The 143,723-nt window shown below is 49.5% G+C and overlaps 1 protein-coding gene and 1 pseudogene across 1 annotated transcript; one reads left to right on the top strand and one right to left on the bottom strand.

Moving 5' to 3' along the window:
* Window positions 1–36,978: 36,978 nt before the first annotated feature.
* Window positions 36,979–37,686, top strand: LOC128060402 (transformer-2 protein homolog beta-like; annotated as a pseudogene).
* A 22,283-nt stretch (window positions 37,687–59,969) lies between these two features.
* On the bottom strand, window positions 59,970–99,546 carry HS6ST1 (heparan sulfate 6-O-sulfotransferase 1). The gene is made up of 2 exons (XM_052658547.1): window positions 99,020–99,546; window positions 59,970–63,239 (listed from the first exon to the last, which is right to left on the bottom strand). Exons 1-2 carry the CDS (start codon window positions 99,544–99,546, stop codon window positions 62,531–62,533), a joined length of 1,236 nt encoding a protein of 411 aa, XP_052514507.1. The 3' UTR covers window positions 59,970–62,530.
* Between the last annotated feature and the right edge of the window lie 44,177 nt (window positions 99,547–143,723).

Genomic DNA, 143,723 nt, shown 5'->3' with positions numbered 1-143,723 from the left:
AGGTAAAGTCTGACACTATTTCCACTGTTTCCCCATCTATTTCCCATGAAGTGATGGGACTGGATGCCATGATCTTCGTTTTCTGAATGTTGAGCTTTAAGCCAACTTTTTCACTCTCCTCTTTCCCTTTCATCAAGAGGCTTTTTAGTTCCTCTTCACTTTCTGCCATAAGGGTGGTGTCATCTGCATATCTGAGGTGATTGATATTCCTCCCGGCGACCTTGATTCCAGCTTGTGCTTCTTCCAGCCTAGCATTTCTCATGATGTACTCTGCATAGAAGTTAAATAAGCAGGGTGACAATATACAGCCTTGGCGTACTCCTTTTCCTCTTTGGAACCAGTCTGTTGTTCCATGTCCAGTTCTAACTGTTGCTTCCTGACCTGCATACAGATTTCTCAAGAGGCAGGTCAGGTGGTCTGGAATTCCCATCTTTTTCAGAATTTTCCACAGTTTATTGTGATTCACACAGTCAAAGGCTTTGGCATAGTCAATAAAGCAGAAATAGATGTTTTTCTGGAACTCTCTTGCTTTTTCCATGATCCAGTGGATGTTGGCAATTTGATCTCTGGTTCCTCTGCCTTAACCCTAGGGAGTATCAAATAGTGAGAACTCACACAAAGGAAACCACTTGAATATAAGACCAGGCATCACCCAACCACCAGTAGCACCCTGTGCAGGATGTGTCATCTAAACAACCAACAAAACAGAAATACAGACCCAATCAACAGCAGACCGGATTACCACCTCACTCACCCTTGCCCATCAGAGGAAAAACAAACAAACAAACAAACAAACAAAAACTGAACACAAATCTCACCCTATACTAAAGCTTACAGAAACCAATGGACCAACCTTAGGAGGGCAGAAACCAAAACGAAGAAAGAATTCAACCTTCTTCAAGGAAAGAATCCAACTTTCCTTGAAGCCTGGGAAAAGGAGACCTCAAACACAGTAAGTTTAAAAAAATTATGAAAAGACAGAGAAATACTACACAAATGAAGGCATAAACTAGAAACACAGAAGTACAAATAAATGAAGAGAAAATAGGCGGAATAATGATAGAATTCAGAATAATGATAGTAAAGATGATCAAAAACCTTGAAAACAAAATGGAGAAAATGCAAGAATCAATTAACAAAGACCTAGAAGAATTAAAGAATAAACATATAGAGACAAACAACACAATTACTGAAGTTAAAAATACTCTATAAGGAATCAATAGCAGAATATCTGAAGCAGAAGAACAAATCATTGAGCTGGAAGATAAAATGGTGGAAATAACTTCTGAAGAGCAGAATAAGGTAAAAAGAATGAAAAGAACTGAACAGAATCTCAGAGACCTCTGAGACAATATCAAATGCACCAACATTTAAATTATAGGGGTCCCAGATGAAGAGAAAAAGAGAGGGTATGAGAAAAATTTTGAAGAGATTCTAGTTGAAAATTTCCCCAACATGGAAAAGGAAATAGCCAATCAAGTCCTAGAGGCACAAAGAGTCCCATACAGGATAAACCCAAGGAGAAACACTCCAAGACACATACTAATCAAACTAACAAAGACTAAACACAAAGAAAGAATATTAAAAGCAGCAGGGGAGAAGCAACAAGTAATGTACAAGGGAAATCCCATGTGCTTAACAGCCGACGTTGCAGCAGAAACTCTGCACGCCAGAAGGGAATGGCAAGATATATTTAAAGTACTGAAAGGGAAAAATCTACAACCAAGATTACTGTGCCTAGCAAGGATTCCATTCAAAATTGATGGAGAAATAAATAGCTTTTCAGACAAGCAAAAGTTAAGAGAATTCAGTACCACCAAACCCGCTTTACAACAAATGTTAAAAGGACTTATATAGTCAAGAAACACAAGAGAAGAAAAAGATCTACAAAGTCAACCCCAAACAATAAAGAAAATGGCAATAGGAACATACATGTCAATAATTACTTTAAATGTAAATGGATCAAATGGTCCAATCAAAAGACACAGACTGGCTGAATGGATACAAAAAGAAGACCCACATATATGCTGCCTACAAGAAACCCACCTCAGACCTAAAGACACATATAGACTGAAAGTGAGAAGCTGGAAAAATATATTCTATGCAAATTGGAAGCAAAAGAAAGCTGGAGTACCAATCCTCATTTCAGACAAAATTGACCTTAAAATAAAGAATATTACAAGAGATAAGGAAGGACACTACATAATGATCAAGGGATCAATCCAAGAGGAAGACGTAACAATTGTAAATATATATGCACCAAACATAGGAGCACCTCAATACATAAGACAAACACTAACAGACATAAAAGGGGAAATTAACAGTAACACAATAATAGTAGGAAACACCACTCACACCAATGGACACGTCATCAAAACAGAAATTAATAAGGAACTACAAGTCTTAAATAATACGTTAGATGAGAAGGATCCAAATGCAGAAGAATACATCTTCTCAAGCACATGTGGAGCATTTTCTAGGATAGACCACATCTTGGGTCACAAGTCAAACCTCAGTAAATTTAAGAAAATGGAAATCATATCAAGCATCCTCTCTGACTACAATGCTATGAGACTAGATATCAATTACAAGAAAAAAATCATAAGAAACACAAACATATGATGATTAAATAACACATTTCTAAATAACCAACAGGTTACTGAAGAAATAAAAATGGAAATTAAAAAATTTCTAGAAACAAATGGCAATGAAAGCATGACAACTCAAAACCTATGCAATGCAGCAAAAGCAGTTCTAAGAGGGAATTTATAGCAATACAATCCTACCTCAGGAAACAAGAAAAGGATCGAACAGACAGCCCAACTTCACACCTAAAACAACTGTAAAAACAGGAACAAAAAAATCTCAAAGTTTGTATAAGGGAAGAAATCATAAAGATCCCAGCAGAAATAACTGAAAAAGAAATGAAGGAAACAATACTAAAGATTAATAAAACTAAAAGCGGGTTCTTTGAGAAGATATACAACATTGACAAACCTTTGGCCAGACTCATCAAGAAAAAAAGAGAGAAGAATCAAATCAACAAAATTAGAAATGAAAAAGGAGAGGTTACAACAGACAATGTAGAAATACAAAGGATTATAACAGACTATTATGAACAGCTATATAGAAATAAAATAGATAACCTGGAACAAATGGAGAGATTCTTAGAAAAGTTCAATCTTCCAAGACTGAACCAGAAAGAAATAGAAATTAACAACCCAATTACAAACACTGAAATTGAAGCTGTGATCAAAAATCTCCCAAAAAACAAAAGCCTGGGACCAGATGGCTTCACAGGAGAATTCTATTAAACATTTAGAGAAGAGCTAATGCGTATCCTTCTAAAACTCTTTCAAGAAATTACAGAGGAAGGAACACTTCCAAGCTCATTCTACAAGGCTACCATCACCATGATACCAAAACCAGACAAAGACAACACACAAAAAGAAAACTGCAGGCCAATATCACTGATGAACATAGATGCAAAAATCCTCAACAAAATTTTAGCAAACAATTCAGCAACACATTGAAAATCTCATACACCATGATCATGTTGGGTTTATTCCAGGGATGCAAAGATTCTTCAATATATGCAAATCAATCAATGTGATACACCATATTAACTAATTGAAAGATAAAAATCATATGATAATCTCAGTAGATGCAGAAAAAGCCTTGTCAAAATTGAGCACCCATTTATGATTAAAACTCTTCCCAAAATTGGCATAAAAGGAACCTACCTCAACACAGTAAAGGCCATATATGATAAGCCTACAGCAAACATTATTCCCAGTGGTGAAAAACTGAAAGCATTCTCCCGAAGATCAGGAACAAGACAAGGGTGTCCACTTTCACCATTATTATGCAACATAGTTCTGGAAGTCCTAGCTACACCAATCAGAGAATAAAAAGAAATAAAAGGAATCCAGATTGGAAAAGAAGTAAAGCTCTCACTGTTTGCAGATGATGTGATACTGTACATAGAAAACCCTAAAGATAGTATCAGAAAATTACTAGAGCTAATCAGTGAATTTAGCAAAGTTGCAGGATCCAAAATCAATATACAGAAATCACTTGCATTTCTATATACTAACAATGAAAAATCAGAGAAATTAAGGAATCAATCCCATTCATCACTGTAACAAAAAGAATCAATATCTAGGAATAACCTTACCTAAGTAGACAGAACTGTACACAGAAAATTATAAGACACTAATGAAAGAAATCAAAGATGACATAAACAGATGGAGAGATATTCCATGTTCCTGGTTAGGAAGAATCAATAGTGTGAAAATGACTATACTACCAAATGCAATCTACAGATTCAATGTGATCCCTATCAAATTACCAATGGCATTTTTCACAGAACTAGAACAAAAAATTTCACAATTCATATGGAAACACAAAAGACCCTGACTAGCCAAAGCAATCTTGAGGAAGAAGAATGGGGATGGAGGAATCAACCTTCCTGACTTCAGATTATACTATAAAGCTACAGTCATCAAGATAGTATGGTACTGGCACAAAAACAGAAATATAGACCAATGGAACAAGATAGAAAGCCCAGAAATAAACCCATGCACCTATGGGTACCTTATTTTTGACAAAGGAGGCAAGACTATATAATGGGGCAAAGACAGCCTCTTCAATAAGTGGTGCTGGGAAAACTGGACAGCTACATGTAAATGAGTTAAATTAGAACACTTCCTAACACCATACACAAAGATAAACTCAAAATGGATTAAAGACCTAAATATAAGACCAGAAACTATAAAACTCTTAGAGGAAAACATAGGCAGAACATTCTATGACATAAATCAAAGCAAGATCTTCTATGACCCACCTCCTAGATTAATGGAAATAAAAACAAAAGTAAACAAATGTGACCTGATTAAACTTAAAAGCTTTTACACAGCAAAGGAAACTATAAGCAAGGTGAAAAGACAGCCTTCAGAATGGGAGAAAATAATAGCAAATGAAACAACTGACAAAGGATTAATTTCCAAAATATATAAGCAGCTCATACAACTCATTACCAGAAAAACACACAACCCAATCAAAGAGTGGGAAAAAGACCTAAACAGACTTTTCTCCAAAGAAGACATACAGATGGCTAACAAACACATGAAAAGTTGCTCAATATTGCTCACTATTAGAGAAATGCAAATCAAAATTACAATGAGATAGCTCTTCATACCAGTCAGAATGGCCCTCATCAAAAAGTCTACAAACAATAAATGCTGGAGAGAGAGTGAAGAAAAGGGAACTCTCTTGCACTCTTGGTGGGAATATAAATTGATACAGCCACTATGCAAGATGGTATGGAGATTCCTTAAAAAACTAGAAATATGACCTGGCAATGCCACTCCTAGTCATATACCCTGAGGAAACCAAAATTGAAAGAGACACATGTATCCCATTTTTCACTGAAAGACTACTTACAATAGCTAGAACATGGAAGTAACCTAGATGTCCATTGACAGATGAATGGATAAAGAAGTTGTGGTACATATACACAATGGAATATTACTCAGCCATAAAAAGGAACACATTTGAGTGAGTTCTAATGAGGTGGATGAACCTAGAACCTATTATACAGAGTGAAATAAGTCAGAAAGAAAGATAAATATCGTATTTTAACGCTTATATACAGAATCTAGAAAAATGGAACCAAAGAATTTATTTATAGGGCAACCAACAATGGAGAAACAGACATAGAGAACAGACTTACGGACATGGGGAGAGGGGAGGAGAGGGTGAGATGTATGGAAAGGGTAACACGGAAACTTACATTACCATATGTAAAATAGATAGCCAATGGGAATGTGCTGTATGGCTCAGAAAACTCGAACAGGGGCTCAGTGTCAACCTAGAGGGGTGGAATGGGGTGGGAGATGGGAGGGAGGTTCAAAAGGGAGGGGATGTATGTATACCTATGGTTGATTCATGTTGAGGTTTGACAGAAAACAACAAAATTCTGTACAGCAATTATCCTTCAATAAAAAATAAATAAATAAAGTAGTCAGGAAAAGAAACAAGATATACCATACACAGAAACAATAGTAAGAATGATAGCTGACTTTTTACCAGGAAAAAAGAACATAACAGTGGGACATTTTTTAGAAAATGTATGATTTATTTATTTACCTGCATCCAGTCTTACTTGTGGCATGTGGGATCTTAGTTCCATGACCAAGGATGGAACCAGAGCCCCCTATATTGGGAGTGTGGAGTCTAAGCCTCTTTACTACCAGGTAAGTCCTGGGACAGCATTTTTGAAGCATTGAAGGAAACGTTATCTTAACATTATGTGGGGTGAATATTTTTAAAAAATGAAAATGAAATAAAATCATTTCAGAATAGCTAAATATTGGGAGAATACACTGCTTGTAGAACTGGACTACAAGACCTGGACTAACATGGTGAAAACTCTTCCATCTAAAAGGAGAATGATGCCAGAGAGAAATTCTACAGGAAGGAATGAAGAGCACTGGAAATAGTAAATATGTGGGTAAATAAATTATTTTTTTTGAGATGATTGACTGCTTAAAGCAAAAATGTTACCTATATTTTGGTATATAACACACACAACTAAAATGACAATTGCATAAAGGATGGGTGTTATAATGTTCTTACATTATTATTGTCAGCTGGTGGATTTTTCCCTGGTGACTTAGAGGTTAAAGCATCCGACTGGAATGCGGGAGACCCAGGTTCGATCCCTGGGTCGGGAAGATCCCCTGGAGAAGGAAAATGGCAACCCACTCCAGTACTCTTGCCTGGAGAATCCCATAGAGGAGGAGCCTGGTAGGCTACAGTCCATGGGGTCGCACAGAGTCGGACACGACTGAGCGCCTTCACTTTCACTTTCTTTCACAAGTTGGCCTTTGCCAAGAGCATTGCCAATGACTGCCAATGACAAGGGTGTTTGGCATCTGCCTCCGTGGAGACTGTGCTGCGGCAGCTGCTCACCTTTAATCCCCCCGAGGGCGTTCAGGGGGGAGCGAGGCTCTCTGTGCTCCAGGGAACCTGGTGGGACAGGTCTTCAGATGGTTTGGATATTTCCAGGAACAGATTTTATGATCCCAATCCTTGCATCTCCTCATACCTAGAATAGCATTAAATCCATTCATGATGACATCAGCTCCTTGTGACTGGCAGATAAACCTCTTGTAATGTAAGCACTTGATTGTATTGAACTTCTGCTTCAACAAAATCTTATGTATTAACCTTCCCTGATTGCCTCTTTGGAGAAGTCCCTCAGAGCTGTTTGAGGTGCTGCCTCCCGGGCCGCAGTCTTCATTTTGTCCCAGATAAAGCTGTGCGTCTTTTTTAGTCAACATTATGAATTGGTATGATATCAGTAATAACACAAGATAAACTGATGAGCCAAGAAAGCATATTGTTTTCCCTAAAGCAGCCATATGAAAAAATAGCTATACCAAAAATCAAAACATGCAAACAGAAAAGAGGAGATAGGAAAATTTTAATTTTCACTTTAAAAAAAGCAAACATGTTAAATTCAGTCAATCCAAAAGAGGCAGGAAAGGAGGAAAAAAGGAAAAAGTAGAGGAGCTAAACAGTAAATGAATGGCTAAACAGTAGGCTCAAAGCTGAAAAAAATCGATATTGCACTTACAGTTAATGGTCTTAAACACTCTAAATAGAAGGCTGAGATTTTATTTTTAAAAGCAATTTATAGAGGTGCACATTAAATAGAAATAGGTAAAGAACTATCTCACACAAACACTAATAATAAGAAAACTAGTGTGGCTATATTCATATCAGACAGAATGAACTTCAAGTCAATGAAATTACAGAGGGGGAAAATAAAAGGACATTCTATGATGACAAAAGTCAATTAATTGGGACGTCCCTGCTGGGCTTCCCTTGTGACTCAGCTGGTAAAGAATCCATCTGCAATGTGGGAGACCTGGGTTCGATCCCTGAGTTGGGAAGGTCCCCTGGAGAAGGGAAAGGCTACCCACTCCAGTGTTCTGGCCTGGAGAATTCCATGGACTGTATAGTCCACGGGGTCACAAGAGCTCGACACGGCTGAGCGACTTTCACTTTCACTTTACTTTTCCCTGCTAGTCCAGTGGCTGGGATGCCACGCTCCCAAGGCAGGGGGCCCGGGTTTGATCCCTGGTCAGGGAACTAGATCCCACATGCTACAACTAAGAGTTCTCATGCAGCAACTGAAAAGGTCCTGTGTGCTACAACTAAGACTCAGAATAGCCTCCCCTTCAAAAAGTTAATTAATTCTCAGTTGTGTCCGACTCTTTGCGACCCCATGGACACCAGGCTCCTCCATCCATGGGATTTTCTAGGCAAGAGTACTGGAGTGGGGTGCCATTTCCTTCTCCAGAGAATCTTCCCAACCCAGGGATCGAACCCAGGTCTCCTGCATTGTAGACAGACGCTTTACCATCTGAACCACCAGGGAAGTCCAAGGAGACATTAACAATCCTAAATATGTGTGCACCTGATGACATTACTTAAAAATACGGAGTGGGAGTGACAACAGAAAGTGACAGCCTAACAGAACCTGGGGCAGCGTATTGAGTCAACCGTTAAGCTGGAAAGATCAATTGGGACAGACTATTTTGGAATTCTGGAATATGTCTGGACACTTATAACAACCAGGGGAGCACTTCATAAAGGGTGAGACTTCTGATCTTTTGCAAATAGGTGGCAGGCACAAGCCAACTGCCACTCCCAATTCCTCAGCATCATCTTGGCAGTGGCCAGTGCTGTTGGAGCAGCTGGCTAGTGCCAGGGTGGGCACTAGTGACTTTGTCCTCAAAATATTTGGATTTATGCATTTGGGCTGGGCTAGTACTCTTGCCTGGAAAATCCCATGGACGGAGGAGCCTGGTGGGCTGCAGTCCATGGGGTTGCATAGAATCAGACACGACTGAGAGACTTCTCTTTCACTTTTCACTTTCATGCATTGGAGAAGGAAATGGCAACCCAGTGCAGTGTTCTTGCCTGGAGAATCCCAGGGACGGGGGCGCCTGGTGGGCTGCCGTCTATGGGGTCGCACAGAGTTGGACACGACTGAAGTGACTTAGCAGCTGCAGCAGCAGTGATGTCTGAGGAACCAGCACAGGTTCCTGAGACTTTTGGAAAAGTCACAGACAGATGGTGCCACTCTCAACAAACAAAACTTATCTTCCCTGAGCAGTGGGAGAATCAGATTTCCAAAGCTAACGTAACACCTTCTGGGTATTACATGTCCATTTCTTAAAAAGAAGTTATAAAACTTATAAGAACACAGGAAAGTGTGGCCCAGTTTCAAGAAAAAGAGAACTTGACCGAAATATCCCTGAGAAATCCCAGACATTATAATTATTAGACAAAGACACTGAATGGACTGATTTAACATGCTCAGAGAGCTAAAGGAAGTCATGGGTAAGGACTAATAGGAATCAGAAAATGATATAAACAAAATGAAAATATTTTTAAAGCAATTTACAAAAAGGAACCAAACAAATTCTGGAATTGAAAAGTAAACTGACATGAAATATTCACTAGCTTAACAAAAATATTAACAAAATTGATGAACTGTTAGGTTGATGAGGGGGAGTAGGAGGGAGAGAGACGCAATCAAAATCAGAAATGAAAGTAGGGCCATTATTTCTGATTGTACAGAAATAAAGTGGATTATAAGAGAATACTATGAACAACTGTATGCCAACAAATTAGATAACCTAGACTGAAAGGGAAAATTCCTAAACCACACAAATTATCAAAGCTGACTTACTCAAGAAGGAATAGAAAATCAGACTAGACCAGTAATCAAAAACCTCCCCCCACCACCACCCTGCCCCAGTGAAGGAAAGTCCAAGACCAGATGGTTTCACTGGAGAACTCTACCAAACATGGAAGATGAGTTAAAACCAATCCTTTTCAAATTCTTCTATAAAATGAAGAGGAGGGAACACTTCCTAACACATTCCATATGCTAGCTACCTGACATCAAAGCCAGATAAAGATCCTACAAGAAAGCTAGGGGCCAATATCCTTAATGAATGTAGATGCAAAATCCTCAACAAAATACTACCAAACGGAATTCCAGTATTTTAAAAGGCGCATACACCACAAGCAACAGAGCAATCTGGGTCAATATATGAAAATTATTCTTTGTAATATATTGCATTAATAGAATGAAGGGAAAATACCACATGATCATCTCAACCAATGCAAAAATTTTTAAATAAAATCCAGCACACTTCATGATAAAAAAAAACAAACACTCAGTACGATAGGAATAGAAACGAATGTTCTCTACATGATAAAGGCCATATATGAAAAACCCAACTGAGCTAATATCATGCTTGGTAGTGGAAAGTTGAAAGCATTCTCCCTAAGATCAGAAGCAAGATAAGGTTGCCTATTTTTGCCTCTGTTCAATGTGGTACTGCAGTTCTAGCCAGAGAAATTAGGCCAAGAAAAAGAATAACAGTTTTCCAAATTGAAATAGAAGAGATAGTTATCTCTGTTCATAGAAGACATGATATGTAGAAAACCCTAATGAACCTACAAAAATGTTGAATTTAGCAATGTTATAGGATACAAAATTAACACACAAAAAACTCAATTGTACCACCTGACCTGCCTCTTGAGAAACCTATATGCAGGTCAGGAAGCAACAGTTAGAACTGGACATGGAACAACAGACTGGTTCCAAAGAGGAAAAGGAGTACGCCAAGGCTGTATATTGTCACCCTGCTTATTTAACTTCTATGCAGAGTACATCATGAGAAACGCTGGACTGGAAGAAGCACAAGCTGGAATCAAGGTTGCCAGGAGGAATATCAATCACCTCAGATATGCAGATGACACCACCCTTATGGCAGAAAGTGAAGAGGAACTAAAAAGCCTCTTGATGAAAGGGAAAGAGGAGAGTGAAAAAGTTGGCTTAAAGCTCAACATTCAGAAAATGAAGATAATGGCATCCAGTCCCATCACTTCATGGGAAATAGATGGGGAAACAGTGGAAACAGTGTCAGACTTTATTTTTGGGGGCTCCCAAATCACTGCAGATGGTGACTGCAGCCATGAAATTAAAAGACGCTTACTCCTTGGAGAAAAGTTATGACCAACCTAGATAGCATATTCAAAAGCAGAGACATTACTTTGCCAACAAAGGTCCGTCTAGTCAAGGCTATGGTTTTTCCTGTGGTCATGTATGGATGTGAGAGTTGGACTGTGAAGAAAGCTGAGCGCCAAAGAATTGATGCTTTTGAACTGTGGTGTTGGAGAAGACTCTTGAGGGTCCCTTGGATTGCAAGGAGATCCAACCAATCCATCCTAAAGGAGATCAGTCCTGGGTGTTCATTGGAAGGACTGAGCTGAGGCTGAAATTCCAGTACTTTGGCCACTTCATACGAGGAGTTGACTCATTGGAAAAGAGCCTGATGCTGGGAGGGATTGGGGGCAGGAGGAAAAGGGGATGACAGAGGATGAGATGGCTGGATGGCATCACCGACTCGATGGACATGAATTTGGGTGAACTCCGGGAGTTGGTGATGGGCAGGGAGGCCTGGCATGCTGCGATTCATGGGGTTGCAAAGACTTGGACATGACTGAGTGACTGAACTGAAGTGAACTGAACACTAGAAATAAGCAATCCAAAAAGGAAATTAAGAAACAATTTCATTTACACAACTTCAGAAATAGTAAGTTTCTTAGGAATAAACAAAGGAGGAGAAAGAGTGTACACTGAAAACTATTAATTATAAAACACTGCTGAAAGAAATTAAAGAATACCTAAATAAATGGAAAGACCTACTGCATTCATGGGTTGGAAGACTTATTATGGTTAAAATTATAGTACTTCTTAAATGTATCTATAAATTTAACACAATTCTTATCAAAATCCCACTGGCACTTTCTGCAGAATTAGAAAAACACATCATAAAATTCGAATTTCAAAAGAATTTGAAGACCCTAAGCAATCCTGATGTAGAAGAATATAGTTAGATTCTTCCCAATTTTAAATTTTACCTCAGAGATTCAGTAATCGAGAATGTGGCACTAGCATAAAGATAGACTGATAGCATAGACTAGAAATAAACCCTCATGTATATGGTTAATTGGTTTTCAATAAGAGTCACAAGACACTTTGTAGGAGGTAAAGGCATTGCTTTGAAAAAATGCTGCTGAGACAACTATATAGCCACATGCAAAATAAGGAGGTCTCATCCTACCAACTAAGCAATGGTTGCTTAATTGTGCACTCTAAAAGCACAGATAGCAAAAGAGAAAGTAAATTGGACTTCAAAAAATTTTAATTTCTGTATCAAAGGATACTATCAAGAGAGTAAAAAGACAAGACACAGATAAGAATAATATATCTGATGAGATTAATATCCAGAATATATAGACTCCAACAAAAACATCAAAAACAAAAACCACACTTGATTAAAAGTTAACAAATGACTTGAATAGACATTTCTCCAAAGAAGATATACAAATAACCAGGAGGCACGTGAAAATAGCCTAATATCCTAATAAATCTTGAGAAAATGCAAATCAAAGCCTCAATTAAAAAATCTCCAACAGAAATGATACAGGTCCACTTATGTACAAAACAGAACTAGAGCCACAGACATAGGAAACAAATTTATGGTTACCAAAGGGGAAAGGGGGTCGGGAGGGATAAATTAGGATCTTGGATTAACATATACATACATATAAAACAGATAATCAAAAAGGATCTACTATATAGCTCAGGGAACTCAATATTCTGTAATAACCTATATGAGAAAAGAATCTGAAAAAAGATTAAATTTTTGTATACATCTGAGAGTCACTTTGCTATACACCTGAAGCTAATACAACATTGTAAATCAAGTATAATACATTCACAGTATTGTGCAGATAGCACCACTATCCATCTCCAGAACTTCTTTTATCAGCTCATACTGAAACTACAGTCATTAAACAACCTCCCCCCGACCCCAACCCTCAGCACCTGGTAACCTCTGTTCTACTTTTTATCTCCATGAACTTCACTCTTTTAGGTACCTCATATAAGCAGAATCACACAGCACGCATCCTTTTTTGTGCCACTTATTTCACTTAACATACTGGCCTCAGTGTTCTTCCCTGACTTAGTCATCTCAAGGTGCTGTAACCAAATTCCACAGACTGGTGGCTTAAGCAACAGAAGTTTATTTTTCACAAATCTTGGGGCTGAAAGTCTGAGATTAGAGTGCTTGAATGGTCAGGTTCGCTTCCTGACTGGGCAGATAGCCGCCTTCTTGTTGTGTCCCTGTATGACAGAGAGAGAGCTCCTGTGTCTTTCTCTTCTTATAAGGGCTGTCTTTGGGGTTGCACAGAGTCAGACACGACTGAAGCGACTTAGCAGCAGCAGCAGCAGCAGCAATCTCATCATGAGGTTCTCACCCTTATGACCTCATCTAACTTAATTATCTCTCAAAAGCCCTATCTCCAACTACCTCCAACTATGTTTAAGGTTAGGCCTTAAACATATAAGTTTGGGGATGGGGACATACTTAGTCCACAACAGAATACATATCAGAATTTAATTACTTTTCAAAGCTGATAATATTTCATTTCATATATACATACAACCTTTTATTTATCCATTCATCAGTGGACTTTTGCATTTTTTCTGTCTTTTGGGTGTTATGAATAATGCTGCTATGAACATTGGAGTACAAGTATCTGGTTGAAACCCTGCCTTCTGTTCTTTTCAGTGAATATCTAGAAGTGGAACTGCTGGATTATATTGTCATTCTGTAGTTAATTTTTAAGGAACTTCCACACTCTTTTTCACAGCAGTTGCATCATTTTACATTCCCACTAGCAATGTACAAGTTTTGCACATCTCCACCAAAACTTGTCCTCCTTTTAAAAAAGAGCCACCCTATTAGATGTGAAGTGGTGATTTTGTTGTATTTCCCTCAACATTTAGAAAACTAAGATCATGGCATCTGGTCCCCTCACTTCATGGGAAATAGATGGGGAAACAGTGGAAACAGTGTCAGACTTTATTTTTTGGGGCTCCAAAATCACTGCAGATGGTGACTGCAGCCATGAAATTAAAGGATGCTTACTCCTTGGAAGAAAAGTTATTACCAACCTAGATAGCATATTCAAAAGCAGAGACATTACATTGCTAACAAAGGTCCATCTAGTCAAGGCTATGGTTTTTCCAGTAGTCATGTATGGATGTGAGAGTTGGACTGTGAAGAAAGCTGAGCACTGAAGAATTGATGTTTTTGAACTATGGTGTTGGAGAAGACTTTTGAGAGTCCCTTGGACTGCAAGGAGATACAACCAGGCCATCCTAAAGATCAGTCCTGGGTGTTCCTTGGAAGGAACGATGCTAAAGCTGAAACTCCAGTATTCCAACACCACAGTTAGTTTGAGCATTCGTTGGCATTGGCTTTCTTTGGGATTGGAATGAAACTGACCTTTTCCAGTCCTGTGGCCACTGCTGAGTTTTCCAAATTTGCTGGCATATTGAGTGCAGCACTTTCACAGCTTTGAGGAGATTTGAAACAGCTCCAATGGAATTCCATCACCTCCACTAGCTTTGTTCGTAGTGATGCTTTCTAAGGCCCACTTGACTTCACATTCGAAGATGTCTGGCTCCAGATGAGTGATCACATCATCATGATTATCTGGGTCATGAAGATCTTTTTTGTACAGTTCTTCCATGTATTCTTGCCACCTCTTCTTAATATCTTCTGCTTCTGTTAGGTCCATACCATTTCTGTCCTTTATCAAGCCCATCCTTGCATGAAAATTTCCCTTGGTATCTCTAATTTTCTTGAAGAGATCTCTAGTCTTTCCCATTCTGTTGTTTTCCTCTATTTCTTTGCATTGATCGCTGAAGAAGGCTTTCTTATCTCTCCTTGCTATTCTTTGGAACTCTACATTCAGATGCTTATATCTTTCCTTTTCTCCTTTGCTTTTCGCCTCTCTTCTTTTCACAGCTATTTGTAAGGCCTCCCCAGACAGCCATTTTGCTTTTTTGCATTTCTTTTCCATGGGAATGGTCTTGGTCCCTGTCTCCTGCACAATGTCACGAACCTCATTCCATAGTTCATCAGGCACTCTATCTGCCAGATCTAGACCCTTAAATCTATTTCTCACTTCCACTGTATAATCATAAGGGATTTGATTTAGGTCATACCTGAATGGTCTAGCGGTTTTCCCTATTTTCTTCAATTTGAGTCTGAATTTGGTAATAAGGAGTTCATGATCTGAGCCACAGTCAGCTGCTGGTCTTGTTTTTGTTGACTGTATAGAGCTTCCCCATCTTTGGCTGATAGAATGTGGTCCACTGGAGAAGGGAATGGCAAGCCACTTCAGTATTCTTGCCTTGAGAACCCCATAAACAGTATGAAAAGGCAAAATGATAGGATACCAAAAGAGGAACTCCCCAGGTCATTAGGTGCCCACTATGCTACTGGAGAGCAGTGGAGAAATAACTCCAGAAAGAATGAAGGGATGGAGCCAAAGCAAAGACAATACCCAGCTGTGGATGTGACTGGTGATAGAAGCAAGATCTGATCCTGTAAAGAGCAATATTGCATAGGAACCTGGAATGTCAGGCCCATGAATCAAGGAAAATTGGCAATGGTCAAACAAGAGATGGCAAGGGTGAACGTTGACATTCTAGGAATCAGTGAACTAAAATGGACTGGAATGGGTGAATTTAATTCAGATGACCATTATACCTACTACTGCGGGCAGGAATCCCTCAGAAGAAATGGAGTCGCCATCATGGTCAACAAAAGAGTCTGAAATGCAGTACTTGGATGCAATCTCAAAAACGACAGAATGATCTCTGTTCGTCTCCAAGGCAAACCATTCAATATCACAGTTATCCAAGTCTATGCCCCAACCAGTAACGCTGAAGAAACTGAAGTTGAACGGTTTTATGAAGACCTACAAGACCTTGTAGAACTAATACCCAAAAAAGATGTCCTTTTCATTATAGGGGACTGGAATGCAAAAGTAGGAAGTCAAGAAACACCTGAAGTAAGAGGCAAATTTGGTCTTGGAATGCGTAATGAAGCAGGGCAAAGACTAAAAGAGTTTTGCCAAGTAAATGCACTGGTCATAGCAAACACCCTCTTCCAACAACACAAGAGAAGACTCTACACATGGACATCACCAGATGGTCAACACCGATATCAGATTGATTATATTCTTTGCAGCCAAAGATGGAGCTCTATACAGTCAACAAAAACAAGGCCAGGAGCTGACTGCGGCTCAGATCATGAACACCTTATTACCAAATTCAGACTCAAATTGAAGAAAGTAGGGAAAACCGCTAGACCATTCTTTGATTACTATAGCTTCATGAATTTTGAAAATAAGAATGTGAGTCTTTCTATTTTGTTCTACTTTTTCAAATTGTTTTGACTATTCTGAGTCCTATGAAATTCTATACAAATTTTAGGATAAGCTTCTTAATTTTTACAAATAACCTGTTAGAATTCTGATAGGGATAGTTTTGAGTCTTTAGACCAATTTGTGGGATATTGCTATCTTAATAACATTAGTCATTCCAATCCATGAACAATGGGTGTCTTTCCATTTGTTTTGATCTTTAGTTACTTTTGACTATGTTTTATAGTTTAAAGAGTGTAATTTTTCACTTCTTTTGTTAAATTTACTTCTGAGAGTATTCTATCCTATTGGATACTTTTATAAATGAAATGATTTTCTTTCATTTTTGTATTGTTCATTACAAATGTCTAGAAATACAATTGATTTTATATACTGAGCTTGTATCCTGCAAATTTGCTGAAATTGTTTATTAGTTTAATTGTTTTTAGTGGATTTTCTATATAAAAGAGCATGTCATCTGTGAATAGGTATAGTTTTACTTCTTCCAATTTGGATGTCTTTATTCATTTTTCTTGCCTAATTTCGCAGATTAGAACTTCCAGTACAACTCTGAATAGAATTGGTGGCAGTGGGTGAATAGAATTGGTGGCAGTGGTTGAATAGAATTGGTGGCAGTGGGTAACCTTGTCTTGTTCCTGGTGTTAGTAGGGAAAACATTCTTTATGATATTACCTACTGGTCTTTCAGAGATACACTTTATCAAGTTGAGGAAGTTCCCTTCCCAATCGTTAAAAGTTTTTATCGTGAAGTTTGTTGAATTTTGTCAGATTTTTTCTATGTTTATTGAGATGATCACATGATTTTTGTTTTTTATTCTATTGATATGAGGTATTACATTCAATTCAGTTCAGTCACTCAGTTGTGCCTGACTCTTTGCAACCCCATGGACTGCAGCACACCAGGCTTCCCTGTCTATCACCAACTCCTGGAGCTTGCTCAAACTCATGTCCATTGAGTCAGTGATGCCATCCAACCATCTCATCCTCTGTTGTTCCTTTCTCCTCCTGCATTCAATCTTTTCCAGCATCAGGGCCTTTTCCAAGGAGTCACTTCTTTGCATTAGGTGGCCAAAGTATTGGAGTTTCAGCTTCAGCCTCAGTCTTCCAATGAATGTTCAGGATTGATTCCCTTTAGGATTGACTGGTTGGATCTCCTTGCAGTCCAAGGGACTCTCAAGAGTTTTCTCCAACATCATAGTTCAAAAGCACCAATTCTTCAGCACTCAGCTTTCTTCACATCCATACATGACTACTGGAAAAACCATAGCCTTGACTAGACGGACCTTTGTTGGCAAGTAATGGCATCTGGTACCATCACTTTATGGGAAATAGATGGGGAAATAGTGGAAAACAGTGGCAGACTTTATTTTGGGGGCCTCCAAACTCACTGCAGATGGTGACTGCAGCCATGAAATTAAAAGACGCTTACTCCTCGGAGGGAAAGTTATGACCAACCTGGATAGTATATTGAAAAGGAGAGATATTACTTTGCCAACAAAGGTCCATCTAGCCAAAGCTATGGTTTTTCCATTGGTCATGTATGGATGTGAGAGTTGGACTGTGAAGAAAGCTGAGCACCGAAGAACTGATGCTTTTGAACTATGTTGTTGGAGAAGACACTTGAGAGTCTGGTTGGACTGCAAGGAGATCCAACCAGTCCATCCTAAAGGAGATCAGTCCTGGGTGTTCATTGGAAGGACTTATGCTGAGGCTGAAACTCCAGTACTTTGGCCACCTCATGCAAAGAGTTGACTCATTGGAAAAGAGCCTGATGCTGGGAGGGATTGGGGGCAGGGGGAGAAGGGGACGACAGAGGATGAGATGGCTGGATGGCATCACTGACTCGATGGACATTAATTTGAGTGAACTCCGGGAGTTGGTGATGGACAGGGAGGCCTGGTGTGCTGCAATTCATGGGGTCACAAAGAGTCGGACAGTCTGGTATTCCACTCTCTTGAAGAATTTTCCGCAGTTTGTTGTGATCCACACTATCAAAGTCTTTGGCATAGTCAATAAAGCAGAAGTAGATGTTTTTCTGGAACTCTTTTGCATTTCTATGATTCAACGGATGGTGGCAATTTGATCTCTGATTCCTCTTCCTTTTCTAAATCAGGCTTGAACATCTAGAAGTTCACGGTTCACATACTGTTGAAGCCTGGTTTAGAGAATTTTGATCATTACTTTACTAGCATGTGAGATGAGTGCAATTGTGTGGTAGTTTCAACATTCTTTGGCATTGCCCTTCTTTGGGATTGAAATGAAAACTGATCTTGTCCAGTCTTGTGGCCACTGCTGAGCTTTCCAAATTTGCTGGCATATTGAGTGCAGCACTTTAATAGCATCATATTTCAGGATTTGAAATAGCTCAACTGGAATTCCATCACCTCCATGAGCTTTGTTCATAGTGATGTTTCCCAAGGACTACTTGCCTTCACATTCCAAGATGTCTGGCTCTAGGTGAGTGATCATACCATTGTGGTTATCTGGTCATGAGGGTTTTTTTTTGTGCAGTTCTTCTGTGTATTCTTGCCACCTCTTCTTAATATCTTCTGCTTCTGTTAGGTCCATACCATTTCTGTGCTTTATTGTGCCCATCTTTGCATGAAAATTTCCCTTGGTATCTCTAATTTTCTTGAAGAGATCTCTAGTCTTTCCCATTCTGTTGTTTTCCTCTATTTGTTTGCATTGATCATTGAGGAAGGCTTTCTTATCTCTCGTTGCTATTCTTTGGAACTCTGCATTCGGATGGGTATATCTTTCCTTTTCTCCTTTGCCTTTAGCTTCTCTCCTTTTCTCAGTTATTTGTAAGGCCTCCTCAGACAACCATTTTGCCTTTTGCATTTCTTTTTCTTGGAGATGGTCTTGATCCCTGCCTCCTGTACAATGTCATGAACCTCTGTCCTTAGTTCTTCAAGTACTGTATCAGATCTAATCCCTTGAATCTATTTGTCACTTCAGTGTATAATCGCAAGGGACTTGATTTAGGTCCTACCTGAATGGTCTAGTGGTTTTCTCTATTTTCTTCAATTTAAGTTTGCATTTTGCGATAAGGAGTTCATAATCTGAGCCACAGTCAGCTCCCGGTCTTGTTTTTGCTGAGTGTATCGAGCTTCTTCATCTCTCATTGCAAATAATATAATCAATCTGATTTTGGTGTTGGCCATCTGGTGACGTCCATGTGTAGAGTCTTCTCTTGTGTTGTTGGAAAAGGGTGTTTGCTATAACCAGTGTGTTCTCTTGGCAAAACTCTGTTAACCTTTGCCCTGCTTCATTTTGTACTCCAAGGTCAAATTTGCCTGTTATTCCAGGTATCTCTTGACTTCCTACTTTTGCATTCCAGTCCTCTATAATGAGAAGGACATCTTTTTTGGGTGTTCATTCTAGAAGGTTTTGTAGCTCTTCATAGAACCATTCAACTTCAGCTTCTTCAGCATTACTGGTGAGGATACAGACTTGGATAACTGTGATATTGAATGGTTTGCCTTAGAAACAAGCAGAGATCATTCTGTCCTTTTTTAGATTGTATCGAAGTACTGCATTTCAGACTCTTCTGGTGACTATGATGGCTAGGCCATTTACTAAGGGATTCTTGCCCACAGTAGTAGATATAATGGTCTGAATTAAATTCTCTCATTCCAGTCCATTTTAGTTCACTGATTCCTAAAATGTTGAAATTCACTCTTGCCATCTCTCGTTTGACCACTTCCAATTTGCCTTAATTCATGGGCCTAACATTCCAGGTTCCTATACAGTATTGTTCTTTACAGCATTGGACTTTACTTCCATCTCTAGACACATCCACCACTGGGTGTTGTTTTTGCTTTGACTCCAGCTCTTCATTCTTTCTGGAGCTATTTCTCCACTCTTCTCCAGTAGCATATTTTGTACCTACTGACCTAGAGAGTTCATCTTTCAGTATCATTTCTTTTTGCCTTTTCATACTGTTCATGGGGTTCTCAAGGCAAGAATACTGAAGTGGTTTGCCATTCCCTTCTTCAGTAGACCACGTTTTGTCAGAAATCTCCACCCTGACCTGTCCATCTTGGGTGGCCCTACAGGGCATGGCTCATATTTTCATTGAGTTAGACAAGGCTGTGGTCCATGTGATCAGTTTGGTTGTTTTTTTGTGATTGTGGTTTTCATTCTGTCTGCCCTCTAAGGGATAAAGATAAGAGGCTTATGGAAGCTTCCTGATGGGAGAGACTGACTGAGAGGGAAACTGGATCTTGTTCTGATGGGCAGGGCCATGCTCAGTAATCTTTAATCCAATTTTCTGTTGATGGACAGGGCTGTGTTCCCTCTCTGTTGTTTGACCTCAGACCAAAGTATGGTGGGGGTAATGAAGATGATGGCGACCTCCTTCAGAAGGCCTTGTGCACGCACTCTTGTGTTCAGTGCCCCTGACCCTGCAGCAGGCCACTGTTGACCCACGCCTCTGCTGGAGACTCCTGCACACTCATGGACAAGTCTGGGTCAGTCTCTTGTGGGGTACTGATCCTTTCTCCTGGGTCCTGGAGCACCAAGGTTTTGTTTGTGCCCTCCAAGAGTCTGTTTCCCCATCCTGTGTAAGTTCTGTAATCAAATCCCACTGGCCTCCAAAGTCAGACTCCCTGGGGGTTCTCAATCCCTTTCCTGGATCCCCAGGTTGAGAAATCTGTTGTGGGTCCTAGAAATTTCTTAACAGTGCAAGAATTTATTTGGTATAATTGTTCTGCTGTTTGTGGATCATCTGCTTGGTGGCTCTATGGTGGGGTGAATGTATTACATTAATTGATTTTTGAAACCATCCTTGCATTCCTGAGATAAATCCCATATAATCATGGAATATAAATCTTTTTATATTTTTCTGAATTCAGTTTGCAGGTATTTTGTTGGGGATTTTTCCATGTATATTCATAAGAGATATTGACTTGTAGTTTTTTCTCTTGCAGTGTCTTTGCTTCGTTTGGCTATAAGGGTAATATTGGCTTCATACTGAATGACAGCAGTATTTATTATGAGTAAATAAAGCCACATTTACAATGTCCTTATCGAATAATATGAAATATGTTTTTTGTTGGTTAAGGAAACAGTTATTTAATGCATTAATTAGGATTGCAAGTCATAGATTCAATAGTCATGAAACACATTTTTAATAAAACTTAAAGGAATCAACAAAGCAAGGGAAGAATGTAAAATTATCCAATTGCAGAAATAATACTTGTTACTGAATAAAACCTGATGGATACAGAAAGAAGAGAATTCTATTACCAGAGATCACTACTATTAACATTTTCACATATTTGCATATATATTCACATATATGTACCTAGAAAATACGAACATATTCTATGTACTACGGTTTAAAATACAGTTTTACTTTCAGCAGTTTTATACGTGAATGGAGTTGCATCTGTTAGGATACTTTAGGGAACATGAAAGAGGAAGTCTTCCTTGGGTTGGCATACTTAGAAAACATATTAGTTCACATGTTGAAAGTCAGAGTGAGGATAGTCTTCCAGCTGAGTGATTCAGGTGTTCAAAGATCCTAGATTCTTCCTGTTTCTCTGCTTTGGCAGCCACAGTGTCCGCTTTGGATTAAGATGGCGCTGGGTGCTGTTTCTTTGCCCACATGGTGGGAGAAACTGAGGTCACTCAGTGGTAACTCATCTTTGATGTCAAGAAGGACCTTCCCAGCAGAATGGGAAAGCTTTTCCTGTTCTGGAGCCAGTCACTGGGTATTAGTCAAGCCTACTCCTAGAGCTTTGGTTAACTTTCCCAGCTTCCCTCAACTGCTTTTTCAGGGGGCTCAATGAGTTGGGGAGTAGCTTTTGGCAAGTCTATTACAGTATGTACCACAAACGTTGAAAAAAATCAAATGGTGCTTACAAGTGTACATGGAAAAACCAGCAAGTTGCTTATTCATTCTGACCCATCCAGAGAAGCAAATATTGGTATTTTTAAATTCTTTAAGCTATTTCTTCCAGTATTCCCCTCCAAATTTCTCAAGAATACCCTTCTATATTGCATTTCTTGATAGTTGTGCTTGAGTATTTGGCTCCCCTACAGAATTACCCTGTGTCCGCTCACATCCTCTCTCACATCACTGAGTATAGTAGCTGTAGTGGACTGAATTGTGTCCACCCCCCACCCCCACCCCCATGCAATTCACATGTTGAAACTCTAATCCTCAATGTTATTGTATTTATTTATTGTTTTTTCTGATTTTTGGCCGTGTCCCATGGTATGTGGCATTTTAGTTCCCCAACCAGGGGTTGCATGGGAAGAGCAGAATCTTAACCACTGGATAGCCAGGGAAATCCCAATGTGACTGTATTTAGAAATAGAGCCTTAAAGAGGTAATTCAGATTATATGAGTCATGAGAGTGGGCTCTAATCCTGTGTTACCAGTGTCCTAAGAAGAGGGAGAGACACAAGGTATATGCATCCACAGAGAAGATGCTGAGTGGGGGACACTTCAGGAAGTCAGCTTTGGGGCTCAGGAAGACGGTCTCACCAGAACCCGACCACGTCAGCACTTTGATCTTGAACTTCCAGGCTTCAGAACTGTGAGAAAATACATTTCTATTGTTTAAGCCACACTATTTGTGATGTTTATTATGATATCCCTAGCAGATGAATATAGTAGCTTAACTATCAATATTTGGATAAAACAAGAGTTTACTTCAGAAACAAGCTATGTATTTCAACTGTTTTCCTTGTTGCAGTAAGCTATTTTAAATAGCAATAACTTTCTCACTCTTATTTGTTTAGTTTTCTGTGCATTAATTTTGCCCCAAGTGGTCCAGGAGCTCTGTTGAGTGCCTTTCTATCATTGTCTGGACATGTGAGTTTTGCCCCACATCCCTGCATCCTGGAGGCTGGCCTCCAGCCTGGTTGAGGAGGCTCCAGAGCAGAGCTGCCTGCCATTCTGTCACATGACACCCCTCTTTGCCTCTCTGCTGTTGGAGCCCCACGTCCTGGATACCAGGCTTCCTCTCTCTTGGATTCCTCCCCTGTTCTGCCAAGACATCCTTCCTAAGAAAATTCTTTTTCATGGGAGGTATTTTTGAGTGACTATGTGCCTGAAGATGTTTTAATTTTGCCCTGACACTTGATAATATTTGGCTCAATATGGAATTTGAGGCTGGGAGTAATTTTTCTGCATTTTGTTGAACATGTTAAAATTATTTCTACTTTTGTCATATTATAAATACTCCACTGAGTGCTAACTTTTTTTAAACAGCTAAATTTGTTTCTCTAGGATAAATCCCTAAAATGGTCAAAAATTTTGAACATTTTTAAAGGTTTAAAAACAATATATGTTGCAAAATGCCCGTGAGACCAGCAATATATTCCAGTGAGCGCATATGTGTTATTTATGTACGTATTTCTGTGCGTGGTTTTCTAGGCATCGTCAGCAGTCCTGGATATCAGCACTTTAAAAAATTGCTTGCTACTTTGATAAAGGAAATAAGGACATAATCTTTTAGAGGGCTGGCTCTGGTGACCCTGGGAAGATGGGGCTAGTGATGGGAAGTGCATAAATATATAAGGCAGGATGCTGGGTCACCTTCCACTTCCTTGCCTACAGTGGAAACCACTGAGAGAGCTGCTTATGAGTTGGACAGAGTTGGCAGTTTCTCTAGGATTAGTGGGTGGACTGACATCTTTGTTGGCCCAAGGCTTGCCTGAATGTGGGAATGATTAAACACCCCGAGGCATCCTCCCCCAGATCCATCCCCAGCCCCCTCAGCTTCCTGCCCACAGTCCTTTAGTGCAAATGTAAATACCCTTGAGAGTATGGAAATTAAACTGAGCTCCAAACATGGAGGAATTCCATGTGTAAATTTACCCCCCGCCCCTCACTGGCTATGGTGTCCTGGCCCAGGCATCGTGGCAACAGCTATGGAAAAGAAATCTGCTCTGAACATTCACAGATGAGCCTTTGTATGAAACAGGCATTCATTCCTCTTGGGTACATATTTAGGACTAGAAAGCCTGGATCACATGGAAGGTGTATGTTTAACTTTTTAAGATACTGTCAAATTGGTTCCAAAACGATTTTCCCACGTTTTATTTCCACCAGCAGGGTATAAACTTCCAGTTTCACCGTATCATTGCAAATACCTGGTATGAAGTCAGTCTTTTATAATTTTAGCTATTCTGGTGGGTGTGTAGTGGTTTCATTGAGGTTTTAATCTTCATTTCCCTAATACTAGTGATGCTGAATGTTTTTTCATGTGCTTGCTTGCTATCTGTTTATCTTCTTTGGTGAAGTATCTATTCAAATATTTTGTCCATTTTTTTTAAATTGAGCTGTTTGTATTCATATTAAGTTCTAAGAATTATTTACGGATTCCAGACACAAATCCTTTGTCAAATATGTTTTGCAAATATTTTATTCCCACTTGTGGCTTACTTTTCATTTTTGTAATTGCTTTTAGCTTAAAAAAAAAACAAAAAAAAAAAAACAAAAAAAAACCTTTTAGGGACTTCCCTGATGTTCCAGTGGCTAAAATTCCTTGCTCTCAGTGCAGGGAGCCCAGGTTCAACCCCAGGTCAGCGAACTAGATCCCACATGCCACAATGAAGACCTAATGCAGCCAGATAAATAAATAAATATTTTTTAAAACTGATAATTAAAAAATAACTGTAGACTTTACAGGAAGTTGCAAAAATGGAACCAAGAGTCCCATTTACCCTTCCTCCACCTTCTGCATTATATATGTGGTGTATGTGTGTGTTTGTATGTAATTCTCTGGAGTTTAATCTAGGTCATTTACAGGATTGTATAACCACAACCACACCAAGATTATGAAAAAATGTCCTTGTCTTATCTTTAAGTCTTGTTCTTATTTCCAGCTCTCATTTTCAACCTGCCCAATCCTTCAGCAACCATTAATCTGTTCTTCATTTCTGTAGTTATTTTCAAAATGTTATACAATGTCCTATAGAAAGTGGAATCACATGTACATAAACTTTTGATATCAACTCTTTTCTACTAAGCATAATTCCCTTGAGATCCATGTAAGTTTTTGTGTACTTTTTGTTTTTTGTTGTTAAATCACTAAGTCGTGTCCAACTGTTTTGAGACCGCATGGACTGTAACCTGCCAGAGTCCTCTGTCCATGGGATTTCTCAGGCAAGAAAACTGGAGTGGGTTGCCATTTTCTTCTCCAGAGGATCTTCCTGACCCAGGGATCTTATCCGTGTCTCCTGCCCTGTAGGTGGATTCTTTACCGCTGAGCCATAGGAAAAGCCTAGTATTAATAGTTTGCTATATTTTTTAATAGCTGAATAGTATCCCATTGTATGGATGCACCAGAAATTTTTTTTTTAACCACTCACCAATGGAAGGGAATTTTGGCTGTTTTCAGGTTTGGGCTTTTATGAATAAAGCTGGGTGATCATTTACATATAGGTTTCTGTGTGAACACATTGTCATTTATTTGGGATAAATGTCCAAGATACAATTGCTAGATAGTTTTGTAAATACTGTTTAGGCCTATTAAAAATATCATACTATTTTCAAGACTGGCTGTACCATTTCATGTTCCCATCAGAAATGTATAACAGATCCAGAGTCTTTGCTTCCTCAGTAGTTTTTGGTGTAGTCACTATTTTTACATTTAGTCATTCTAACAAACGTATAGTGATATTTCACTGTGGTCTTAATTTGCATTTCCACAGTGGTTAATATGTCAAACATCTTTCTGCATGATTTTCAATTTGTATCTCCCCTGTTCACATTATCTGTCCATTTCCTAACTGTTGTTGTTGTTCTCTGTTTTTTTTACTGTTGAATTTTTAATTAGTTATATATTCTAAACACAAGTCCTTTGTAGGATAATTGGTTTGCAAATGTTTTTCTCAGATTGTAGTTTGTCTTTTCATCCCCTTAACAGCTTCTTTTATGGAACAAAGTTTTAATTTTGATGAAGTTCAATTTATCCAGGTCTTCTTTGTCTAGGAGCTCTTTGCTTAGCTCAAGGTCCTAAAGATTTTCCTATGTTTCTTCCTAAATTTTTGAAATAGTTTAACATTTAATGTTTAAACACATATCCATTTAGAATTAAATCATTTGTAAGATGTGAGACAATTATTTAAAAGATGCTTGCTCCTTGGAAAAAAAGCTATGACAAACCTAGACAGCATATTAAAAAGCAGAGACATTACTTTGGCGACAAAAGTCCATCTAGTCAAAGTTATGGTGTTTCCAGTAGTCATGTGTGGATGTGAGAGTTAGACCATTAAGAAGGCTGAGCACCAAAGAATTGATGCTTTTGAACTGTGGTGTTGGAGAAAACTCTTGAGAGTCCCTTGGACTGCAAGGAGATCCAACCAGTCAATCCTAAAGGAAATCAATCCTGAATATTCATTGGAAGGACTGTTGCTGAAGCTGAAGCTCCAATACTTTGGCTACCTGATGTGAAGGACTGATCATTAGAAAAGACCCTGATGTTGGGAAAGATCGAAGGCAGGAGGAGAAGGGGACGACAGAGGACGAAGATATGGATGGCATCATCAACTCGATACACATGAGTCTGAGCAATCTCTGGGAGTTGGTGATAGACACGGAAGCCTGGCATGCTGCAAACCATGGGGTCGCCAAGAGTTGGGCACAACTGAGCAACTGAGTAACAACAAGATGTGAGATTTGTGTCGATGTACATGTTTTTGCCAATGGATGTCCAATTGTTCAGCACCATATGCTGAAAGATGTATGCTTCCTCTGCTGAATTGGTTTTGCAGTTTTGTCAAAAGTCACTTGGGAGAATTGCTGGGTCTGCCCCTCTGCCAACACCACTCAGTCTGGATTACTGTAGCTGCACAGGTTCAGCATCAAGTAAGTGGTTCCTCTCTCTGCTGTTTTTTTTCCCAAGTGATTGGGAAAAAACTTTCCATGTAAATTTTTAAATGATCTTCTTTACAGCAACCAAAATAAAATCTTTCTGGCATTTAGGTTAATCCTGTTTGGGGAGAAATATCAGGGAGAACCGACAACTTTACCATGTAAATCTTCTAATTCATGAACGTAAAATATCTCTCTATTTGCTATAAGCCTATTTGACTTCTGTCATCAGTTTTGTGTTCTTCAGCATACAAGTCCTATGTGTGTTTTGTTACATTTATAACATACTGAATTTTTTGAAGAAATTGTAAATGGTTTTCCGTTTTTAACTCTGGTTTTCACCTGTTTGTTTGTTGCTAGTACATAGGAAATGCAATTGATTTATGAATGTTTATCTGGTATTCTGTAACCTTGCTAAACTCATTTATGGTAGGAATTTTATTTTTCGTAGGATTTCTATGTAGATAAACAAGTTGTCTGCAAATTGGGACCCTTTTATTTTTTCATTTCCAATATGTATGCCTTTTATTTTCTTTCTAGCTTTATTTTTCTGGCTAGAACTTCCAGAATTATGTTGCATAAGATTTAAGAGGGCAGATGTCTTATTGTTAAATCTGATGTTAGCTATAAGATTTTTTTGTAGACACTTTTTATCAAGCTGATAAAAAGTATGTTCCCCTTTATTTCTAGTTTTCTGAGAGTGTTTTCCTGTCATGAAGTGGTGTTGAATTGTTTAAAGTTCTTTTTTGTTGCATCAATCAATATGATCAGGTAAGCTTTCTTTTTTAGCCTATTGATCAATTATATTTACTGATTCTCAAACATCGAACCAACCTGGCATCCCTGGAGTAAATCCTACTTGGTTTAGTTCAGTTCAGTCGCTCAGTCCTGTCCAATTCTTTTGACCCCACGGATTGCAGCATGCCATGTTTGCCTGTCCATTATCAACTCCTGCAGCTTGCTCAAACTCATGTCCATCAAGTCTGTGATGCCATCCAACCAAATCATTATCTGTAGTCTCCTTCTCCTGCCTTCAATCTTTCCCAGCATCAGGGTCAGTTCTTCCATGAGTCACTTATTTGCATCAGCTGGCCAGAGTCTTGTAGCTTCAGCTTCATCAGCAGTCCTTCCAATGAATATTCAGGATTGATTTCCTTTAGGATTGACTGGTTTGATCTTGCTGTCCAAGGGACTCTCAAGAGTCTTCTCCAACACCACAGTTCAAAAGCATCAATTCTTCGGTGCTCAGCCTTCCTTATGGTCTAACTCTCACATCCATACATGACTGCTGGAAAAACCATAGCTTTGACTAGATGGACCTTTGTTGGCAAAGTAATGTCTCTGCTTTTAAATATGCTGTCTATGTTGGTCATAACTTTCCTTCCAAGGAGCAAGCATCTTTTAATTTCATGGCTGCACTCACCATCTGCAGTGATTTTGGAGCCCAAGGAAATAAAGTCTGTCACTGTTTCCATTGTTTCCCCATCTGTGTCATGAAGCTATGGGACCGGATGCCATGATTTTAGTTTCTTGAATGTTGTGTTTTAAGCCAGCTTTTTCACTCTTCTCTTTCACCTTCATCAAGAGGCTCTTTAGTTCCTCTTCACTTTCTGCCATAAGGGTGTTATCTGCATATCTGAGGTTATTTTATATTTCTCCTGACAATCTTGATCCTAGCTTGTGCTTCATCCAGCCCAGCATTTCGAGTGATGTACTCTGCATAGAAGTTAAATAAGCAGAGTGACAGTATACAATCTTGACATACTCCTTTCCTAATTTTAAACCAGTCTGTTGTTCCATGTCCAGTTCTAACTGTTGCTTCTTGACCTACATACAAGTTTCTTGGGAGACAGGTAAGGTGGTCTGGTATTCCCATCTCTTTAAGAATTTTCCACAGTTTTTTGTGATCCACAGTCAAAGTCTTTGGTGTAGTCAATAAAGCAGAAGTAGATGTTTTTCTGGAACTCTCTTGCTTTTTCTGTGATCCAACAAATGGCAATTTGATCTCTGGTTTCTCTGCCTTTTCTAAATCCGGGTTGGACATCTGGAAGTTCTCAGTTCATGTACTGTTGATATTGTTCATTTTGATAATATTTTGTTGAAAAGTTTTAGATCTAAATCTGTGAGTGATATTGGTCTATAGTTTTCTTTTTTTTAGTATGGTTTTTGTCTGCTTTTGGTTTTAGGGCCTCATGAAATGAGTTGGAAAGTATTCCTGCCTCTTCTTTTTTCTAGAAGAGAACGTGTAGAATTTGTTCTTTAAATTTTTGACAAACTTCTCCAGGGAATCTATAGAAGCATGAAGATTTCTTTTTTGGGGGAAGCTTTTAATTTATAGATTCAATGTCTTTAATAGATAATAGAATTTATTCAAGTTATCTATTTCATTTTGGGTATGTTTAAGTAGTTTATGACACTCTAGGAATTGGTGCAGTTCATCTACTTTGTTGGACTTAGGTGTGTAGAGTTTTTACAATACTTCCCTTCTATCCTTTTAATGGCTACAGGATCTGTAGCAATATCCCCTCCTTAATCTTGATATTGGTAACTTGCATCTTTTTAGTTTTATCAATTTAACTCAAGGTTTGTCAATTTTATTAATCTTCTGAAGACTTGCTTTTTGCTTCATTGATTTTTCTCCCCATTTTCAATTTCGTCGATTTCTGTTTTTATTCTTTCCTTCTTTCCTCTTGCTTTGGGTTTATTTTGCTCTTCTTTCCCTAGTTTCTTTAGGTAGGAACTAAGGTTATTGATATGAAACTTTCCTCTTCCCTAATGTAAGCATTTAATACTATATATTTCCCTGTTAGCACTGCTTTAGCCACACCTCACCAATTTTTATATGTTGTATTTTATTTTTGTTCAGTTCTATGTTTTTAAATTTCATTCGAGGCTGCTTCATTGACTCAACAATTGTTTAGAAGTCTGTAGTTTAGTTCCCAAGTATTTGGAGATTTTCCTGTTGTCATTGGTTTTTAGTTTAATTCCTTTACGGTAAGGGGGTATATGCTATAGGATTTCAATTCTTTTAAATTTGTTAAGGTTTGCTGTATGATCCAGGATATGGTTAATCTTCGTGACTATACTGTGGACACTTGAAAAAAGAATGTGTACTCTGCTGTTGTTGGCTAGAATGTTCTATAAATGTCAGTTAAATCCTGTTTGATACTGTTGCTCAGTTTGTCCTTGTCTTTACTGATTTCGTCTAGTCATTTTTCTTTTTGCCACACCTCATGGCTTGTGGGATATCAATTCCCCAATCAAGTTGAAGCAGTGAAAGTGCAGAGTCCTAACCACTGGACCACCTGTTTAGTTTTTTTTTTAAAATCAATTGCTAAAAGCAGGATGTTAACGTCTCTAACTATGGTTGTGGATATTCCTGATTCTTTTCCCAACTCCATGTATTTCAAGATTCCGATGTTTGTGCTATGCTGTGCTTAGCTGCTCACTTGTGTCAGACTCTTTGTGACCCCGCCAGGCTGCTCTGTCCATGGGGTTCTCCAGGCAAGAATACTGCAGTGGGTTGTCATGCCCTCCTCCAGGGCATCTTCCCAACCCAGGGACTGAACCCAGGTCTCCTGCATTGCAGGTGGATTCTTTACCGTCTGAGCCACCAGGGAAGCCCTCTGATGTTTGGTGCATACATACTTAGAATCATTATATCTTCCTGGAGAATTGATTCCTTTTAAATTTGTAATATTTCTCTTTGTCTCTATTAAGTTTTTCTGCTAATGTTTGCATGAGGTATCTTTTCTTATCTTTTACCTTTCAACCTACCTACATTGTCATGTTTCAAGTGAGTGTCTTGCAGATAGCATGCAGTTGAATTGTGGTGTTTTTTCTTTTAATTAGAGTATAGCTGGTTTACAATGTTATGTTAGTTTCTGCTGGATAATGAAGTGAATCAGCTATCAGTTCAGTTCAGTCGCTCAGTCGTGTCCTACTCTTTGCGACCCCATGAATTGCAGCACACCAGGCCTCCCTGTCCATCACCATCTCCCGGAGTTCACTCAGACTCACGTCCATCGAGTCCGTGATGCCATCCAGCCATCTCATCCTCTGTCATCCCCTTCTCCTCCTGCCCCCAATCCCTCCCAGCATCAGAGTCTTTTCTAATGGGTCAACTCTTCGCCTGAGGTGGCCAAAGTACTGGAGTTTCAGCTTTAGCATCATTTCTTCCAAAGAAATCCCAAGGCTGATCTCCTTTAGAATGGACTGGGTGGATCTCCTTGCAGTCCAAGGGACTCTCAAGAGTCTTCTTCAACACCACAGTTCAAAAGCATCAATTCTTCGGTGCCATATGTATACATATACCTCTTCTTTCCTGGGCCTCCCTCCGACCCCCGCCCATCCCTGCCCTCTAGGTCATCACAGAGCATTGAGCTGTGAGCTCCCTGCGCTGTACGCCAGTTCCCACTAGATGGCTGTTTTACACATAGCGACCCATATGTGTCAATTCATCCCACACTCCTCACCCTGGTGTCCACATGTATGTTCTCTACATCTGTGTCTCTATTCCTACCTTGGAAATAAGTTCATCTTTTTTTTTTCTTTACTATTTTTTTGTACTATTTTTTTATAATTTTTGTACTGTTTTTCTAGATTACACATTTATGCATTAATATACAGTATTTGTCTTTCTCTTTATGAATTATTTCGCTCTGTATGACAGACTCCAGGTCCATCCACATCTCTACAAATGATCCAATTTTGAATGTTCATTGCAGCACTATTTACAATAGCCAGCACATGGAAATAAACTAAACGTCAAATAGATGAATGAGTTGTGTTTTGTATAATCCACTTTGTCAACCTATTTTAATTGGTCTACTTCAATCATTTATATTTAAAATAATTATCAAAACATTAAGGCTTAAATTTGCCACGTCATTATTTGTTTTATGCTCATTTCTGGGTTTCTCATTACTTTGTTTCTCTTTTCTTGCTTCCCCTGGACTGCTTGGGTATTTTTTTAGAATCTCATCTTGATTTGTTTATATAAATGTGATTTTAAAGCTTACTTGAATAGTCAAGAGACTTCGCTAAGAGGAGGTATTATGTACATATTCAAATAAGAGATATAGGGATCTCAATATTTCTAATATTTCTAATATTTTTCTGTGTCTTGGTCCTCTGTTCCCTTTTTCATACATTTCTCTGGGTTATTTGAACATTTAGGGGGAGCTAAAATATAATTTCATCATAGATTTAAGTCTCCATGTATACTTTTATTTAGTGGTTACTTTAGGTATAACAAGGACTTCCCTGGTAGCTCAGACGGTAAAAGCGTCTGCCTTCAATGCGGGAGACCGGGTTCGATCCCTGGGTCGGGAAGATCCCCTGGAGAAGGAAATGGCACCCCACTCCAGTACTCTTGCCTGGAAAATCCCATGGACGGAGGAGCCTGGTGGGCTGCAGTCCATGGGGTCACAAAGAGTCGGACACGACTGAGTGACTTCACTTCACGTAGGTATAACAATATGTATACACAAATTGCCAGAGGCCACTGGTGCTGATGCTTTTTTTTTTTACTACTGCAATAAAACCGTAGAAAACTTACTTCCACTTGGGTTCTTTTACCTTCTTCATTAAAAAAATATAATTGTCTTAAGTATGCCTTCTCTGAAATGCATCAAAACCACAATGAGGTACCATCTCACGCCAGTCAGAATGGCTGCTATCAAAAAGTCTACAAACAATAAATGCTGGAGAGGGTGCAGAGAAAAGGAAACCCTCTTACACTGTTGGTGGGAATGCAAATTAGAACAGCCATTATGGAGAACAGTGTGGAGAGTTCTTAAAAAACTGGAAATAGAACTGTCATATGACCCAGCAATTCCACTGCTGGGCATACACACTGAGGAAACCAGAATTGAAAGAGACACGTGTACCCCAGTGTTCATCACAGCACTGTTTATAATAGCCAGGACATGGAAGCAACCTAGATGTCCATCAGCAGACGAATGGATAAGAAAGCTGTGGTACATATACACGATGGAATGTTACTCAGCCATTAAAAAGAATGCATTTGAATCCGTTCTAATGAGGTGGATGAAAATAGAGCATATTATACAGAGTGAAGTAAGTCAGAAAGAAAAACACCAATACAGTATACTAACGCATATATATGGAATTTAGACAGATGGTAATGATGACCCTATACGCAAGACAGCAAAAGAGACACAGATGTATAGAACAGTCTTTTGGACTCAGTGGGAGAAGGCAAGGGTGGGATGATTTGAGAGAATAGCATTGAAACATGTATATTATCATATGTGAAACAGATCACCAGTCCAGGTTCAATGCATGAGACAGAGTGCTCAGGGCTGTTGCACTGGGATGACCCTGAGGGATGGGATGTGGGAGGGCGGGTTCAGGATGGGGGACACATGTACACCCATGGCTGATTCATGTCGTATGGCAAAAACAACAACAATATTGTAAAGTAATTAGCCTCCAATTAAAATAAATAAATGAAAAAACAAAACAAAACAAACAAAAAGCATTCCCTCTCTGTATATTGAGCATCATATCAAATCATGTTATAATGTTTACTTCAACCATCAAACACAGCTTTTAAAACTTATAAGGAGAGTGATAAAATTATATTTAACCCCCCCGTTTTTTTCCTTCTCATTTCACTGTCCTGTCACTCTCTCTTGCTCCAAGATCCCTTCTGTTATTGTCTCCTTTCAGTGTAGAGAATGTCTTTAGCCAGTTTTCTGGAGTAGACCCGCTACTGACAAAGTCTCTCAGTGTTTTTCTGCCTAAGAAAGACTTCATTTCTCCTCGTTTCTAAAGGGTTTTGTTTTTTTTTCCCCCATTGGATATCGTTTGGCATTGACAGCTCTTTTCTTTCAGCACTTGAAAATCTTGTGCCATTTACTTTTGGTCTCCTTGGATTCAAATGAGAAATCTGTTGTAATTTGAATAGTTTTTCTATATGTGACACATTATTTCTTTCTAGGTGCTTTCAGAGCTTTTTCCTTTGTCTTTACTCAGAAGCTTGATTATGTCTTGGGGTAGATTTCTTTCAGTCTACCCTGTTTAGGGTTTGTTCAACATCTTGAATATATAAGTTTATGCTTTTCACCAAATTTAGAAGTATTCAGCCATTATTTCTTCAAAAAATTTTTTTCCGTTTCACACTTTCTCCTCCCTTTCTGGGACTTCAGTGACACAGATGTTAGACCTGTTGCTGTTCCACAAGTCTCTGAAGTCTGTTTATATTTTTTTCCCATCTATTTTCTCTTTGTAGGTCAGACTGGATAAGTTCTATTGCTCAGTCTTCAATGTTTTTTCATATCTCTCCTCCAATCTATTATTGAGCCCATACAGTGAGTTTTAATCTTGATTATTTATTTTTTTAAAATTCTTTAATTCTCATTTGGTTCTTTTTGTATCTTCTATTTCTTTACTCAGATTTTCTATTTGTATATGTTTCAAGAATATTCATAATTGCTCACTGCAGCATTTTTTGGATGGCTGCTTCAAGATCCTTGCTGGATGACTCCAACATCTGAGCCATATCAGTGTTGGCATTGTTGGGCCAGTTGTGGTTTCCCTGGTCCTGGTTCCTGGTGTGACAAATGATTTTTTCTTTTTTAATTTACTGTGTCCTGGACATTGTGGATATTACGTTATAAGACTCTGGATCCTGTTTAAATAGTCTTTTCGAGCAGTCATCCTGTTTAAGAGGCATGCTGGTCCTGCCCTATTTTTGTGACTGAGATTTCAATGTCAGTTTCTTTCTGAGTTCTTGCAGTGCTATTCTGGTTTGCTTTGTGTGCTATTCAAAGGTTGCTGTGAAAGCCCGGGTCTCAAACCTTTTGGTGAATTCATTCTGGCCAGTGTCTCATTTGGTAAACAAACTGTCTGCCTAGAATATCCCATACAGGTTAAAGACACCCTTTCTCTGGTTCTCTTCTCTCCAAATTCCTTGCACCATTCTCTAGTTTGGAGGGTGAGGGGTTCTGCCTGCCACTGCTGAGTCAGAAGGCCAAACTTCGTACTCATTTTTCACTGATGCTAACCAAATGGGAGGAAAGCTCTGTGGCCTCAGCTGCTGCTGGGTTTAGGTGGGTACCCGGACCGCAGTGGGGGAAGAAAGTGCCCCCAGGCATTCTGTTGTTGCTGGGCTGCCCTGTAGGCTTTCTGCTACCGCTGGGTGGGGGACTAGAGTCAGAAATTGCCACTTGGTCTCTGCTACAAGGCAATTCAGTCTGGGCCACCTGCTGCTACCGGGGGGAATTCTCTCTATTCATTCTACATTGACCACATGTTGGTGAGGCAGGAAAGTGCCATTTCTGGGTTGTTCTGAGTTGTCTGCTACCATCTGGTAGCCCGTCTGCCTTCTGTCTTTCAGAGTCCTTGCTTTGGAGTAAGTGTCTGTGTTATCCCCAAATTCAAATGTTGAAATCCTAATCTCCAGTATGATAATATCTGAAGGCGGGGCTTTGGGGAAGTGATTAGGTTTAGAGGAGCTCATGATGGTGGGGTGGGATGTGCCCTTAGTAGATCAGGAGGAGATACCAGCGCTCACTCTCACCCTCAGCCTCTCTCTCCACCAACTCTCACCAGACACTGAATCTGCCAGTACCTTGATCTTGGACTTCCCAGCCTCCAGAACTGTGACAAATAAATGTCTGTTGTTTAAGCCACCCCATCCATGATATTTTATTGTAGTAGCCTAAGCTAAGACTGTCCTCTTATGGTTGTTGATTGTATTATGTCCAGGGTTTTAGTTGTACTTAGAGTAAGGAACAGCAGAAGTGATGTCTGCATCATCTTGTTTGGAACCCTGTTGTAGCGTCTTTAAAAGAGCAGAAGTTTCTAAGTTTTAGAAAATCTGATTTATGAATTTTTTTCTGTTATAGTTCATATTCTTTGTGTCATTTTTAAGGCATTTTTGCCAAACTGAAGATCACTGTATTAGTTATCTCTTGCTGCATGATAAATTATCCCCAAACTTAGTAGATTAAAAAAACAAACATTTATTATTTTTATAGGAGTCAGGAATTTGGGAGCAGCTTAACTGGGTAGTTGTGGCTCAGTGTCTCATGAGGCTGCAGTCAGTTGACAGTCATTATTAATAGTTGGGCAGCAGTCATCTTAAGGCTCTGATGAAATGAGTATCTGCTTCAGAGGTCACTCCAGGGATTGATGACAGGCCTTCTGTTCCTCAGCATATGGGCCTCTCCTCATAAGGTGGCAGCTGACTGCCCCCAAAGTGAATAATGAGAGGGGACGGAAGGAGGGAGGGAGTCTGGAAGGAGGAGGGGAGGGAGAGAGAGGAAGGGGTGGGGGCCAGTGGAGAGACAGTGCCAGACCAAGATGGAAGCTGCAGTGTTTCAACAGCGTGATCTTGGAAGTGATGTCCCATCACTTCTGCCAAGCCCCTTTGCCATTTATTAAGTCTGTACCACATTCATGGGCCAGCTCTCACATTCGTGGTGAAGACTGGGGTGGAATGAAGTTCCACATCTAGAAAGAAGGAATATCAGAGACCGTGAACATCCCTTCATCTGTGAACACCTGTGAAGCACCACAGTGGCTGAAGCAGAGGCTGTGCAGGGCGTTCTGGCTGTCAGCACCTTGGGGACCTGTGCGGGGGAACCAGTGTGTGCGAACCAGTGCATGGTTTGTGATTCAAGGCTGTGGCGGAGCCTCTGCAAAGGAGGTGTGAGAGGCTGGCCGCTCCCACTGAAGCACGCCAAATGGTGACGGCAGCAGAAGTCATACATGACAGCGGCGAGCAGGCCTCGATCCAGAAGAAGTCCCCAAAGGCGTTGCACGAGGCCACGATCTCGCTCCCGCTCCCACAGACGAGCCCCTGGCGGATTTTACGGCAGAGCCTAGGGAAGGTGGCATAGCCACAGTCATCCTCCCAGGTCCACTCGCAGGGGTCAGGCTGGGAACCCAGCAAATCCTGATCCCATCTGTTGTCTTGGTGTTGGACTGTGCTTATACACTACAGAAAGAGACCTAAAGAAGTGTTCTCTAAACATGGCCTAATTTCTGACGGGTTTGTTGTCTGTGACCAGCAGTCTAGATGTTCAATAGGGATTTGCCTGTGTTACTTTGAAAATGTAGATGATGCCAAGAAAGCAACAAAGTGTGAAACGGAATGGAGCTCGGTGGACGACACAGGATCACCTGTGATTGCTTTATAACAAAAAGGCCACATACTCCAACACCAGGAGTTCACATGGGGTGACCTCCCTGTGGCAGCTCTGGCAGTTGGGATTACTATGGCAGAGGGGAGGATGGAGGCTCTGATGATCGGGACTATTGTAGCAGAACATCCAGAGGAGGAGGTGGAGGAGGAGGCGGAGAGCCACTCAAGACAGGGATCGGATATGCAGGGGACGGTCACCTCCTCCTTACTGTAGTCGTGGAGGACACAGACCACGTTCCAGATCTCCATCCTACTCACTTAGTCGCCATTAAAGCCAGAGGTTGAAGACTTTCTAAAACTTGCCCTAGAGCTGGGATATTGTTTGTGGACAATATTTTTTATCATCTTCCGTTTAAAAAGTGAATAGTGCTTAGAGAAGTTAGGTGACTTTTACATCTTTTATGATGACTACTTTTTTTTCTTTTAAATCAATTCTTTATTTTAATTGGAGGTTAATTACTTTACAATATTGTGGAGGTTTTTGCCATACAGTGACATGAATTTGATGACTACTTTTGGTGGAGTTGAAATGCTGTTTTCATTTTGCATTTGTGTCGTTTGCTGCTTTGTTCAAAGTTAAGTGTTTTCAGAAAAGTATGTTTTGCATGTATTTTTTTACTGTATAAATTTTGACTGCTGAGAAGTTTTTATTGCATAAAACTTCATTTAAATGGTTTTCTACTGAATCCAGGGTTTCTGAAGATTGAAGCTGGTGTGTAAAATGCTACCAAATGGCAAAAAGCAACAATAAAGTTAGGCTTTTACTTTGCTTTCTAACATATCAGCGCTTAGCAGAACTGTTTAGATTAGATCGTCAGTAGTAAATTCAAGACAAGAATGGCCAATTTCCTGCAGTCCATGAAACTTACCATACTTAATATATGTGAAAGTGAAAGTGGCTCAGTTGTGTCTGACTCTTTGAGACCCCATGGACTTTCTCTTCCATGGACTTCTCCAGGTCAGAATACTGGAGTGGGTAATCGTTTCCTTCTCCAGGGGATCTTCCCAACCCAGGGATTGAACCCAGGTCTCCTGCACTGCAGGTGGATTCTTTACCAGCTGAGCCACCAAGGAAGCCTGTACCTGCAATTAGACGTTAAAAATTATGTGCTGTAACTCCATACTGTTAGTATTAGAACTAAAGAACTTTCAATACAGCAAATGCTTAATACTTATATAAATGTGAATTTGTCAGCCTTTATGTCATCTGTACTATATATCGCAGGGAATAAGATAAGAGTTACACAATGTATGCCTTAAAAAGGCTATTTCTTAAAGCTGTTACAAGGGGATAATGGTCTCTCAATTATCAACAAGTGACAATACATTCCATCACAAATATACTCTTGTTCTTCTAGCTTTTTTTTTTTTTTTTAAATTTATTTATCTGGCTGTGCTGGGGCTTAGTTGTGGCATGCAGGATCTAGTTCCCTGACCAGGAACTGAACTCAGGCCCCCTGCAATGGAAGGGTGTAGTCTTAACCACTTGACCACCAGGGAAGCCCTGTTCCCTGGGAAGCTTTTAAGACTGTATGGAAAAACTGGGTGCTTCAGAGTTTGAGAAAAAGAAGGGAACACTACATCTGTGTTGTGGATGATCTGAAGACTCTGCCTGTTCATTTTTAAAATGTTATTTTCAGGTCCTTTACTTACCAAAGGAGACCCAATTTCACTCAAATGTTTTGAGAACTATGTTTAAATAAATGCAAATGAAGAAAAGAGAAAAAGGCAACAAAACCACCACAGTCACTTAGCTTTCCTCCTGTATTTTCTTTTCTTTTTTAAAGATTTATTTACTGGCCGTGGTGGGTTTTTGTTCCTGTGAGGGCTTTCTCTATTTGTGTTGAGCGAGGGCTGCTCTTTGCTGAGGTGCACGGGATTCTCATTGCAGTGGCTTCTCCTGTCGTGAAGCAAGGGCGCTATGCACACGGGTTCAGTAGTTGTGGCTCATGGGCCTTGTTGCTCCACAGTGTGTGGGATCTTCGCGGACCAGGGATTGAACCTGTGTCCTCAGCATTGGTAGGTGGATTTTTAGCCACCGGACCACCAGGGAAGTCCATTCGAGGTACTTTAGAAGCAATGCCTCTCCTCTCCCCATCCCACATGCCCCACTCTGATATTGTCCCCCTACTAGATGTTATCATATTTCTAAAATTTGTATTAATTATTCCCTTGTGTGTGTGTGCTAAATTGTTTCAGTCATGTCCAACTCTTTGCAACTCTATGGACTGTAGCCCACCAGGCTCCTCTGTCCTTGGGATTCTTCAGGTAAGAAGACGAGTGGGTTGCCATGCCCTCCTCCAGGGGATCTTCCTGACTCAGGGATTGAACGCACTCTCTTCAGTCCCCTGCATTGGCAGGTGGGTTCTTTATCACTAGTGCCACCTGGGAAGGCCCCCCAATTCCCTTACTTTTCTTAACAGTTTTCCCACCTGCATATGTAATTTAAAACAAGATATTAGGTCAGACCACTTGAAATTGAACATAGGCCATCCACTTCCTCTTCAGTAAGGCCATTTTGGTTGGTTATGGTTTTTTTTTTTAAACATTGCTACTACAAATATTCTTTTACATGGGTCCAGGTACACAGAGTTCCAAAGAATAGCAAAGAGAAATAAGAAAGCCTTCCTCATTGATCAGTCCAAAGAAATAAAGGAAAACAATAGAATGGGAAAGACTAGAGAGTTCTTCAAGTAAATTAGAGATACCAAGAGAAGATGTGCCAGGGTCCAGCGCCGGTGGATCCAGGGTGATTAGAAGGGGAGATGAATAGGCGAGGAAAAAACTTATTTATTTATAAATATAAGATTAGATTAGGAAGAAATAGTGTAGTTGGAAAATTTAGTGGAGAAAAGAGGCTGAATAACTTGGTTTATGTGGAAAGCCAATAAAGTTCCAGACAAGGAGCTTGCACCATCTACGTTAGGCCACCAGCATCCTCTTGAATAGCGGGGGGTGCCCCACCTTGGGCTCCCTCTCACATGGATCTTAGAAGCCGGGGCAAGTAAGTGGACATGGCGAGCCTCCACGCCCCAGATGGGAATTCAGCCAGAAAATGGAATAAAGAGGAGACACGGGGGAAACCAGTCCTTCCAATGACTTGCCCGGTTTCTATTGTCTAGAAAGGCCTTTTATACCTTTTTGATTGTACATAGAGATCAATGGGTAATACAAAATTATGCAGCGCTAGCAGCCCAGACTCTTATCAAAACCAGGCTTTTCTCTCTGTATACCTGTCTTAGGTAATTTACATCATCTTCCGGCCAAAAGGGCCAATTAACATTTTACAGCCTTTTTTCTGATAAGGGTTTGTCAACCAGAAGACTTATTTGTGTTGATCTTCCCAAAGTCTGGTGCCACTCTCAGAAAACACTAAATAAAGTTACATTCTTACATAGCAAAGATACAGCAACTTATAACAAGTGAAAGGAGTACAGTGGTTTATAACAAAAGAAAAGTAATTAACTCAAAAGTCTAGTGTTGCTAACATCAAAACTATTACACATCTTTTTCCATATCCCGTTTACATTGATTAACATCCCCCCAGGTGCCTAAAAGATAAAGAATATGGAGGCCTGGCAGCAATCATTGAGTCAACTTTGAAATCCTGTCACCAATATGATTTTTGGCTCTTTAGAAAAGGCTCTGTATCTTTAAGATGCTTTAAGCTTTGTGCCTCTAGCGGATGGGGGCTGTAAACAATTCACAAGCTGTAAGAGGTCCGGGGGAACCTGTTAGGCAAGTTAGAGAGCTATCAGAGGGGGTTTAAAGCAGAGACATTGTATTGCAGGAGACTGAAGCCCTGAATTAACTTTGTCCAGAGAGTGGGAGAAGAGTGGAAAAGTACAACACAATAAGGCAGGCAGATTCTTATTTTGGGGGTACATGCTCAGGAAATACCAGGGGGAAACCCTGAGGCCTGACTCGCCTTGCCCATCAGGCCTCTGCCACATGACCTTGTCATGGGTGGGATTCCTCACGCTGGCTCCTGGCAAAGATGGGCACAATAAAGGACAGAAATGGTATGGACCTAACAGAGGCAGAAGATATTAAGAAGAGATGGCAAGAATACACAGAAGAACTGTACAAAAAAGATCTTCACGACCAAGATAATCACGATGGTGTGATCACTCACCTAGAGCCAGACATCCTGGCATGTGAAGTCAAGCAGGCCTTAGGAAGCATCACTATGAACAAAGCTAGTGGAGGTGACGGAATTCCAGTAGAGCTATTTCAAATCCTAAAAGATGATGCTGTGAAAGTGCTGCACTCAACATGCCAGCAAATTTGGAAAACTCAGCAGTGGCCACAGGACTGGAAAAGGTCCATTTTCATTCCAATCTCAAAGAAAGGCAATGCCAAAGAAGGCTCAAACTACCACACAATTGCACTCATCTCACATGCTAGTAATGTAATGCTCAAAATTCTCCAGGCCAGGCTTCAGCAATACATGAACCATGAACTCCCTGATGTTCAAGCTGGTTTTAGAAAAGGCAGAGGAACCAGAGATCAAATTGCCAACATCTGTTGGATCATCAAAAAAGTAAGAGAGTTCCAGAAAAACATCTATTTCTGCTTTATTGACTATGCCAAAGCCTTTGACTGTGTGGATCACAATAAACTGTGGAAAATTCTGAAAGAGATGGGAATACCAGACCATCTGACCTGCCTCTTGAGAAATCTGTATGCAGGTCAGGAAGCAACAGTTAGAACTGGACATGGAACAACAGACTGGTTCCAAAGAGGAAAAGGAGTACAGCAAGGCTGTATATTGTCACCCTGCTTATTTAACTTCTGTGCAGAGTACATCATGAGAAATGCTGGGCTGGAAGAAGCACAAGCTGGAATCAGGATTGCTGGGAGAAATATCAATAACCTCAGATATGCAGATGACACCACCCTTATGGCAGAGAGTGAAGAAGAACTAAAGAGCCTCTTGATGAAAGCGAGGGGAGAGTGAAAAAGATGGCTAAAAACTCAACATTCAGAAAACGAAGATGATGGCATCTAGTCCCATCACTTCATGACAAATAGATGGGGAAACAATGGAAACAGTGACAGACTTATTTCTTGGGCTCCAAAATCACTGCAGATAGTGATTGATGCCATGAAATTAAAAGATGCTTGCTCCTTGGAAGAAAAGCAACGACAAACTTAGACAACATATTTAAAAGCAGAGACATCACTTTGCCATCAAAGGTCCATATAGTCAAAGCTATGATTTTTCCAGTAATCATGTATGGATGTGAGAGCTGGACGATAAAAAAGGCTGAATGCTGAAGAATTGATGCTTTTGAACAGTGGTGTTGGAGAAGACTCTTGAGAGTCCCTTGGACAGCAAGGAGATCAAACCAGTCAATTGTAAAGGAAATCAGCCCTGAACATTCATTGGAAGGAAGGATGCTGAAGCTGAAGCTCTAATACTTTGGCCACCTGATGTGAAGAGCCGACTCATTGGAAAAGACTCTGATGCTGGGAAAGATTGAGGGCAGGAGCAGGAGACGATAGGGGATGAGATGGACTGACTCAATGGACATGAGTTTGAGCAAACTCCAGGAGATGGTGAAGGACAGGGAAGCCTGGCATGCTGCAGTCCATGAGGTTGCAGAGTCCGACATGACTGAGTGACTGAACTACAAAAACAATGTGAGGAGTGGAATCCTGGGCCATATGGAGGCACCACTCCTGTATGCCCACCTTTCCCAGACGCCGTGTCACAGCGATTGCTCCAGTTTACAGTTCCACTAGACTGAGCGACTTCACTTTCACTTTTCACTTTCATGCATTGGAGAAGGAAATGGCAACCCACTCTAGTGTTCTTGCCTGGAGAATCCCAGGGACGGGGGAGCCTGGTGGGCTGCCGTCTATGGGGTTGCACAGAGTCGGACACGACTGAAGCAACTTAGCAGCAGCAGCAGCAGCTGTGTATGAACTTTTTTTTAATCTAAGTCTTCTCTATATTGACAGAGATTTTAATTTTTGCTAATCTAGGGAATGTGGACTTGCATATCATTGTTTTTAAGTTTCCTTGAACATAGGTTGGACATTTCTCACACATATTCTGGCCCTCCTTTCTTAGGAAGTAGGAAGTTTTAGGTTTTAAGCTGTTGTCTTTTTCCTCTTGCGTCATAGACTAAAAAGAATTACATATATTCTGGGTTTGAATCATTTTTCAAGTATATGTATCATAAATATCTCTTTCTTTTTTTCTGGTTTGTTGCTTTCTTTTCATTTTCTTTACAGTATCTTTTAAGGACCAGAATTTATTAATTTTAATGTAAATAAGTTTTAAATATCAATCTTTTCCTTTTTATGTTCTTTTTTTGTCTTAAGAAGTCTTTCTCTGACCCAAGGCTGTAAAGACCCTCCTCTCACGCCCTTTTTAAGTGGCCCTGGTGTGTCTTTCATATTGACACTTGGAGGTGTGCACACTCTCCGAGCATCTCCACCCATGGCCCCCCTCACTCCTCTTACAACCTGCCTCTGAGTGGTCAGACAGCTGGTTTTGTCATGTGGGTGAAACGAGGCCAGGGAACGCCTGTCACTCCTGTCCCCTGTCACTCCTTCACGGGCCAGGGTCACTGCACCAGTCGGGGCCATGGGCGTGGGGTGTGAAGGTGCAACCACAGCCTGGCAGATGGTGCCCATGCCTCTACACTGCCCGCCCCCTCCAACGAGCACTCTGCTTCTTGCTTTGTCATCTTGGCCCGTTTCCCCTTTTCCTGTCTTCAAAGTGGGCCTGCCCTCAGGGTTTTCATGAAGATTAAAGGTGAGCTTGAGCTGGAGAAACCTGCTCCCTGCAGAGCAGCTGGTTCTCTGTAGTCCTCACACCTCCCTATTGCCTCATGCTTAGTTCTGCCTTCTCATTTACTCAACTCACCAGGCACCTGAAAACATCTGAGTTTGGGATCCCCTTTTTCAGACTTTAGCCCTTCTAGATGGAGAGGAATGCCCGGCTTTGTGAGAGAACCATTGCTATAAAAAGTTTATTTTGGTGATACCTATGTAATTTATAACGTTTAGAGAGATGCAGAAAAACCGCTTATATTCTCACTTCCAAAGTAATACTGTGAATACTGCTTGTATGTTTTTTGTCTTCATCCTGTGTGTTACTGCCTCAGTCCTGCCCGACTCTTCCCGCCCCCATAGACTGTAGCCTGCCAGGCTCCTCTGTCCATGGGATTTTCCAAGCAAGAACACAGGAGTGGGTTGCCGTTTGCTTCTCCAAGGGATCTTCCAGGTCCAAGGATTGAACCAGGGTCTCCCACACTGCAGGCAGACTCTATCGGCTGAGCCAGCAGCGAAGCCCTCGCGCATTCTGGGTAGTCCCTTCTTTTAAACGTCTTTAGAGCGTCTTCTGTGTCCCCAGCTGTGTTCGTGGCCCGGGCTCCAGCGCTGGATGGCTCCTGAGACAGCAGAGGCCGCGGACACACGCGGGCCGGTCCTGGTTTGTGGGGACCGCACGGTGGACCATGCCTGGCTCATTGTCAGAGAGACTCTGTCTGGTCTTGGTTTGTTGTCCCATGGCCCGGGATAGGGCTGCCCGCAGTCCTCAAAGTCCCTCCGGCGCGCTCTCGGCGGTGGCCGGGGACAGTCGTGCTCCTGTCACTCAGGACCCTTCCGAACTCAGTGCGCGTCCCGCTCCCGCCCCAGCGCTGGTGCCTGGGAACAAGCGCCTGGGGACAAGCCGCGCCCAGATGGGGTCCCGGGTGCAGAGGCCCCGGCGCCTGTACTCTATGCTGGCGACGACTCCTGAGCCAGACTCCTGCCTGGGTAGGCGACGTGCCAGCCCAGGACCCGCCTCTGCTTTCAGACCCTACCTCATTTCTGTGGGCACAGCGGAGGGATGAGTGGCGTGGACTCCGGGACCCCCGGAGGAGTTGCTGCTGGGCCGCGCATGCTCAGTTCTGGGGACACGCAGCGCCCTCTGCTGGACGCGGGCGAAGCTGCTGGCTCGAGGTCGTGGCCGCAGCAGGTGACACTGCGGCACTTTCGTCTTAAAGATGCGTTTCCGTGCCACGTGGAAGTCATCGTGGGGCAGGCGGCGAACAATCTGCGAGGACTGAGCGCCTATGCAGCGTCCAACAAGCCCACATACCCCGTTAGTAACTAGTGGAAATTATGTAAAAATGAAAGAAAAATAGTCCCCTTTGGAATTTATGTATATAGCTTTCAGATAGCCAAGATATTAGTATATACATACTTGCTAAGTGTTTTGACCTGCTTGATAAATGGACCGCTTAGGTATTTCCGAGAGCCAAGATCTCTCTGATCTGAGAGAGTACAGAGACGTCTGGTTTAGATGGTTCTGCCTCTGACAATTGACATTGGCCCTCAGAAGGGGTGGCCACCGGTGTGGTTTAGCAGCCGCCTCTGGACAAGCAAGACATCAGAGGGGCCTGGATACAGTGAGAGGGGAAGGGCAGGGGGAGAGGCCCAAGCTGCCCTTGTCTCCTAGACCATTGTTGGGCAACATTTCTTCTCTGAGAGTAAAACTGTACAGAGGAATTTAGGTATGATTTTTACTCTTGAGAATCCCTTGGACTGCAAGGAGATCCAACCAGTCCATTCTGAAGAAGATCAGCCCTGGGATTTCTTTGGAGGGGATGATGCTGAAGCTGAAAATCCAGTACTTTGGCCACCTCATGCGAAGAGTTGACTCATTGGAAAAGACTCTGATGCTGGGAGGGATTGGGGGCAGGATGAGGAGGGGACAACAGAGGATGAGATGGCTGGATGGCATCACTGAATCGATGGACGTGAGTTTGAGTGAACTCCGGGAGTTGGTGATGGACAGGGAGGCCTGGCGTGCTGCGATTCATGGGGTCGCAAAGAGCTGGACATGACTGGGCAACTGAACTGAACTGAACTGAAGTGGTGTTGATCCTCTGATGAAGTTTAGCTGGGCCTGAGGACAGTTGAGGGGCTTCCCAGGTGGCGCAGTGGTAAAGAATCTGCCCACCAGTGCAGGTGATGCCAAAGACTTGGATTCAGTCCCTGGGTGGGGAAGATCCCCTGGAGTAGGAAATGGCAACCCACTCCAGTATTCTTGCCTGGGAAAGTCCATGGACAGCAGAGCCTGGTGGGCTACAGCCCATGGGGTCACAGAGACTCGGACATGAATGAGCAATTGAGCATGCATGCATGCATGAGGAAAGTTGAAGAAACAATGGGATGTGGTTTTGCTGAAGGCTTTGTGCACACCTACCTGTGGAACATGCGGGGAGCTGGAGCAGGCTGGTCCTGTGTGGTTGTGACAGCCCTGCACACTGGGTGCCAGAAAAGCACAGGTCTTACTGGATATCAGGCCTCCTGAAAAACAGCTGGGCTACATCTGTTAAAATTTAAACTACGTCAAGCCCAGCAGCCATTCTGGGCCATCATGATAGTTGGTGTGCAGCAGGTGAAAGCTGTGCACACAGAGAAGATATACTTCCTCATGTGGAACATGAAGCAGCCAAGGAAAAGATCCAGTGAATGCTCTAACAGAAGGTTTCACAGAGATTTCTACAAGATACCATTGAGTGAGAAAAATCAAGATGCAGCAAAGTGTGAAACTGGATCCCTCTTTGTAAAAGAAATTTACCAAAATCCTCTACCATTGGAAAAGACCTTGATGCTGGGAAAGGTTGAAGGCAGGAGAAGAAAGGGACGACAGAGGATGAGATGGTTGGATGGCATCACCGACTTGATGGACGTGAGTCTGAGTAAGCTCTGGGAGTTGATGATAGACAGGGAGGCCTGGCATGTTGCAGTCCGTGGGGTTCCAGAGAGTAGGACATGAACTGTACAGATTACAGATGTCTATATGTATGAAAATGTGTAAGTATGCTTGATTATTATTACACACAAACAAGGGGGGAATATGGAGACTAGATGGAATCAAATTATAATATAGGACAAGTGGGAGATGAGATGGGACAAGAGGGCCATATGCGGAGTTAAGCAAAGAAGAAAAATGATTAAATTAAAAGAAACCCTGTCATGCATTTCTGTAAAGTGTTTTAAATACACACACACATATATATTTACACACACACATACATATAGACTTTTTATGTAATTCAAGGCGTGCTTACCATATGATCATGGCAGAATGGCAGATGGGACTATCAACAGGCCTGATGTAAGTGGTGTAAAACAACTGTATTTCATGCTCACAGACTCTGTGCATCAGGTATTTGGGGAAGGCTCAGCTGGGTAGTTTCCACCTGATGTCAGCAGACAGCTGGGGCCACAGTTGTCTGCAGGCTACCTGGGCTGGAGGATCCCCATTGCACATGGTGACCTCAAATGGCTGGAAGTGTGGGGCTGGCTATTGGCTGGGGGTCTTGGTCCTTCCGAGTGTGCTTCTCCATGGGGCTAATTGAGTGTCCTCATGACAACATTTAGGGTGACCCCAGATGACCTGTGCCCAAATTGTTGGGCACGAATGAGGCTATGCTCTGGGGACGCCTCACTCACTGCCATGCCGGCCAACCCAACAGTTCAGAGCTCAGGCTGCACAGGCACTGCCTCAGTCTGCGAGGGTTGGCAGCAAAATGCTACAGACTGTGACTTGAGCAGTAGAAACTTCTTTCTCACAGTTCCAGGGGTTAGAAGTCCAAGATCAAGGTGTGTGCAGGTTTGGTTTGTCCTGAGGCCTCTCTCCGTGACTTGCAGACGGCCGTCTTCTCACTGTTTCTGGTGTGGGCCTTTGCTCTACGGGTGTGCATCCCTGGTGTGTCTTCCTTTCTTCAAGGACACCAGTTCTATTGGGTTAGGGCCCCACGTGTGTGACCTCATTTCCCCTTAGTTATCTTCTTAAAGATCCTTTCCCAAATACAGTGTGGGGCTTACAGTTTCAACATACAAGCTCCAGGTGGTGAGGGGGCCTCAGCCTTGATCTGGGCTCAGTGTGAGGCTCCGAGGGCCAGGGCTGTGCATCTGGCCTTGAGGGGGTACAGAATCTCCATGCTGTGCCACAGTGATGCCCGAAGTGTGGCTGGATGCAAGGGTCAGTCCCTTTGAAGTCCATGGTCTTTTTTGGTTCTCACAACAATTTGGGCACGAGGGAGGTGTTATTTGACAAGAGCGTTTTGCAGAAAGTTTTCACTTTCATCTCATGCTCAAAGGATTTGTTAACAAAATAAGCCACTTGTTATGTATAAATAAATAATACCAATATTTACTAGAGAATTATTTAGCTTACTTCCAATATACTAACATTAAAAGAAAAGGTAAGTAGAAACAGCAGAGGATACATCAGCAAATTTTTGACCAGCATCCAGACTTCAACAGCGCTGGGAAGTCTGGTGTCCTGGTACAACTGGAGGAACGTCCTAGGCAGCACGTCCACTCTCAGCACATCTCTTTTGAAGACACTTCAGAAATTACGGTTCAGGGTTCCTCTTATAATTCTAGGACCAGGACTCAAACTGATATCATCATCAATCTGTGAGCAAATTGCCGCTCTGGTTTCACGTTAATGCTGCTTGTTTTGTCATGTACAACTTGGAATGTTGTTAAGCCTGGGTTGGTTGGCCTGACCTCCCCCAGGGGCTCAACAGTCTCAAGAATCTTCCCCTATCTTATCTTTTCCAGTAGTCTTGTATGGTGAGAGTTGGACCATAAAGAAGGTTGAGTGACAATCGATGCTTTTGAACTGTGGCGCTGGAGAAGACTCTTGAGAGTTTCTCAGACAGCAAGGAGATCCAACCAGTCCATCCTAAAGGAAATCAGGCCTGAATGTTCACTGGAAGGACTGATGCTGAAGCTGAAGCTCCAGTACTTTGGCCACCTGATGTGAAAAGCCAATTCGTTGGAAAAGACTCTGATGCTGGGAAAGATTGAGGGCAAGAAGAGAAGGGGGTGACAGAGGATGAGATAGTTGGATGATATCATTGACTCAATGGACATGAGTTTGAGCAAACTCCAGGAGATGGTGAAGGACAGGGAAGCCTGTCATGTTGCAGTGCCTGGGGTTGCAAAGAGTCGGACACAACGGAGCAACTGAACAACAAAATCATACCTATGGTGCTGCAAGGCTTGCTCTCCTAGCAGACAGTCAGGGCACTCACGGTCTATCTCATACAGAAGTCAGGAAGCAGACAGGGTTAGGGCCAGTGTGGTGCTTTCGTGGTGTCTCAGGCTCCGTCTCTCTGTGGCTCCTATTCTCAAAATCACTTCATTGTCTGAGATGGCGGCTGGGGCTCCAGCCATCACATTTGTGTTCTAGATACAACCTTTCTAGAGGAAAGAAAGATGAAGGGCTCTGTCCTTTTAAAGGAGGCTTCCTGGAAGTCATGTATAACATTTATGCTTACATTTATTTGGCCAAAAGACCAAAAATCACTAACCACAAAACCAACAAAAATTTAATGATTTAGACTTCATTAAAATTGAGATGTTGTTGTCAGCAAAAGAGTGAACAGTCAAGCCAAAGGCTTAGAGAAGATATCCAGAATTCATACATCTGGCAAAGGATTCCTATCAAGAAGACATAAATAATTCTGACAGATTAAAAAGAAAAAGGCAACACAAATTTTAAAAATGAGCAAAAGAGACATTTTACAAAAGAAGATTCCCATCCCACAAGCATATGAAAAGGTACTCCACATCATTACTTATCTGGGTAATAAAAATTAAAAGCCACATGAGATATCACTATTCCGCTGCTAAAATGATCAAAATGGAAATGATTGACATCAACAAAGGTTGGCAAGATGTGGAATGTGTGGGGGAAATTAGTTCAAAAATTTTGAAAACTGAAAGCTTTTTTAAGAAAAGAAACTGGAAGTTTGTTATAAAGTTAAAATGCACTTTTATATGGCTCAGAAATACCACTCTTTGGTATTTACCCAAGAGAAATAGAAACATTTTTCACGTAAGTAATTTAACAGCAAGTGCATTTATAAATAATTAAAGCTTAGAAACAACTCAGTGTTCTAAAACAGGAGAATGGATAAAGAAATGATGTACTTTCCTTTGTCACTGATCTACAAAAGCAGAGCGGGGACTTGCTGTGGGCCGGGTTCTCCCCAGGCCCAGCTAGGAGCAGGCGGCCCCTGTGGGCCTGATCGGTTGTCATGTGACAGTACTTTGGCCGGCGGAGTTGGGAGTAAAGGGATCTCAGCGTCAGGGAGGGCACGGGAGGCAGCAGCCTGTGGCCCCTCCTCCGGGGAGACTGGAGGACACTACCAGTGTCTGTGAGGGGTTGCATATTAAGACACATGGTGTATAATGTGCATAACACACAGCATATGTCACATGTAACACACAGTGAAAATATGCAGAGCCGCACATATGTAAGACATAACATGCCCCTACTGTATGTAAAATAGGTGACTGATAAGGACATACTGTAGAGCACAGGGAACTCTACTTAATATTATGTAATGACCTGCATGGGAAGAGAACCTGAAAGAGAATGGATATATGCATACGCATAACTGATTCACTTTGCTGTACACCTGAAGCTAACAGAACATTGTAAATCAGCTATGCTCCAACAAAAACCAAAAAAATACATGCCATGCAACACATACTGTAATCATGCATAATGCGCGGCTCAGTGTGTGCATATGTGCAGCACACAACGCAGAACATGTGGCAGGGCATGGTGTATGGCATGTGACATGCAGGGTGGGACACAGTGAGCGACACACAGCAGGAAACACACAGAGCGGCCACGTGTGGGGCTCCCCTGCGGCTCAGGTGGTAACAAACCTGCCTGCAGTGCAGGAGTCCTGCGTTCAGTCCCTGGGTTGGGAAGATCCTCTGGAGACGGGAACGGCAGCCTAATCCGGTATTCTTGCCTGGAGAATTCCATGGACAGAGGAGCCTGGGGGCTACAGACCATGGGGCCAAAAAAAGTCAGGCAGGGCTGAGCGACTAACATTGTTACTTTTCATAACATGTAACATATATAGCCGGAGAAGGCGATGGCACCCCACTCCAGTGCTCCTGGCTGGAAAATCCCGTGGCGGAGGAGCCTGGTGGGCTGCAGTCCATGGGGTCGCACAGAATCGGACACGACTGAGCGACTTCACTTTCACTTTTCACTTTCATGCGTTGGAGAAATGGCAACCCTCTCCAGTGTTCTTGCCTGGAGAGTCCCAGGGATGGCGGACCCTGGTGGGCTGCCTCCTACGAGGTTGCGCAGAGCCGGACACGACTGAGCGACGCAGCAGCAGCAGCAGCGGCACCTATAGCACACAGGGCGGAGCACAGAGCACATACAATACACGACACACAGTGCCGTACCTGCTGCACAGCACACACGGTGTGCAACACGCCTCGGGTGTAACACGTGGCATGCGACAAGCACACACAGCATGCAGCAAACACACGTGCTCACGCTTAACATGTAACAGAGGGCATCCAGGATGCATGGCATATGCCACGTACAGCATGTAACGTGCGTGGCATGAACCACTCGGCCTATAGCAGAAACCGCGTGTGCACACACATGGCGTGCAAGGCACCTAGCACAGCCCCCCATGTGGCTTGCCCCCCACGAGGTACCTCCCCTGGGGGTCTGGCCTAAGGCAGAGTCACTTTTCTGTTGGGGGTAACTAGGCTTGTTTTGCCCCACTGCTCACCCTCTACCGTTTATTTTGCCCTGGCCCGAATAAGCTGGGATAAAGAAGGGGGCATCTGTAACGTGGCTACAAGCAAGGGAGGCACGTCTGTCCTAGTTCCTGAAGCCATGTGAGGTGGTCACTCTCAGAAGTGCCAGACCTCTGGCTGCCTTGCCGACCGCACCTCCGGGCTGGCCTCCTCCCCCCAGCCTCCTTGGGGTTCCACCCAGGGAGAAGCAACGTGGAGAGAGGCCTTTGGCGGATGGCCCTGGAAGCAGGGTCTCGGCATGAATAGGCAGGCCCGAAGCAAGGATTCCAGCGCAAGCAGCGTGGTCAGCAGGTGCTTCCAGGAAGCTCCAGTATGTGGAGGAGGACGTGGCCTGGACAGAGAATGGGGTATGGGCCCGCTGGGACCTTGGGGCTGATCTTCTCTGTCCCAGAGCCACTGGTTCTCCAGCTGCAAACAGCATCTCACAGGGAGCTCCGGGCAGCCACTGCCTACCTGCGTCTCAGCGCCAGTCTGAGCCCTCATCTTAGAGCAGAAGGACAGGCACAGTGAGAGCTTCAGGCGTGTCTGCTTCTTTGTGACCCTGTGGACTCCGATGTCCATGGGGTTCTCCAGGCAAGAATACTGGAGTGGGTTGCCATGCCCTCCTCCAGGGGATCTTCCCGACCCAGGGATTGAACCTGGGTCTTTATGTCCCCTGCTTTGGCGGGCAGGTTCTTTGCCACCAGTGCTTCCTTGGAAGCCCAGTGAGAGCAGCGTTCTGCCCCAAAGCTGGCAGGCAGAGGGTCTGGGGGTCCAATGGCTACACTGTTTCCTAGGCTGGTGGGTTCAGAACCAGAGTCATGGGCAAGGGTAGGCGTGGAAGGGGAGCGTGTGAGGAGTGGCCGGGGGTGGGAGGATAGGGGCACACTCAGGGGAGCCCCTTTCTTACCAACCTATGAGCAGGTGAGTTGAGCTGGAGCTGAGGGGTGAGCCTGTCATGCCCACGTCCTGGCTTAGTGCCCTCTCCCGTCACTTGGTCCTGCCCAGCCCTGAAGGGGAGCCAGGGCCTCTGCAGGGAGGCCCGGCGTGTGCAGCTCCCCTAGTCAGGGACGGGCAGCCAAACCAGTGGGAAGCAGAGGTAACTGGACAGATTCTGCTTCTCACCTGGGCCTGCTGAGGGCGGAGCTGACTTGGGAGGGAGTCAGGTCTCTCTTGTGCTTGGGAAAGTGAAAAACACTCAGCTCAAGAGGGCCTGAGCCAAGCTTGCTCCCGGCGCCGACCTAGGTCCGGGCAGCAAGTGTGCCAGGTGGTCACTGCTCTGCCCTCATACCCACTTTCTCAGGGCCCGAGGCCCTTCTTGTGGAGCCCCTCTAAACACTGGCCAGAGGAAACACCGATGCCTGTTCTGGGTTAAAAATAATCACTCCCAAAGGCAGCTTGGTTATGGTTATGTCTTCTAGACAGGAAGCTTCTGCTCTGGGAATATGGAGTAGACATGCTTTCCCCTATTCTTCCTGCTAAGTTAAACCATATCTATGTATATATATATAGAAAAATCTATCTATAATATATATTATACATAACATACATCATCTATATATCTTTCTATTATATCTAGCTATCATGCATGCATGCTAAGTTGCTTTTTGTGACCCCATGGACTGTAGCCTGCCAGGCTCCTCTGTCCATTGAATTCTCCAGGCAAGAATACTGGAGTTGGTTGCCTTGTCCCCTGCAGGGGATCTTCTCAACCCAGGGATTAAACCCGCATCGCCTGTGGCTCCTGCTTTGCAGGCAGATTCTTTACCACTGAGCCAGTGGGGAAGCGCGTCTGGCTCTCATATGTATCTATCTATCGAGGCTCTAAATGGCAAATAAAAGAAGACACAAGAGCTAAGGACTTTGAAACCCAAGGAGTGACATGGTAGTGAGTTCCTGAATTTCCTTTTTGCCTCACATATCCCAGAGTTGGAGGAGAAACCGCCAGGAACCCAGAAATACCACTGGGCATAGGCAGCAAAGTCCTAAGGAAACCTGCTGTCATAGTCAAAAGGCCAGGAAAGGGGCAGCCTAGCAGAAGGGAAAACCCTCAGGTGATAACCACCCCGTTCCAGCCAATCCTCACGGAAGAACCTGTGGCCCGGCCCCCGCCACCACTGGCCAAGGCCAAGTGGGGATCCTAGTTTATTCAAGGCCCCTGCCGGGAGGCAGGAGAAAAGGAAGGCCAAGCAGGGAGCCAGGACTTTTTTTATCCCCATAGGCTGGTAATAAGCCCCCTCACGAGGGTCAGTAGTGAGGAGCCCCCTGACTCCAAGTGTCAAGAGAGGCCAGTGGGGGGACAATTCGCGCTTTAGTGAAAGGGACAAACGGATGTGTAGGCAGGCTGGGCCCACACCAGGGGCCATCGCGACTGCTCCGTGAATCATCCAGCAAGATGATGTGAAGCAAAGTTTCCAAACCCCACATCCCTCAGCCCCACATCTCAGCTGGGAGTCCTCGGCCTTGCCTGTCTCCCTGGCTCCTTCCTGCATCAGGAGTCTGAAGCCTGAGTTACCTGAGCTCGGTGCCTGCCTGAGTGCAGGCTTTTCACGATGATGATTTCATTTTGAGATATAAATCATTCAGAGAATACAGGGAATAACTTGACAACCTCCCTGCCCTGTGCCCACCACCCAGAAGTGACAACTGGTATTCTTTGATGCGCCTTGTTTTCTATCTGTAACACATAAAATCTTATAGACAAACTTGAAATTCCCTTATTCCTCCAGCCAGAGTCCCACCTGCTCCCTGCTCTGTCAACTCTGAGAAAATCACAGTTTTGAATTGTGTTTCTCTCTCATTTCACTTTTGTTTTTATTTCAGCCATCTATATTTTGAATAGGTAATTCATTCACATGTTTCAAAACTCAGAAGGTACTAAAGTATATACAGGAAAGAGGCCCGCTCCACCTGCGGAACAGATCCACGTGGGTGAAGGCAGGGCAGCCTTGGGGTGGCACACCCTCAGCTGCCGGTGAAGTGGCTGTGTTGCCCCTGGCTGGTGCCTTCAGCTGGCTCCCTCTGCAGGAATACCACCTTCAGTGGTCATGCCGTGTGGCCTGCTGTAGATAGGACCAGGTTCAGTCGAGGGTGGAGGAAGTTCCATCTCTCTCTTACATGGAGTGGGCAGCTCAGAGCTTGTAGGGAAGTTCTGTCATCATCAGAGACCAGCCTTGTTGCTCTTTTGTCTTCAGCACAGGCTTCTCCCTCATGGGCTAAGATGGCTGCTTGACCTCCAGACATCGTATCTTCATCGTAGCCAATCTGTAGGAGGAAGGGTCCACTGCTTCCTCCAGTATCATTTCCTAAAACTGCACACGTCGTCTCCTCTTGCATACCGTCAGTCAGCGTGACGTGGTAGAGCCACGTGTCATTGTAAGGGGCTGGGAGGTGTAGTCTTGACCCTGGCTGGTTATGCTCCCACTGATCCATGGAGGCTGTCTTGGTTAGGAAGGAGGGGAGGAGCACAAATATTAAGGGGTAACCAGCAGGCTCTGATGACCGTGTCTGAAAATCTTATGGTGTGGAGATCACTTCCTGTGTGGAGTGCCAGCTGACAAGGGGCAAAGTCCAGGCCGTGGCAGGTGTAGGAAGCACAAGGGCACACTGCACCTTAAAGTCCTTCTTAGAGAGCAATGTGTGAGTTGTACAAGCCAGCTTCCACTGCACGGGAAGCCCTCTGGCCAGAGCCCCCTTGAGGCACCCCTCTGGAGACGGCATTGAGAAAGTGCCAAGCTGACGCTTCAGCACACAATATCATCTGGAGCCCTGAGTCCTGAATCTGGGCCTGTGGCTTCTGGGGAAGGCACGTGCCACACAGAACAAAGCGACCCGCAGAGCCCCAGCCACGAGGCTCCAGGCCGGCTCCCTCGAGTCTCGGAGAGGCTGTGCCTTGAATGCTTGGCTTTTTGTTTGTTAAAGAAGTGTTTTACAGTCTCTTCCTTTCACAGAGAAATCTCAGGGTCCCATGACAGGTCGAAGAGGGGTGGGGTGTAAGGTGGGGTGGGGTGGTGGGGTAGGTGAGGACAGGCCCTTCAAAGGGAGAAGCTGCTGGGGCCTGGGGTGGGGGTCCTCTTAGGTGAAGATAAAGGGGAGGCCCAGTGGGCCTCAGTGCCCCACGCCCGTGGCCTAGGCCGGGCCAGGTACTGGAGATGGAGTGGCCGGGCTGAGAGGGAGGAAAAGGAAAGGGGGCGTTGTGTGACCTGTCTGGGGCCTTGGAGCTGTGTGTTTGCTGGACAGGTCAGCTGAGGTGGCCTGGCGGGATAGCCAGGGCAGTGAGCTGACCTCCCATGACTGGTGGGCTGGGGACACCTGTCTGGGGGAGTTTAAGAACCCTGTGCCTGCTGGTGTAGGGGTCCCTGTGGCAGGGGGGAGGGGCTAGAGGGCCAGACTTGGGGGAGATCTCTGTGCCTTGTCCAAGCTAAGGGGATCACCGCAAGTTCAGGCTGCTCTGGACACCTCACAGTGGAGCTGGTGAGGACAGAAGCTGGTGGTCCTGGCCTGGCCCCGATGGCCTTCTTGACAAGGTGTTGTGGGGACAGCAGGGGACATGCGTGAGCACCTTGCCACCCATCACTGGGGGATAGGAAAGTCCCCTGTGCCTAGACGCTTCCCAGAAGGGCGGGAAAGCAGGAGAGGATCCCTACACACTGGTTCTAACTGGGAGAGTCTGTTAACTTGAATGGACATATTTAAAAAATTCAATCATACTTCGAAGGGAATGGAAATTTAAAGTGAGTATATGAACAATTTCTTTAAAAAGGGCCTGTTTGGGAGCAAGTGGGGCAATGCTGTGTATTCAGACCCCTCCTCTGGGCCTACCAGGAAACTGGGTCCCACCTGCAGCCTGAGCAGAGGAGCCCAGGGGCTGGGTGGGCTGGGCTGGAGGTGCAGGAAGTGGGGCGCCCAGCAGGGGTGGGGCCAGGAGTCCAGGTGGCGCTGACAAGGTACAGATGGATGGTGCTGTGGGCAGGGGACCTGGAAACTCATCTTGGTCCTTTGAGGGGAAGAAAGCAAGAGGACCATCCTTGGATGTTTCTGCAGCAGACCCTCAGCCCACGTGGCTTCACTCCTTGTGGGGGCAGTGTAGTGGGTGAGACTGAGTTGGTCCTGGGGAGGGTCAGGAGTCCCCAGTGGCTGGCCGCTGGTCAGGGCTGACTTGTGGTTTGGCGTGGCCCCACTCTGGTGTCTTCTCTTCCAGAAGCAGGTGAGCCCTTTCAGCAACCCACCCTGTCATAGAGAGTGGCCGATAGTGGCCACTTGAATCTAAACCTGACCTGACAACAGGCTGCTGCAGCACAGAGGGGAGCCAGACCCAGCCCCCATGCCAAGGGCTGGCCCTCTGAGCCACACCTGCTAGGGCAGGAGCTTGTGTGTAGGGGGCCTGGCCTACAGGAGTGTTAGTCAGGGGTGCTGGCCAAGGCTCCCTGTGATCTTCCCAAGGCCTCTGGTCTTGGAGGTTCCCAAGACCAGGTGCGCGCTCTGGGAGGGGTCTCTCAGGGTTGGTGATGGCTCCCAAGGACCCCCTGTGCTCTGGGCTGGGAGGAAGTGAAGTGAAGTGAAGTCACTCAGTCATGTCCGACTCTTTGCGACCCCATGGACTGTAGCCCACCAGGCTCCTCTGTCCATGGGATTCTCCAGGCAAGAGTACTGGAGTGGGGTGCCACTCTCATTCCCATGCAAATTGCCTGGGCAGGTCAGTCAGCACTTCCTCCCCAGCAGGAACCTCGCTCGGAGTGCCGAGAGTCTGTGAGCTTGCCCCGAGGTTGGGGCTGAGAATCCACCGCTGGGGTGTCTGATGTGAAGAGGAAACAGCAAGGGATGCAGGGGTGGGAGGCTGGGCTGGGGGCAGTGGGCTGTGGGGGTGAGGGAAGGGGAGAATGTTGGGGGGTGAGACTGAGGAGGAGCACAGTCAGAGGGGAGGGTTGGGGGGCCAGAAATGTGGATGGACTCGCAGGCTGCAGCCAGTGCAGGAAGACCTGGGCGTGGCCGTCATCTTCAAACAGAAAGTGAAGATACCTCTGTGGGGAGGTGTCTTCAGGACTGATCCGGCCTCTGTCTTTTCACACTCTGGCCCTGCGGGGCTGTGTGGAGCTGCCGCAGTGGGAGGAGCCCCTTGGGTTTGCTGAGGGAGGTATCCGGGTGGGCTGAAGCTGGGGCTACACAGGGCATCCATTCTGGGCTCCCTATGGGCGGGCAGGGGGCGGCAGGCTCTGCCCCTCCCCAACACTCTGTGCTTTGCTCCGAGAGGACACTTCCTCGCAGGCTCAGGTGGCTTGAGAGCACGTGCTGTATTTGGGTGTTAAGGCACAGCTGTGTCTGCTCCCCTCTCTGCCTCTCCCACGTAGGAGAGGGAGCTCGGGGGACCAGGAGGTAGCCACCTGTGCCCACTGGCACCTCCGTGGTCTCAGCTGTGACTGTCTTGTTCTCCTCGCTGCAGGCAGGGGTGGGGAGGAAGCCTGGGCCACCGGCCTTTCTCCTGCACGCACAAGGCAGGAGTACCCAGATACAGCCTGGGGGAAGGGGAGGGAGGGGTGTCCTGGCCAGGGGTCAGGACACAGCCCTTCTAGAGTCTGCATGTGGTTACACCTGCGGGGGAAAGTGCAGGGGCTGGTTTCCTGGCCCTACGCCCTCCGGCAACAGCCAGCCCCACATCCAAACCCAAAGGATCAATGTCCACGGAGAAAAAGCCAGTGGGGCCTGTGAGCATACTGGGACCCAGAGATGCAGCAAGGGCCTTCCTCCCCATCCTGTGGGATTGAGAACGAAAATTCACCCGTGCTGGCAGCCAGGGAGTCACCACGTTTGTGCAGCAGTGATGCCCCAAACCTTTCACTCAATCTGATCGTGAGAAAACACGCTCAGACCTTGGAAGAGACAACTGGCCTATGTTAAAACGTCAAGGCTGAGACAGATGCAGAAGAGGGCTGGGTGGGACTCTGCCCAGCTTAAGGACACAGGAGAGGCAAGACAGACAGCGCCATAAGGATCACACAAACATTCTGGACACAGTGTGGGGATAATCAGAAAATCTGGATGCGGCCTGCATATCAGCTAATATTACTGTATGTTCAATTTTAGGAATATGATGTCTGTGTATGTGTGGAAGAATGTCATTTTTAGGAGGTACATACTGAAGAATTTAGAAATATTCTGGGGGTATTTTATAATGTTAAAGTGTATTTTATAATGTTAAATTTTATTTTCTAATGTTTTGAAAAAACGTCCCTGTGAATGTGCGTGATGCATGTCACACAGAAGGTGAGTGGGAGTGCAGGGTAATAAAACATGACACAGTGTTAACCCAGGTGAATCTCGGGCAAGGCTTCATGATGTCCATGAACCACTTTTTCAATCTGTCATTTGCAATCTTTTAAAATTAAAAGTTGAGGGGAAATAGGTACTGAGAAATAAACACACGGGGAAATAAACAGAGGGGAAATAAACACACGGTGCGGGCCTTCCTTTAAGCTGGGCTCATCTTTTCAATGGAGAAGGAAATGGCAGCCCACCCCAGTATTCTTGCCTGGAGAATCCCAGGGGCAGAGGAGCCTGGTGGGCTGCCATCGCAGAATTGGACATGACTGAAGCGACTTAGCAGCAGCAGCTTTTCAAGTCCTATAATTAATGAGCTTTTTTTGGCCATGTTGCGAGGCTTGTGGAATCTTAGTTCCCCAACCAGAGAACAACTCCGAGCCATTGGCAGTGAGAGTGTTGAGTCCTAACCACTGGACCACCAGGGAATTCCCCAAGTTATTCTTTGCGGTGATGACAGTCACCGCTCTTACTTTCACAAAGCGAGGCGTCGTGACGCAGTGTGTTAACTCCTCTTACTGGGCCTCCTGCCCCCGAGGGAAGCCCGTCTGCTCCTGCGATTCCTGGCTCACAGACACATTTCAAAAATCAAACTGGGACAGGCACCACGCCACGTGGGCGGCTATGTGACCACAGACCACACATACCGTGCTCCTTTTCAGGGTTTATTTCATCTGCTAACATTCATCTTGACCTAGACAAAAACAGTTAGATGATTATGACTTGCGTTTCCATCAACTCATTGTTTTGTATGAGTCACCAAAAGGCTTCTTCTCAACACTTTTTTTTTTTAATAAGAAGCTATAAATAAATAAAGCTTTAAACGCTCCTGGGTTCAAGTTAAAGACTTCCAGTTCCCAAAAGAGTTCACAGACTCACTGCTTGGACAGTACTGCTGTCCCTGAGTCCTCCTCCGAGAAAGGGTGCTGCAGGCTGGCACAGGGGAGCTGTCCGCACACTGCACGCTTGCCTCTGTCCCTCGGCCCTGGGAAGAGGCCAGGGGCCACCCTTTCCTGAAGCCCCAGCCCATGGCGTCGGAGGAGATGCTGCAGGCATGAGAAGCCTTCGCCTCAGAGCGGGTGTCCTGAGCAGGCAGCAATGGACGGGAGACCCCAGCAGCTGAGGGTGATGCCAGCTGGGACCCTCACTGACACCCATCAGGGTGTTGGCTGGAGCCGGGACCGCCTCCTGGATGCAGCGGGGAAGCCGAGGAGACCGTGTGACTTGGGACAACAGGCCATAAGCTACAACGTTCCATTATGTACAAACAGATCCTGCACTCAGGCCCTCACACTCAGGAGCCCGCCTTGAGGAGGGTTGATGCAGCCAGGTTACTGGCTGGGTGCCAGGGGCTCAGGCAGAACAGCGCTGAGCTCTCCTCCTAGTGGGAGGCCACTGCGCAGGCTTGTGTGAGCCTCAGGGCGCTTGTGAACCTGGAGCAGGCCCACCGCATGTAAGTATCAGCAGATCCCCACACTGACCTCACATCCCTTCAGAAGAGCCACTGAGTCACCTGGCGCTCACCACCTCAGCATGATGTGTCCACTCTGGGGGGCTGCTGACTGCTCTGCCCTTGAACTGCAGGATGAAGTGGCCAGTGGCATAGGAAGCCCCTGTGCCAGACAAGCGGTAACGATTCTGCCTCCTGGGTAGCCACCTCATTTGACAACACCCTAACTTTCCTGGTGCTCTGGAAGGGTCCCCGCTCCCACTCTCTCACTCCACAGTAGGGTGGCTAGGGGAGCCTGGGGTGGAGAACCCCAGGGGATCTGCCCAGGAGGCTGCAGTGGCCCGTGGCCCTCACCTCCTCGAGTCACGTATGAGTCCTCTATTGGACAGAAGAGGAGCCTGTCCACCTCAGGTGTGGGGCTCACACTCAGCTCCCCAGACCTCAGGTCTTACATGGACAGGGGTACATCCAGAGGTGACGCTGGCCTGGCCCCCTCGAGTATCGGAGGGATGGGAATGGGGCAAGCATTTGCAACGGACTGAACATGGCTTCTCCAATCGGCAGGGCCGCGGGGATGGGCCTGACCAGCTGGTGTGGGCAAAGGCGCAGGAAAATGCAGGGAGAGGCTGGGATGGGGGTTTGTGTATCCGGGCACAAGGAAGCCACCCAGAACTGTTTCTTCCAGCTCTTAGCTGAGAATCTGGAAGAACTATGTACCCTATCCTGGCTGTGCTGAGCCACCATGGCCCCAAGCTAGTGCTTGTGGAAACGGCCACTGCTTGCAGTGTTCTAGCCAAAGGAGCTCTGACTGAACTTAACACACAGGGTTGCAGGGGCGATGGGGTGTAACCTCAAATAAATGTCCAAGTGGTGGGCTTGGAGCCAGGGGCAGTCCACTAACAAAGCCCAGAGGGTAGGAGGGAGACCGGGGTCAGGTGGATCTCCGGATTTCCACCCGCTTCCTGTCTGAGCTGCAGGCTGGGTGGTCTGCTCCGTCACAGGCAGCACCGTCCTCAGCCACGGCCTTTCTATTCCTGGGATGCCCTCTGCCCGTGGGAAGGGGCACTGCAGTGTGGGGCTATCTCCCCGCAGCTCCCCTCAGTCTAGGGATTGTGGACAGTGGGGTGGGGGACCCCAGGCGATGTGCTTTGATCTCCTCACCCAAAGCATGAGGCCACACTGGGTTTTGACCTTGGGCTAGAGAGGGGAGAGGGCTGCCCAGGGGCTAGACTAGAAATGTCTTGGCTTTACACGAGGTGGGCCCTGACCTTGAAGACGGGTGAGCTGAGAGCTCCATTCCTGAGGCCACTTCAGAGGGCTGCCTGTGTCCCTTGAAGGCCCTCGGGCAAGGGTTTCCCTGGAGGCTGAGGGGCTGCTGGGTGGCCTGAGGCTGGGGGAGGCGGCCGTGTGCCTGGCGGGCATGCCACACACCTGACCTAGCAGGGCCGCCTTCCACCACTACACGGGCCTTTTCTAGTCTTCAAACCTGTGGCTTTTGTCACCATGAGGTGGGGGCCAGGAGAGTGGGTCCCCGCTTGCTCCCAGCCCTGCAGGCCAGGTGGGGTGTCCTTCAACACACTTCCCATGCTGATTTCGCCGACCCCAGCCTGGCAGAGCGGGAAGAACCCGCCCGCCTGGCTTACCCCGCCGCCGCTCAGGGCGCCTCTACCTTCTGGCTAGCGGATGGGGGTCCTCCTCCTTGAGTTCTGGGGGCCGTGTGTGCTGGCCAGTCTGCCCAGCCCCGCTGCCCCCGCCAGCCGCCACTACCACTTCTCCAGGATGTGGCTCATGTAGTCCTCCGTGGGCACGCGGCCGGGTTCCTCGGCGTCCCCCCGCGGCGGCGCCTCCTTGGCCCGGTGCAGCAGGCGCTCCTCACGGCTGCGGAGGCGCTGCTGCCGGCGCTCCAGCTGCCGCTTGTACTGGTAACGCTGCTGGAAGAGGTCCCGGGCATAGTCGTACAGCTGCATGTCCAGGTCGTTGAGCTCCTCGATGCGCCGGATGGTGTCCTCGCCCACCTCCACGCCGCCCGCCCGCGTGCTGTTGTACTGCATGAAGGGCCGGATGAACTTGAGGTTGAACGTCCGCTCGAACAGGTACTGCGTCTTGCGCTGGAACTCGGTCAGGCCGAAGAAGGCCATGCCCCGCAGGTTCTTCTTGGCGCTGTCCAGCAGCAGCTGGGCCCGCTTGCCCTCGGGGATGAAGGACAGGTTGTAGCAGCCCACCAGGCTCAGGTCGGCCAGCATGCGCACTTGGCGGTTGTTGGCCAGGTTGTAGGGGCAGTCCATGAACTCCTGCAGCGTGCAGCCCGACCAGTCCGTGCCCTCGTAGCAGGGCGGCAGCTCCTCGGGCGTGGGCGTGCGCCCGTCGCACATGTGCAGCGACGTCTTCCACGTGGCCCCCCGCTGCACGTGCCGCCACTCGCTCAGGTAGCGCGACACAGGGTCACGCAGCAAGGTGATGTAGTAGAACTTCCTGCAACGAGACGGGGACGGGGAGGTGAGGCTGGGGTGCCCGGCAGGGGCTGGAAACACAGACACCGTCTGGGGGTGAAAGAGGGGGCAGGCTGCGGTCCTAAGTCTGACTGCTCGGCGTCTATACTGTAGGACCTCCAGGGAGCGCTGGCCCCCACATCTCACTTCTCTAATGGCCACCGCCAGATGAGAAACCCAGGTGTGAAATGTGGCATGACCTGGAAAGATTATGGACCACCACCTCTGATGCAGAGTGTGACCACCGCAGCGTCTTGTAGAGCCCAGCCCTGGTGCCCTCTTGAACCCTGGTCCCAGGTCCTCTCTAGGACCTTCTCCTGAGCCCCAGGCATCAGGCCTTGCTAGGGACAACCTGACTCTGCCCCCCAGGGGGTGGAGCGTGGTCCCAAAGCCATGTGGATCCAGCAGTTTAAAGGAGCTGTTCATGGGGGCAGGCTTGGTGCCACACGGAGGGCCACTCAGAAGTCACTCACAGACCCCCTAGGTCAGGGCCTCCCATTGTGCCCACTCCGTTTGGCTCCTGCAGCGGTCCAGTGGGGGAGGGTTACCAGATCACCCAGCTCAGGACCCACTGGGTGAGCCATAACTTATTTATATCATCTCCCAGCAACTGTTGCAACCCCCACGTCCTTCAAGATGCCATCTGCCCAAACTGGAAGGAAGGGGCATCTGTGCCACAGGCCCCTGCCTGGCCACCTGCTGTCCTGAGCCCCCACTCCCATCTCTGCCCTCCTTTGCCCATTATACATATCAGCAGACACGTCAGCTGTTTATGTGCTGGCTTACCATCTTCGGAAAGGGGGAGTGAGGGCACTGATCAAAGTGAGCAGAGGGCAGAAGACCCCCAGATGACCCACCCCCCACATCCAGGCAGCTGCCTGACCAGGATGAGACTGGATGTGTGTTTTCTGGAGGTGCTCATGGCTCAGAGACACGAGGAACTGGGCAGGCCACACGTTCATGGGAGGCCAGCCCCTGCCGCTGAGTGCCAGGCTAAGCCGGCCCTGCCCCAGCCCCACACCGGAGGAAACTGCGGAGTCTCTGACCAGAGCGAAGCTCCTCTTGCACTCACATCTGGGGTCCCTCACAAACAGGGGGCATCCTGCCTCTCACCCGCCAGCAGGATCTGCCCATCCAGGCCGTCCAAGCGCTAGCCTGTAAGAGTCCAGAGGAGGGGAGAAAGGATACAGGGGAGGAGGTGACGAGAGGAACAGCGAGAAGTAGAGCACTCAGTTCATCTAGAGAGAAATGGCTCAGCCGCCGCCTAGCAAATGAATGTGGAGACCAGACCCAGGATCACAGAGACGACCCATGAAGCATGTGTTCAGAAAACCAGAATATGTAGAGAGGACTGGCTGTCAGAATGGCACTCAGTTTCTCTGTGGACCACCAGATGCTGAGTCAATGGAACAATGGCTTCAAAATGCTGGCAGGAAATGACCAAATGGATTTCAGGTCTAGCCAAGCCATTTTCACACCAATGAAGGCTTGGGAAATGTATTTTCTGTGACTCCTGCTCTAGGAAGACACTGGAATGAGCACTTCATTTAGCAAATTAAAAAAAAAGTGTAGGAGACAGGAGCTGGAACCCAGGGAGATCCTAGATATCCCCTGGGCGTCCCACTCGGCCTGTCAGGAGTAGAGGGACGGGGTTCTAGAAACAGGGGCACGGACAGATTGCCTCACACCACAGAGCATTTGTGGAAAAAAACACATGGTATGGTAGATACACGGCAGGTCTTTGAGATCATTCGGACAAAACCAAGTCTATGAAGATGGAAGACAAACTAGGTAAAAAGTAGGGCAATCATTACATCCAGGAAAAATGAAAAGTTACATAAAAAAGAAAACTAAGTGTACTACTGGACTCAGAAGAAAAACACTGGTTTTTGAGATATTAGGATGTTAACGGTGGTTACTAATAAAAACTTGAGCTTTAACTCTCCTTGGAGGATGGGTGGGGGTGTGGAGAAGGATAAGGGCGTAAGAACCTACCTCACTCACCAGAACAGAAAGCGCACCAATAATGTCTAAAGTAACCAATCAAGAAACAGCATTACAGGACTTCCTGGGCGGTCCAGTGGGGAAGACGCCGAACTCCCAATGCGGGAGGCCTGGGTTTGATCTCTGGCCAGGGAACTAGATCCCACGTGCCACAACTAAAGATTTTACATGCTGCGACAAAGATCCTGCATGCTGCAACTAAACATCCTGCGTGCCACAATGAACAAGGAAGGTCCTGCGACCCAGAGCAGCTAAACAAATAAATATTAAAAAAAAGAAACCGCACTAAACATTATTTAGAAGCATGAGAGTAAAAACATACAGGCCGTTCTCCGTCTATTCATTTATTTTTGGTTGCACTTGGTCTTCGCTGCTGTGTTCAGGTTTTCTGTGGTTGAAGGGGTGGGGCTCCTCTTGCACGGCAGTGCACACGCTTCTCACTGCAGTCGCTTCTCTCGCTGCGGAGCACAGGCTCTCGGCGCGTGGGCTGGCACCTGTGGTGAATGGGCTCAGCTACCCTGCGGCATGTGCAATCTTCCCAGACGGGGAATCAAACCTGTGCCCCCTGCATCGTGTCCCTGTGTCCCCAACCTCTCTATCACAAGGGAAGTCTGACAGGAGACTAGTGAAGAGAGCTGCAAGAGGTCCTTTGGGGAAGGTGGAAAGGAAAAGCAGACCTGCTGGTTTTTATCATAAACCTCCTGGAGCTATCTGTCTTTAAGCATGTGTGTGAATTCTTATAACTAAAACCATTAAAAGTAAAACAATGAGGAAACTGGCTATAAAGACATATGGAGAGATGCTCCCCTTCATTAGGCATCGAGGAAACAGCACCCTCAACCACAGTGGGGTACCTGCTGGAATGGCACATCAGAAGTGGGGCAATGACAGCTTTCAACAACTGCTTCTGGGATGTTTACTGGGGACAGCGGACACGGAGTGACTTCACAGGAAGGCTGACGGCACACACAACCACCCCATGACCCTCAAGTCCCCTCCTAGGCACACATGCTGGGCAACCCTTGTCCGTGAGCTCTGGGAGACGTGGACAAGACCATCACAGCACACTGCTGCTGACGGCCCCAAACATCCCCCGCAGAGGCACGCATCCACAAACGGGGTGCATTCTTCCGACAGAGCACGGCTCAGTGACAGAAGGAACAAACTGCGGCTACTCACAGCAGCGCGGGTCAATGCGATGAGTAAGATGTCGCAGGAAAAAAAGCAAATTAAGAAAACACAGAAGAGTACTACCGTCTGAGCCACCAGAGAAGCCCTGTGGTTTATCAAGCTTCTAAAGGTAAAACCAAAGAAAATACTGTTTAGTGGCACAGGAAAAGGTGATGCTAAAATATTAACAAGATGAGATGATGTGAGACACAGGAAAGCTCAAGCCAGAGGTCAGCTTTGGTCTGCTGGAGGGAGGTGGGCACGGTGGCTCCCATGGCACTGCTCACATCCTCGGGCTTAAGACAGGCAGCGAGGGGCTTATCTTTATACTTTATTCCTTACATACATTCAGGCAAAGTATGTTTGGGACATATTTCTTTTGTGTGTCCCAAACACTTTATGATAAGGAAAGCGGTTTTAAAACCAAAGTTCTCCAGGGCAGCCTGTGAAGGCCCTAGAGGGCTTTGTCAGTGTGCTGGTTCCCCTTCACTCCTGTGCCAGCCAACTCCAGGAGTCTGCGGCTCCTCCCTCACCCACTCTGCCACACCTGCTAACGGGAACAGGCAGAGGCTCCACAGGGAGGGGAGGACCCCTCAGGGCACCACCTCTGGGGACCGTGAGGGTGGCCAGCATTCTGGGTCAGTCGGGGCTGCCCTGAGGCTTGTGAACTAACTACACAGTCAGCCAGCTGCTCCTGACTCGGGGAGGAACCACAGCTCCTCTGGAGCTGAGGGTCTGGGCTGCTGGCCGGCTTCCTGTCGAAGAGGGCTTTGGGGTGCAGACAGGGCCGGCAAACAGTGCACTCCACTCCCTGGAGCAAAGGGAGGGGGCCTCACGCTCAGCCTCTCTGCCTCCAACACAGAAGCTGCCCATGGAACTCAGTGGGCTGGGGCTGGTCTCCTGGGAACTGGGAGGATCCACAGTGGGCATGACTGCAGCTGGGTGGGGAAGTGAGGAAGAGGAGGCGGTGGAAGCCCGTGGCCCTGCCCTGGCACTCAGGCCCCAAGGCACTCCATCAATGCGCGGCAAAGGGGATGAACCAGCAGCGTCTCCAGGGCCCCAACGGCCATGGCTGCCATGCCCACCACAAGCCAGGCACAGCCCAAACCCAGACACTTTCCCCCTTTCAGGCTCAGAGCGGGCAGGGCTCTCATAGAGTGCTCTGGGCTGGGAGGGGCAGAACCAACAAGCATGGGAGGAAGTAATGAATGGTGCGGCTCACCAAGGGGGAGGTCAGGAGGACTTCTCAGAGACGGTGGGGACACGGCCTTTCGTGACTTGAGAAGGGGGCAGTACAGGCTTGAGGCGCAGGCAGGGCCAGACAGAGAAGGGTCTTGTTCATTTACAGGAAAACAAACTCAGATGGGAAATGGCACAGCGTGCAAAATTCACATGGACTTCAAAGACAGAACATGGGACTTCAGAGAAACTTCAGGCTGTGAAATAATTCTAGCTTGCATGGGCTGCAAGCAGCCGACAGCCCAAACACGAACCTACTGTGTCATGCTTCCTTGCGTTTAATTACGCTTTGTTTAATGCTTTCTGCAACCCTGGCTGTTCTGACATTTTTGTGTGCCCTGGTTCAGTGCATCCCACAGTCACAGATGTCCTAGTGGACAAGCAGTGTGTTTTCGTGGGTGCAAACACCGCTAACAAGGATGGGCCAGCTCTACAGTTTTAAGAGTCTGAGTTCTGGGACGGCCCTGGAGGTCTGCTGGTTAAGACTCTGCTTTCACTGCAGAGGGCGTGGGTTCAATTCTTGGTGGGGGGACTAAGACATCTCTTGCTGCTCGGTTCAACAACAACAAAGCCTGAGTGATGGGCGCTGGGAAAATTCTGCAAGATGCAGCTTTGTGATCCTTCCTTGGAAGGTGACAGCTTCGAAGTGGCTGAATGGCAGGGGCTGGGGAGCCGACCCAGCTGCAGGGCTGGGATCAGGGAGTGGGCCTTTTTCAGCCTGTCCTCATAAGCCTGCTCCCTCCTGCACCTGCAGCGGGCATCAGGCAAGCTGGAGCCCACGTCCCAATTGGGAGGTGGCTTTGTACCCCTTGCACTTTATCAATGAGGAGGAAACCAGAGCCAGCACCTGTGCTCTGAAGCAGAAACAGCCCCTCCCCTTCCACAGGTCATACCTGCAGTGAAGGGGCTTTATTTTCTCTCATCTGTCCAAGTGTGGGTTTGACCCAAACCCCACTCCTGACCCTCCTTCTGGGAGCCCAGAGCCAATGTGGGTACACAATTCTGTGGCTGGATGAGTAATTACTCTTCTAGAAGGCAATCTGCCCTAAAGAGAAAGGCTGAGTAATGGTGAGGTTGTTGCATGTTGGTGACATGTTGGCATCATGGGAGATATGGATGCATAAGTTGAGGGCAGACACACATGGCAGACAGTCCCGCAGCCAAGGGCACAAGGTACAAGGCTGCTGGCATGGAGCAGGGCCTGTGCCCACCTGTGTGGTGACACCTGTGACCCGTGACCCCCACCCAGGATGGGAAGGCACTGCAAAGAGGCTCTCAGGATGGTGAGACTATGGATCTTTTCTAACATTTTATAATGAAAAACTTCAAACTTAAAGAAAAGTGAACACTCATATGCCCAAATAGGTGATTTAAAAATTTTCTTTCTTATACTTTGGCATTGCCTGCAGTGAGCACACATTACTTAAGTAACTGAAACAAGTAATAAAGGTTATAAAGCATCTCTGTTGCTTGGGGTGCAAAGAGGCCATCAAAAAGGGCCAGCTTTGCAAGGTCTGTGCTCCTGTGTGCTCTGTGACAGGATGCCAGCTGCCCTCTCCCCTCCTGGGTGGTGGGCTCTGCAGGCAGGTGTTTGTGAACAAGGTCTAACTCACAGAAACAAACTCGGACCCTGAAACAAAGGTGGATTTTTCTACCTGTACTAACAGAGCTGTAGCTCCCTAATTGCACGTGAGGACACTGTTATTTAGGATTAGAATGATAACACCACCCCCCCCTTTAAAAAAAAAAGAACAAAAAACACTGCGTATTACTTCCAGATACACAGTCAGTGAAAAAAAAAATTAATGTATAGGGGGAATGGCTTCACTGCCACTTTTCCCCCCCAGGACGGGCTTTGGGGTTCCAGAGCAGCAAGGGAAACTCTGTGAGGGGCACCCAGCTGCATACTGTGGTCTTTCAGGGCCCAGAAGTCTCTTCATGAGGACAAAGGCCACACCGTGAAGCCAGGATCCAGACGGTTAGTTGTTTTTAAACCACACTCTGAGAAGTCTCTGGAACTTCAGAGGGAGGATCCAGGGGAGAATTTGCCACGGGGCCTGCTTTGGGGAGCTCCCAGCAAGAAAACGACAACCTTCAGGGGATCATGGCATGAACCACCTGAGTTAATTAGCTCACCGAGCTGAGCTCCGGCTGGCAGTCAGCACTGCTGACCTCAGGCCAGGCGCTCCCCAGGGCTTGCGCCTGGCAGTACCCGCTCCTGCGGTCCCCTGGCTTTGGAAAATGCTGCATGTGGGTCCAGCCAGCTCCAAGGAGTGCATTCATGCCATAAAACAATGCAGTGCAGAATTCACAAGGGGTTTGGTGCCTTAAAAAAAGCCCAAGCCTGACCTAGCTCTGATTTCCATGGTCAGGTGGAAGCAGCTGAGGTGTGGGGCTGGCTGCCCCCTCCCCTTCCTGTCACGGGAAGGGGCCACGGGCATAGCTCCCTGGGGGCATGTCATCTCCCTCACCTCACCACGACTGAGCAGGCAGCACGGGCTCAAGCGAGTGGAGTCTGGTGGGAGAAGCGGTGGGCCCCACTCTGATCAGAGCGGCAAGGATTGGGCACTGGACCATTCCCAGGAGCACAAGAGTGAACCAGCTGATGGGTGAACGGCCAGCCTCCACTGGCTCGGACTAGCACTCACCTCCCTGCACCAGAGTATGCCCCCGCCCTAACTGCTGGGCTGGCAGCACAGGTGGGGAGCCCCCTTCCATATGCAGGAAAGGCTCGCCCAAGGCCGTCCTTCCTGGCCCACGTGTCTGCACAGCAGCTGTGAACTCACAGCTGTTATTTTAGTTAGTTCACTGACTCTGCTTCCCAAAATACCTGGGGTGGGAGAGTGGCCCCACAGCATCAGTGGCTGGATGCTGTGTGCAGGCAGGCGGGCCAGTTCCCGCCCTCCTCCCAGAGCCCCTATGCCCTGGATGCCCAGGGCAGACAGAACCTAAAGCTGATACCATCTATGGCAGAACCAGAATGGAAGCTCTGAGACAGGCCTGGCCCTTCACTGGTCATCCTAGCTGGATGGGTGGGGAGGTAAATGATGGCCCAAGGCCACCTGGGCATGGGAGCCTACCAGTCTTCCTTCTCCAGCAGCAGGGACACCTGCAGGCACGTGGCCTCCTGCAGGCTGGTGCCCAGCTGGTCTCACAACTCTGCTCCCTGCCCCACCTACCTCCAGCAAAGTGGGGAAGCCCTCCTCAGTTCACCCAGTGAGCTGAATTCTTACAGACAATGGGGAAAGTCCAGCTATAGGGAGTGGTGCTCACGTGGGCCTGCAGATGACTCCACAGGCTTTGGAAACAACATGGAAATCCCTGAGGAGGAAGACGCTCATGAAGCGTCTTGTAGCCAGGTGTGGCTGTGTGACTCAGCCTGGCCATCAGGATGTCCTTAGAGACACCTCCCCATTGTTTGTCTCCTGCTGGCTAGAATGTGGATGTGACTGCAGAGTGCCAGCAGCCGCCTTGAGCCATGAGGCAGAACATTGCTTTCTGGGGATGGTAGGGCAAGAGAAAAAGCCTGGGTTCCTGGTGTTTCCTGTGGCTGCACCACCTGCCTGGCCTGCCTACGCTGGGCTCCTTTTCAAAGACAAAAAAAAACTGCCACCCTATCTTGGTCTCTGAACCTTATCCATCTACTCTAGGACCAATGCATGAGAACCCGGGCATGATGAGAGGTGAGGCCAGCCAGGTCCGAGTGTCAGAAGTCCAATAACAACTTGCATTACTTAAGTGAACTCTCAATGCTTTACCCTGGTCATTCAGGACACTCCCAGACACTTTTTAGAAAGGAAATATTCCCATTTTGCAGATGCAGAAACTGAGGTCCAGGAAGGTTAAATAGAAGACCCAGCCACAGAGTTGGCTGGTGGCACTTCTCCAGCCCCTGAACCCTGTCACCGCCTGGTGAGAACTGTTCACCTGCTGAGCTACACCCTCCTAGAAGGCACACAATCATATAACCTGGCACGGCTGGTCCTGGCCACCTGCTGACCACTTGCCAAACAAGTCAGCAGTGGTGGCATTTTAAACTAAACCATGGATGCAATTTATGACCCATTTTCTTTAAAGAAGAGTGAGTTAATGAAGAGTCAGAATGGTCTGCATAAAGGTAAAACACATCCAGGCCCACAGGGAGGATGAACTGGCAGTGCTGAGCGCAACCCCTTTCCCCAGCAGTGGGGCCATCCTCCTGACAGCTGTCCTGGATGGGGAAGAGCCGAGGCCTTGGCCTTGGGTGCCTCGCCACGGGAGCTGGGGAGGCCTCCAGACAGGTTTACTCTGGTCACAGCCTGCTTCAGCCCTGCCTCCTGCTGGCTAGTGACCCTGATGCAGGTGCAGAGCCTGGGCGGGGGCAGGGCTTGACTCTCACGAGGGTCGCGTGCCCCTGCTAAGGCAGGAGGAGTAGGGCTGAGAGCCAGGCAGCCTGAGCCCTCACAGTGCTTCAGCGGCTCTGCCCCTAGGCCCTCGCTCCCTACTCTAGGGAGAAGCCCCCAGAAGCTTCCGCTTGAAGGAGGGGGGCCTGGCTGGAGGCCTAAGTGTGGCCGGTGACACGTGAGTCCACACTCTAGATGCAGGCCTCTCTGAGCATCTGGCTTCCAGAGCCTCTAGGATTCTGCGTCTCAAGGGATGGGACGACTTGCGGGGGCGTGCCCGTATGGCCCTGGCGCGCAGTGCGCCCCCTACCGGCCAGGGCTGGTATGTTCAGGCTGTTGGGAGGGGGCTGACACCCTGCGTGCGGCTGCCTGAAAGGGGAACAGGGGAGGGGGGCTGTTGGCCTCCAGGCTGCGGGACCAGGGATGGGGCCGTCCCACAAGTCCACAGGAGCAGAAGGCCCTCCTCAGGCACCCTGTGCCTCACGCCTCCGCCTGGAGGCTCATACATTGTCTTCCTACCCCTGTGGGGACCCTGGCCGTCAATGACGCCCAGTGCTGGCTCAGAGGGGCGGTGCTGGGAGCTAAGAGCCCCAGCTCGCTCCCTGGGCCAGCACAGACACAGGCCCTGCCGGCGCCCAAACAGCTGTCCCGGCAAGGAGGCTGTGTGTGCAAGAGACAGGAGGGTGAGCAACGGCGGCTCTGTGTCCTGGCGCTGCGATCCGAGGCATCAGACTCGGGCAGACCCCCACCTCCACCCATGTGGCCTGGGGAGGGTCACCGGCCCCTCTGAGCCTGTGACTGTGTCCAGCACCTCCCAGGTCCCTTCAAGGATCTGGCGAAAGGCTATATGTAACGGACCTCGCAGCCCAGGCAGGTATGGGTGTGTGAGCTCTGAGACCGCATCCGTCTGTGTCTGGGAGCGGCGCCCTCTGCAGGAGCCCATGGCTCCCTCAGGTAGGACTGCTCTTCTCCTCTGTCACAGAAGCACCTGCAGGACCAAGGCAGCCCCGCCCTCAGGCAGCATTGGAAGGGCTGGACCTGTGCCTGTGAGACGCCCGGATGAACACGCACCAAGTGGTCAGGTGCCTGATGCCAGGGCAGGGTCAGCTGGGCCGCCAGCGGGTGGCACCTGACCTGGGATCTGAAGGACAGGCAGGAGCATGAGGGGTGGGAGGCAGCATTCCTCACGAGCCCCCAGACCACAGAGGGTAGAGAGGAGGGGTCCAGCCAGGTCGGGATGGGCACACCAAGAGCACAGAGTGGCTCACCAAGTGCACGGGCGGCGGGGAGCGGAAAGGAGGCTGTGGTTTCAACAAGGCAAGGACTTTGTTATCACTGAGAAAAAAGGAAATTTTCGTCCTTATTTCAAAATCCCAAGTTGCTGAAAAACACGTATGAAGAAAAACAAGTCTTCCTAGCTGAGGTGGAGGAAATATCCCAGTAGTCCCTTCCTCCTCCCCTGACAACAGCCAGAGTTTCACAGGCATGTGAACATCTTCCCTTGGTTTATACACAAGGTTAGCACAGTTTCGGGGAAGCAGAGCAGGCTATCTCAGCCCCCAGCTCTGTGGCACAGAGAATCCAAGGAATTGCTGACCACGCGGGGACAGCAAGGTGTTCCTGAAGGCAGGGAACATTCCTGAGTGCACTCCTGGGCCTGCAGCCCTGCTTTCCCCCAGAGGCAAGTGACCAGGAAGAGGGATCCCCACGGAAGCCTGGCCCTTTTCTCCCAAGCCCCCTGACCTTCATGATCCCACTGGACCCTCACAAGGCCCCGTCAGGACACTCATGGGGCAGGGGTGTGTGTGACTTAACCCCCAGGCCAACACACACTGTGGGTGGGCACAGCCCTGGGCACATGCAGGGGGGAGGAGAGACCCACAGCGACAGCTGGGTGCTGCGAGCGGCCCGCCTCCAGTCAGGCCCCCGACTCAGTCTGCCCTCCTGCTTCCAGCCTGCGGTGCCAGTCGCTCTCGAGTCTTGGTCAGGGCGATCACCCTTCAAGAACCTCTCAGGCAACACGGCCAGTGCTGGGGGCTTGGGTGCTCTGCCTGTGAAGGCTCAGGTGAGGCTGCCTGCAGAGGCAAGCAGGAACAGACCCTGCTGTGCGGGGCAGGGCTGCACAGACCCACAGCAGGCCTCCCGCTGTGGATGCACGTCCTGCCATCCCTGACACTGATGGACCCAGCGTCGACGCCCAGCCCTGACCCCCACTCCAGGCAGCTGATTGGAGAGGCTGTGGCTGACCTGCCTGAGGTCACCAGAGGGTCCACCGGTCCTATCCTCCCAGCTGTGGCCAAGCCTGGGGTTACACTCCACCTGCCCAAGCACAGGTCTCTCCAGGGATGTCCTCTCTACCAAGCAAAGAACTGACTGACGGCTTTTTGGGAGCTTGTCCGCTGTCTCCAAAGCCCCCATGGTGAGGGTCAGTCCCAGGCCTGGATCGGTCAGCAGATCATCAGAAGCGGTGCTCTGTCCGGGGCCATCCAAAGGCAGTAGGGAGCCTCCCCTGCCCTCCAACTCCACCAGGCTTCCATCCGCGGCTCCTGAGCAGGGCTCTGGCCAGGGAGGTGCTGCTCAGGAGGTGACCAGCCTGGCACCAGCAGGGCCCCACGGGGCTGCCATTCACACACGCCTGCCCCCTGGCACTTTCTGGCTTCTGACACGGGCAGGGAGGTTTCACTCTCACCTGAACACCATATGTGCCCACTTCGGGGTGAAGTGCAGGTGGCCAGCCTGCTCCTTCCCCGGGAGGGGCTGTGTGCCCAGTGATGGGGCCTGAGGCCTGATGCAGAGCCTTCGTCCCCTGTCATCAGCTTGAGTCTCGGCCAAGAGCTCTCGGGGCCACTTTCTGCGCTCCTCGGCCTCTGCTGGTCCTCCCATGTCCTCTGAAACGCTACCTGCAGACCCGCTGCGGCCTGATGAGGGCGGCGTGAAGGATGCAGAGTGTGGCTTGGGGGCACACTCCCTGGGGACACTCTCCCTGGCTGTGTCGGGCCCTGCCAGGGCATGCAGCACGCATGCCCGGCTCCACCTGCTCCCATCGTCTGCCAACCACACCAGCCTCTGTGCCTCTGTGCCAGGGACAAACCCCACAGCAGCCAAGAGCAGCACAGAAGGCGTACGCAGTAGGGCCCAGCTCAGCGGACACTGGCTCTGCCAGGTCACAAACAGTTCAGGGCCCAAAGAGAGCTCAGGGAGCTTGAAACCTACATCTGATGACCCCATGCCAAGCGGGACAGCCCTCCTGGGGACCCCGCAATGACACAGGGGCCCACTTAACATACGCATGATGAGCAAAGGCACCGCATCAGAGTCTGTTACAACCTGACGCCAGCTCTGGACAGCACACAAACTGGGCACAGAGGAAAGGCAGGGCAGAGACACAACACACGCCAAGGGTGGAGGGGGCCTGGCCCCAGGCTGGAGCTCCAGGCAACTTTTTCTTCTGCTTCCAATGTTTTGTTACTTTCCCCGTTTTATATAACCAAGCATGTATTACAGAGCAAACACACAAAAAGATTAAAGGCCCTTTGTGCGCCTGATCTAATCTGATTCTCTCACTAGAGGTGTGAAGTCAGAGGCCTAGGAAGATCTGGGCCTTCCCGGTGGCTGTGCAAACGTCTCCAAAGCCGTGAGACCAGCAGTTACTGCTTATCTGGGGGCCAGCAGCGCCAACACTCATCAGGGGACCACTGGGGGCAGCCCGATACTCCCTCCAGGCTCAGCCTTCTGACCCCACAGCTGGCAGCTGGCTCCAGGCTCCACGATACCCCTCTTCCCAGATGAATCCCCCTGGTCCCCTCCCTTGTGGCTGCATGAGGGCTTTGAGCAGAGAGGAGGGGCTGGCCTGTGGCCCCTGCTCCGTGCACACACGTTCTCCCACAGGAGCACAGGGGCACAGGGTGGAGCAGGACTGACGGTCTGATGGGCTCTTTGGATAGGAACTGTTCTTCCCTGATACAGAAGGTCAGAGCCTAAACGACACATGCTCCAGACAGAATCCACGTGATGTCCACGCTGACTCGGTGTCCTGTTCTCCCCTGCGGTGTGGTCTGTGTGCTCCCAGGGGGGCGACCACCCGGGAGCTGGGAGGGTGGCCACCTCAGCAATGAACCTTGGTCCCTGGTCCTTTACAGAACAGGGTCCCCCGGGCCACCTCAGGAGCCCCTCCAAGGGCTTCTGTGGCCGGGCCCCACCTGGCACTCACTTGCTTTATTCCCACGACCTCCGGGGCGGGCACCACTGTCAGACAGGCAACCTGAGGCTCAGGGGGTCCTCAACCAAAGTCACTCAGTCACGAGAGTGATAACTGGTGTGTGAGTCTGCCACTGACCCCGGATGCAGGGTCTCCAGGAGGAGCTGGGGCAGGATGCACCAGGAAAAGGGGTCCCTGCCTGCCAGGAGCTCAATCCCTTAACTGCTATGTGGCCCTGATAGGCAACTCGAGGAACATCTCTGTATCCATTTCCTCACCGTGCAACACAGACTCCATGCCGTCCCAAGGACCCCCACCTGGCCAGAAGGCAGGAGAGGAGGGCCACAGGAGAGGAAACAGCCAGAATGAACTCACCTGCTCTTGCCATCCGTGGGTAGGGGCGCCAGGAGAACGTGTGTGTGAGAGAGAGAGAAGCCGTCAGTCAGAAATAGAAAACTCACAAGCAGCCCCATAAGCTTAAAAAAAAAAAAAATCAAAGCAGTAGTTAAAAGTCTTCCTACAGGTTTTCGAGTCCCGAGGAATGTCTGCAGCCTAGTTTTACACAGTTCTGCCAAAATGCAACAGAACAAAACCAAGCACAGACACACACACTGTACAATGTAGACACACATACATGTAGACACACGTACATGCAGACACGCACACAAGTACATGCATACACACAGACACAAGTGCATGTATACACACAGACCAAGCACATGCATACACAGACGCACACAAGAGAACAGGGGCAGTACACACATCCACACGTGTGCCGAAATGACAGACATTAACAGCAGTGTCTTTCTACGGGAAAGGTTTAAAGTTTCACTACTATTTTAACTACTTTGTAGGTCTGACATTTCTCAAAATAAAAAGTGAAGGGACAATTCCTACACAGAAAATTTCTACCAAATTTTAAAAGCAGATTACTCAACTTTATGCAAACTCTCACAGATAATAGTAAGGAAATGCACACTTCCACCCCCAGCTCATTCTATGAGGCCTACACAACCCCAATACCAAAATCAAACATACACAGGAGAAGAAAGGAAAATTGAAACTCTTCATTCTCAATATAGATGTAAAAAAACTGTAAACAAAAATCTTGTCAAATCGAATCCAGTAGAGCATATAAAATATGACACTATGATTAAATCAGGTAATCCCAGGTATGTAAGGATGATTTAACATGAGAAAATCCACACATGGATTTTCACACCAGCAGATTACAGACATCAACAGATATGTAAGAAGTTATGTAAAATTATGTTGCTGCTGCTGCTAAGTTGCTTCAGTCGTGTCCAACTCTGTGCGACCCCATAGGAGGCAGCCCACCAGGCTCCCACATCCCTGGGATTCTCCAGGCAAGAACACTGGAGTGGGCTGCCATTTCCTTCTCCAATGCATGAAAGTGAAAAGTGAAACTGAAGTCGTTCAGTCATGTCCAACTCTTCACAACCCCATGGACTGCAGCCTACCAGGCTCCTCCGCCCATGGGATTTTCCAGGCAAGAGTACTGGAGGTTAAATTATTATTCATGATTAGAAGAGAATTCCTATAACCTGAAAAACTATCCAAAAGAACCTAGAATAAACATGGTCCCAGTGGGGAAAGAGTCCGATGCATTTTCTCTACGACAAGAAATGGGGCAAAGAGGCCCCTCCTCTCCTCGCTGCATCTCTCCAGTCTAATGATGAAATGACAGGAAGGAGTCTGTCTACCGTGTCTCTGCTGAGCACCTGTGTCCAGGCTTCACCCTCAGAACCTGGCTCGGGGAGGGGGCTGCTTTGCACGTCCAATTCTCTCTGCTGGGACCTGGATTGACCCACAGGTAGGGTCTGGGTTGCTCTTGGAGGGCTGAGGGTTTTGGAGACTTGGGGCAGCTCTGCATGCTCCCAGTGCTGAGCCTCCTGCGGCCTGGACCTTGGGCAAGGAGGGCCCCTGCCCCAGGTGAGCTCAGCAGATGCGTCAGCTGCCTGAGCGCCCGCTTCCGAGTGAGCTCAGTGGGCTGGCTTCTGGCCCCGAGCCCCTGGCTGTATGACCTGGGGTCTCCAGAGACTGCTGTGTCATCTGGAGCAAGTGGCCCAGGAGTGCCCCTACGGCAGCAGGATGTGGGGCCAGGCCTCTCCAAGCCCATTTCCTGCTTCCTGGCGCCGGCCCTCACTGCCTCAATCGGCTGGCCCTTTCTCCATTTGCAGGAGGGATGAGTGTACTCAGGAAACACAGGAGGCATATGGACCGACCGGAGGGGACAGCCCCTGCGAGGATGAGTCCCAGCTGCTCTGCCCTAAGCTCAGAAGGCTCTGGCCCTGGGGCCTGCTCGCACTCCATCTGGTTTGGTTGAGGGGCCCACAGGTGCCGTCCTGCCCAAGTAGAACTGTGCCTCCTAGGAGACAGTTCTCAGCGCTCCCTTCCCTCCATCTAACTCCATCATGGCCCAGGGTCACCTGGATCACTCCCCTTGACCTGCCCAGGCGAATCCCCGCCAAGCTCCTTGATCCCAGGGTGGTGGCAGGGAGAGGCTCTGACCCAGAAGGCCCCTGCATGCCCAGCAGAGGAGCCCTGTCTCTCTGGGGTGGAAGGAACCAGCTGAGGGAGGCTGCCCTGGGCAGCACTTGGGGGAAAGGGCCGCACAGGAAGAGCCGGCCAGGAAGCCGGCAGGCCGGGCCGAGCAGGCCCCAGGTCCTCCCCCCTCACAAGGACGAGCTCAGGTGAAAGGGGTGAGGCCTCAGAAGGGCTGTCCCCAGTCACTCACGTCTGTCCTGCCCTAGAGGCCGAGCCCGGCGGGATTCTGGCTCCCCTACAACCACACACTCAGGCCCAGCAACTGAGGCGGGGACACCCACACCACGTGCTGACGAGGAAGTGCTGGGCCCAGGCCCACACGAGCCTGGATACAGAACCACCCAGGGTTGGAGCCTTGTACTAAAGGCAAAGAGTGTTCGGTGTCCAGAAGCTCAGGGGCCTGCTTCCGAGGAGAAGCCAGGCCAAACTGCCCACCAGCAGGGCTCTCTAGGTCTGGCGGTGGGGCAGGACAGGGCGGATGCCAGCACCTGATCTAGCATCCTATCCCTGGTGGGGGCACTGCCAGTCTTCCCAGAAACCCCTTGGTATGACGCCAACGTGAATGGGCAGTAGCAGCACACGGGTCCCTCTGGGCTGTGGGCACTAGGCAAAGGCCCAGGCTGTCCGGCAACACAGGGGGCAGCGTCTGAGTAAGCGAGCAGGGCCCCGGGTTCAGGGTCTCCCAGGGCTGTGGGTCAGGGCATGGCGTGTGACTCACTGGGCACGGGGGTGGGGTGGGGGGCAGTGGTGGGTGGGGTACACTCAGCCGACAGGCTCCACCTGCAAAGGACAGCTTGACTCATGTGGGACAATGCCAGACACAGATCCCAATAAAGAGTGTGCGAGGGAGGCAGCCTGGCAGCGGGGCTGTGGTCGGGGCTCTGCGGGCCCGCCAACGCCTCTGGTCACCGCTGCTCCACTTCCGCGGTAGAGGACACGTCCCAGCACTGACAGGCTGCCCACCGCCCCACTGTGGCAGCAGGCAGGACCTGGGGGGCCCCCTCCTGGCTCAGAGGCAGGGTGCGGCTAGCACGAGGGATGTGAGGAGGGAGAGGTCACAGCTCAGGCCTAGAGATCAGGGCACTGGGGGCCCCAACGGCGGGGCGCCCACCCCTTCAGGGCCTCTCTAGACAAGTCCAAGGGGCTGCAGCACAGGGTTATCCACCCCCTCCGGAGGGCAGGCCACCTTATCTGCTTCCCCCAGACACGCATGGTCGTCCCAGAGTTCCCCTCTGGTCATGTCTGTCTCCCCAAGGTTCAGGGCGGGCAAAGCCCTCGGCCAAGGCCTGCCTGTTGGGCTCCACGTGGGCCTGGCCCACTGGGCACTTGAGGCGGGGCTATGGGGAGCCACCCCCATTGCTGTCGACCTAGGCCCATCCCAGCCCAGGTCTTCCCAGCCCTTCCAAAGGACACAGGTCTTTTTTAGGACCGGGGTCCCTGTGCCGTCGGAGCTCACTCAGCCCATCACTACCCTCGGAGCTGGGCTGACAGATCGAGGGCAGGTCCCACATGCCTGCCGCAACGAGCGTGGCTGATGGCTGGCTTCTTTGTGCCAGGGCCCTGGGGAGGGGGCTCCCTCAGGGATCTGAGTGCAGGCTCGCCTCCTTCCTCTCTGGCCCCGTGCTCTTCACCCACTGTGACACTACCTCCCTCTCCTTCCCAGCTCTGACCCCACTCCTGCCCCAAACGGTCCCTGGAGACTACCCTGGGGACAACCAGGCCCAAGTCTGGGGTCCTCTGTGTGGCTGCAGGTTCCTAGCTGTGCATGTGCGGCCTGGTTTTCTGTCTCAGGGGCCCTGGCTGAACTGCTCCCCTGCTCAGTAACCCTCCAGGCTGCTCCTTCTGCCCCAGTAGGCAAGCCCTCTGTGTGCAGCAGGGACTCCGTGTGAACCAGGCACCCAGCCCCCAGCTGCACGTGCACCTCCGTGCCAAGAAGCACTGCTCCCCAGTCTTGTTCCAGGGACCCTCCTTCTCCCCATCTTTCCCCTCAGACCCTCCGTGCCCTTGCCCACCTCTCAGCCATGGTGTGGTTTTTTCCTTCTCCTGGCCTGTCTCCCACTAGCCTGGCCCATCTGCCCTAGTCCCCAGGGCCAGCATGGGGCCTGGGCAGAGCAAGGATTCAGAGAATAACTCAGGCTCTGAGGCTGGAAATGAAAGTGATCAGGGAGCCTGACGCTCACTCCCTGAGGCCCCGAGCAAGAGCAGTGAGTTGGGGTGGGCTCGGCCACCATCGTTCACCCATCAGGTAGCTTCTGTGCACAGAGGAGGCGGTTAGGACAGTGGATCCCAGAATTCCCAGAAACCTCGCTCTCCGACTCCTAGAGGGGAAGGACCCTGGAGGCTGAAAAGCGTCAGCAGCAGGTAAACCATGGGCCCCCAGGCCCTGGGGGTGGACTCCCTGCTGGCTGAGAGCACATGTCAGGCTGTGTGTAGCCTGCGTGGAGAAGCAGGGTGGGCCTGGGGGGGGATGGCACCCATGGGACCCAGACGAGGGTGCTGCAAGATGGGGTCTGAGTGCGTCCTGAGGGCAGGACCACGGCCCCTGCACGGGCTCTGGCACCCCTGCCTTCTGTACACGACAGTGGACCCCACAGGGGCTCTGCAGGGAGAGCTGGGGAACCATTAGGGGGCCACACTGCCTGGCAAGCTTGCCAGGCCCCAGGAGGACTCGGAAGTGGGTATGTGCACTGTGGAAACATCTCCCGGGGAAGGAGAGAACCCGAACTGTGTCTGGACGGTCAGCCAAAGGGCTGCGGCCTCCCGGCCTCCAGGGTGCTGCCATCCCGCCTCTGTGCAGCCAGGGCCTCGGCTGCCGAGCGACAGCCTCAGAGGCAAAGGCCACTGCGCTGCTCTGATGGGGCGCGAGTCCTGGTGGGAATCGGGAAGCAGGAATGTGAAGGCAATAAGCCTGCGGGAGGCGCCAGCGGTGCCCTAAGTATTGTGACTGCCATTCAAAGCCCTGCGCCCAGGAGAGGGGCAGCGACAGCGCGGTGGCCTGAGGCCCCTGAGCCACAGACAGCCCGATGCAGTGACGCCGCGTGAGCCCAGGGTCCCCAGCACCCTCGAGCCTGCCCAGCATGGCATCCCAGGGACAGATGGGCAGAGAGGACACTGGGGTGGCCTGGCTCAAGAAGCCCACGTGTGTGCGACTGCAGGTCACTGGGAGAGTGCAGGCCACCCACCGGAGCAAAGACACAGGTCACTGGGAGAGTGCTGGCCACCCACCGGAGCAGAGACACAGCCGCCGCCCGGCGTGGGCTGGGGCCTGCCTGCCACACAGGGCAGGGGTCCCTGGCCAGGACGGGGCCTGCTTAGTCTTCCAGCTGTCTTTAGACGACCAGACGGCCACGCTGAGCCCGGCAGAGGCGGACTAGCCACGCTGGGATTCCCAGGGTGTGCGCCTGGCCCCGCCATGGGTCCACATGGAGATCACCACAGGGCCAAGCACACCATGCAGCTGCCAGTTGTCAGCTCAGAGCTGGAGCCAGCGTGGGGGGACATACCCCCTCCTCTCTGCACCTACCCAGACCCTCCACTAGACACCTGCCCCCAACTCCACACAGCACTGTCCCCCCACCCTCCAGCCTTCCCCAACTTCCAGGCGCATGCAGTTTGAACTTGGCTTTGCCAGACTCCTCCTGAGGCCGTAAGCAACTCCCGTGCCATCATTCTGGACCACATTCTAGACTGTCCTGCCCTAGGTCACGACCAGCCCAGTCACCAAGCAGCAGAAGAAGACATGTTGGCAAGAATGTGAGAAACTGAACCTTTATGTATGGGCATTCTTGATGGGAAAGTGAGGCAGGATGGCAGTTCTCTAAAAATATTAGACATATAATTATCCTGTGGCCCAGCAGTTCCACCGAAACAACAGAAAGCAGAGATGCGGACAGATACTTCTGCAACCATTCCCAGGAACAAGAGGTGGAAGTAAGCCAAGTGTCCATCAAACAGTAAGTGGAAAAGCAAAGCATGGTATACACATGCAATGGTGTGCTGGTCAACCTGAAAAAAGGAGAGAAATTCTGTCACCTGCCACACACGGATGGACCTTGAGGACATCATCTTCAGCAAAATAAGCCAGTCACAAAAGGACAGATGCCATCTGATTCCACTTACATGAAGACCCTTGAGGAGTCAAGTTCACAGAAACAGAGCAGAAAGGGGGCCGTCAGGGCAGGTGGATGGGAGCGGGGAGTCTGCTTAATGGGTGGAGCTTCAGCTGGGGGAGCCAGGCAAGTTCTGGAGGCGGATGGGGGTGCTGATGGCTGTACAAGAGTGTGACTGCACTTAATGCCGCTGAGTCACACACTTAACAACTGTTAAAATGGTAAATTTTATGTGACGTGTATATCACCACACACACACACACACACATAACACACACACACACACGCACACAGCTCTCCTCCAGTGGAGTGTCTGCAGCCAGTTCTGGTTGGGCAAGTTTCAGGCAAAACCAGGCCAAGCTTCTCAGGAAAGAAGGCAGCCCTGCTCTCTGTACAGCCACTCCAGAAAGCCTCAGCGACGAGGTGACAAGTGGAACTCACCCCGTCTAAATCTGCCCTCAACCACGGTTGACGGGGCACATCCTCAGCTCTCCTGGCGGGGGGTGCACAGGACCAAGATGAGCCCAGAAGCGTGACCTTGCTGAGAATCCCGCTTCTGTTCTTTGGCTGAACAGAGCGAGGGGGCAGCAAGCACCTACCTCGTCTGGTGGGGACAGGGGCACACAGCCACCCTCTGCACACCACGCCAACGATAGGGTCCCTAACCCCAACTGCCTGTGAGGTGGGGCTCTGCTGTCCCACCCTCCTGACAAACAAACTAACTGGGGCTCCAGGCCTCTGCCCCGCTGGGCAGCCCAGCACTCTCAAAGGCAACACAGCACAGACCTCAAGCTCAGCCCAGGGCAGCAGGGAGACAACTGGTAGCCCTTTCAGGGTTCCCTGGTCTCAAACCTATGACACAGGGGTGGACAGAAGGGATGGCGGGCAATGCCCTCTCCTCTGGGACCCCCCCCCCCCGGGTGCCAGGTACCCCAGCAGGCCATGCTTCCTGCCCTCAGGGGTATTGAAGAGCAGCCCTGGCCCCGATGGACAGATGGAGAAACTGAGGCACAGACTCATCACATTTCCCCGAGAGTGCACCTGGTGAGAACACAGAGCCCTTGAGCTAGGGTGCCTCTAAGGTCACGACCTACTCCATGCTCAGGTCCTCAACCAAGAGCTGGGACCCACAGAAGAGTTCCGGTGGCCTGGGCCTGACTTGAGGAACCCCGACTGTCGTGGGACAGAGGCCAACAGGCAGGGGGCTATGGTGGAGAGAAGCCCATGGCCTATTCCCGACCTCTGGCTCTGCAAACACTGTCCATCTGCCAGGCAGAGGCTGGGGGGCTGTTGCAGGGGGCTGCACACCCCACCTTGGGGCCAGCGGTCCTGCTGGCCTCTTCATGCCCTCCACATGCAGCGACCACATTTCCATTTCACCATGAACCAGGCCAGGGCAGCGAGGGATATCAGGCCCCAGCCAGGCGGGGGCTGCCCAGCTCTGCCTGGCAAACGGACTCTAGGGCCCCTTCAAGTAAACTGTGACCCTGAGTTCTCACAGCTAATTCACAGGCCCCTCACCCCAGTCACACTTGCCTGAAACCAGGACAGATGTCATCAGCCAGGGGCCCTACTCCTGGGAGGCAGGAGAGAGGCAGGCAGCTCCGGGGCCCAGCTGTTGAGGAGTCTGGCCTTTCACCCCTAGAGGGCCTCCTGCAGAGCCCAGGCCCAGGTCTCTGGGGGCAGGGGGCTGAGGGCTCGGCCCTACTTTTACGACAAGAGCGAATTTTCCATGAACACACTATTTCCTTAATGTCCCGGCCTGTTCTGAGGTGGCAGGGATGAAGGGGTGGCCCAGCCACGGAGTGGAAAAACCACTCAGCTCTTAAACATGGCTAGCGGGAAGGAATCAAATGGGAGAAAATGTCTCAAAGTGCCAACCACTTGGAAGGAAAGAGGAATTCTTGTTCCAGGGTGTTTCTGAGTCACCACTGGCCCTGCAGCACAAGCTGCGGCCAGGCGCGTGTGCGGCTGTGTGACCACCTGAGTGTTCGGGTGCCCTGCACAGCCTGTGGTCAGTCCTGGGAGGCTCCCAGCCCCTAACCCTGCCCTCTCCCTGGGGAGGGGCGCGTGTCCTTGAGGAATTCTGGCCCCAGCCCGAGGTCGCTGCTCCATGAGTTGGAGCAGACATCACAAAAAGGGCCTCCGAACTAGAGCAGGGCATGCCATGCTCCCCACAGCTGCGCCTGTCAACGCCTACCCTGGAAGTGTGCAGGGCAGACGTGGGGCTGGGAGCTGGGTGCAGACCCAGAAGGATCAGCCCAGGAGCTGCACGGGATGTAGGGGGAGGTGCTGGCTCTGACCTCAGGAACACCAGTGCGCAGGTCCAAGGCTGTGGCCCTGCCAACCAGAGCCTGGCCCCCCAGCGTCCTGCAGCACCTGTGGGAACTTTGGTGCTGAGTGCCCTCGGGATTCAGCTCCCTGCGTCTCCCCAGCCAGACCCACCGAGGTCCCAGCTGGGCCTGAGGGTGGAGGCGGGGCAGAGTGCCAGCCCGTCCATGTGCCCACCATCCTCTCCCTGGGTAAAGTCGATTCCCAGTCAGTCAGAAAAGACTCCCGCCTGGCCTCTTGCAGCACGCAGTGTGGCCAGAGTGCAGAGGCCTCCCCAGAGAGGCAGCGTGAGAAGGAGGCCCTGTCTGGGCCCCACGACTCCCAGGCAATTCCTGAGCTATGATACGTATTGCTGTTTTAGGGAGAAAAATGGAAAGCAAATATTAAAAAAACTATTTTTCAGGCCCAACACAAAATTATCCACAACCCCGAGCTTCCCTTTTGCTGTATGTGGGACACAGTGGACTGGCTCCAGGCACCCTCAGACGCCACCAGGACGCCGGCTGCCTCCCTGTGATGGCCTCTCCCTTGCTCGCTGCTACCTGGGCAGGCCCGGCAGGCCATCTGAGCATGGCCCCTACTGAGTGACAGCTGCTAAGGGGCTGCAGCCATGGGCATGGATGGGAAAGACGGGATCACACCTATCCGGATACTGGGTCTGAGCCGGGGGCCCTCGGCAGCTCCCTGACTGTTCTGTGCCTCCGCCTCCCCACTGGTAACAGGAGAACTGTGGAAGCATCTCACGGTCCACCTGGGGCAGTGCCCGTGGGTCCCTGCAGGCCAGGGCCAAGTGCCCAGAGTCCAGCAGAGCCACTGGGGGTACAGGGTGTGCGTGTGCAGGGACCCTGACTGGGTGTCACTTGGAGAAAACCAGAGTGCAGGCTGGCAGTCACTACCTGAGGGGCCAAGGCCCTCGTGCTGCCCGGGAACTCGAGGGGGGCTGCAAGCACTATCCGACAGTGGTGCTGGATGCCGTGAAGCCTGGGGCCTCCTACTTCTGGATGTCCGTCAGACACAGCTGGGCAGCCCTGGCAGGGACGGCTGGGGGCCAGGATTCCACACCAGCACCCTTCTGGAGACTGCATGGAGTGAGTGTTCAGTCAAAACTTCCTAAACGAATTTAAGGACTCAAAGAGGTCCATGTATAGAGCCCCAGGTGGTCGAGGCGACAGCCGGGGGCCCACAAATCTCAGACTCCTGTGCCAGCTGACTCTGGGGTCAGGGGTCAGAGCTGGGGTAGACTGGGCGGGGGGAGCGACCGAGTGCCACACACAGCGCAGGCTGTCCCCTGGGCTCTGTGCTAACACTGACCCTCTGAAGGGCAGTTCCTCTGCAAACGCTCTGCTCGTGTGTTGCACTAGCTGCACCGGCCGCTCTGCAGGAGGCCCACCCCTGCCTGCCACCCTCTCTGGCCCACGGTGGGGGCTGGGCTCAGTCAGCCCCCCTCCCCGCCCAGCAGCTCTGCGACTGCCCCTCCATGCCTGGTACCACCTCAGGCTGCCTCTGGCCAAAGACAGCAGGGCTCTGGCTGGGGGAGGGTGACAGAGGCTGGCACACCGCCTTGGCCCTGCCATGTGGGGTGCAGCCCGTGCCCTGCGGCAAGTCCTGTCTGATGCCCACTGGGCCCCCTTTTGATCCAGTGATTGGGGGTCCACTTCGGCTCTGGGGCAGCCCTCCCACCCCCCACCATCCCATTGCCTGTCTCTGACCCACTTGTCTGAAATGTGACCGCATTTGACTTGATAAAAACAGTATTTTCCGCTGGGCACTCTGCCAGCCAGGCTTCCAGGAAAGCAAAGGACAGACCTCTCCTTACAGGCCTGGGCTTCCTGAGGGATGGTCTGAAAGCAGGAGGCCTTGAATTTCTGCAGGGTTCAGACCGCGGGCCAATGAGCAGCCTTCTGTCTGGGCTTGTCTGAGTGGAACACGCTGCCTGGACCTGCCTCTCTGCCGACCTGCTTGCTAAGGGAATGGGGGGTGGAACCTGTGCCCAACCTGTGGTCTCTCCTTTAGGACAAAGGCTGGGGGGCTATAGCAACTGGGGGAAGAGGACTCAGAGTGGCAAGGCTGCGGTGCCCAGGCAGGCGGGAACTGTGCTCCCATGCTGTGTACTTGCCTGGCAGGGCCCCTCCTCACAGGTGACATCAGAAACCTCCAAACCCCTGGAGCCCATGTGTTCTGCTTGCCCTGGTTCCACCTGCCTGCAACCTTTCGGGAGCAACACATCAGACTTCACGGCTCAGCTGCTTCCAGAGGGCGGCTACTCGCCCGGCTGGGCCAGAGGAGGGGGCTCAAAAGTCACCAGAGGTCTCCCCCAGGACCCTGTACCATCTTGAGCTGCTGAGAAAGCCCACCCTCAAAGCAGCCACGTCTCCCTCCATGACAGGCAGGCAATGTGGTGAGTTTGAGCCCTATAGGCCTGGGTGATGCCTGGCTCTCCCCTCTCAGGGGACCCTCCCCTCTCCCTGCCACTGGGGAGAGGTTAAGAGGAAACCCTGGGGCCACAGGCCAAGCATGAGTCCCAGCCCTGTGATGTGTGACCGTGGGCCATGAGTCATTTAGGCTCTTGGTGCCTTGGTTTCCTCATCTGCAAGGGGAGGGCCCTAACGATGAGGTGGGAGGGAGGCAGGCCTGGCGCCCAGGCTGCCTGTCGTCACAGCCACTCTGTCCCCGGACTGTGCCCTCTGGGCGAGGACACCTGCTCAGCCTGCTCCCAGCACGAGCACAGCACCCTGAATAAGCGGGGCGCACAGGGAACTGGGCTTTCCCCAGCCCCTGCCTCCCCGACCATGGTCGGGCTGGAGGACTTCCTCCCGCTGAGTAGGATCCCCGAGGATCCTACTTCACCAAGGGCTTGGAGGAAACTCTCACTGCTTTGAGACAGTGAGCCAGCGACCCCACCTCCTGCAGCGGTGATGCAAACACAAAGCCTCCATGTGCACAGGCCCTTGTTTTCCAAGGACACCAACGCTCCAGGGAGGTAAATATTTACATGTGAGCCTTTCAAGCGCATAACTCCGAGGGGAGATGCTCGCCCACTGCCCACAGGCCGCAAATGCCTGCTGTGCTTGTTTTCGGGGCCTATGAGCTCTGTGGTGGCTGGAGCTAACTCTTAGATGAACGGCGTGGGAGGTGGTCCAGGCAGTGGCCAAGTTGGGGGTTGCATGCCAAGGCTGCCCTGCCCCAGGTGCCTTTACAGGAGGATGTGGGAAGCTCTGTTATAGAGGGTCATGCTGGGGTTAGGTCCTGGGGTGTGGCTGCTGCAGATGGGGGACCCAGCTGGAGGTATCGTAGGCTGGGGGGTGCTGGAGTAAGGCCTCTAGGAAAGCCCTGCCCAGTTCCATCAGGAGGGGCGGGAGGTGCCACAGCCTCAGAGCACTGGGCTCCAGCTCTGGTTCTGGCGGCGGGATCCTTCTTCTGGCCAGTTCTCACCGGGCCCTCACAAAGCAGAGCTGATGGGTGTGAGATACGGTATGAAGACCGCCTGTTTGGCTTTCTGGGCTTGTACAGCTGCTGCTCTGGGTGCTGCTGAGGACAGACTCAGATGAGGGTCTGGGGCCTCCCTGCTGCAGAGGGGACGGCTGGTCAGCCGGGCACCTGTCTGCCCACTCACCCTTCCAGGCCTCTGGCTGGCTCCCCGCCACAAAGGGGTCCTGGAGGAGTTCTGAGGTCGGCAGGAACATGCTCCTCCCTCCCCGGCAGGGGAACTTGGGGCCATCGGCACGAGGACAAGGACACGTCTGGTCCATTGGGCCCCTCCGGGTCTAGGCACCAGTAAACCAAAGGCCTAGGCCCACAGGCTGGTCAGGAGGAGAGCCCCGGCAAGCACAGCACACACAGGACTTGGTACCAGGACACACAAAGGGGACGAGCCATCTCCCGGGGAGATACAGCCCAGAGACGTGAGTAGGTGAGCGGCTGGAGGGACCCTCTGCGGCCAGTAACCACACAAGGGGATGCCCGTCTCGCCTGTCACAGGAGAAGAAATGTGTGCTAAGAACACAGTGGACCATCTCACCGGTTTGGCATCTCCTCACAAGCCAAATGGGGCGGGCCTCTGGCACGGCTGGGGTAGGGAGTGGGGTGGTGTGTCCGCGGAGCCGGTCTGGGGAGCGCTGGCCACGTCCAGCAGCGCCGAGGATGGGCCGCCTTCCCTTGCCTCACTCCTGGGGACACGGAGGGTGGGCAAGTCTGGTCACTGTCACCTGGCCTGCGAAACGCGGCCCCCATCTCCTCTTGGAGCAAAGCACAAGGAAGAGGATGTGCCTAGACAAAGCCTGGAGTCGATGCACCACACACGCGCGTTGTGGGGCCACACAGACAAGCCGCCCCAGCAAGGCTGCGCGAAGGGAGGAGGGGCAGGCCGAGCACAGCCTGACACAGGCTCCAGAGTGTGTAACAGCCAGCGGTGCTGAGTGCTCGCCACAGGGCCGTGTCCACACTGAGTGACGTTACGTGTGGGAGGGGCGCAGGTATGACACGGGACGCAGGCCGCAGAGCGGCGGAAGGCAGCGGCGGGGCACAGCATGGCACGCGGCGGTCCCCACGGGCCCGCGCTCCGCTCCTGTCAACATCCGCGCCCAGAGCAGACGGGGGCCAGGGAGGGGGACGGACCACCACACCCCTGGGCTCCTGCGGGGCAGCGGGGAGAGGAGCAAGACCCGGGGACCCAGCTGGCCTTTCTGCCTCTGCCTGCACTCTCCACTGAGCTCTTCCTGGCTGGGTCTCTAGGGGTTTCAGGGGGGCAGGCAGGAAAGTTGCTGCCAACACAGACCAGACACCAGGCCTAACCTGCACTGTCCCCACAGGCCATCATTACAGACAGGTGGGGGCTCTGTGGAGACCCAGGGGACAAACAAACCCTTTTGTTATGTGGGCACAGGCAGGGAGGTGCCCAGTGCCACAGCCTGGGTGGGCAGGAGACCCCTATGGCAGAAACAGAGCACGCCCAGGTCATCCTGTTAGAAGGCCACTGATGCCTGTGGACAGCCCAGACAACTGCCCAGACTTTAGCAGCTGGCCCCTAAGCTGTCCCCGATGGGGACAGGAGCCAAGTTCTCAGCCGCTTCTGAAGGGCTCCTTCCTGTCCCCAGAGAGAAGGGATATGCTATAGCCTCTTGTAAAATATAACAGAGCCCCCAGCAATAGGCACAGTTCCAAGTCCTTACCTATGAGGCAGGCACTGTCGGCAGACCCATGTTACAGATGGGAAAATCAAGGCACAGAAGTCAGAGTTGGCAGGTGACAGAACTGGGAATTCAACCTAGCTGCTGTGGCTCCAAGCCTGGGCCCCCAGCCTGGCTCTGCCGCCATCCGCGGTATGGAGCTGGAGTTCCCTGGTGGAGGCAGGGCCTGGCCACTGGCTGCTCCCGCTCCCCCACTGGTGGGCAGCCCAGGGACGACCTGTGTCCTTCCTTGTCCTGGAGGGCAGAGATAAGCTGATGGAGTTGACAGCCTGCTGGGGAACAGCACATTCCACTGAGTCCTCCACTAGGCGGGTCAAGAAAATGATGCTCAGAGCCGCATGAGGATCCAGGTTGGGAGTGGGGCCAGACCTGGAGCCCAGACTGGTCTGACTCAGGTCGTGTCCACCTGGCGCGCTGGGGCCAGCACAGACTTCTGTGGAGAGGCATGGCTTGCAGAGAGGCCAGGGTCCCAGCTCAACCTGTGATCAACGGGCAATGTGCGTCTCCCACACCACTGACCCACTTCAACTCTACACCTTTATAAACCGGTAACTCCAGAGTTTTTATTTTTTTAGTTACAATTAACACATTTCCAGACAATTACTGATTTGCTCTGATCCCCTGCCCCAGGCCCCTTGGGGCCTTTTAAAGTTCTCCACATAAAAGAGGCTACTGCGCTGCTCACAGGGGACTCTCACAGACAGCCGGATGCTCCCACAGGGCCCCAGGCCCAACCCTCTTCCACATTCGTGCAGCGAGAAGCCGCTGACAGCCCCCTGCACAACTGAGGGCCTGGACCTTGCTCCCGGGCACTGAGGCTAGCATGCATCCCTGGGCTGAAGAATTCTGTGGGGTTACCAGTGGCTGTGGCTTCAACAGGACACACACAATCTGGGGCTGGAGGGCCCAGGGGCCATGGGTGACAGGCTACTGGTTCCTCTACAGACTCAAATGATAAGCTTCCCATCCCTATTTTAGAGATGGGGAAACTGAGCCTCAGACGGTTGTTTTTCTGTGCCCACAAGACCCACCAGCTCCAGGCACAAGGTTAGAGAGGATCCCGGGGCTCCTTTCTCCTCCTCTGGGTCCCAGTCTGGGCTGCTGGGGCCCAGAGCTATGGGCTGGGCTTCCTGAAAGGAACCCGAGGGCTGAGTCCCCACATACCTCAGGCCCTGGAGCCTGAGCCTCGGGGCACACAGAGAGGGCGGCCTTGCAGAACTCGGGGTGTGTCAGTCCCTGCAGGTAGCCCTGGTGAGCCAAGGTTCCGGACCCTGGGTAGCTGGCTGAGTGACTGAACAGGCCAACAGCCGGGGTGGGGACAGGGCCTCCAAATGGTCCAGCTGTCCCGGGGAAGCCTTGAGAGAGATGCACATGGGCAGTGCTACAGGAAAGGCCGCTGGCCAGCTGGGGAGCTGCATGGCCTTAGCAAAGTTCCCAGCACCCAGAGCCAGCTGGGAGCCTGGCTGAGGGCTGTTGATGGTGGTGGGAGCACAGGGCTGCTCGGGATAGTTTCTGCGTCCCCATCAAGGAAAACAGGCCTCGGGTCGATACAGAGGCTGGGACAGGGTGTCTGTAGTCCTCAGGCGCTGAATGCTTCCTTCCTGGGCCCACCTGCTGACCCTGAGATTCTCCCATGGTACCCACCTGGGTGGGTGGGGAGGGGCAGTCCGGGAGCAGCGGTGGGAGTATGTTCACACAACACTTTTCCAAAATAACAGGCCCTGTAAGCTGGGGACTTGGGACAATGCCACACCAGGAAGGGGACACTTCACCAGGGAGGGACAGAGAGTTCAGGCTGCATATCCCATAGCCAGATGTGACAGGGCCCTTCTCCACGCACACCGCCTCCCTGTCCCCAGTGCCCTCTTTCCTTACCACCTGCTTCTGTGACTGCTTCTGTGGGTCTCAGACAATATAGGTAACCTTGGTTCTAGAGCACTGCTTTGGTCTGTACTCCTAGTGACCCTTCTGCAAAGCCCTGTGCAGAGGTGCCTCCTCTCAACCCCTCAGATACTGCAGGTCACACCTCTTGTTGTCATGACTCACATTCCTATTTTTGTCATCAGGAGTAATTTTTTTCTGTTATGCAGAAAAAAGGTCCAAATACCAACCCCCGCCCAAAACCAAAAAAATAAGACAAATCAAACTGACAGCAAAAATGTAACAGCAAGAGGAAGAGCGAACTGAGCTCTGGAACACTCAGGACTAAGAGTCTTGAGAGACGGAAACCCTGCAAACGTGCCTTCTGCCTGTGAGCGCAGGCCAGTGAGGCCAAAGGACAGGCCCCCAAAGAGGAGAGTGGGTGGCCGCGAGATGGATCTCTGTGCTATAAATCCCTGCCAGGGAGACCGCTGTCTGGAGGGCCCACAGCCCCTTCCCGTCCTGTCTGCCCCACAGGCCCACTCAATGAGGTCCTGGCCTGAATCCCACAGCCCTTCCAGCAGGCCCTTCCTGGGGCTGCAGGCCCGGGACCGCGCGGGGAGGACCTGGTCCCCAGGACAGGTGGTGGAGCACTGGCTTCACTGGGCTGGGAGCCCCTGCGCTGCGCCTGGTCTTAGCTGCCTGCCAGAGACAGGAGCATGTGGCCTGATTCCCACCTTGCTGCTACACAAGTCAAGGCTGCCAGACGTCCTCCGATAAATGGACAGCCCAGATCTGCACTGTAAACTGCCTGTGTCCGCCCAGGGTTTGGGAAGCCCACACCTTCTGCCTGGGTGGGATGCCTGACAGCGGGCAGTGGTTCTCACCGCAGTCAGCCTTTCCGGGTCGGGGCACCATGGCGGGGGGCGATGCGCAGGGCACACAGGCCTCAGAACAGACAGACATTGGGATGCCAGCTCCCTAACTCTTCTGGGTCTCGACTTCCTTGTGGGGGAATATAGGGACAACTATTATGCACTTGCTTTGTGGGAGTGGGGGAGCTAAACAAGATGGAACCCCCCCCCCCCCCCCCCCCCCGCCCCGTTCCAAATACCCACTGAGCACTCAGGGGACAAGAGCCAACATCTTGTCTATACCCATCCATCTGCTGACCCTGGCTTCCCAGACTTGGGCCCTCATGGCCCATCAGCCTCCCCTTTAGCCCTACATGGCAGACAGCTGCACCCTTGCTCTGGGCAGGGGTGAAATGCAGACATCTGTGACCATACAGACTGGCATTTGGGGTGTCCACACCCTCCACCTCCAAAGTGATGCACCACCCTCAAGGGTACACTTGTCAGGCAGGACTTCTCAATAAAAACCAGGCACAGTTTAGTCATTTAAGAAAGTCAACTATTTAAACCCAGAATGTATTTAATATCAACGAGATGGGCACTCAAATACCACTCATGGCTACAAGATATGGCCTTTCTGAGAAGTAATTTAACATATATGTTGACAGCATTTAAACATTCACACCATTCAACTCAGAAATTCCACTCCTAGGAAATTCCAAAGGAAATCAGGGCTATGCAAGATATTTTATTTTATGGACAGGGGTGTCCACTGCAGCATTACTTATGGGAGCCAGAAATGGGAAATTTGCGCACTCAGCACCAGAGGAGAACCAACCACAGTGCACCCAGAGGTGAGTCACTGGCAGCCAATAAATCACTAGGATTTTAATGACACGGAATAATGTCTACAGACAATTCACACTATGGTTTTAATTATAATAAAAACAATAGGTATGCATAGAGAATGGGCTTCCCAGGTGGCTCAGTGGTAAAGAATCAGCCTGATAAGCAGGAGACCGCAGCTATAATCCCTGGGTTGGAAAGATCCCCGGGAGAAGTGAATGGTAACTCACTCCAGTATTCCTGCCTGGAATATTACATGGGCAGAGGAGCCTGGCAGGCTGTAGTCCATGCGGTCGCAGAGTCGGGCAGGACAGCACATGCACATGCATAGACAATAGTCATTTTCCTTTTTTTACTTTCCTCCTGATTGTCTACCATAATCGTTACTTTATAAAAAGAACAAAAAAAAACCGAGAGAATGTGGGATTTCCCAGGCAAGAATACTGGAGTGGGTTGCCATTTCCTTATCCAGGGGATCTTCCTGACACAGGGATCGAACCCTGGTCTCCTGCATTGCAGGCAGACTCTTTACTGTCTGAGCCCCCAGGGAAGCTAAGGATGATGAGACCAGGCCCCAACCGACAGCCCACCACTCTCCAAGGGCGACAGCAAACTTCTCAGTCCTGCCACCGAGAAAGAGACCCTGACTCCACAAAGACCAGGGGCTTCACCAGTGCCTGGGCCCTGGGGCTGTGCCCACTGGGAAGGTTCTCTGAGCTGGGGGGGCAAATAAGCCCCCCACCCTGTGTCCAGCCCACTCTGCACTGCTCAGAGGAAGCAGCTGGGAGAATAGAAAACCCTGGTCCTACATGCTCTACGGTGCTTCAGTGACAATAGGAGTTGTCGAGCCCGATGACTTCGCAGGCCGGGCACTATTTAAAATGACTGCCAGAAAGTAATTTAAAAGTTTGTCTTACATATTTGCTTAAAAAGAAGAGGTTTCTTTTCCCGAGGAAAATCTAGCTCTGAATGTCTTGACCTTAGATTCCTTTTGTGTCAACCCCAGACCTGTCTGGGCAACTCCCCCGGGGGCCAGTCCCTGCCGCATGCTCCGGTGCCTTCTGCTCCCCTGCAGGCAAACGCAGACTTTGTCTTTTGACTGCACTAAGGCTATGTGCAGGCAAGCTGCGAACTGTTGGGTGCCACAGCAATGCTCCAAGCTAGCCTGTGTGGGGCCATCGAGGTTCCCTGGGAACCGCAGTGCACTCGAGGCTGACTCCTCGAACCCGACTCGCCAGAGGACACGTGCGGGAGGGGCAGGCTGAGTGCAGCTCCCGGAGGGCCTGCAGGACCAGGCGGTGAACTTTCTTCTTGTCAGATTGGGCAGCACCGATCTGGCCTCTGGCCGGTGCTCAAATGCCATGGACACGCCAGGATGGCAGATGGAGAGCGGCCCAGGGCACCTAAGGAAACAACGGCGCAGCCAGGGAAGGCTTCTTGGAGGAAGGGGCAGCAGAATGGAGGCAGGGAGGAGGGTGTGCTGGGCAGAGGGCCGCACAGAGCCAGCTGCCAGCACCAGCAGGTCTCTGAACCCAGAGAGGCCTCTGGGACGGTGGAGCAGTGTGAGTGGCCAGAACGAGGCTGCAGCAGTGACACGGAGATGCCTCCTTCCTGCCTGGAAGCACAGCTTCTGCCGGGGAGGGTGGTGGGAGCTCAACCAGGGGCTCCCAGGGGGGGGGGTCCCTACTGCAGAGACCCCATGAAGGTGGCCCAGAAGCCACACTCGAGTCCCCAGTGCCCTCTGGCTCCAAATGAAACCTGCCCAACTTTAGGGACACGTCCAGGGCAACTCAGGTGAGATCCTGACCACGGCTCCTCTTCCATCTCCTCTGGGGTCACTCTGGCCCTTAGGAGCACCATCCTGACCCTACAAGGTGACAGGGGAGCAAGGGGTGCTGAGACGCTCTAACCAGTGTGGGCCTTGGCAGCGCTTCGCCACCAGCCTGCTGCCATAGACAGCCACACCTCTGAGGCCAGTCCTCCCTGGGGGCCTCACAAACATTCCTGGCAGACGCCAGCAGGTGTGGCAGTTCTCACCGTGGACACAAGACCAAAGAGGGAGCTGCCAATGCTTGTACCCACACCTGTTCCTCTCTGCCAAGTCAGGAAGCACTCACAGATGCTGGAAGTGCCAAACCATATTCCAGCAAAGCGTTGGAAACCCATCCATCTCCATTTGTCACCTCGACGCATGCCCAGCTCAGAGGCACCCAGGCCGATGACGTGCGGCAACAAGGCACGGGAGCCGTGAAAACCCTCACTTCCCTGCACCGCAAGCCCCAAACACCGCAGACACTGGCACCAGGAACTGGGAGAGGCTGGGGGAGAGCTTCTAGAAGCACACCTCACAGCAGTGAGACATCTGGCCACCCTCCACCCCGCCCTCGGCCCAGTGCAAAGTGCTTGGCTCTAGGGGCTAGAGAGGAGGAAAGAAGGGCGCTTGCCCAGAGCCAGACCCCGAAGTGCCCGGTCACTCCTCAGTTCACCAGTCAGGTGGTCATTCCAAGCACAGGGTGACATCTGAGACTCCTGAAACCAGGCACCGCTCAACACCAGGCACTGCTTGGAGGTTGGGCACTGCCACTGCCCTTCTGGGTGCTGGGTCCCTGGGCAGATGAGGGAGCTGCACCCTGACCCCCGAGCTCTCTGGCCCAGCCCCAGACTCGGGGAACACAAGAGGCTTGTAAACACACAAAGCAGTGATTTCCCTGGCTTCTCCAGGAAGCTTGTTAAGAAAGCCATCTACCTAGCGCCTGGACCGGAACTGAAGGGAGTGGTGGGAGAGAGTGACAAAGATTGCCAGCAAGGCTCCGTCACCTGCCTGGAGGCACAGCCCACTCCCAGAGCAGACAGTAGAGGGCGGGCCGCGCCAGGACCCTGGAAACCCCTCCTCCACGGCCAGCCGGAAGCTGCTGAGCTCAGCAACTTCCCAGTGTGGCAGGCAGCAGGCCAACCGCACACGGAGTCTTCCATTCCTGCTCCTCGAGTCCACCTGGAGGAGGGGGCGCCAGGCATCCCTCCCTCCTGCAGCACCTGGAGACTCTAGCTGGCTTCCCCACTCCCCCAACTCCTGTCTGTGGGGTGGCTCGGCCTGTTGCTCTGGTGGACAGGCTCTGGAGAAGAGAGACCAGGGGCCTTTCACCCTGATGAGCCAGAGAGAAAATCAGCCTCAGAAGATGGGGCTGTAGGAAAGCGTCCTGGTGGCCAACTAGGGCCGAGGGATACGTCTGCTGGGCAAGCTCGACTCAAGCCTCTCGACAGTGCCCAGAGGGAGGCCGGCACACTCTCCCCTCCAGGGCTCTACCTAGCTAATTCCCTCTGGCAGATGGGACTCTTCTGACTCCCACTCCTGACTGCTACAGGCAGAGAGGTGCCTGTGTGTGTGTGTTAATCGCTCAGTCATGTCCGACTCTTTGGGACCTCATGGAATACAGCCTACCAGGCTCTTCTGTCCATGGAACTGTCCAGGCAAGAATACTGGAGTGAGTAGCCATTCCCTTCTCCAAGGTGAGAGGAGCCTACCCAGGCCTATTTGGGCTGCTCAGTGTCCAGTCTGGGGGCCTACGGCTCCGGCGAACAGGATGGATGGGCAGGTAGCTGCAAGCCCCTGTGCTCAGCTCAATCCAGCACAGAGGGGCTGGACCCTGGGTAGCAGCGCGGGGCAAGGAGGTGGTACAAGGCCGGGAAAGCGCACCTGTACACATCAGACCAAGTGCTGGGCAGCCATCAGTGCTTTCAAGACCCCAGACAGGCTGACCGGTAATTCATGTAGCCTTACATGGCCCAGCAGGACACTTCTCAAGCTGAGAGCTGCTGCTGGTGTGGGGACAGCCAAGGGAAAGTGGGAAGATCCCTTCTCTTCCCCTCAACTCTGACAGCCTAGGAAACACTACAGGAGAGGGACTGAGTCGGGCAGGGAATCCAGAGCTGGCCAGATACCAAACCTTCATCTTCCAAACACACCCAAGACCTTGCACTTTCGACCCAGGAGTGCTAACAAACAGCTACCCAGGTCACACAGCGCCCAAAGCCCAGCCCTCGCATGACCGCAGTCTTAAGGCAAACATGGGACATAAACAAAAGGCAGGCAAGACGACCTCCCTTCTGGCCCTTCCCACTCTAAACGTCCTAGGGAGACGGCCCCACAGGGCATGAACACAAACCAGAGAAAAAGAGACCCAACTTTAACCCTTGGAAACCCTGCACCGTGGGGAGGGAGGGTGTTTCCGGCTAAAAAGTCCTTCCCATGAAAGCTGTCCCTGCGACAGGTCAGCCCTGTGTCCCCAATCTCTCAGGGGAGGTGTCTGGGTACCCAGGTGCCTCCAGCCAGCTCAGCTCCCCTCAGCCTGCCCTTGGCCTGCTTCTGCTTCTCTTTCAGAGCGAGTTTGCCCCTAGTCAGGGCCCAGCTCGCAGGGGCGGGGCGGGCAGCACCGCTTCCTCCCCGCCCCCAGCCCCAGGTGACACTCGGGCCTTTGTTCTACCTGCACACCTGGGCTCCGCAGCTCCTCCCCAGCCCTCTCAAGGCAGGCTGGCGGGCCGGGGGTGGGGCGGGTGGCCCGCAGGTGCGGGGGGAGGCCCCTCACTTCTCTCACTTTCGATTTAGGCGCGAGAGCCGCGCGGGGAAGCCAGGTGGGTTACACGCGCACAGAAACCCGCAATCCCGCCCGACGACACAGGCTAGCCTGGACGCAGAGCTGAGGCCTGACAGGTGACAGCCCGTGGGCAGGGGGCGGTGACCCCGGGAAGCCCAGACGCCGCGCGGCCCGGCGGGTGGTGGGGAAAAGTAAAGAGGTGCCGAGCACGCGGGGAGAGGGGGCATGCGAGCGCGGGGACCACAGCGGGCCGCGGCAGACGGACTGCGGGCTCGGGCGCCCAGAGGTAAGGAGGCGGTCCAGAGGGCTGCGGCGAGTGGCAGCCCCCAGAGGGCAGGAGTGCAGGGCAGGGAGCGAGGGGCGGGCCCGGGGGAGCGGCCGCGAGCCGGCACCCCGCCGTCCCGGCCCGTCGGTGGACGCTCACCTGGGCGTGCGCAGCGCGGCGGGGTCGCGGCGGTCCAGCACGCCGGGCACGCAGTTCGTGAGCTCGGTCCAGTCGGCGTGCAGCCCGCAGCTCCAGCCCGTGGAGAAACGGGAGAAAAGCCAGGTCTCGCGGCGGTTGGGCCGGTAGCAGGTGCACTTTTTCTGGCCTGGCCGGCAGTCGCAGGGCACCTCCAGGCGCACGTTCTGCACGAGGTGGCGGCCAAAGGTGGTGCCGCCCGTTTTCTGGATGTGCAGGAAGACGATCACGTCGTCGCCCTTCATGTCGAAGTGCAGCGAGCGCTCCAGCTCGCGCACCGGGAAGTAGTACTTCTTCTCGTAGTGCGGGTCGGGCGTGGGGAAGAGATCCAGGTCGTCGGGCGGCGCGCGGCCGCCGGGCGCGCCCAGGCTCAAGCCCGGGCCCGCGTACTGGTAGAGAATGAGCATGAAGCACGCCGAGCCCACCACCACCAGCAAGAACTTGCTGGCGCGCTCAACCATGGTCCTGCCGCCGGCGCGCCGCCGCCGCATGTGTCACCATCGCCAGCGGCCCGGGCGCGGGGCGCGGGGCCTGGGGGGCGGGGGGCGCGGGCGCAGCTGCTCTGCCGCCGCCGCCGCTGCCCGCGCTCCGGCCCGGCCCGGCTACTCGGCGCCCAGGCCGCCCGCAGCGGCGCGCGCCCCGGCCCTTCGCGGCGCCATGGCTGCTCTCTGCCCGGCCCCCGCCCTCCGGCCCGACCCCGCTGGGCTCCGGCTCGGCTCCGGCCCTGCCCCGGCTCGCGCCCCCTGCGGCCCCACGCCGGTCACTCGGCTCCGCTCCGCGCCTCGGCCAGAACGCTCTGCGCCGCCCCGCGCGCCGCCGCGTCTCCGCAGTCCGCCGCCGCCCCGCCCAGGCCCGCCCCCGGCCCGCCCCCGCCGCGCCTCTTGCCGTCGCCGCCCGAGTAGATCCTCGGCCCCGCCCCCAGAGATCCGGGGCTGCAGGCGGGTCCGACCCGGCGCTTGGACGGTGGTCTCTGGCCTTATCGAGGCCCATCCGAGGCGGTTAGCGAGAACCTGGAACTGACTGATGTCCGCAGAGGCGTGGGGAGCGACTGGAGAAACGTGTAGCGGGGCGCAGATGGCCGTTCTGGGGTGCGTGGCGGGGGGGGGGGGGGATCGCGGCGACGGGTTCGTGTGGGGACTGAGTCCCCCTTCCCGCTTCACGGGAGGGAACGCCTTGACTTTGCAAGCCGGCCGCTTTGAAGTTCCAAACGCGAGGGGTCGGGGGCTGGATGGACTTGGTGGGATCTGGGGGCGGTGGGTCAGGGCGCGGGTCGCGAAAGGAAAAGGGAAGGTTGGGGGCGGGGAGCCTGGGGTCCACGACGGCAGTCGACCTTCCTCCTCTATCCCGGCACCCCGGCTTTGGGACCTTGACCCGGAGCCCCTCGCAGAGAGATGCTGAAGTGTCCGCGGAAGACTTCGGGCAGCCTTGTGCAGTCTTTCGTTCTTTAGCCAACGTGCATTTTTTCCTCCTAGTTTAATTATAATCTCAATGAGAAAGTTATAAAAAGTTGAGCCAATATTTAAAGTTGTGAGCGTCCACAAAAACATTTCAACTTCTGGCTTTGGCACATGGGTCAGAGGGTCTGGCTACTGGGCCTTTCCTGTCCGTGGTGGTGGCCCACCGCCCCCGCGGGCCTCTCTCCTGGTTAGCCCAGCCTGCCCCGACGCCTTCCAGCTTGGGCCCTGAGCCGCACACCCTGCGCTTTCCCCGGAACCACACAGCCTGGTCCTGACTGGGCTCAGACGCTCTGGCGTCTTCATGGAACAGGAAGTGCGCCAGATTGTGAAATGACCCGTTGAGAGTCTCTGCCCTGCCTTGCTGAGGGCGGGCGCTAGTGTTTGGACTCAGGTCCAGTGGTCTCAGAGCGATTCCAGCTGTCAGGCCTGGGTTCAAATGTCCGCATAAACCTCTGCCAGGGCCTTCCCTGGTTTCTGTGATGTGGGTCCTGAAGAGGCTTTGTGAGGATTTATTGTGTCAATCATATTGCAACTAAACTGTTGAAAATATTAATATATAAAATCATACCAGAAATCCCTTCTGGAAGCAAACCCAGAGAACTGGAAAACCAACCACTGACACCCCCAAATCCAACTAAGAGGGGAGCATGCTATTTTCAGAAGGGCTGAAGGCACATCTGCTCTGCTGCAGCACCCTGAATACAATACAGGGTGACCTAGGGCCCACTGGGAGTGTGGTGGGGTGGCCAGTCCCCAGTGTGACCCAGGGCCTCAAAATCCCTGCCCCCTCTGTAGCTACTTTCAAACTATTTGGTCCCGGAGCCCTGTGGGTGGCCTGGTCAGCCTTCTCCAGTGAGGATCCATTCTTGCCAGGAGTGGAGGCTGGCGCAGCGGAGAACCTGGGGCCGCCTGCCTGTCTGCAGTCACGTGACCCTGTTTTGGCCTGAGGCCTGAGGAGCCTTCCTGCAGGACCCGGGAGGCGGCAGTCCAGACTTGGAGGGCAGCGCTGACCTGGGTCCGCCCAGCGGTGTCCTTACCCAGATGCCAACACTCTCTCATGTGGTGAATAGTGATTAAGGCTGCTCTTTATCTAGAACCACTGGGTACCAGTTACTGTAGCTGTGTCGTTTCTGATCCCATCAGCAAGTCTGCAGAGAAGACCTTGACACACATTTTACAGAAAAGAAAGCTGAGGTCCGAGAGGTGAAGATGTTGGCCAAGATCTCATGGGTGGCCGGTGGTCTCTCTTCCTGACCCATGAGAGCAGGGTGCACAAAACCTGAGCAAAAGCCTCCCCCTCAGGCACCCCACTCCATCAGCCCTGGGTGTCTAGGCCCCCTGTGGAGATCCCAGGTGTCCCCCAGGCCTGGCTGAGCTCCTTTCTTGTGAAGTCAGCAGAGCTGGGATTCTGATCCTGGCCTGTCTGGCCCTTACTCACCCCTACACTCCACTCATCTCCTGAGATCAGGGGCCAAGGCTGGAGTGGGGCTCAGAGAGAGGTCTGGAAGGACCACTCCTCAGCTCCTCATGGTGATCTCTGCTGCCACATGGGAATATGGTCCAGAATGTTTACAAGCAACCTGGACTGTTACCGAAAGGCCACCAAACCATCTGTGCTCGGCCTGTGGCCTCATCTTGTGACAATCTGATTGTTCCAGTGGAGAAACTGAGGCCCAGAGAGGGTAGAGAGTCCCAGTACAGGGTCCCCAGTGGGTGGTTGCCCTGCCCATAGCTGCCTGACCCATGGATTAGCAGCTCCCCCAGGGAAGCTGGAGGCCTCCCTGGCAGCTCAGTGGTAAAGATTCTGCCTGCTAAGCCGGAGACAGGAGTTTGATCCCTGGGTCAGGAAGATCCTCTAGAGAAGGAAATGGCAGCCCACTCCAGTATTCTTGCCTGGGAAATCCCATGGACAGAGGAGCCTGGTGGGCTACAGTGCATGGAGTTACAAAGAATCAGACATGACTTAGTGATTAAACAACAATAGGGAAGCTGTTTAATCCAGCTTTGTTTCTGCCGGAGTGGTCATAGGGAACCCCATATTTAGCTCAGAAGCCCTTTCTTCATAGAAATTCTCTTCAGGGGGAAGAAACTCTTCCTAGATGGCCATAGGATTTTACTGTTTTTCCCTTTAAGTGCTGCACACACATTATGAGAGCCCACGGCTGTCGGGGAGTTTCTCCATCTCAGAGTTGAGTCAGAGGAGCCGTGGATGGAGTCAAGTTGCTTCAGTGACTCAGTGGACCTTCGGGAAGAGATGGAATCCAGACTTTCCCTCTCCCCAGCCTAAGCCTCATCATCCCCGTCATCCCCTGACAAGCTGGCAGAGACACGCGCACCAAGGGGCAGTGTGCGTTTTGTGTGAGGTCACAGCATCGCCAGGTGCCTGGCGCTCAGGGGGATCCTCCTCAGCCACTGTTTCCTTTGTTTCCCCACTTGATCAGCTTGGTAGCCAAGATTCCCCGTAGTTCTAAGATCGGGTATGAGTATAAGGAGGGCTAATAGTTTGCTGGATGCAGCGCCCAGCCTTGAGTATTTTCAGGGTTCAGGGAAAAGCAGTCGCCGCCCTCCCGTCTGTGACTTTCTTTGTCCTCTGAATATTCACTTCATAAAGTCTTTAATGTATAATTTCTGGCTTAATGTAGAAGAAAGGGGAAAGAACATGGCTAATGGTAGGATGTGATGATCAAATAAAAACAAGTCACTGTACGTTTGCTTTGGCAAAGTGCAAGAAGTGAGACGATTCAGGCTTTAGGAATAAAATGTAATTTCCTTTGAGCCTAAAATAGTCTTAAGAATCCAAACGCAAGCTTTCCCTCCCTCGCTGCCGTGTGTCCTCAGAGTCTGAGAACCAGGAGATCAATCTACGGCGCCCCTCTCTCCCGGGCTTGTAGTTCCACCGAAGGGCGCGTGGGGGCAGCGCCGCGGCCACGCGCCCGCCTGCCGGCCGTGCTCAGCATTGACATTGCGGGACAGGGGGATTTTCCACACTTGATTCCCTTCTTCTCTGTCGGCCGGTCGCCTATTGTTGTTTCTGAGGCGGGTGGAGGACGGCAACCCGCCTGTGTCCTCAGACCCTTCTCCGGGGATGGCCCCTCTTCCCACGGAGGGGCGGAGAGAGAGCGGGGTTTGTCTGGGGACAAACTTTTAGAGCCGACCCTGGATCGCGGTGGAATCGGCGTAGCTGCGGTTAACCCCGCCTCGGGGGATGGGAGACGCCCGTCTTGACCCCAGTGGGTCTGGGTGGGTGGGGGTGCCAGGGGCTGAGTTGGGCGTCTCACGGGCACTCTGGTTTAACCTCGCCTCTATGAAGGCTTCTCTCTGCAGGGGTCCCCACTCTGCTTGCTCCATCTGTGCCTCCAGTCTTGGCCCCATCTACCCTCTCCCCTGGTCTGAGGAGTCCTTCCTGCAGGTCTAAGGTGTCCTCCTCCAGGAGCCTTCTCACCTGCCCCTTACACCGCAGGGCTGTCCCCTTGTCCATGGCTGGCTGGCACTGCAGGCTCTGCGCAGTACCCCCTTCCTTTTATCCCAACCCAGGGCTATGGGTTGAAGGGCAGTCCCCACCTCTGCCTGAACTTTGGAAGCTTTGGGGCCTGTCCGATCTGGGGGAGGGGCGCCCGAGAGCCGCACTCTCTCTTTGCGTGTCCTGAGTGCTCAGTGGCCAGTGTCTGGAGGGCAGAGCAGAGCCTGACAAGCAGGACTCTGTAAATGCCATTCTGAGATGAAAATGAATTAGTCTGCATCCTCTCCGTGCCCCTGAAAGCTGAAGTTTGTGAACTAGCTGTGGCCCAGGGGGAGATGGGTGTGAGTGACTCTTCTGCAGCTCCTGCCTGGGAGCTTGGCCTGCTCCTCTGCCTGGTCCCTGCTGTGTAGAGGGGACTGATGGGGGGGGGGGGGGGGCGGGGGAAGGCAGGGACCCACCTGGCCTAAGATCCATTTCTGAGTCTCCCTCCCCAGCTGGCCCACAAGACAGCTGTGAGGCCCACCCTCCTCCCAGGCGGGCCCTTCGGCCGCCTGCCTCAGGTTGTCCACAGGGCCAGGTTCAGCCAGCTTGGGAGGCGTGGATGGGCATCACGTTATTCTGAGGGCATTGTCCCCTTTCTTCTATGTGGAAACTTCTCATGAAGGGATGCACCTTTGGACATTCCAGGGCAAAGGAAGGGTGACATGAGAAGTGTCTGCGTGTCCAGCTCCAAATGGGACCTCATTCCAGATTCATATGATTTTTTTCTTCCCAGAAGGGGCCCTGGCCTAGCTGGTGTCGGGGGAGCTGCCTGGAAGGGCAGTGAATATCCCCTGGGGGGACAACGGCCCTTTTGAGGGCAACATGGAACAGATGGGGGTGAGCCCCCAGGACCATGGCTTGGGGCCGGTGCACGGGGCGGGGCGGGGGTGAGGGAGGGTGTGTCCAGGGCCGCGCGATGCCTCACAAAGCTGGGGGCGGGGGTGTGGTCAGCACCTTCCACTCCACACGAGGCTCATAACCAGCTCGCGGCTCTCTGTCTCCAGCTCAGCTGGTCACTTCTCACTTAGCGTGTGCCCCTCACCAACTTCTCTGGGGGCCTTGTGGGGGTGTGTTTCCCACTTTTGCCTCAGCTGTCCTTCCTGCCGGATAACGCCCTGCTCCTCCTGTCTCTGCCTCTTTTTTTTTTTAAAACAGATTCTTTTGTTACTTTAGGCAGTTATTTAAGCTTCACCCTCCTGATAGATTCAAGTTGGTGTGACATTTGGTTGATTTTTCTAATGGCAGCTGCTCTCCGTGACAGGCCCAGGGCCGTCAGTGGGGCCTTGAGCTGGGGTGGGGACACAGAAGTGGGGATGCTGGCAGCTTTACGGAGAGGGCGGGGTGGCAGCGAGGGTCCCTGGGCTGCTGCTAGTGTGGGCGGCCTGCCCCAGCGGTGGGTGGGGAGGGGGCTGGCCTGTCCTGGAGGGTGGACCCTGGAAGGCATGGCTGCTCTGTTCCCCCGAGCCAGCGTCTGGGACCTGACTGGCCACAGTGCCCACTCCCGGCTCTGCAGTGACCACCTGTCTCTCCAGATGGGAATGTTCTTGCCACTCATTTTTCTCTCTTCACTTCTTTAACCCCTTCCTCCACAGAGGAGTGTTTTGTGACCCAGGCCTAACCAGGCCCTGGCGGAGGGGTTCTGAGCAGCTAGTAGGAGGCAGGCGACACCCTTCTGGGCACCACAAGAGGGATGAAGGTGCTCTTCCCTGGCCACAGCATCAACTTCAACTCTGTGGCTGCTAGGGGGCAGGGGTGACATTGTGGGTGGGTTGAAGTGGGACATCCGCCTGGATGAGGCCTGGGCTGTGGACGAGGCCCAGCGGAGGCTGCATGCAGCGGGTGGTCAGGAGAGGGGTCTGCTTCTGGCTCAAGCAGGCAGCAGAGCCTGGCAAGCACAGCACAGACCCGCTGGCCCCGGGTGGTCAGCCTGCTTCTGTGCCCAGAACCAGCCCGACCAGCCTCTCAGGCAGCTTCTCATGGAATCTGTCAGCGCACACAGCAACTTTTCAGGCAAGTCTGGCTGTTGCCCCCATCTCTACAGATGAAAGTGAGACTCGGGGAGGCCAGGCCAAGGCCACAAGGCCAGCTAGAGGAGGAGGCAGGCAGGGAATGGAGGGCTTTCTCTGCAAGGCAGGGACAGGCTGCCCGTCAGAAGAGGAGGCTTGGGGAAGGCGGCCGCCTGCAGACTCTGGCTGCCCTGGGGCTGGGTAAGAGCCTCCTTGGGGACTTTTGGCTTTTGGGTGACCAAGGCTTGGGACACTCCTTCACTCCTCAGGCTGGTCCCTGGAGGCCCCCTGGGCTGGGATCCCAAGGAGGAAGGTCTCCACCTCTGCCATATAAAAACAGTGGGGCTTCTAGGAATCAGAGTGCTGTGTTCACTCCTCAGCTCTGTCCAACCAGCTGTGTGACCCAGGGCAGGTTTCTTAACCTCTCTGAGCCTAGATGACTTCATAGGATTGTCGTAAGGAATAAGTGAACTAACATACATCAGGGGCTAAAGATCCAGGTAAACACTCCATTGAATACAGACCACCAGCTGCTGTCATGTGCTGGCTTCCTCAGGACATTATCTTATCCAGTTCTCTCAGCTGCCCTATGGGCACCATTGTACCCTGGCAGAGAGGGTCCCATCACAGCTGGGAAAGTCTAGGCTGAACCAGTGTAAGTACCTGGCCAAGGCTGCAATGTTACCTTCCTGGTGAGAACTGTGGCTAAGGGTCCTGTCACTTTCCCACTTCTGGGCAGCCAGCCCTGGGAGAATTCAAGAACTTGGTTCTGGGTTGGGGTCTAGCCTTCCCCTCCCACTGGGCTGGCCCAACTCTCCCTGGTGTGGCAGGTTTGGGACTCCCGTGTTCCCGCCCTGGGACTCCACCGAGTGGGCCTCCAGGCTCTCGTTTCCCTCACACAGCCTCCATCACATCCTCATGGGAATAAGACGTTTTGAATATGTTAACACACCCATCTCATTTGCACCCTGTGGTCCTGACATCTCTCTCCTTTGCTGGAGGCATCCTCTTGCCTTGGGCAGTTTGGGCATGCAGGAGGAATCTTCAGCTTCAGAACTCCAAAATGAGGCTTTCTGACTTTGCACCTGGCCAGTTGGCTTGATGGAGAAGGAAATGGCAACCCACTCCAGTATTCTTGCCCAGGAAATCCCCAGGACAGAGCAGCCTGGCCGGCTATAATCCTTAGGATCTCAAAAGAGTAGGACACGACTTAGTGACTAAACACAAACAAGTTGGCTTAAAAGGCAAACTTCACTGAGAGACACAGATGTTCTAAATCTTTTATCTTTAACATTTCAAGATGAAAGTAGGTGTTTGTGAATGCTGAGGTGTCTGTGAGGGGCCCAGTTGCTTCAGAGCTGCTTGGTGGGGTAGTCTGCTCTGTACGGCAGCCTGTGCCAACAGGGGCAGGCCCCAGTAGGGTAGAATTTGTTCTCCTAAGGAGCCTTTGGTTTCTTCGTGGCTGAGAGGGGGCCCAGAGGCTTCTGGTGCCCCTTCTAGGGATATAGAACTTGCCTGTATCCCAGAGCAAGGTGGCTTCCCCTGGGCCATCTGGGGCCAGGCTAATTTGGTGACAGGCAGGTCTGGGGCTGCAGCAAGGCCCATGCCCATGCATGCGGGGTGCCCCACCAGCCTTCCCTTGCAGGACGATGGCCAGATCCACCCCAGCAGCCAGCCCGCTTCCTGTGCATCTCATGTGCTCTCTTGCTCTGGGCCCTCCTAGACTCCTATGAATTCAGAATTCTGAAAGAATTTACTTGAGCCATGCAAGTAGAGATCAGGTTGTCCAAAGAGAGGGTTTGAGGGTCACAGTATGATGAGAGACACAATTTGAATGACTTATGGAACTTGCTTTTAATATGCTGGAATATGCTTCTGTGGAGAGGGAGTGCCTATGAAACATGATGGGTGTGGGTTGCTCTCTGTAGATGCTGCTAACTGATGAGCAGGAGCAAGTTCATTATACTATGCTCTCTACTTCTGTGTGAATTTCTACTTTTCAAAAACAAAAGCTAAAAATTAAAATAAAGACTTAACAATGATTGGATCAGACTAGAATGACCGGATGGGGCTAAATCAGGGGTTCTCTGCTGTAACCCTGGCATGGGGCTGTCAAGCAGATTGGAGCAGATGGAGAAATCAAAAGCAGTGCTTCAACTTCTGGTCTGGACCTGTTTCTTCCTACTGCTTCCTGCTAAGTACAGCTACGAACCCTGGAAAAGCATAGGAAACCACCTAAGGGGGCTTCTGGGAGGTGGAAGGGGAGGGTAAGCTAGTGTGAGACCCCGAGACTGGAGGGCAGCACAGGGCAGGGCCTCACACAGACCCCCTGTGACAGAGGAAGGGACCCGGGCTTGGTATGTCCTGCCCCAAGACTGGGAACATAAGGAGCCTGGATGGGCTCATCCTGCTCCCAGAAGACTGGCGGTGGGCCAGTCAGTACCAGGAGGAGAGTCGCTGGGGAGGTCCCTGACAGTTGAGATGCTCTCCTTTCCTGCTGGGCCTCCACTCTTTCCCGTCCTCCCCACCAGCCCACAGTAAGGGAGAGCTCCACCTCCACAAGGGACCCCACCCTGGGGAAACCCCATCTGCCTGTCTAGCATTAGCAGCAACCAATGGGAGCTCCAGCAGCATGGGTTTTAACAGACAGAAATAGTCCTGTCAGTCGCTAAAAAGTAGATTCTTATTGGAAACCCAGGCCATAATGGTAGGCCAGAACCTCCAGACTAAATCTAAATTGGTGACTGCTGTGGTGAAATATAGGATCATATAGTCGCCAAACATAATAAGGAAAATGTCAAGAATATCATAACAGTCAGGCATCATACAATGAGTCAGGAAAATCACAACTTAAATATATAAAAAAAAAATCAATGCCAACTCAGGATCAGATGTTGGAATTGTCTGGCAAGGATTTTAAAGCAGTAACCATAAGAATGCTTCAACAAGCAATTACAATCAATTACCAAATTTTCTTGAAGCAAGTGAAGAAAACAGAAAATCTCAGCAAAGAAATCAGTTTTAAAAGCTATACCTGAAAAGTACAATTACAGAAAATTTTTTAAAAGTGCACTTGTTTCGGCCAGTACTACAGTTTGATGACAGAGGTTAGGAAATCAGTGAATGTGAGGAAAGAACAATAGAATTCATCCAATCTGAGCAAAAGAGGGAAAATGGACTGAAACGAACAAACAAAACACCCCAAACAGAAAGCCTCAGGGACCCACTGAACGACAAGAGATCCAACCTTCACATCATGTATCGTTGGAGTCCCACTGGAGAAGTACAGTGAGCTTAAGAGTACTTGGAGAAATAATGACTGAAACATCTCTTATTTGTCAAAATACAAAAACGTACAGACTCATGAAGCTGAGTGAGCCCCAAATAAGAGAAATCCAAAGTAATTTGTGTCAAGACATATCATCATTAAACTTGTGAAAATAAAAGTAAATTCTTTGTAGTGGTCAAAAAGAACCTTGCTTTTTTTTTTCCTTGGGATTTCCTGAAACTCATTGAAAAACAAAACAAAACAAAACACTTTTCCTGGTTATTTTGGTGTTTCATTTGATTTTGAAACATTACTTCTAGGTTAATGAGTAATATATGGTGATTGCAAGAAAATTAAGCATGTTATTTATTAAAGAGAGAATCACTACAATCCCACCACTCAGCAGACACCACCATTCGTGTTTTGATATTTGTATTTCCAGACTTTTTTCTACGTACACAAATGCATATGAACAAACATTTTAGCTAAAATGTAATCATAAAATGCATATCATTCTATAATTTCCTTTTTTACCTTAAAAACATATTGTGAACGTCTTTCCTTGTCAAGAAGCATGCAAGTATATCGTTGTTCTTAATGTAGAATTTCATTGTATGAATAGACACAATTTCAATAACCACACATGTTGAAAGTGTAGGTTACCCTGTTTTATATTTTATAATATAAATACTAAATATTTATATTATTTTCTCAACAGTAAATAATATTGTGATGAATATTATTCTGTGTATATCTTGGTGCATTCATCTGATTATTGCCTCAGAAATTCAGAAATTTTGAATTTTGAAGTCAAAGGATACGTGTAGTTTAAGGCTTTTGATAACGGTCCTTAGGTTGTCCTCCAAAGAGTTCTGCCCATGAATTTTTCTGCCAACAGTGTGTGAGAAAACTAGTTCTGAGGACTTCATCATTGTTTGCTCGACTTCAGTCCCAGACAGGATGGCTTTCCTACCGTTAGAGTCTAAGTGTTCCTAGCGTATCCTGCCATCAGGGGCTCATCCCTGACTTGACTTGCAGATCCCTCTTGAAATATTTTTTCCTCGAAAATCCGAATAGCCCTCACTGTCTTCAGGTCTCTCCCGAGATACTGTTTGATTAGAAGTGCCTTCCTGATTCATCTCATGTAAAAGAGCCACCCCCTCCCCCCATCATCTCCTTTCCTGTTCTTTCAGGCCTCCCTCTCTGTCCCCTTGTCTTGCCCATACCTGGCCCTAAGTGCAGAGATTGCCAGTTCACCCTTCAATTCCAGCTCCCAGGGGTACATACAGATGGTGCATGTAGAAGATGCTGAACAGATATTTATTAAATGAAGGCCTCGTTATTTTCAAACTGTAGTAGGCTGACAGGTGATAAATGGTATCTCACTGTTTTAATTTGTATTTATTCAAGTACTATTTACAATGAGCCATTTTCATTCGTTTTGGTCATATATATTTTTCCTTTTGCAAGTTACCCATTCATTGAACAGCATTAAATACTGAAATGAAAAAAACCAAAAACAAAAATAAAAAACCTTTTCACCCCAGATCATACAAATATTGAAGTGATAATGAGAATATTGTGAACAACATTATGCCAGGAATTCAACAACTTAGATGAAACTGACAAATTCCTTGAAAACTGCAAATTACTGAAACATACAAGAATAGAAAGCCTAAATAACCCTATGTCTATCATAGACATTAAACTTATAATTAAAAATTTTCCTACAAAGAAAACTCTAGGCCCAATGGTTTCTTCAGGAAATTCTATCAAATATTTGTGGAAGCACTGTCAATCTGACAAAACTCTTTGCAGAAAATAAAGGAGGAGGGAATGTGTCTCAAATCATTTTATAAGACCAGCTTGACCCTGATACCGAAACTTGACCAAAAATTATAATTAGACTAATATCTCTCATAAACATATATGCAAAAATTCTTAGCAGAATATTAGCAAGAAATCAGCAGTACTAGAAAGAGCACCATATAATGATCAAGTGGGGTTTATGTCAGGGATAAAGAACTCTATCCCTTTAATATTAATTACAAAATAAATCAATGTAACTCACCACCATAAAGTGATGAATAAAGAAAACTAAATGACTAAAGGATAAACAATGTATCATTATTTTTAAAAATGCAGAAAAAATGTGATGAAATTCAACATATATTCATTATAAAAGAATCTCTGCTACCTACAAATAGAAGAGAATGTCTTCAATCTTATAAAGAAGGCATACTAAAACTACACAAGTGAGATGAAAAATGCTCAAAAACAACATTAAAATATCTGTGAATAAATCTGATGAAAGATGAACATGACCTTCATACTGAAAACTGCACAAACATTGTTGAGAGAGATTAAATAAGGGTCAAGGTAATGGAGAGATACACCACGTTCATGGATCAGAGTTCACAGTATCAAGAAGACGCCAATTTTCTCCAAATTGGTTTATGGGCTCAGCACAATACCAAACAAAATTCCATGCAGGCATTTTGGAGAAGGCTGATTTTGAACTTTATATGAAAAAGTAAAGGATGTAGATGAGCCACAATATCTCGTAAAAGAGTAATATGAAAGAGGCGCATACTTGGTTTAGAACTTCCAGCTGCAGTAATCGAGGGGGCATAGGGTGCCATAAGGATAGATGAATGGATCCGTGGAACAGAACAGAGAGCTGGGAAATATACCTATGTAATGTGGTCAACTGATTTTTAAAAAAAATTTCCTCCTTTTCTCCATGCCCCAAACCTTAGTATTCACTATTTCACTTTCTGTTACTATGAGTTTGGATTTTGAAAAGAATACACCGCATGTAAGCGAGGTCATACAACATGTTTATGTGTCTGGCTTATTTCACTAGCGTAATGTCCTCCAGGTTCATATATATTGTCACAAGTGTCAGGATTTCCTTCTCTTTGAAGGCTGAGTAACATTCTGTTTTATATGTGAAGCACATTTTCTTTATCCATTCATCTGTGGATGGATATTTAGGCTGTTTCCGTATCTCGGCTGCAGTGAACACAGGGGGGCCAAGGCCTTTGTCTTTCAGTTGATTCTTTATCAAGGAGCTAAATTAATTCAAAGGGGAAAGGAACACATTAAACATATGATGCTGAAACAAACCAGATATTTGTATGAAACAGTGCCACTCAGAAAATAATTCAAAACTTCATCTAAATGTGGCCTTAGAACCATCAGTCTTCTAGAAGGAAAACAGGAGACTATTTAAAACTTTGAGGAAGACAAAGACACTGACCGGATTAGCACAAAAAACGTGAACCATAAATGAAAAAATAACCGGACATCATCAAGAGCATCTAAAGATTCTATAAGAAAAAATTAGCAGGCAAGCTACAGATGAGGAAAACATTAGCATGATATGGATATCTGATAAAGGATTCATATTTATAATATGCGCTGAAGAATTCCTAAAAACCATTAATATTCAGACAATCCAAACTAAAATGGGCAAAGAGTTGTAGACAGTTCACGAAAGAAGACATATAAGTGGCCAATAAGCACTTACGAGATGCTTAATATTAGTAGTCATCCAATAAAAGCAAATTAAAACCACGCAGAGTTCCCACTATATACCTGCTGCTGCTGCTGAGGCGCTTCAGTCGTGTCCGACTCTGTGCGACTCCAGAGACGGCAGCCCACCAGGCTCCCCCGTCCCTGGGATTCTCCAGGCAAGGACACTGGAGCGGGTTGCCGTTTCCTCCTCCAACCAGTATACCTACTAGGTTAGCTATAACTTCTAGATCAGTATACAGCGGTAGCTGAGAATATCAAGTGTGGAGTAACTGAAACTCTCATACGTTATACATGGGTGTGTAAAATAGGATGGCAGTTCCTTATGAAGCTAAATAAACACTTATGACCTGGCAATTCCACTCCTAGGGACTTAAACAAGCCTTGCACATAAATGCACCTTACAGTTTTATTCAAATTACCAAACTCTGGAAATATCCTAAATCCATTCATAGGTGAATGAATTAAACAATTTTGTTATATAGTTTTGGAATGCTACTTACCAATAACATGAGCTATTGATATACATATCTCTGTGGTTGAATATCAAAAATATGCTGTGTGAAAGAGGCCAGATACAAAAAGTGCATATGGTATGTTTCATTTACATGAATTTCTATAGCAAGCAAAACTAGTCTCTAGTGACAGAAATCGGAATGGTAATTGATTGTCAAAGTGTGTGTCAAAAATTGGCAGTAAAAGAGCATGAGGAAGCTTTCTGGGGTGATGGAAATATTCTGGAACTTGACTTGGCTATTTGAAACTGTCAGAATTCTTGAACTTGAAGGTGAATATCTGTGCATTTGGTTGTATGTAAAAGATATATCAATTAAAAGAACAGTATGGCCGAGAGAAATTTAGATACTTAATTTGTATTGCTGCTATAAATAGAATGCTTTTTTCTGTTGCAGTTTCTCATTGGTGCAAGCAATTTTATAGTTAAAATCTACCAAACTTTAGGTAAATTGTTCCCATAGAATTTCCTTGATGTCAAACTTGATAAGGTCAGCACCGATGTGTACATGTGTGTGCATACACACACACACGCACAGATGCACATGTGCATATAACTGTAGACGAAACTCACTTTTGAATATAAGTGTAAAAACAATAAATAGGAGAAAATTAAATCTAGTAATACTGAACTATGACAAAATAGCACTTATACTAGGAATACAAGGAGAAAAAGTTCATGATTCTCTTAAAACAGACGCAAAAACCTTCTGCAGAGGACGTGACATAGGATGGTTTGGAGACGAGCTTGACATTTTGAGGTGAGTGAGCAGGCACGGCCTCTCTGCTCGCAGGGCGGGCCCCGTGGGGCAGCGCCTGGCGTGTAGTAGATGCTCAGTCAGCGCTGATCAGACAAAGAAATGCTGTCAGCGGTGTGTGGCCACGTGGCACGCTGGGCATCCCACCAGGTCATCTCTGTAGCCACACCTACGCTCTCCTCATGTCTTTCTAAGAAAACTCTTAATCCTAGCCAACTATGTTTGAAATCAGGCTGGTAAAGCAAGGGCTTTCCATGGTCTAGCTCACCAGATCCAGGCGTGTGCCAGCCCGCTGCTGGTGGTGTGGGCAATGCTGTAGTCATTGGGGTGCTGTGGCCATTCACCCGGGCCACGTCTGGTTTCACTGGCTGGAGGTGTTTGATGGAATGGAAAGCTCACCCGCTGAGTGGTGGGGACCCTGGGGAGACTTGTCTAGAAGAGAACTATTTAGGTGGTGAGATGGGTCCTCGAGCACCTGCGCGGGCGGGCACCATCCCTAGCAGCCTGAGGAGCACCTCCTCCACCATCCTCCCAGCGGCGGCCCTTCTGTTGTCCAGCTCAGAGAGGGGAACACCAAGGCCCTGGATGACCGGCCCACCTGTGCGAGTCTGACCACAGTACTGTTGCAAGGTGTTGGTTTTGTGTGATGACGTGAGCTTGTACAGTTGAGGACAGGATGTTGGGGTGAGGGGAGAGAGGGATCGTGGAGAAGTGGCCTTGATTCAGGCCTTCACAGGGCACATCCTGGGCTAGTGCCTGGGGTCAGGATGTCAGGACTGTGGGGCCGCGGCCACCGAGCCTGCCCACTCACCCTGCCTGTGTGCCCTCTACACACCTGCTGTGGACAAGCCTGCGGAGCAGGGCTCATGGGGTTCCCCACCTACACTTCCACCATGGGGAAAGCAGCTCGCAGGCAGGGCTAACTGCTGGTCTATCCCTCGCCAGGTGGGTGGCCTGGGAGACATCCCTTAACCTCTTCTGTAAATGGGGAAAACAGTAACAATGTAGTTACCACGTGTGCCAGCGATGATCTAAGTCTGAGCACAAATACCCTGTGGTCAGGAATGCTTCCTGCATTGCTTTAGAAATAAAGAAACTGAGGCTCAAGGAGTCAGGGTGCCTGGCCAAGGTCACCCAACAAAGCTGTTCCAGGACTCTCTGGGTTCCTGTACACCACCAGGTCGGGGAGCAGATCTCCACCCCTGTCCACCACCCTCACCATCTGAGCCTGCTGCCCACCCCTCCAGGTTCTGATGACTACCTGGGCACCTGGGGCCAAAGCCAGGGAGGCCAGCATCTGCATTTCCACCTGCACCTGGTCCTTCTCTCCTTGCCACCTCTACCGCCCTCCACCAGCCCCTCTCTGGAGCATGAGCCCCTCTCTTGCCATCGGCAGGGAGCTGCCTCTCCACCTCTTGTTTCACCCCCAGCAAGTGGGGTCTTGCTGTTCTCACCAACCCTGGCACCACCCACTCTGGAAGAAATGCCCCAGCCCTGGGAGTTCCCCAGGCATACAGACTTGTAGCCATGGCCTTGAATAGCTGTGTTAATTGGTCTCAGTTGTTGGAAGTAAATTCAACACATCACCAACTGGAATACCACAAAATTTATGTTAAAAAATGGAAATTGTAAGGAACTGGAACATTAGTGGCATGCAAATGTATCTAAGTTGTAACATCTCTTTCTAACACAGACTTTCAGCATTTTCAGCCAGTGAATTTTTCTCCTTGAACTTCATTTGCTCTGTCCTGCCTTTGATAGAGTTTGTTCAGTCCTTTGTAAAAGAAAAAAAAAATCAAACGGCTGTTTAATGACCCAATGGTTTTATCACTTAATTCCATAAAAATTCAATGTGAAAGCTTTAGAGTCAACTTTCACCAAGGACTGTAGCCTAGACAAAAGGGTAGTGTGAACAGCTGCTCCTACCACCAACGATGCTTATGGATCATCTGCTTCTGGAAATTTCTCCTGGTGGTTTTTAATATCAAACCCAGAATCAACAAAAGCTTGTGACTTTGAGCCAATTCGGGTGGAATTTTTGACAAGTCTGAAATATTAACTTTTTATAAAATTTTATTGTTTTCAAATAAGGACAACTTCCTTATGTAAGCCAATGACCAACAGTAGACTTCTTACCTGAAATTTTATATTAAGTTTGCCTTCCTACTAATTGTATAAATATTACATATGCTCATGCTTTCATGGCGATTGTGAACATGATTGAGGAGTGTGCCTTTATGAGCTGGTTAAACATTACCTCCCACTGTTTTACTTTTAATAACACTTTTTATTTCTTTAGCAGGTCCCTAAATCCACCATTAGTCAAGAAACTTTCTGCCCATCCTCTGTTGTTACACATGAGTCTTCTGGAAGGAAGTGTCCCAGGGAGAAGAAGGGTATCTGTAAGAGTCAGAGGAAATGAAGTGTGTGGGGATTATGGAAGACCTGTGGATAGCAGGAAAACTGGACCTTCGCCTCTGGGGCCAATTGTGGGAGGGTGTGGCTTTACTTTCTATCTTCTAACTTCTTGTTTCACAAACTTTTTGTTAGTTTGTACAACAGGGTGTGGTGTCGTCTGCATATCTGAGGTTATTGATATTTCTCCCGGCAATCTTGATTCCAGCTTGTGCTTCATCCAGTCCAGCGTTTCTCATGATGTACTCTGCATATAAGTTAAATAAGCGGTGACAATAAACAGCCTTGATGTACTCCTTTCCCGACTTGAACCGTGTCCAGTTCTAACTGTTGCTTCTTGACCTGCATACAGATTTCTCAGGAGGCATGTCAGGTGTCCTGGTATTCCCATTGCTTGAAGAATTTTCCACAGTTTGTTGTGATCCACACTCAAAGGCTTGGCATAGTCAATAAGGCAGAAATAGATGTTTTTCTGGAACCCTCTTGCTTTTTCAATGATCCAACAGATGTCGGCAATTTGATCTCTGGTTCCTCTGCCTTTTCTAAAATCAGCTTGAATATCTGGAAGTTCATGGTTCACATAGTGCTGAAGCCTGGCTTGGAGAATTTTGAGCATTACCTTACTAGCATGTGAGATGAGTGCAACTGTGTGGTAGTTTGAGCATTCTTTTACATTGCCTTTCTTTGGGATTGGCATGAAAACTGAACTTGTGCAGTCCTGTGGTCACTGCTAAGTTTTCCAAATTTGCTGGCGTATTGAGTGCAGCACTTTCACAGCATCATCTTTTAGGATTTGAAATAGCTCCACTGGAATTCCATCACTTCCATGAGCTTTGTTCATAGTGATTCTTCCTAAGGCCCACTTGACTTCACATTCCAGGATGTCTGGTTCTAGGTGAATGATCACACCATCGTGATTATCTGGGTTGTGAAGATCTTTTTTGTACAGTACTTCTGTGTATTCTTGCCACCTCTTCTTAATATCTTCTGATTCTTTTAGGTCCATACCATCTCTTTTCTTTATCGAGCCCATCTTTGCATGAAATGTTCCTTTCAGTTCAGTTCAGTTCAGTCGCTCAGTCGTGTCTGACTCTTTGCGACCCCATGAATCGCAGCACGCCAGGCCTCCCTGTCCATCACCAACTACTGGAGTTCACGCAGATTCACGTCCATCGAGTCAGTAATGCCATCCAGCCATCTCATCCTCTGTCGTCCCCTTCTCCTCCTGCCCCCAATCCCTCCCAGCATCAGAGTCTTTTCCAATGAGTCAACTCTTCGCATGAGGTGGCCAAAGTACTGGAGTTTCAGCTTTAGCATCATTCCTTCCAAAGAAATCCCGGGGCTGATCTCCTTCAGAATGGACTGGTTGGATCTCCTTGCAGTCCAAGGGACTCTCAAGAGTCTTCTCCAACACCACAGTTCAAAAGCATCAATTCTTCGGTGCTCAGCCTTCTTCACAGTCCAACTCTCACATCCATACGTGACCACAGGAAAAACCATAGCCTTGACTAAACGGACCTTAGTCGGCAAAGTAACGTCTCTGCTTTTGAATATGCTATCTAGGTTGGTCATAACTTTTCTTCCAAGGAGTAAGCGTCTTTTAATTTCATGGCTGCAGTCACCATCTGCAGTGATTTGGGAGCCCAAGAAAATAAAGTCTGACACTGTTTCCACTGTTTCCCCATCTATTTCCCATGAAGTGATGGGACCAGATGCCATGATCTTCATTTTCTGAATGTTGAGCTTTAGGCCAACTTTTTCGCTCTTCTCTTTCATTTTCATCAAGAGGCTTTTTAGCTCCTCTTCTCTTTCTGCCATAAGGGTGGTGTCATCTGCCCTTTAGTATATTTAATTTTCTTGAAGAGATCTCTAGTCTTTTCCTCTCTATTGTTTTCCTCTCTTTCTTTGCACTAATCATGAAGTAAAGCTTTCTTGTCTCTCCTTGCTAATCTTTGGAACTCTGAATTCAAATGGGTATATCTTTCCTTTTCTTCTTTGACTTTGCTTCTTTTCTTTTCTCAGCTATTTGTAAGGCATCCTCAGACAACCATTTTACATTTTTTCATTTCTTTTTCCTGGGGATGGTCTTGATCCCTGCCTCTTGTACAATGTCACGGACCTCTGTCCATAGATTTTCAGGCACTCTATCTATCAGATCTATCCCTTGAATTTATTTGTCATTTCCACTGTATAATCCTAAGGGATTTGATTTAGGTCATACCTGAATGGTCTAGTGGTTTTCCCTATGTTTTCAATTTAAGCCTGAATTTTGCAATAAGGAGTTCATGATCTGAGCTCCTAGTCTTGTTTCTGCTGACTATATAGAGCTTCTCCATCTTTGGCTGCAAAGAATATAATAAATCTGATTTTGGTATTGACCATCTGGTGATGTCCCTGTGTAGAGTCTTCTTTTGTGTTGTTGGAAGATGGTGTTTGCTATGACCAGTGCGTTCTCTTGACAAAACTCTTGTTAGTCTTTTCGCTTCTTCATTTTGTACTCCAAGGCCAAATTCTGTTACTCCAGCTATCTCTTAACTTCCTACTTTTGCATCCCATGCCCCTTGGGTGTTCGTTCTAGAAGGTCTTGTAGGTTTACATAGAACTGTTCAACTTCAGCTTCTTCAGCATTACTGGTCAGAGCATAGACTTGGATTACTGTCATATTGAATGGTTTGCCTTGGAAACAAAACAGATCATTCTGTCATTTTTAAGATTGCATCCAAGAGTCCCTTGGACTGCAAGGAGATCCAACCAGTCCATCCTAAAGGAGATCAGTCCTGGGTTTTCATTGGAAGGACTGATGCTGAAGCTGAAACTCCAATACTTTGGCTACCTCATAAGAGTTGACTCACTGGTAAAGACCCTGATACTGTGAGGAATTGGGGGCAGGAGGAGAAGGGGATGACCGAGGATGAGATGGCTGGGTGGCATCACTGACTCAATGGATGTGAGTCTGAGTGAACTCCGGGAGTTGGTGATGGACAGGGAGGCTTGGCGTGCTGCGATTCATGGGGTCACAAAGAGGTGGACATAACTGAGCGACTGAACTGACTGACTGACTGACTGCATTTCAGACTCTTTTGTTGACCATGATTGCCACTCCAATCTTCTAAGGGATTCCTGCCCACAGTAGTAGATGTAATTGTCATCTGAGTTAAATTCACCCATTCCAGTCACTTTTAGTCTGCTGATTCCTAAAATGTTGATGTTCACTCTTGCCATCTCCTCTTTGACCACTCCCAATTTGCCTTGATTCATGCACCTGACATTCCAGGTTCCCATGCACTATTGCTCTTTACAGCATTGGACTTTACTTCCATCAGCAGTCACATCCACAACTGGGTGTTGTTTTTGCTTTGGCTTCATCCCTTCATTCTTTCTGGAGTTATTTCTCCACTGATCTCCAGTAGCACATTGGGCACCTACCCACCTGGGGAGTTCATCTTTCAGTGTCCTGCCTTTTTGGCTTGTCATACTGTTCATGGGGTTCTCAAGGCAGGAGTACCAAAGTGGTTTGCTATTACCTTCTCCAGTGGACCACATTTTGTCAGAACTCTCCATCATGACCCGTCTGTCTTGGGTGGCCCTACATGCTGTGGCTCATAGTTTCACTGAGTTAGACAAGGGTGTGATCAGGTTGGTTAGTTTTCCATGACTGTAGTTTTCATTCTGTCTGCCCTCTGATGGAGAAGGATAAGAGGTTTATGGAAGCTTCCTCATGGGAGAGACTGACTGAGGGGGAAACTGGGTCTTGTTCTGATGGGCATGGCCATGCTCAGTAAATCTTTAATCCAATTTTCTGTTGATAGGTGGGGCTGTGTTCCCTCCTTCTTGTTTGACCTGAGGCCAAACTATGGTGGAGGTAATGAAGATAATGAAAGAGACCTTCTTCAAAAGGTCCCATGCATGCACTTCTGTGCTCAGTGCCCCCAACCCTGCAGCAGGCCACCACCTACCCACGCCTCTGCTGGAGACTCCTGGACACTCACGGGCAAGTCTGGGTCAGTCTCTTGTGGGGTCACTGCTCCTTTCTCCTGGGTCCTGGTGCGCACAAGGTTTTGTTTGTGCCCTACAAGAGACTGTTTCCCCAGTGCTGTGTAAGTTCTGGTGACTCTGTTGTGGGGTTAACAGTGACTTTCTCCAAGAGGATTTATGCCACACTCAGGTCTACTGCACCCAGAGCCCCTGCCCCCGCAGCAGTCCACTGCTGAACCGTACCTCCACAGGAGACACTCAAACACAGTCCTGTCTCAGTCTCTGTGGGGTCTCTGGGTCCTGGTACACACACAGTTTATTTGAGCCCTCTGAGCATTTCTGGTGTGTAAGGGGTTTGATTCTAAATGTGATTTCATCCCTCCTACCATCGTGCTGGGGCTTCTCTGCCCTTGGACATGGGGTATCTCCTCAATGTTGCTCCAGCTCCACGCAGCCACTGCGCCAGCGCTACTCTTTTTCAGATTCTTTTCCCATTTGGGTTGTTACAGGATATTGAGCAGAACTTCCTGTACTATATAGTAGGTTCCTGTTGGTTATCTATGTTAAATATAGCAGTGTGTACATGCCAATCCCAAGGTCTTTAAATGTCCCTTGCCCACACCCTTCTCCTTTAGGCTTCATCAGAACTCTGTGACATCTGGGGGATGCCCCGCGTATTCAGGATGTCAGTGATTCAAGGGCTTGGAGACACACCTCGGGGGATATTGTAGAAGCTTGGGTGGTGGGGGGGGTTAAGGAAACTAGCTTGAAAAACTCCCCCTAAAATTTTGATATGGCCCACATGCTTCTTTCCTCCACCTAAATCACCAGAAGAAGAAATGGTGTGTGTGGTTAGCAGTCAGAGCTGAGGGCTGTGGGACCATGCCAGTTGCCTACTCAACAACATCCTCCCATTATATCTTTCCTTAAAGAGAAACTCAGTGTTGTTAGGGTCCAAGGTATACTGGGCTCAGGTGACATACTCTTTCCCAGCTTCCTTGGAGTAAGTGATGAAGGCAAGTCATGGTTAACGCCAGTGGGGCACAAGCTAAGACTTCTGTTAGGGGTAGTTGTGAGGATGGTGGTGGAGGTGCTGGCGGTACAGAGCTGCAGGTGGTGGTGGAGGTGGTGATGGTGGTGGAGGTGCTGGTGGTAGGGGTGCTGGTGGTGGGGGTGATAGTGCCAGAAGTAATGATGATGGTGGTGGAGGTGCTGGCGTACAGAGCTGCAAGTGGTGGTGGAGGTGGTGATGGTGGTGGAGGTGCTGGTGGTGGGGGTGATGGTGGTGGGGGTGATAGTGCCGGAAGTAATGATGATGGTGGTGGAGGTGCTGGCGGTACAGAGCTGCAAGTGGTGGTGGAGGTGGTGCTGGTGGTGGGGGTGATGGTGGTGGGGGTGATAGTGCCGGAAGTAATGATGATGGTGGTGGAGGTGCTGGCGGTACAGAGCTGCAAGTGGTGGTGGAGGTGGTGATGGTGGTGGAGGTGATAGTGCTGGTGGAAGTGATGGTGGAGGTGATGTGGAAGTGGAAGTGGTGGCTGTTGGGGAGGTGATGGTGGTGGTGGTTGTGATGATTGTGGTGGTGGTGGAGGTGATGGCTGGGATGGTAGCTTTAGTGGCTGTTATGGTGGAGGTAATATGATGATTGTGATGCTGGTGGAGGTGATGGCTGGGATGGTAGCTTTAGTGGCTGTGATGGTGGAGGCGATGTGATGATTGTGGTGTTGGTGGAGGTGATGGCTGGGATGGTAGTATTCATGGCTGTGATGGTGGAGGTGGTGGTGGATGTGATGATTGTAGTGGTGGTGGAGGTGATGGCTCTGATGGTAGTTTTAGTGGTTGTGATGGTGAGGTGGTGGTGGCTGTGATGATTGTGGTGGTGGTGGAGATGATGGCTGGGATGGTAGCTTTAGTGGCTGTGATTGTGGAGGTGATATGATGATTGTGGTGGTGGTGGAGGTGATGGCTGGGACGGTAGCTTTAGTGGCTGTGATGGTGGAGGTGATGTGATGATTGTGGTGGTGGTGGAGGTGATGGCTGTGAGGGTAGCTTTAGTGGCTGTGATGGGGAGGTGATGTGATGATTGTGGTGGTGGTGGAGGTGATGGCTGTGAGGGTAGTATTCGTGGCTATGATGGTGGAGGTGATGTGATGATTGTGGTGGTGGTGGAGTGATGGTTGTGAGGGTAGTTTTAGTGGCTGTGGTGGTGGAGGTGTTGTGATGATTGTGGTGGTGGTGGAGGTGATGGCTGGGATGGTAGCTTTAGTGGCTGTGATGGTGGAGGTGGTGGTGGATGATTGATGATTGTGGTGGTAGTGGAGGTGATGTCTCTGATGTTAGTTTTAGTGTTGTGATGTTGAGGTGGTGGTGGTTGTGATGATTGTGGTGATGGTGGAGGTAATGGCTGGGATGGTAGCTTTAGTGGCTGTGATGGTGGAGGTTTTGTGATGATTGTGGTGGTGGTGGAGGTGATGGCTGGGATGGTAGCTTTAGTGGCTGTGATGGTGGAGGTGGTGGTGGATGATTGATGATTGTGGTGGTGGTGGAGGTGATGGCTCTGATGGTAGTTTTAGTGGTTGTGATGTTGAGGTGGTGGTGGTTGTGATGATTGTGGTGGTGGTGGAGGTGATGGCTGGGATGGTAGCTTTAGTGGCTGTGATGGTCAAGGTGATGTGATGATTGTGGTGGTGGTGGAGGTGATGGCTGTGAGGGTAGCTTTAGTGGCTGTGATGGTGGAGGTGATGTGATGATTGTGGTGGTGGTGGAGGTGATGCTGGGATGGTAGCTTTAGTGGCTGTGATGGTGGAGGTGATGTGATGATTGTGGTGGTGGTGGAGGTGATGGCTGTGAGGGTAGCTTTAGTGGCTGTGATGGTGGAGGTTTTGTGATGATTGTGGTGGTGGTGGAGGTGATGGCTGGGATGGTAGCTTTAGTGGCTGTGATGGTGGAGGTGGTGGTGGTTGTGATGATTCTGCTGGTGGTGGAGGTGATGGCTGGGATGGTAGCTTTAGTGGCTGTGATGGTGGAGGTGATGTGATGATTGTGGTGTTGGTGGAGGTGATGGCTGTGAGGGTAGTTTTAGTGGCTGTGATGGTGGAGGTGATGTGATGATTGTGGTGGTGGTGGGGGTGATGGTGGTAAATCCCACAGTGCCTTCTTGCCTGGGACAATCCCACAGGCCACCAGCTGTCTGGGTGCAGTGCACTTGTCACTGGACCTTGTCTGCTGTGGTCCAGCAGGGAAAAGGCTGCTGGAATCAGTGCCAGGCCTCTTTCTGCCTGATCTGCTAGTGGTGCCAGAGGGCCTAGGGGAAAGGAGCCCTCCAAGCCGGTCCCGTAGGTGGAGGAGCATGGCCAGGAGGGCAGACAGAGGAGGCTGGCACACTGGCGACGCATCTGGAATTGTGGCTCTGGCTCAAGCCCTTGTTGTTCCTTTTTCTCTGCTTTCGCTTTAGGTCCTTTCCAGACTTGTTTTCTCTCAGTGTGGGGCCTGTAGGCTGGACTCTTGGCTTCTGTATTTACATACAGAAGGAGGCAGGTGTCCTAGCCATTTGTCCAGCCTGCTCCATCTTGGGAAGTGACTGGAGCCTTGGCCGCTCTCACAGAGTGAGCCTTTTGTGGGGTCAGTCATCCTTGGCAGGTGTGGGCAAATCCAGGGGGCATTACTTGGTCCGCTGACCCCTCACCTTGGTGTCTCTTTACCTGCCCCATGCCAGGCCCTGCCTTGCGCCCTGGACTCCAAGCCCTGGCCTTGGCTGGCCTGGGTGGAAGGCTGTGTGCTTTTAGGACCAGAAAGGCCCATCAGTGGGCTGTAGTGTCAAAGTCATAAAAATAAGGCCCAAAGGCCAGGCTGTGGCCACCAGATTGCTGCCTCTTGACTTTTTCTGTTTTCCTTTTCCACCAAGGACATCTCAACATGAACATGCCGTATATCTGGGTTGCCTCTGGCCTCTGTGTTGAGGCCACTTCTGCTGGGAGGGTTGGCCTCCTGGACCCCCGGCCCTCTGGTGTGGGATGTGAGGCAGGGTCCAGGTGAGCCGAGGCAGCCTTGGTGAAGAGGCGGGGGACGGAGGCACTGCTCGTCCTGCATCAGTGGCCATCAATTGTGCGGGGCCCTTCACACAAGTTATTTCTTGAGTCCTCATCACTACTCCCTACTATAGATAAAGCAACTAGAGTTAAGAACTAGCAGAATTTTCCAGAGATCCAGCAGGCACTTGGTGAATCAGGTGTTGGACTCCACAGGTGGATCATGTCACGCTTGCCTCAGCCCGAGTGGAGGGCCCCCAGATGCGTGTCCTGTTGCAAGACTTGGCTTCTCTGACATGTCCTGGGCCTGGCCTGCACACGTGCATGTACCCAGATGTGCACATACTGGCACGCACACTCACCCATGCCGCCTGTTCACACGCATGCCCGTGGACTCCCCATCCTGGCCCACCTTCCAGGGCTGTGTTCTCCGGGCACCTGCGCTCGCTCCCAGTTGCCACCTCTGCCTCAGGTGTTGCCTCAGAGCCCTTCCCCAGAGCCTGTTCCTTGCTCTGCCCCTTGGTGCCCGGCTTGGCTTTGTCAGGGAGTGGGGATTGAAAGCGCACGGATTAAGAGAGATTTTTCCCAGTTCGAACTGTGTCCAAGCCATCGTCTGCAGATGCAGCCCTGTGGCCACCACATTTTCACAAAGTGTGCCAAGAAAAAGAGGTGTCTTGCCAGAAGCTGCAGGGCAGAGGAATACCAGGGAGGTTGTGCAACCTGGCAGGGCTGGCTTCTGCAGCCTCTGATGGGGGCTCCAGCCAGAGCAGCATCTGCAAGGGAGGAGCTGGCAGGTATGGCAGCCGGGGCTGGTGGGGCTGGTGGGCTGGTGGGACACAGCCTCCGTCCAGGGTGGGCAAGCCCACTTCTTAGCCTCCACAGTCCTGACTCAGCAGGGGGAGGTGCACCCTGAGGTGCCTCATTCCTTCTTTCCTTTCTTTCTTAAGACAATTGTTTCGCCTGTGACTAGGCAGGGTATTCATCAGCTGAAATGCTGGGCACTGTGGAAGGCTCCAGTGAAGGGCCACTCTGGCCTTGTTCCTCCGACACCATCTCCCTCCCTACCAGAACTGACATCACACATTTCTGTGTCTTCTCCCAGAGGTGTTCTTTGCATGTTTAAGCAAACATTGTGTACATTTTTGTTTCTCCCAATTTTTACAGAAAAGGCAGCCAGTCCACACACTGCCCTCTGTGTTGCTTTTATAGAGGAGCCTGCTCTGTGTCAGGACGTAATGTGGAGATTCCTTATTATTTTTGGAGTTCCATCCTTGTTCACAGAGTGGAGAAATCATGATGAACTGAAACAGGCTTGTCCCTAGTTTTCCAAACGCCTGTGTGCGGCTCCCACTGTGAGCCCAGCTGCCGTGGTGGGTCCAGAAGGAGGCGGGAGCCCACAGGCCATTGGTGATATCATTTTGTGAAGAAGAGAGAATGCTGTGTGGGGGAAGATCCCATGGTCACGTGGGCACAGGAAAGGTGGGAAGCAATGCTGGGTTAGGTGGGGGGTTGCTCTTACCCATTTTTGTTTTAAAAATGTTATTTATTTATTTTTGTTTACACTGAGTCTTTGTGGCTGCATGCAGACTTTCTCCGCTTGTGGTGAGGGGATGGGGGGCAGGCTGAGAGTGGGGGCTCCTCTTCGTTGTGCTACCCGGGCTTCTCACTGTGGTGGCTTTTGCTGCAGAGCGCAGGCTCTAGGCGTGCAGGCCTCAGCAGCTGTGTTGCCTGGGCTCGGCAGCTGTGTTTCGTGCGCTTTGTAGTGCTCGCAGGCGGTAGATCACACGCTCAGTAGCTGTTGCCCTGAGGTCAGTTGCTCTGTGGCATGTGGCATTTTCCTGGACCAGGGATTGAACCTGTGTCCCCTGCATCGGTGGATGAACTCCTATCCACTGTGCAACTGGGGAAATCCTCTTATCCACTTTCTTAAGGGCAATGTTGTCAATGGCACAGAAGTGTTTCCACAGGAGGTTTGTAATTTTAACAAATTGCATTTACAAATGTAGTGGCCCACCCTCTTGACCCCTCTGTCCCTGTAGGCTGGGGGCTGTCCCTGCCTGGGCCCACATGCCCATGTCTGCGTGCTGGGCTTCTCGGCCAGGTCTCTTCATGCTGAGACATTCGCTCCAACACCTGCCCTTCTGCCATCAGTGTCAGTGCAGCTGATGGGCCCTTTTCACCCTTTGTGTCCCTCATGAAAACAGCCATCCTGTAGCTCAGTTCTTGGGCTCTTGGTTTTCCTAAGCAGAAGAAAGGGAGGAAACCAAGATTTAATAAGCATCTAACTGTGCACCAGCATGAAGGAAAATAAGGACTGAATTACAGGGTGAAGTCAGTGGTAAATTAGTATCAGAAATCATGTCATAAAGTCTCATGCATTATTAAAAGTGGGCAGCAAATTTGAAACTGAATTTCTTGCTGGTCAAAGCAGATCAGATTAGAAAACACAGACCTGCAAGTATATGTATTCTTGATTTGTGACAAAGCTAGCAAAGCAGTAGGAGAGGAAGGTTATTTAAATAAACAGTGCTGATCATTGAGTATCTAAATGGAAAACAAATAAACAAGCAAAAAAAATCCTTGACCCCCATCTTGTATCATAAATACAAAAATCAACTCTATATGGGTTTACATGTCGACGAAGAAGGCAAAATAATCCAGATGTGTCAGTCAGGACTCAACCAGAGAAGCAGAACCAGTAAGGGGTCTTATACGTGTGGACTGTATGGACTTAAAACACAGTTTATACAATTGTGGGACATAGCTGAACGGGGCTCATATCCAGCATATACAAAGAACTCTTACAAATCAGTAAGAAAACATGAACACCGTAATAGGAAACTGGGAAAGGGACTTGAATAGGTTCTTTGTAAAAGAGTTAATCCTTATGGCCAGTAAGCACATGAAAATGTATTCAGCCTCTTTAAGTCAGATAAATGCAGGTTAAAACCACAATGAAATGCCTCTGGTAGTTTTAAAATCTGCCCGTAAATTCTTGAATACTCCTCTTATCAATAGGTAGAGCTTAATTCCTCTGCCCTTGAGTGTAGGCTGGACCTAAGTGACTCACTTAAAAGAAATACACTACTATGTATAAAATGGATACCTAGATGGCTCGGTGGTAAAGAATCCACCTGCTGGTGCAGGAGACACGGGTTTGATTCCTGGGTTGGAAGATCCCCTGGAGTGGGAAATGGCAACCCGCTCCTGGGTTCTTGCTCAACCCGCTCCTATTCTTGCCTGGACAATCCCATGGACAGAGGAGCCTGGTAGGCTACAGTCCGTGGGGTCGCAAACAGCTGGACGCGGCTGAGCATAGCAGAGCAACAACAATGTGTATGAAAGAGATAACTAATGAGAGCCTGCTGTGCAGCACAGGGGACTCTAGTCAGTGCTCTGTGGTGACCCACACGGGGAGGAGATCCAAAAAAGAGGGGACATGCGTGTAGGTGCAGCTGGTTCACTTTGCTATATAGCAGAAACTAACACAATTTTGTAAAGCAACTATATGCCAATAGCAGTTAATTGAAAAAATTCATTTATTTAAATTTTACTGAAGTATAGTTGATTTACAATGTTGTTTTAATTTCTGCGGCACAGCCAAGAGATTCAGTTATACACATGTATATTGTTGTTCATATTCTTATCTATTATGGCGACTCACTTTTAATGATAGGATATGGCGAAGTAATGGCATATTGCCTTCAACGCCATGTCATAAAAGACTGTAGCCTCTCTCTGGCCCCCTCTCCCAGATCTCTTGCTGGGGAAGCCTGATGCCACGTCCTGAGGACCATCAGGCAGCACTGAGGTAAAGGTGGTGGGGAACCAAGGCCTCCTGCTCTGACACGAATGGACGTCTTAGATGCGGGTGCTGCAGCCCAGTCAAGCCTTTGATGATCACAGCCCTGGCTGATGTTCTGACTGCAGCCTCCTGAGAGACTCTAAACGAGAGCTACCTAGATGAGCCACTCCTGACACCCTGACTCAGAGAAACCTTGAGGTCATAAATGCTCACTGTTTTAATGTACTTTGTTATGTGGCTGTAGCTAACTAATATAGCACCTTCACTCACCAGAATAGTTAACACTGAAAAGACTGACAATACCAAGTCCTGGTGAGAATGTGGAGTAACTGGAACTCACACTGCTGATGGGAGTGTGAATGGGCGCAACTATTTCGGAAAATACTTTGGAATTATTTCTATTTCTATTATTTTCACATAATTGAAGGCCACCATTTCCAATGACCTAGCAATTCCATTTATAGGAATATAGCCAACAAAAAAGTATATATATGTATGTACATCAGGCTGCATGTCCAGAACATTCCTGACAGCACTCTTTATAATAGCCCCCAGTGGGAAAAGGATCCAATAGTCAATTCATAGTTCATTCTCACAGTGGAATACTTAAGCTATCAAAAAACATGGATTATGGATGCATGCAGTAACATGAATAGAACCCATAAGCTTAACTTTGGGTGAAAGTAGCCTGACACGAAAGTACAAATTGTATCTGTTCAGTTCAGTTCAGTCGCTCAGTCGGGTCCGACTCTTTGTGACCCCATGAATCGCAGCACACCAGGCCTCCCTGTCACCAACTCCCGGAGTTTACTCAGACTCACGTCCATCGAGTCAGTGATGCCATCCAGCCATCTCATCCTCGGTCGTCCCCTTCTCCTCCTGCTCCCAATCCCTCCCAGCATCAGGGTCTTTTCCAATGAGTCAACTCTTCTCATGAGGTGGCCAAAGTATTGGCGTTTCAGCTTCAGCATCAGTCCTTGCAAGGAACACCCAGGGCTGATCTCCTTTAGGATGGACTGGTTGGACCCTCTTGCAGTCCAAGGGACTCTCAAGAGTCTTCTCCAACACCATAGTTCAAAAGCATCAGCTCTTTGGCGCTCAGCTTTCTTCATAGTCCAACTGTCACATCCATACATGACCACTGGAAAAACCATAGCCTTCACTAAACGGACCTTTGTTGGCAAAGTAATGTCTCTGCTTTTGAATATGCTATCTAGGTTGGTCATAACTTTCCTTCCAACAAATTGTATAGTTCCACTTAAATGAAGTTATCTTTGGTAAGGTGAGCACCTCAGGGACTTCTGGGGAGTTGGTAATGTATTCTTTCCTTCTCTGGGCGGTTGTTACATGGGTGTTTACTTCACTGTCTGCACACTTTTTTTCTGTGCCTTTTTTTGTGTGAACACATACTTTAATAAAGATTGAAAACCCTCAACAAATCAACAGCATAATAACAACAGAATCCTATTCTCCTGGGCCTGTCTTAACAGCCCTTAGCAGACAATGCTGATGGGCCAAACCACACAGCCAGGCCTGCAGCTCTCTGAAGGATGTGATCACCAGGAGCCCAAGGAATGTGTGTTCTTTGGGCAATCCTCCATGAATAATGCTCCTTTGACTGAAGCTGGAGAGCAGAGGGTTTGAGGTCTGTCCCGACGTGCCGCCATCAGCATGGCTGACCTGTGTTGTGATGATGGAATGGACATCAGCTCAAGAAGACAGGGAGCCTCACTTGTTCTCATCTGAATCCACATGAGTTATCTCCTGTGATGGAAGCTGCCCAGGGTGTCCCTGGTGACGGGCCACAGGTTCCCAGATTGTAGGCAGGGGCCTGAAAGCCTGCCATCATTGAGCATGGCTGTGGGGGATTGGAGCCAGGTAGGCTGCAGTCCATGGGGTCACTAAAAGTCGGACCCGACTGAGCGACTTCACTTTCACTTTTCACTTTCATGCATTGGAGAAGGCAATGGCAACTCACTCCAGTGTTCTTGCCTGGAGAATCCCAGGGATGGTGGAGCCTGGTGGGCTGCCATTTATGGCGTCGTACAGAGTCGGACACGACTGAAGCGACTTAGCAGCAGCAGCAGCAGTGGGGAATTTAGGCTGGATCGCTCCAAAGCTAGAGTTACCACCTGCCTCAGAGAGACCTCTCTCACACACACACCCACACACAGACACAGACACACACACACACACACAGACACCTCATATCATGTGCTTAGCAGAATAACCGGCCTTCTTCAGGATGCGAGCATGGAAGGGGCTGAGGTGACTGTCAGTCATGTCTCCTCTCACCTCCCTGTCCTGTTCATGGAAGCCATGCAGGCTGCTCTGGCCCAGGGGAGGCCATTGCGGTACCATACAGGCATCTGACCGCATGGCTGGCCAAGGACTTGCAGAAGGAGGGACGGTGGTTCACGAGACAACCTGAGGAGGCTGTTCTGTGGTCTCTGCTCCTCAAGAGAGCTAGCAGAACCCAGGATATGTGGGCCAGAGCCTGAGACTTTCTCAGGAGTTGGGGGGCACCTGAGAGTTTGTCCCTTCTCAGGAGTTGGGGGGCACCTGAGACTTTGTCCCTTCTCAGGAGTTGGGGGGGCACCTGAGACTTTGTCCCTTCTCGGGAGTTGTGGGGCACCTGAGACTTTGTCCCTTCTCGGGAGTTGGGGGGCACCTGAGACTTTGTCCCTTCTCGGGAGTTGGGGGGCACCTGAGACTTTGTCCCGTCTCGGGAGTTGGGGGGCACCTGAGACTTTGTCCCGTCTCGGGAGTTGGGGGGCACCTGAGACTTTGTCCCGTCTCGGGAGTTGGGGGGCACCTGAGACTTAGTCCCGTCTCGGGAGTTGGGGGGCACCTGAGACTTTGTCCCTTCTCGGGAGTTGGGGGGCACCTGAGACTTTGTCCCTTCTCGGGAGTTGGGGGGCACCTGAGACTTTGTCCCTTCTCGGGAGCTGGGGAGCACCTGAGACTTTGTCCCTTCTCAGGAGCTGGGGTCACCTCTGGTCCTAGAGACAACTCTCTCAGGCCATCCCTGGTCCCAGTGGCCTAGGCGGTCACAGCCAGGCCTCATCCCCTGGTACGTTCCAAGAGAAAGAAGACTGCCCTCCCTGCAGGGTAGTAACACAGAGAGCAGACAGGGGAGCCCCACTGAATATCAGAGAAGAGGCATTTACTTTTGTTCACAAGAAAAAGAGAAAATCTACCTCAAATTGTCTTAAATGCTAAGGATTGTTTAAAAAAACTGAGACGCATTTCACATACCATAAAATTCACCATCTTAAAGTATACAATTCAGAGGTTTTTTGAATATTCACAAAAGTACAATTCTCACTGCTAAGTGCAGAAATTTTCATTACCCCCCAAAAGAAACCTTGTCTCGATTAGCAGTCAGTCTTCTCTGATTTCTTTCTTCCTCCAGACCCTGGCAAGTAGGAACTTACTTTCTGTTTCTTTGGATTTGCCCTTTCTGGGAAGACTTCTGTGTCTGGCTTCATTCACTTAGCATCAGATTTTCAAGGCTCATACATGTCATAGCGTGTCTCAGTACTTTGTTCCTTTTTATTGCTGAATAGTACTCCACTGCAGATACACCACATTTTGTTCATTCATCCATCGTTGATGGACATTTGGGGGTATTTCCACTTTTCAGCTATTATGAATAATGCTGCCGTGAACATTTTTCTACAACTGATTGTGTAGACAAATTTTCATTTCTCTATTCATATGTACATACTCTGAGTGGAATTTCTGGGTCAAATGGTGACCCTGTGTTTAGCTTTTTGAGGAACTGTCAGACTGTTTTTTAGAGTGGCTGAACTATTTTACATTTCCATCAGCAGTTCATGCAGGTTACAATTTCATCACATCCTCACCAATACTTGTTATTTTCTGTCTGTTTGATTGAAGTCATCCTTGTTGGTGTGAAGTGGTATTTCACGGTGATTTGGGTTTGCCTAGTGATGCTGGGCATCGTCATGTACATTTACTGGCCATTTGTATATCTTCTTCAGATAAAAATCCATTTAAATCATTTACTAATTTTAAAATTCATTAAAAAATGTTCTGAATATAAACGCTTACCTGTTATATGAATTAAAATATTCTCCCTATTTTGTGGGTTTTCTTTTTGCTCTCTTGATAGTGCCCTTTGATATACAGAAGCTTTAACTTTGATGAAATCCAATTAACCTATTTCTAATCTTGGTCACATGCTTTGGGTGTCATACCTAAGAAACTCTTGCTTAAGATCATGAAGAGTTACTCCTGTTTACTTCTAAGACTTTTATAATTTTAACCCTAACATTTAGGATTTTGATCCACTTCGAGTAAATGTTTGTATATGGTGTGAGGTGAGTGTCCATACTGGACCTTCCCAATGACTCAGCGGTAAAGAATCTGCTTGCAGTGCAGAAGCCATGGGTTTGATCCCTGGGTTGGGAAGATCTCCTGGAGGAGGGCAGGGCAACCTACTCCAGTATTCTTGCCTGGAGAATCCCATCGACAGGAGAGTCTGGTGGGTTAGAGTCCAAAGGGTGGCAAAGAGCTGGACATGGCTGAAGCAACTTAGGATGCATACATGCCAGGGTCCATATTAATTCATTTTCCATGTGGATATTCTATTGTTCAAGCACCATTTGTTGAATTGTCTTGGTAACATTGTTGAAACTCCATTGATCATATCTGTGTGAGTTTATTTCTGAAATCTCAATTCTGTTATATTGATCTATCTCTCTCTATAAAGCCTTATGCCCATACCATACAGTCTTGATTACTGTAGCTCTGTGGTAAATTTTGAAATTGGAAATTGTGTTTACTCAAATTTGTCCTTTTTTTCAGGATTGCTTTGGATATTCTAAGTCCCTTGCATTCCCATGTGAATTTTAGAATCAGCTTGTCCATTTCTGTGAAAAAGGTAGTTGGAATTTTGGTAAAGATTGTGTTGAATTCTGTAGAGCAATTTGGGGATATTAAGTCGTCCCCAATGCCAAGTGTCTCTCTATTTAGCTCTAATTTTTCAACAATATTTTGTAATTCTCAATGTACAATTCTTACATTTTTGTTAAATTAATTCCTAAGTATTTTATTTTTGCTGCTATTGTCAATAGAACTGTTTTCTTATTTTCATTTTTGGGTTATTCATTGTTAGTATATAGAAATACAACTGATTTAGGTATATTTATCCTGTATCCTGCAAATTTTCTCAATTAGCTCAAAGAGCCTTTTTTGTTTGTTTGTTTTAGTGTGTATTCCTTAGGGTATATACAAGATCATGTGATTTGTAAGTAGCTAGTTTTACTTCTTCCTTTCCAATTTGGATATCTTGCATTTCATTTTCTTGCTTAGTTGCTTGGCCTAGAACCTTCAGAACACTATTGATTGGAAGGGCTTCCTTTTGAAAGAAGCTTTTCTGGAAGCCCTGTCCGAGAACTTCTACCAATGTACCATTGGACAGAATTGGTCACATGGTCTCCTCTGGTGCAAGGGAGGCTGGGAAATGTAAATTTTCTTTTGGGCACATTGCTGTACAAAATCACATTTCTGTTTCTAAGAGAAATAGAGGAAGGAATGGATATTTTTGCGGGCACCCAGAGGTCCCTGCCCCATTGTCTCCTATAAGTAAAATTCAAGACCTCTGTCTTCATTTCTCTGTGATTCTCCTCTGTACTCAATTCTATGGCTAGTCTCTCAGATTGATTTCCGTCACAGTAGCAGATGTCTGGTTCAATTCCAGGCCTCACTCCTGCACAGTTACATGATCTAGAACCAGAGTAAGCCCTGTGTCTTAGAATTCCTGCCCATGTGCTACTCCTTCTAATCAGATGAACTTGGGCCACCTGCTCATACCTGAACTGAGCACGGGGGCCCAGTGGGTGAAATGTGCTGTTGGGATCAGCCTAGGTTACAGACTTTACCTCCTGGAGCCGCGGGCAAGCTGAGATGCAGGTCCTGCTATGTTCATTCTGCTGCGCTGCCCAGTGGGCCCTCACCTCTGCCTCCACCAGACAGGGGTCTGGCCATCCCTCTGACAGCCGAGCCATCCTGCAGCTCTGCAACGATGGGGAAGGTTCACTGTGAATGAGGCCAGCCTCGATGGTTTTACATGTACATGAAGTATTTACTTGATGGAAATGGAAAGGAATGCAATGGAAATCCCATTCTATTTTCCCCTTCTTCAGCTTTTTCAAGGTGCATTAGTGTTGTTTCTGGTTGTGTGTCTGAAGCTAACAGGTTATCTTGATCTGCAGATCTTGGTGGCTGAGGGCTGTGGGGTCAGGTAGGCCTGGGGTGAATCCTGGCCCCACTATACCAGCTGGTGACGTTGGGCACATTTGTTTTACTTTGTTTTCAAACTTATATATATTTATTATATATATCTGAAGCTGGGAGAGACTGAAGGCAGAAGGAGAAGGGGGCGGCCGAGGATGAGATGGTTAGATAGTATCACTGACTCAGTGGACATGAATTTGAGCAAATGAGAGAGTGAAGGACAGGGAGCCTGGCATGCTGTAGTCCATGGGGTGACAAAGAGTGGGACACCACTTAGCAACTGAACAACAGCAAATGGGGGGTGAGTCCTGCTTATCTTGTGGGGATTGGGAAAATTAAATGGGATGGTTTGTGAAAAAGGCACTTGACACATTTTAAAGTCAGTAGATGGGGAAATGATGACAAATATGTAGTGACGCTATAGCCAACATGCGCTGTTTGTTCATCCACGCTTAGCCCTGAGCACTGCTAATTCCTCCTGTTCAATGATCTGACTCCTCATTTTCCCCACTGCTGACTGTGCTTCTGCAAATGAAAATCTGATTTTTAATTATAGGTCACTAAAACCAAACCACCTTCACAGGGCTTGGGCTGAAAGGGCATTTACTGACATTCACCTGGGCACCCAAGCTGGGGGGAGGGGAGGATGGCAGGGGAGAGGGATCTGGAGTGGGGGATCTTCCATCCTAGAAGGGGGATGGGGAATTTTCTGGGCAGAGCATGTGAATGAAACAGGGACCAGTTCATCTGGCTTCTTGGGACCCAGGAAACCTGGCAGTTTGGAGTTTCTAGCTGGATGATCTAAAGGAACTTCTGCTCGGTGGCCATTGTTTTCTGCATAGGGTTTCACCCTCAGTGTTTTCTGTGCTCTGGGGGCCCTAAGGCCCTGCCTCCCAGTCTCAAGGCTGGTTCAAAGTGCCCTGGGGTATGAACCAGCCTTGGGACTGGGAGGCAGGGCTCTTTCATGTCCTGGGGCTTCCCTCATAGCTCAGTTGGTAAAGAATCTGCCTGCAGCGCAGGAGACCCCAGTTCGATTCCTGGGTCGGGAAGATCCCCTGGAGAAGGGATGGCTACCCACTCCAGTATTCTTGGGTTTCCCTTATGGCTCAGCTGGTAAAAGAATCCGCCTGCAATGTGGGAGACCTGGGTTTGATCCCTGGGTTGGGAAGATCTCCTGGAGAAGGGAAAGGCTACCCACTCCAATATTCTGGCCTGGAGAATTCCATGGACTGTATAGTCCATGGGGTCGCAACGAGTCGGACACGACTAAGTGACTCTCACTTTCACTTTCACGGCCTGGCACCTGGTCCTTCGACCCTTACTGACTAGTGCACTGGCTGAAGCCTCCCCTGGGCCTGTATCCTATTTGTATCCTGTGGCCCTTCCACCCCCAAGTTTTCCCTGTCTGTCCCCTACCAGGGAGGGCAGGACAGCCTTATTCTTCTTGGGGTTCCTAGTTCCTTGAGCAGAGCTGGGCTGGTGGGGGAGCTGGGTAAAAGCATGGTGAGCTGACCAGGTCAGGGCGGTCATGGGCCCGGGCTTCAGCCGGGCAGCTCTCGCTTCTCCTGGTTGGTCTCAGGGTTAGTGCCTAAGCTCATGTCTAGCCTATCTGGCTTAGTTCGTTGCCTTCCAGAGAGGTCTTCTCTGTTGAAATCATTCTTCAACGTACCAGCCTCCTGCTGCTCCATTTGAGGGGTCCTGTGGAGGACAGTGGCTCAGAGCAGACCAGGGCGGTTGGGCCAACAGGCTGGGCACAGCAGATTCTGGAGGTACCAGGCCCCCTGACAGTTGAGCCCAGGCTCTCCAGCTGGGCTCTCCAGCCCCTGGCCAAGGGCCTGCTCCTCCTGCCTTTCCAGACCTGAGGTCACTTCCCCCTCAGTCCTCCCGCTGCACTTTCTCTGACCCTTTAGTGAAGTCCCCCTTGCTTGAGTCTCCACCAGGCACTCCCCTTGCAGGCTTGCATGTCAGGGAACCAGCTCCCCAATTTCCTGTGTTCTGAATGTGTCCAGGGCTGTCCTTTGTACATCTTTTGGTCAGGGTGATGTAGAGCAGTAGTTCTCAAACTTTTTGATCTCAGCACCCTTTTACACTCTTAAAAATTGTTGAAGACCCTAAAGAGCTCCTGTTTATTGTATTTTTCCAGGACTGTGCTGTAATGGAGCTGTCTCTGACCAGCTGGCTGGTGGTTGTAATTTCTTTTCCTAACTCTGTTCAGCGACATTACTTTGGTGGCTTAAAATGGGCCATGGTAAGAATATTTACAGTATGGAAATGGCAAATGCTACATATCAGGGCTTTATTGTTTGGATACCTGGTTGTTTACCACTTATCAGCAACATAGTTATATCTACCTGCATTCACCATCTCATAATTCAAAATTGGGGAATTTGTAAAACATAGAAATACACAATATAAATGTCACTAGGTATCAGAGTGGGGATGTTTTACATGTCATCAGGCTCTGAAAAACTCCGGGGTGTGTTTGTGAGAGAATGACAGTGAAAAAGGCAAATAATGTCTCAGTATTATTATGAAAATAATTTGACATTTCAGCTCCCCTGGAAAGGTTAGCCCAGGGGTTCCTAGAGAGCATCATAAATTTTATAGTATCATGAATATCTGTCTCTTTTATGAATTGAATATTTGTGTTTCTCCAAATTCGTAACCTTCAATGTGATGCTATTAGGAGATGGAGTTGTTGGGAGATGATTAGGGAATAAGGGTGGAGCCCTCACAAACAGGAGTAGCGCCCTTATAAAAAGATGCAAGAGAAAGATGACACCACCCTTCCCATCCCACTCAGCAATGTGAGGACACAGTGATGAGATAGCCATCAATAACAGGAACTGGAGCTGCCCAAGAGGAGAGCCCTGGGAGAGAAAGAGGGTCCTTCCTGGAACTTAGAGGGCCCTGCATGTGGAAGATGGGCCTTCCAGGCCTTGGCTGAGCAGGCTGACACCATGCTCTGGCCTGGGCTTTGCTGAACAGGGAGAGGACAGATGAAGGACCAGCCCCTGGAGTTTGCGCATCTTGTGAGTCACGGTGCCCCACCAGACACGGTGGCTTTGAGCCCAGCTGTGAACTCCTGCCAGGAGTGCTGGGCTCTGTGTGGGAGACTGCAGGAACAGTTGGGGCACAAGTGCGTAGGGGCCTGTAGGACCACTCCCCTGAGAAGTGCCCACACATCCCAGCAAGGCACCTTGTCTGGGTACCTCCTCAGAAGGGGAGGTAACACCTTGCCAGGGAGGCCCTTTCCCTCAGCTCTAATCTTCCCAGCAGCCTGGGTCAGGGAAGCACGGCTAGTAGGATGAGTTTTAATGAGACCAGATACATGGACACTTTTTTTTTCAGATTGGATTTTTTGGTACTAGAATGTGCCCAAAGGAAGGTTTGACACATATCTGAAAGTAGTGATTGGAGGGGAAATAAATTCTAGTTGTACTAAAACCACTGACATCAGACTCATAGGTCAGCTTAGTGCAAGAACTTACCCACCTACACTTTCAAGCACAGATAAAGAATGTAAGGAGGGTCTCTAGTACAGGTGGGGGTGCTAGAGAGAAGGCTGTTGTCCAATCAGCCATCTCCTCTCCGCTGTCCCCCGTCTGCTGTCCCCCGTCTGCTGTCCCCCGTCTGCCATGTCCTGTCTGCTGTGTCCCGTCTGCTGTCCCCCCTCTGCTGTCCCCCCGTCTGCTGTCACCCATCTGCTGTGTCCTGTCTGCAGTCCCCCATCTGCTGTCCCCCCTCTGAGGTCCCCCATCTGCTGTCCCCTGTCTGCTGTGTCCCGTCTGCTGTATCCCGTCTGCTCTCCCCCATCTGCTGTGTCCCGTCTTCCGTCCCCCGTCTGCTGTCCCCCGTCTGCTGTGTCCCGTCTGCTGTCCCCCGTCTGCTGTGTCCCGTCTGCTGTCCCCCGTCTGCTGTATCCCGTCTGCTGTCCCCGGTCTGCTGTGTCCCGTCTGCTGTCCCCCGTCTGCTGTCCCTAATCTGCTGTGTCCCGTCTGCTGTCCCCTGTCTGCTGTGTCCCGTCTGCTGTCCCCCGTCTGCTATCCCGCATCTGCTGTGTCCCGTCTGCTGTCCCCCGTCTGCTGTCCCCCGTCTGCTGTGTCCTGTCTGGTATGCCCTGTTTGCTGTCCCCTGTCTGCTGTGTCCCGTCTGCTGTCCCCCATCTGCTGTCCCCCGTCTGCTGTGTCCCATCTGCTGTCCCCCGTCTGCTGTGTCCTGTCTGCTGTATCTCGTCTGCTGTCCCCCGTCTGCTGTGTCCCGTCTGCTGTCCCCTGTCTGCTGTCCCCTGTCTGCTGTGTCCTGTCTGCTGTCCCCCGTCTGCTGTCCCCCGTCTGCTGTGTCCTGTCTGGTATGCCCTGTTTGCTGTCCCCCGTCTGCTGTGTCCCGTCTGCTGTCCCCCATCTGCTGTCCCCCGTCTGCTGTCCCCTGTCTGCTGTGTCCCGTCTGCTGTCCCCCGTCTGCTCTGCCCTGTCTGCTGTCCCCCGTCTGCTGTCCCCTGTCTGCTGTGTCCCGTCTGCTGTCCCCCTTCTGCTCTGCCCTGTCTGCTGTCCCCCGTCTGCTGTCCCCTGTCTGCTGTGTCCCGTCTGCTGTCCCCCGTCTGCTCTGCCCTGTCTGCTGTCCCCCGTCTGCTGTGCCCCATCTGCTGTGTCCCGTCTGCTGTCCCCCGTCTGCTGTCCCCTGTCTGCTGTGTCCTGTCTGCTGTCCCCCGTCTGCTGTGCCCTGTCTGCTGTCCCCCGTCTGCTGTGCCCTGTCTGCTGTGTCCCGTCTGCTGTCCCCCGTCTGCTGTGTCCCGTCTGCTGTCCCCCGTCTGCTGTGTCCCGTCTGCTGTCCCCCGTCTGCTGTGTCCCGTCTGCTGTCCCCCGTCTGCTGTGTCCCGTCTGCTGTCCCCCGTCTGCTGTGCCCCATCTGCTGTATCCCGTCTGCTGTCCCCTGTCTGCTGTGTCCCGTCTGCTGTCCCCCGTCTGCTGTGCCCTGTCTGCTGTATCCCGTCTGCTGTCCCCGGTCTGCTGTGCCCCGTCTGCTGTCCCCTGTCTGCTGTGTCCTGTCTGCTGTCCCCCGTCTGCTGTGTCCTGTCTGCTGTGTCCCATCTGCTGTCCCCCGTCTGCTGTCCCCTGTCTGCTGTGTCCCATCTGCTGTCCCCCGTCTGCTGTCCCCTGTCTGCTGTATCTCGTCTGCTGTCCCCCGTCTGCTGTGCCCCGTCTGCTGTCCCCCGTCTGCTGTCCCCTGTCTGCTGTGTCCCGTCTGCTGTCCCCCGTCTGCTGTGTCCCGTCTGCTGTCCCTTGTCTGCTGTGTCCCGTCTGCTGTCCCCCGTCTGCTGTGTCCCGTCTGCTGTCCCCCGTCTGCTGTGCCCTGTCTGCTGTATCCCGTCTGCTGTGTCCCGTCTGCTGTCCCCCATCTGCTGTGTCCCGTCTGCTGTCCCCCGTCTGCTGTGCCCCGTCTGCTGTCCCCTATCTGCTGTGCCCCGTCTCCTGTCCCCTGTCTGCTGTGTCCTGTCTGCTGTCCCCCGTCTGCTGTGCCCTGTCTGCTGTGTCCCGTCTGCTGTCCCCCATCTGCTGTGTCCCGTCTGCTGTCCCCCATCTGCTGTCCCCCGTCTGCTGTGTCCCGTCTGCTGTCCCCCGTCTGCTGTGTCCTGTCTGCTGTATCTCGTCTGCTGTCCCCTGTCTGCTGTGCCCCGTCTGCTGTCCCCTGTCTGCTGTGTCCCGTCTGCTGTCCCCCGTCAGCTGTGCCCTGTCTGCTGTGTCCTGTCTGCTGTCCCCTGTCTGCTGTGCCCTGTCTGCTGTGTCCCATCTGCTGTCCCCCATCTGCTGTGTCCCCTCTGCTATACCTGCCTGCCATCCCTTCTACTGTTGTGAGCCCACACCTGCTTGCTGGACGTTGTCCAACCTGGTCTCAGGGACATAAACTTTTCTTGAACGTGGGCTCCTCTAAGAATGCCCCCAATGTCAGGAAGGATATTCTACATGAGCTGAGTTCAAAGGTCTTAAGGGAAAACAGTTTGCCAGGTGTCAGGGGGCAGGCGTCTGACTAGGGTGTCCCCCCTCCCCGCTTATGTCTGCTCCTTGGCCCCTCCTGGACATTTCTGTGTGGATGGGGTCACTGAAGACTGCATTATAGGGGTGGCAGGGCCAGCATTCATCCTTGGAGGTGGCCCACTGGGCACTCAGGCAGCTTTGGGGGTCAGCGTGGGAAATCCTGAACTCAGTGGGGGTAGGGGGTGGGCACGAATTCCACCCTGTCTCTGGGAGGACTGGTAATTGGGCTTATTTTCCAGGCCCCATTCCCTGCTCTTGGAGTCCCAGGAGGCCTGGGGAGCAGGCAGAGGCCTGAGACAGAGGTACATTTTTGGAATTCCAAGCATGTCTGCTCCTTTCCAGGCCCCTCTCAGCCTGGAAGTGGAGAGCTGTGCAAGCCTTAGCTCCTGCTCCTGGTTAGTCCCACCCCCAGGGTCGGGGGAAGGGGGAGTGGCCATTCCACACTGTTGCCTAATGGAACCTGCCCAGCCAGGCCTTCCCAGGCCATCCAGCGGCTTCTGCTCAGGTGCAGGCCAGTTCACCCGGGACCTGGCCCCAGGGCATGGGGTACTAGAAAAAGGCCATGGAAAATGTTATCACGTATCAGGCACCAAACTACCATTGTTTTAAAAAGAGGTTTACATGGGACGTCACACTGAGATATTTAATGTAAACATTTTTTAAAAGTGCAATTTTATCTTATTCTTATATTTTGGTTATGATTACTCTTATACAAAGATGATGTGTGTATGTGTGTGTGTGTGTGATGTCACTGACAAAGTTGGATATCTGGCTCTATGATACGATCACAGAAAGGGTCACTTTTGAAAGAAAACACTGCCAGCTCACCAGTTCCCTTGGGCGTCTTGCTGGCTGGGTGCTGGATATTGTCTGGGGCCTCTACTTATTGCTTTGGAGGAGGGGGTTCTCTTTCTTCAGATGCTTCCCTGTCCACCCTGCTGATCCCTCTTTACCAGAGTTTGGTGTGTAAGTACAGCAGCTTTTCTCTTGACTTTACCACATCCTGCCTTTTTCTTGGGCTCCCCAGGTGGCTTAGTGGGTAAAGAACCCGCCTGCCAATGCAGGAGATGTAAGAGGGGCAGGTTTGATCCTTGGGCTGGGAAGATTCCCTTGGAGGAGGGCATGGCAACCCACTCCAGTATTCTTGCTTGGAGAATCCCCATGGACAGAGGAACCTGGTGGGCTACAGTCCATGGGGTCACAAAGAGTCTGACATGACTGAGCCACTGACACACACACACACATGCAGTTTTTCTCGCAAGTTTTGCCACTTTCATCTGCAAAGTCTCTGTAGGGTGTGTGCATGACTGAGACGGGGGGTTAAGACTGAAGGCACCTGCACTCTGTCAGAAGGCATTCTCTTGTAGGGACTTCCCTGGCGGTCCAGTGGTTAAGTCTCTGCACTCCCAACGTAGAGGGTGCAGGTTTGATTCCTGGTTGGAGAATGAACATCCCGCATGCTACATGGCATGGCCTAAAAAAATAAAAATATAAAAGGGTCTTGTGCAAGAGTTTCCCTGCAATGTGATCTTGGCTTCCTCATCCACCTATGGGGAAGCGGGGGCTGGAGACTTGGATGAAGAGGGCCGGGGACCTACAGGATTCCATGGTCTCCATCCTCTGTGCCTGGCAAGGCTAGTGCCTGGGCTTGAATGCTGTTCCCAAGCCCTCCTCCTTCTCCTCCCTCAGGTCAGCCAGGGAGTGGAGTCTCCCTGGCCCAGCCCCAGCTTCATGAGCCTGCTCTCCAGCTCAGCCGTTCCTGACAGCACCCTTGTGTGGGAACTCTGACGTCCCCCTCCCTACCGGAGGATCTGGGAATGGCTGACTGTGACTGAAATCGACCTTGCATTCCTGGCCAGGGACACGTCTTCAAGGGAGCTGTTCCGAGTTCTGCACAGTGGCAGGTCTGCTGTCTGGCCCTCCACTGGGCTCCAGACTCTGCCTGTGTGAGCCTGCCCAACTTGTCCTGGGGTTCCCAGACTCTGGGTGGTGGCTCACCATACTCTTGTCTTAGACTCAGCCTGGTACCTGTGGGATACCAGATGGCCACTCTTTCCTGGCCTTGTCCGTGAGTTCTTCCTGCCAGCTTTGGCCTGGGGGTGGTAGATTGGGTGTCTCTCAGGTTCACCCCTCCACTGGGAAGGGACGTTTGGGAACTGTATTGGTTATCTATCACTGGACAACAAGTCACCCCAAGATTAAGTAGTTTAAGAATAACAATAATCTGTCTTCTTCATAAATTTTCAATTTGGGGTGCTCGCGGCACAAGCTGAGGGGTCTTGTCCAAGATGGTGTACACGCATGGCACGTAGGTGCTGGCTATGAGCTGGGAGCTTGGCTTGGACTGTGGACCTGAGGTCTTGATGCCTCCCCACAGGCTGCTTGGGCTTCTTTAAAGCAGGGCGGCTTGTTTCCAAAAGTGAGTGTTTCTAGAAAACAGGGTAGAAGCCTTAAAAGTCACACGCTATCACCTCTGCCACTGGATATGGATTGAAAGTCTCAAGGCTTCACCCAGGTGCCAGGAGAGAGGACATTGACTCCACCTCATGGCAGGCGAACAGCAAGGTCTAGAAGAGCACGTGGGGTGGGAGATGCTGCTGTAGGAAGCTGTGACCTGCCGCAGGGATGAGAGTGTGGTGGGCAGCCTCTCAGATGGCCCCATGGATTCCTTCCTCCTGGGATCTGTGCCCTTGTGGAATCTCCTCTTGGATGTGGGTTGAATTTTTTGGCTCACTTCTTTAAGTTTGCAAAAGAATCTTAATTTACTTATTTTTGGCTGTGCTGAGTCTTCATTGCTGCTTGCCAATTTTCAATAGTTGCACGAGCTTAGTTGCCCTGTGCCATGTGGAATCTTCGTGGACCAGGGATTGAACCCATGTCCCCTGCTTTGGCAGGTGGATTCTTTACTGCTGGACCACCAGGGACATCTTCTTGGCTCACTTCTAACGAACAAGACACAGCAGAAGTGCTGGGATGTTACTTCTGAGATCAGATTACAAAAGGCTCATCTTGGGTGCTTTCTCTTGCTCTCTGCTGGGTCATTCATCCTAGGGATATGGGTTGTCATGTCATGAAGCAGTTCCATGGAGAAGCCCCTGTGGCAAG

This window comes from Budorcas taxicolor, chromosome 2 (genome assembly GCF_023091745.1).
Source record: "Budorcas taxicolor isolate Tak-1 chromosome 2, Takin1.1, whole genome shotgun sequence".
NCBI classification, from domain to species: Eukaryota; Metazoa; Chordata; class Mammalia; order Artiodactyla; family Bovidae; genus Budorcas; species Budorcas taxicolor.
Note: the sequence above shows the minus strand (reverse complement) of the source record. Positions and strands in the feature narration are given on the sequence as shown.

Coding starts and splice junctions, on each gene's coding strand:
- HS6ST1 (XM_052658547.1), bottom strand. CDS start 99,546: ATGCGGCGGCGGCGCGCCGGCGGCAGGACCATGGTTGAGCGCGCCAGC. Junction 63,240..99,019: donor GCCGCGCTGCGCACGCCCAG/GTGAGCGTCCAC, acceptor GTCTCGTTGCAG/GAAGTTCTACTACATCACCT.